The sequence below is a fragment of the Coloeus monedula genome (genome assembly GCF_965178545.1).
Source record: "Coloeus monedula genome assembly, chromosome: Z".
In the NCBI taxonomy this organism is placed as follows: domain Eukaryota; kingdom Metazoa; phylum Chordata; class Aves; order Passeriformes; family Corvidae; genus Coloeus; species Coloeus monedula.
This window is the reverse complement of record NC_138822.1, coordinates 49,705,164-49,849,342: the sequence shown is the minus strand read 5'-3', so window position 1 is coordinate 49,849,342 and position 144,179 is coordinate 49,705,164. Positions and strand designations below refer to the sequence as shown.

General features: G+C 37.4%; 1 protein-coding gene across 2 annotated transcripts; it reads left to right on the top strand.

The window, feature by feature from the left end:
- The first annotated feature begins 25,549 nt into the window (after nt 1-25,549).
- On the top strand, nt 25,550-142,292 carry AUH (AU RNA binding methylglutaconyl-CoA hydratase). Of its 2 annotated transcripts, XM_082301216.1 has the most exons (10): nt 25,553-25,844; nt 34,861-34,928; nt 35,026-35,113; nt 64,021-64,107; nt 86,748-86,840; nt 87,768-87,824; nt 136,941-137,128; nt 138,382-138,432; nt 140,177-140,224; nt 141,099-142,292. In XM_082301216.1, exons 1-10 carry the CDS (start codon nt 25,619-25,621, stop codon nt 141,174-141,176), a joined length of 984 nt encoding a protein of 327 aa, XP_082157342.1. In that variant the 5' UTR covers nt 25,553-25,618; the 3' UTR covers nt 141,177-142,292. The 2 variants fall into 2 exon arrangements, with proteins under 2 accessions (XP_082157343.1, XP_082157342.1); XM_082301217.1 differs by lacking the exons at nt 86,748-86,840; nt 87,768-87,824 and having other exon boundaries at nt 25,550-25,844.
- The last annotated feature ends 1,887 nt before the right edge of the window (nt 142,293-144,179 follow it).

Genomic DNA, 144,179 nt, shown 5'->3' with positions numbered 1-144,179 from the left:
CTACTTCCCTTGATAAAGTAGACTTTTTCTGTGTACAACGAAGGACTCACTCAAGCAGAGTAACATCACCAGGATAGACACTTCACAGTTCCCTCCTGGCCCAGACTCCTGCTGATTGTTCTGCCTCTGAGGCTAACTCTCATGACAAAACAGTGTTATATAAGTCACTTTATTCATATCACTGGAGCTGTAGAGAACTTTGTCACTACGAAAAAGAAGGCAGCCAGACTTATTTAATGATAGCTGTAGAAGGACTTAGTGAATTAGGAGCTAAAGGTCAGAATAGAGACATACTGTTTATTTGCTTGAAAGTGTCAGAAGACGTTTCATTTCAGGACTCCAAAAAACAGTAGGAATGCATCCATGTTTTTTATGAGTTGACCAGCTATTACGTGTGTGCTGATCACAATGGCTGTCACTAGAGTTATGGTAATTCCTTCTCCTTAAACACTGTGGAGCTCCACAGGATTACAAACAGAAGTGCTTGGGAAGAACAAATGCAGGACATACAACTCTGCCATGATTTGATGAGGGTTTGTCTCCTGCATGCAAGCATCCTTCCTGCTTCTAGAGCATCTGAAAGAGATCTTATCTGAAAAAGCCCGCATCAGCCCAAACGTTCTGAGGAAGCTAAAAGGCCATCTAATACTACCAACATTCAGATAACATGGTCAATTTTTTCACCACCATCCCTCATGCCCCCTACAAATCGATGCACAACTCAAAACGTTATCCAATTGTTAAACTTTTTCATGCTATTCTCGGATGTGCAAATGCTTGAATGGGCATCTTAGTTAACAACTTACGCATGTAAAACAATCTGGGTACCCCACTACCCGTATGTGCCAGCATCAATATCCATTATGTCTACATTCTGAGGCATGACACTAAACAAGTTTCTAACAATTTGGACCTACAAAAATTCTCTTAAATTTGGTATATAAATATACTGAGAACATACTGTATTCATTTCCATGCCAGTTGTGTTATGAAACCCTGAAAGCTGAGATATTAATGGTTTGTATAAAAATCAGAAAATATCAAAGGACAATATTGTCTATCACCAAATAGCTGCAAAGATGATAAAATGCAGTGAGGGCCATTGTAGCAGAACACTGTTATCCTTTCTCTGTGTTCTTGACACTCTACACATGAATAGACAATACATGCCCTCAAAGTTCTCATTCTCAATAAAAAACTTGGTGGCATATGTTCTAAAAAAACCTCATAGTTAAAAATGTGAACAAGCAAACATCAAAAATATATGTAAGCAAAACTATATTGCACAAGTATATAACAGACAATATGTATGAACTATCAGTATTACATGGGACTGGAAGGAATTGTTTACATTTTCTCATTTTCTGTAAGTGTAATGAGATTACTTTAAGAAATGCAAACTTTAGCTTCTTTCATGAAATAAAATTTGTGCCACTGAAAATAAACAGGAGGGCAGACAGCACCTATTTGATGGTATCGACAGGTATTAGAATAGAATATTTACAGTTATCAGGGACCTACAATGATCATCTAGTCCCACTGCCTCACCACTTCAGGGCTGACCAGAAGTTAAAGCCCATCATATAGGGCATTGTCCAAATGCCTCCTGTTAAGGCATGACCAGCAGGGAGCCTGTTTCAGTGTCTCACCACACTCTCAGTAAGGAAATATTTTCTTATGTCCACTCTAACCCTCCCCTGTTGCAGCTTTGAACTATTCCCACATGTCCTGTCACTGGATCCCAGGGAGAAGAGATCAGCAAACCCCTCGCCACTTTTCCTCCTCAGGAAGCTGTAGAGAGCAGTGAAGTCACCCCTCAGCCTCTTTCTCTCCAAACTAGACAAACACAAAGTCCTCAGCTGCTTGGCCTCCATCTGGCACAGAGAGGCCCTCTCTAAGCAGAGCAGAAGAAATACCAGCACTGAGGCTGGATCTGGACAAGTGGGAGGAAAATGCGTCCTTAAGGGCAGCTTGGTTGCTTTTCTCTGGCTGCTCACCACCTGGGCAGCCTGACACACGTGCCGGTCTGGCATTGTCCCTTCCCAGGGGCAGAACTTTGCACTTCTCCTTGATGAACTCCTTGGAGCTATGGCCTTGGCAGGGTATAACCCTGGGGTGAGCAACACCAAGTTGTGACTCCAGGCAGCAGGAGGAAATTGGTTGTGGCTGTAGTGAGGCTGCATCAGGCAGCACAGGCTGGTAGGACAGCAGAGAACCAGGATGTGGGGGAAGAGGCTAGCATTGAAGAGCTCATGAGCAGCCTGGGGTGATGAGTGGTGGGCACAATCTGGACCTGGAGACCCCCCAGCTGGAAATATCTGCCCTGGGGCCAGCTACAGGAATGGGCCTGGAACTGGCCATCACTTGTCTGAGGGGAGAATAAGAAGGGTAGCAATGCCACCTGCCCTGTTCATAACACAGACTTTTTAAAGTTTCCATGCATTCATTTTATGTGGATAGTTGGATCTGAGGGACTGGGAGACCTAGAGGTTTGGTGCATGCCCCAGCTGGTGGCCCAGTCCCAGTTTGGCTAACCCCTGAGGCATTCTCCAAAGTCACGGATGCAGGGGTGCCTGGAGAGGCCCCAGGGCCACTTGCCTGCCTTTTCAGGGGTCACCATGGCCCCTCACGGGAGGGTTCACTGCCCTGTTTTGAAGTGGAGGATCCAGGAACAGACTCCTCTGGCTCCTCCTGGGGCTCTTCTTGCTCCCACAGTGATGGTAATGGGTACAGAGCAGTAGCTTCTGGAATCCCCATCCATGGCAGCGGAGGAGGTGTTGGGCACCTCATTGATGGTGCATCTTGCAGGGCTGTCAAAAGGGCTAGGCCCTGGGCAGGGAGACAGGGCTGGTGGGCCAGCAGACAGCAGCCCTCCCTGCTGCACCATCGCACAGCAATACGCATAAGTTGTTGCACGAATGGTGCCGCGTGGCTTTGGAGGAAGACCCCCAGCATCTGGACCAGCTGGTCTTCATCAATTCCATGGTTGGTCAGGATGTCCATGACAATGTCCTGCACTAGGTCTGCCTCCATCCAGTTGTTCCTGAAGATCTGCCTCAGCCTTGGTCGGACCCAGGGCACTAGGGTATCTAGGAGGAATGGGTGGTCTCGGAAAAGTACCACCCATTCCCCAGGATGGACACTGCCCACAGGATGCCTGGGCACTCCTTCTGCAGCCCATGTTTGGGATACTCCAGAGAAATGGAGGTCAAGGTGTCTGGGGTCTCCTCTTGCCTGGTGGATGATGACAGATGGTGTCTCAGATAGTGCAATGACATGCTCCATGTAGTCATTTTCTGTCCCCACTGAGTGCAAGATGGATAGAATCCTCCTCTTGCAGAGGGGGCACTTGGGTGTGATCTCTGCCCACTGCAAGATGCAGATGTAACAGAACTGATGCAGGCATGGCAATATATAGCTGACCTCCTTCCAGCTGTCCAGGCAGATGGGACAGCAGTTGTCCATCTCTGTGGCCGTGTTCTTCTCTGCAGTGGCCTGAGGGGAGCTGGGGTTATGAGTTGCTCCCTTTCACCAGCATTGCAGCAGCAGGTTTCACTCTACAAGTGCAAGAAGCAACATGGCCATTGCCCGGACCCAGGAGAGGTGATAGAAAGGCCCCAGTCCCTCAGGAAGGAAAACATCTCAGCTCCCCAGCAGGAGGTTTCCCCTCCCAGCTCACCTCTGCTGTTGCAAGTGCACCTCCTGGGTGTCCTGGATGCCTGAACCTGGCAGGGAGGGGGAAAATCCTCCTATGGCTCTGGAGTTGAGCACAGAGAGCTGCAACAAACAACCCTCCTTGCACAATGACAACATCGAAGGCCTCACTTGGCACTCCAAACCTTGACAAATGCTCAGCAGGAGTCAAAGAATCATAGAATGATTTGGGTTGGACAGGGACCTCAATGATCATCTGGTTCCAACCCTCCTGCCATGGTCAGGGGCACCTTCAACTAGAACAGGTTACCCAGACCCCCATCCAACCTGGTCACGAACAGCTCCAGGAACAACCACAGCATTCATGACTTCCCCGGACAACCTGTTCCAGTGCCTCACCACTCTCAGAGTAAATAATTCCTTCCTAATACCTAATCTAAACCTACTCTCTTTCAATCTGAACTCATTCCACCGTGTCCTGTCACTACGTGCTCTTGTAAATAGTCTTGCCTCATCTTTCTTGTAGGTTCCCTTCATGTACTGGAGGGCTGTAATAAAGTCACTCCAAAGTCATCTCTTTTTCAGGCTAATCAATCCCAGTTCCCTCAGCCTTTTCTCACAGGTGAGGTGCTCCATCCCTCTAATCATCCTGGTGGCCTCCTCTGGACTCACTCCAACAGGTCCCTGCCCTTCCTGTGCTGGAACCCCAGAGCTGGATGCAGTGTTCCAGGTGGGGTCTCACCAGAGCAGAGCAGAGGGGCAGAATCCCCTCCCTCCCCTGCTGCCCACGCTGCTTTGGATGCAGCCCAGGACACGTTTGGCTCTCTGGGCTGTGAGTGCCCATGGCTGGGTCATGTCCAGCCTCTCACCCACCAGCACCCCCAAGGCCTTCTCCCCAGGGCTGCTCTCCATCTGTTCATCCCCCAGCCTGTGTTGGTACCAGGGCTTGTCCTGACCCAGTTGCAGCACCTTGCACTTGGTCTTGTTAAAGCTCATGACGCTCCCATGGGCCCACTTCAGGAGCCTGTCTAGGTCCCTATGAGCTGGCTGGGTGAAACGTGGTGCTCAGCTGTAAGCAGTGAGGGATGCTGGGTCACAATCCAGCCCTCAAGGGCATCACAATCCATCTCTAGGTGATATCACAGTGGGCCATCATAGCAAAGTAGCTACTTGAGTAGCTGAGAATTTGCTCTCTTGAAATACATAGTAGAAACTATGTTGAACTTTTTTCTCATTACACTAAGAATTTTAAACTCAACCATTTCATCATCACTGTGGCCAAGACAACCAACTACAATCACATGCATGAGTACTTGTCTATTCACAAATAACATGTATAGGAGAGCATCTTTTCTAGTTGGAGGATTTGTGGCAAGAAATTACCTTCAAGCAGCTCCAGGAACTGGACAGACTTGCTTGTCACATCAGTATGGTATTTCCAGTAAATTGTCTGTGAAGTTGTAGTCTCCCACAAGGACAAGGGCTAACAATCCAGAGATTTCTCTTAATTGCCTATAGAATAACTTATCACTGCTAGTGTTAAAAGGGTATGGAAGGGAGGTACGGTCTTCTGGTTTATACATTAATCCACATCAATTTCTCAACAATACATTTTGCTGTAAATCCTAGCAACACAGTGATATTATACATGGAAATCAAAAAGAATGGCTTGTATCTGAGAGTCCACTAAGGAATTTTCTCTGTCTATACTGAGTGCCTTGTCTGTGATTCATGTAATAACTGTGCACTGGTCTCTCTACATATAAAAAACCCGAAAGTGTGGCCTGTAGGTTACATTCAGAGGGAAGAAAACCACTTCTGCAGTCTGAATTCTTCAGAAACCACTGCTTTTTTCATGTCTCTCATCTTCTTAACAAGTGCAGGTTGAGAAGGAAACTGCCCTTGTTAAAAATGCTACAAACTTCTCTTTCATGTGTTATGTTTGATGTGAATAAACAGTTAAGTATCATGTCAGATTACACAAAAAGTCAGGTGGCTCTCAGAAGATTACAAGTAGGATGTTATACAAGGAATCTGAGTACTAAGAAAAGTCGGAGAGCCTCCTGGTGCCATTTTATCACTATCTGTTTCAATCTGTCCATGTGACATTTGAGAATCTGATGATTTCACTCACTAGCTCACTTCATGCTTTTGCTAATTTTATTTTTCTTCTGATAATACTGCTCACCTTAAATCCATGTGATAAAGCTTCTTAAGGAAAATATTCTCTTTCTGTTCATGTGTGGCCTCAAGAGATTACAGAAATACTCCAGAGACTACACACCAGTCTCCTCTCTCTTTATCACTTGTACATATCATGTCTTCAAAAAGTGACTGGAAGTGGCCTTTTTTCTTAAAAGAACATTGGAGTCTATCAGGGTAACAGTGGACTTAAATACACTGCTGGCTTTCCAGAGTGATCTCCACATGTCCCACAATTATTGACTAGGAGGTTTTTCTCTCCTTCCCCCTCTCCAGTTCCCACCGGCAGATCTCAGAAAGTTTCTGTCCGGACCAGTAATGACCTACCTGAAGCTGTTTCACTTTCCTATCCATTGCAGTTAGTTTAGATTCAAGATGGTCAAATTTTCTGTAGGTTGCTGAAACTATCTGAAATAAGGAAACCACAGTCATTAGTTCAGTCCCATGAGCAACTGTTGATTAAAATCTCAATTTAGCCAAGGCCTATTGTCTTGATTTCAATATCCTTGCTCAGTTTGAAATGTTTCTTTCTTCCACTATCTTTATGGCTCTTATCGGCTTCTCCTCAAAAAGCATTTATGGGTTCTAAGCATAAGTGAGTAATCCTAGTTAAATTTAAAAACTGAAATTTTTAGAGTTGATCTGAAAGAAAGTTGACCTCCTTGTTTATTCTACAGACTATATCTCTCAATATCAAGCTATTATGGTGTGTTACACGGAACGCTTTCCATCCATATTTTCTTCTAACACCTGTGAAATTAGATCATCCGAATTCTACTACCTTGCTATTCCTTAATTTTGCATAAATTTTCTGGCAGCACTGTATTTACATCAGATAAAATGAAAGAGATCCAGCCTTCAATAAGAATTTCATTTTTTTTTATGGTAGAATCTTTCTGTGTGATGTAATAGGGCTGCTGGAAATGGGGAGAATGTAAAACGCAAAGCAACAACAGTATATTCTTCATCATGTAAGTGTGGTTTGACAGCTTGGAACATATTTGTTATCTATTATACAAGCCTTTCTTTGCACAATGTGGTGTAATAATTAGATTTCAGTGCTGTTTTCTTGGACTGTCTGCCTAACTTTGATAGATCTATTTTCTGTAACATCTTTGAAAACACTTGGCTCCAAGAATTGTTAGTTAATGATGTTGTAGTTATTTCATAGGAAAAACCCCAATTGAATCCTTTAGAACATGAAGCAAAATACGCTCCTTAAAGAGGCAGGTACTCTTTAAAAAGCTACTCAAGTGTTTGGACAAAAGGCAGATTTGTTTTTAGGAGGCTGCATAGACATGTTTTTTTTTTTTTACTCATTCTCTTTTCAAGTATCCCTGATTTAGCTGAAGCCACAGTCCCAAAATACCCATAGAGCAGTTGACTGCATATGGCAAATGGTGGTTTTCCTGAAGTGCAGGACTGTCTGAATTTCAGTCAGTACTATTCAGGGTTATTAAAGTCCTTAGGTAAAGGAAAACAGAACTAAAAGTACAGATGCCAATAGTTTTTATTTAAATTCAAGGATGACTGAAAGTCCAAGGGCAGTCTGCAAATCAGTAAAAAGATTACTAAATCTGAGATATGAAAAGAGAGACAGGTTACTGGAATAGGAGGTGTTTTTCTTGGAAAGGATACAGCGTTATGTGTTTGCCTATCTGTCTATTTATAACATGAAACATGACCCAAGCACATTTTTCCTGTGCAACATTTTATTAAGTGTTGCATGGCTTTTGAATACTTAGGTAATGGTGAAATACACTCAAAAGCTGCTATTATGAACTGACCCAGTTTTCTCTCAAACTTGTCAAACCTCTTTATTAACAATAATGATAATTAATAAACTGGTTTGTTGTTCCATCAGGTTTTGAACCTGATTTGAAAAGAAAATGGTGGGGAGTAATTTTTGCTTCACTGAAAGTGCATTTCTGTAGCTCTCCAAGCTATTTTTTCAGTTTGATGCAGAAGCAGTGTCTGTTCAAAATTTTTGCTAAATTTATGTCTTAGTACATTTTTGAAGCATTCACTAGAGAAATGGGAGCTCTTCTGTTCTTGTCTGTGACCATTTAACCACTCAAAGGTTATGGGAAAGAACATTAATATGGGATAAAGAGCAATAGAATTTGCAATGAAATCAAAAGAATTTCCCTCAGTGTAGCTGATTAAGTACAGCATCAGGCAGAAAGTTAAGTAAACATACAGTCATATAAAAAAATTAAGATCCTACACTGGGGAAAAGACTTCTTTGGTTCTTCTTATAAAAAGAATTGCTGGATGGCAAGTCTAATTCTCTCAAGAATTTTTTTGCAAACTTTATGCTCAACTTTTGGAGCTTATGCTGTCAAGTAGAAAGTCCAACTACGCGCAGCATGAGAGAAACATTTCAGTTTCTATGACAAATGCCACTTGAAAATGGGCTTTGCTTTTAATTTAGAACATTGTAAACACACTAGGGGAAACTAGTTTTGATCATTTGCCAAATATTGCACAAGTATTTAGACTAATAAATAGCCTTCTATAACAGGAAGTGTACTGTATATTTTATGTGTTCCCACAATTTTTAAAAGAAAGACTCATCCCTTCTGTTTCACAGATGTTTATAGAGAAAAATACCCTACACTAGATAAAGTCATATGTATTATTATCCAAAAAGCATTTCAATCATCAGCCAAAAAATTTAGGGAACATTAAGAGTACATTATAAATAAGAGTACATTTTAACTAGAGGATTTTGCCCACTTGCTAGTCTCTCAGACCCCAGGTTAAAGTCTTGTCTCACTGAATAAAATAAGATGTATAGTTAAGAAAATAATCATAGAGTCTATAATCTCATTATTCTCATTGTGAAAATTACAAAATAAGGCATATTCCAGCTGTAAGGAAAACTGACTGGTCTGATTTCCTATGCCAACATTACAACATGTGGATCAGACCTATGAATATACACTGAACACTGTATTCTGTCTCATATTGCTGTCACCAAAGATATGATATGGATGTAGAGCTAAGGGTTTTGTTTTCTAAACTTTGCACTGTACTCTCCTTTTTGTACCCAAAATGTCTCAGGAAGAAAGTGAGCCCAAAAAACCTCTGTACCTTTTAGGCTTGACAAAAGCTTTCTTATTTACGTTCCCTTACCATTCATCTTGAAGGGCTGATAGTGTGGAAGAAGCAAAAATAATTCCAAACATATGAAGAACATTTCTACTTGTAACCCTCCAAATTGTGGCGAGGGGCAGGTGGATCTGGCGATGTTGTGTGTGTGGTACATATTAGATCAAGGAATACATGATTACCTTTACTTGGGTTTTCAGAGGACACAGATGTTCTGTGGTTAACAGAGGTAACTTCAGCTAAATTCTGCAGAAATTTGTTGTGACTTTGGGGAAGTCACAGAACAGTATGCAGACTGCTCAGCAAGTTCTTGGAATGCATTAGTAATAATGTTTTGATGCAGACAGAGAAGTATGCAGTAGTGAAAGAGCTTTAAAGTTTCATTCTCACCAAGGAGTTTGAGACTGTTGAGAGTGCAAAGCAAAGTGACTTATGGACCATGACATGACAGCTGACTTACTTTTTAAAAAGATAGTGCAATGTAGCATGAAATCAGCAAACTGAAAAAAAAGCAGAAATCAGGACATCAAGTCAAAGAAGCAGAAGTTTTAGTAGAACTGGTAAAGCACTGATAGTAAGGACACAAGGTAGGGAAATGTAGGAAGGGAGTAATTTGCTTAATGATGGATTTCACTGGCACCAAGCAAAGCAAAACATACAGAAGGTAGAAACTAGTTTCATTTATGTAAACATATACGGAGATCTGAGGTAGAAAATGAGTGAGATACATCACTAGGAACAAGAACATCAGCACGGCAAGCCTCGGAAGAGAATTGCTGCGCTGTTACAAGAAAAAGAAGAGGAAATAATGATAGATAACGCACACAAAATTCAAAGGTTTTGTATTTTTGGACTAGTATTCTCTAATAACATTAAGACAAGCATGAGGTCAAGACAATATCTGTACGGGACAGCATGAGAGTACTTCAGTGAGCTTGATGCTTTCAAATTGGCAGCCACCAAGGTATTTCACCTGTGGATCAATAAAAATTCAAATTGAGGATTGATGAGATTCTTTCTCAAACAATCATGTGAAGTTATCTCAGAATCTGTAGCAGCTATTCTTGAGAAATGGGGTGAAGCCCTAGGGAAAAAAAAAGAAATAGACTTCTTCTTTTAAAAATGGGAGCCAAACTGAAAAATTATTAATCAATCTATTTGCAAACACTAACAAGTCAGTGAGGAAAGGGGTGAAAATACACAGAAGTTCATCATGAACGCATTAATCTATCATACTCTACCACCGCCCCTGTCGGCTATGGGGAAGGGAAGAATAAATAGATAGCATATATTTTCACTATTGTAAGGGTCTTTTTTCTCATATGATAGATGCATACTAGGCCAGGGATGTGTGCTAAAGATGAAATTGCTAAACTGGGGACGCAAAAGTACTTACATGAAAATACTTCACAATGAGTCATCAGTTTTTTTATCTAAACAAAACCTGGAGCAAATGGTATTTTTCAGTAGCCTGCAACTAGTTTCCAATGTTAAATATTTTCAGTAAAACTACAAAACTGTAATAATGTGCTTATTAAATTTGCAGACAATCTGAAACTGAAAGAGACTGTCTAAAGTGAAAGATGTTTAAAACTGAAAATGGTGTTGGCAAAACTGGAAAAAGGATATGCAAGTGAATGGATGATCCTCAACAATAAATGCACGACACTTTATTTGGACAAGAATGTTCAATTGCACAATTGTATGATGAGCAGCAACTGCCTCACAACAAGCCTCCATGGATCTGACCTGTGACTTGGTTCACCAGTCAATCATGAGTTAACAAGATCATGATGTTGGAAGACAAGCATATTGAGACATACAAATAGAGGAACAGTTTAAAAGATGCAGAAAGAAATTCTGCATTATTATGACTTTGGGTTTTCTCAGTTTTGGACACTACTTTCAAGAAGAACACAAATCAAACCCAAACAATAGCAGAGAACCCAGAACAGGGCCATGAAAAGGAGCTCACCAAATGCAGGACTTACACAAAAAACTGGGAAAATTGAGGTTAATTAACCTGAGAAAAGAACTAAGACTAAGGAGTAATACAGACAAGAATATTCATGTACATAAAATGTTGCTGCGAAGATTAAGATTATTAGTGTCTATTCAACGGCGGTAAAATGAGAAGCAATAGGCTTCAACAAAAGCAAGAAAAGTTAGAACTGCACAATACAAACAACTCATGTTAAGAATGTGTTGAAAAGTGCTGGACCAGATCACTTATGATGAGGCCTATGAAGTCTACCTTGCTAAAGGCACCTTAGACAAGGATCTGTCAGGATGTTAGTTTTTTGGAAAAGGGGATAAATAGGTCTGTTTCTTGAAGTTCCTTTAGACCAACCTTTGTGCAGTTCTGTAATCTGTCTTTGCCCTAGTTGCTTATCTCAACGAACTTTCTCTGCCTCAATGCATCTATAAAAAGCAGTATTTGCAATGTACTTGGGAATAGTGCTGATCAGAGTACAATAAAAAAACCAATGTTTAGATAATTTTCAAGGAACTCATGCAGTTATCTATAGTTATGCAAACTATATGTGCCTCTACTTGGGAAAACAGGCTCAGCCGTACGTGGATTTACCACTGCCAGCAATATCATAGACTCAGAGAATCACTGAACATCTCAAGCTGGAAGATACACACAAAGATAATTGAGTCCAACTCGCTGTTCACCAGAGAATTACATAAAAATAAACATATGACCAAATGATATGTAGTAGTGGAGATGCCATGGAAGTCACTGGTATGTAAAAAAAGGAAAATTCCCAGTCCTTACTAAGAGGGGCAAGATGGTTGTATTTTTGACTGTCTTTCACTAGATGTTAGCATTTTATTCTTATTCCCATCTCCAGTTCATAAAATATTTTTGGGTTTTTTTGTAGTTTATCACTAGTGTTACAAGTAAAAGCTTACAGAGTGAAGTTTAGTATCATTGGATGGCATTTTTTTTCATAGCGTGTAAAAATGCATATAGAGCCATTATAATTTGCTCTGGGTCTGACTTCTGCCACTGCTGAAAATTTACTGTTCCCTTATAATACAGGAAAATGTCAGACAGTAGTTCAGCTATCTCTGCTCCCTGAATGCTTTTTTGAATTGTGGTTCTATTCTACATGTTTATTATAATCAGACTTTTTGAAGAGAATATTAGATTTATAAATTATTTTCATTATCTTTTAGAGTTGCTATCACACTCCTACCTAATTAAACACTTATCTCACCTCATTAATTCCTGTTTGAAATGTCAAATCATTGCTACTATTATTTTATTGCAAAGCAATAAGAATTATATTGGTAAGAAAACCCAATCTCTTTAAAAAGCTTTAGGTCACTGGATGAAAATTTGCCTACATATCTAAGAAGAAACTTGATTTACTTTAAAAATGCAGTTAGATAGAAATCTGTGATATCTCATATTTATAATGTGAAAAATCTGTACAGTCTAACAAAGATGTTTTTGAAATATTAATTAGGCTGTAGTAGTAGAAATACGTAGGAATTACTTTGGAAAACATAATTCTTAAGACAAGGAATTTGTAATACTTATGACTAGAGATTAATTTTTTTTCTGACCCTTTTCCTTACTTTGATTTCAGATAATGAATGACAGGCACCAGAGTTGGAAAATCCAGTTGTCACATCTACCATCAATGCAAAAGGACACACTCTTCACTATTTTTCCAGGATAATCTAAAAACTGTCAAATTATTGGATTTTTCAGTTCATACTGTAGCAATTCCCTTACTTTTTTTCAGCGACACAAATCAGATTTTTCCTAATACAATTTAAATACAAGTTTTCTCTTTCTGACTGTACCATGTACCATTGTAAACACAGACCTGCCTAGACTCAGTATCATTCCTTGGTTTTATGAGTCATCCCTTTTCAGCTATGCTACTTTTTAAGGAGCATGGGTTTCTCAGGTTGAGGAATTTAAAATTTCTAAAATTAAGACCTTTTCATGTACTCAGATTAAAGCAGTTAAAATCCACAGTCACTTCCAAATGCAGACAATTGGAATTGCATTATGTCTTTCTAGTAACATGATTAATGAGAAAATGCACTTAAATTAGCTCAAAGGCAGAGGAGGCAGAAGAAATATTCATAATTCAGATTAAAATGATACACAAAAAACTGAGGAATTTTTTTCCAGGGTGAAATAAAGTAAAACCCTGCCCCTAATGTAGTCATAAGGGATATAGCCTTACACTTCACTGGTACCAGGATTTTCACCGTGTTAATACTTGAAACATATTCGATACTTTTAACTTCATCTGAAAACACCGTGGAGGTTTTCTACTATTTGTTTTCATAGAGCTGAATGAATAAAAATGTAATCTTTTATGATTATCCAACAATAATCCAATTTCACTTGTCTGATTTCATTCAAAAATATACGGGGTTTTGTAGAAAAAATTTCCAATGTAGATAAAAACTGAATATATATTCTTTCTGTTTAGTCAGTTAAAAGACAGATTTTTTTTTTTTTTTTTTAGCCAACAATGTTTTGTTGTTTGTCTGCCAAATCTTGTAAAAGGAGTTACTTTCTTTTACTTTCTTTGCAAATCTTTGGAAACTCCTACATATATAAAAGAAAATAATTCAGTAGCATTATAGCATAACAAAAGTAATAGCCAGCAATTTTAGGGCATAACTGGGGAATTGAATCTGAGCATGCTATGAAACCATTTAGGGGAAAAAAGCATTAGCAAATGCATGTAATTTTGCTTGTGTAATTTGTCATTAAGAAGAGAAAAACAAATATGTCAGAGGTGAAAGTTCAATTTTATGAAAAGTTTTCCCATATCTTTAGTGCTTATTAGGAGGGAAAATTGCAGGTCTTACAATCAGTTTTGGAATTTTCCTGGGAGAGGGTGAGAAAGTTTCTCTCCCTTCATAATAACAGTCTTGCAGTGGTATTGGGAAATTTTGAGATCAGACTGCATTCACTTCTTTCCATTTGGCCTCATGGAAATCTTGTTACCATGATTCCTGTATACAAGGTATTGTTAGAGAGGCAGACCAAAGCAGGAAAACGTTACCTACAAATTACCTGAGAAATTTCACAAGTCCTTTATGACTGAGAATCCCTGTGCCCCAGACAATTAATTCATCTTACAGATCAACAGAAATTGAGAGTCTGAGTAAGTTTCCTAATTATTTTCCCTCCATCCTTGATGTCTGTCATATAGGTGGCTGTGCCACCCCGAAGAAAAAGGTATTTTCCCCATTTATGTCTAAACTCAGGCAACCTTTCTATGTGAGGACATGACCTGAACTGATGCTAACAGATCATACTATGTTATTCATATTATTTTTGAGAATCTTGCATAGCTGGAATGAGTAACTTCTTACTTTAGAACACTTCATTGTTCCACCAAGGGGAAGAAAGCATAAATGAATACAGTCTGTACCTTGCTTTGGTCCTCATAGTCAATATATGGAAAATGTAGCTTTAAAAGAAGTTCCAAATACATTTAGCACATATTTGCATGGATTTAATTACTGCTATGATACTGCCTCAATATTACCATATGGCACCACTTTTCTTGACACACTTGTGTTTTAATATGGCTTATTTCTAAATTTTAGGTCCTTCAAGATGGGAATACTGCAATTTATCCATCTTTTCTTTGACAGAAAGATGAAAAGTCAGAAAAGGCACATCCTTGGCATTCCAGTGATGTCACTGACGAAGTGTAGTACTCTGTAACAAGACATGGAGATAATAATAAGGCTAGCTGGCATATCTTTCAAGACAATTCATTTCCCACAAAATCAACCTTAGAAATGACTGGGCCATTCAGGTTTCAAATTAGACAAAGTCTGAGGCAGGTATTCACCATGGCAAATCTTAGTCTGAATGGCTACATTTATTACAATTGTAAACTGTTTTATAATGTGTAAACTCTTTTATAATGTGGACAGGGGGACAAATGTAGGCAGCATTGTTGTATAGCATAAAATAGTTTTCTGCTTTTGCTCTTCAAATATGGAAAAGAAACAGTGTGTCTGGATGAATAGCTCTGTGCCAAAGTCAGCCTCCAAGTAGTCAAATGTCTCTCATCTACTCTGCATCCCACACACATGTGTGTGTGGGAATGCTTGTAAATTTAATGAAGTGCTGACTGAAAGAAGTTTATACCTGGCTTCCAATTAAATGCTAATAAGATAAGCTTAGGTAGCATAAACTCCTTGTTATTATGAAGATGGATTATGTTAGCTATCAGCAACCTCTGACTTCACAACTTTGTAACATTGCCAATATTTTTTTTCAGTGAGACCCTCCATTGATTCCAGTAGGCTTTGGATTGGTGTCTTAGACATGCAGCTGTTGCTAATATAGGGTAAGTATTCAAATACCACACAAAATGAGTACAAGCAGGGGTTTATAAATTTATCTTGTACAAAAATCCAACCTCGAGACAGAACAGAAAACGAGGATATCTAGTCCTTTTAGATCTCCCAGGTCATATGCAGCTGGTTGTTCTCCGTCTATTCAGACCAAATTGCACATTCCAACTATCTCCTGGCTCCAAGTTTAGGCAAGATCTGGGCATTTGTACCTCTACTAGAAAAGGGACAGAACAGAAAGGGTCTACATTCTACATCTCCACCTGCACCTTTTATGAGGCCTGCCTGTATGATGTATCTTTAATGTAAGCACTTTGCCTCTGTTACTCTGTACAAACAGTATGTTCATCAGTTATCTTAGATGTAAAAAGTGAACTTTACTGCTAAATTTTTCAAGAAGTGAGCTGGGTATCATGATAGAGAATATTTCAACACCCAATTTTTATGACACCTAGGTGCACTGCTGGGCTCTGCAGGCTTTTGGAACCTCCATGAGGAAAGGTGGACATTTTTAGACTGGGATAGCCAAAAAAAGCAATGTGAGCAGCAAACAATCTAAGCTAGCCAATGAGGAATTCTGAGGGAAACAATGTATTTTAAACACTTTATCCTATCCACAAAGCTATTTAGTCCTATTATGAATAAACAAATTGCTTTGCCACTTACTGGTATTTGAACAACTATATTCAGAAGGCTGCAGCAAATCCTTAAATTTTTTTTCTTTCAAAATTGCTGTCTTCAAATTGTTAGCAATTATCTGTTTCTCACCTTTGTTGCTAGTTTTCTATTAGCAAAAGCATAACAGCTGGTTACATTCTATGGTGGGAATGGGAATGTAGCTCACTTGGTGCCATTGAGCATCTTGTAAGTGCATTTTTACTCAAAGACATACTGTAACTGACAAGTCTGACAGACCACATAATACAGCCAGTAAGAAGTTTCAGCCAACACATGTAATTGAAGACTTGGATACAGTAAAAATGACTAAAAAGAGATGCAAAATCTGATCTCAGAGAAATGTCATTTCGTGAACATACCAACATTAATTGGAATAAATCTTTAAATGGTACTTCAATTAACTTTTTCAGTAATGAATAAAGAGTATATGTATGAACTCTTAATTAGAACGTATTTATTTTGCAATCGTTAACATTAAAAAAACTCACCAATCTTCACTTCTTGTTCACTATTGTGTCTATTTTGTGTACTTCTGCTTTGGTATATGTAATAGTTCAAGGTTGGTTTTATGATACACTTGTACACGTATTTCACACACAACTCTAAAAACATCACTCTGTACTTGAAAGAGAAACTTCCTCTAACATACTTCAGTAATAAATCAACTTAATCTTTATGTATCCCTATGTACTTTTTCCTTTTAGCTTGTTACCTAAGCTTTGCTATTTGAACAATGATTTTCTTCTTCTCTAGTCCATTTTTTAAAAAATATTTGATCGTGTCATGAAGTTCTAACTGAATTTGTGACATCAGTCACTTCCATGGCAACAGACTGATGCTTTAAATGCAGGATTACGATGAATTCAACACAGCATTGAGTAAAAGGGAAACAAGACCATGAGCAAGAAAGATTTCATTAGATTCAATGAATGGTCTTCTGTTAAAAAAGTGGAGAAAGGAATATAAATGCTGAATACACTTCCACTTTTTAGCATTACAGTTCTGTGCGATAGTCCATATACTGTGGTTATTTTTTTCAGATGTTCACAATATTTGATGTAACATCCGTGGAACTCAGATATTGCCAAAAATTTCAGACACATTCATTAGTCTTATTCTTGCATATTTAACTCAAGACATGGTGAGTTTTCATGACTTCTCGCAGTGCTACATATGCTCAGTAGAGGTAGTAGACTCTCATCACCTCTGAAAATCATGCTTGGAACATTTCAGGCTTAACTTTAAAAAACTGGAAGACAGGCAACTGTTGGGAAATACAGCTGTAGATTAATTTGTCTTAGTAAGTTTATGTTAAGGAATTCTACATGTTTAACATAATAAGTTAAAAACCCACTTATTTAAAAAAATATTTTTAGTCCAGCACAATCCAATTTATGTAATGGAAAAAAAAAAGCTCTGCCTTCTGTAAATGGCACTCCTTGTAACTGAATTCTGTTATTATGAAGCACCTTGAGCATAATACAGATATACACATGGATGTAGATTTCTATTGGGTCAAAATCCCAGTCTTTGTTTTCCAGACTAAAGAGCTACAAGATGCTTAAGAAATTTTACAAAAAATCTCATTCCAAGGTCAAAACCGACTTCAGTGGTTCCATCTTGTTCCCACCTCATCCTACAGTGCATACAATTTATACTGACAAGGCTCATAGTAACACTGAGGACCCAGAAACTGTGATGGTATCAAAACAACAAAGAAAACGATATAAGTTTTATTCTGTGGTGAAGCTGTGGTATTCCAAGCTTCTGTGCTGTGGGTACTGGAAGGATTGTCTAGTCCTGCTCTGCTCAAGATGCGTGAATTCAGAGAAGTATGGCATACTCCTTGTGAGCTTTACTGGCAGAGGGTGCCCAGTTGAGATAGTAGAAAGATGCCAAGGATGTTCAATACGCCCTTTTCAAAAAAATATCAATCTTAAGTCATAATTAGAGTCTGATTAATACATGGATTACAAATAATACTTTGAACTGTCTCAATATACTCAGTTGTACTAAATATATATTCCAGTCCTCACAGTTCTAGTTCTTCTGAACATTTTGGGAACTTTTTTCACTAAGTAGTTTTAAAATATTGTTTCAGAACATGGAGATGCCTCATTCTTGTTCATATTTTATTTTTTTCACCTATTGGTAGACTGCATCTTCCACAGGAAAATAGCACGTTTGAAAGACTTTGATGAAGAGGAAAACCGTACTCTTAACTTTTTTTCAGGTACACTGTTGAACTGTACATATGCTGCAAAGCTACTGGTTATAGGCCATTTCTGAAGCAGAAGGCTGTGGGCAATATTAGTTTAACATATTGGCCTAGTCTTGGAAATTTGATTTACATTTTTTTAAGTCTTTGACATGGTATATTATGTTCTGCTCAGCAGGTAAAACATACTTCACCAGGCATAAGGGAACAGGATTATAATTTCACCTTCCAGACATATAGTGACATACACAAAAAGATATACTATCTAGAAAGAAAATATTGACCATGACTTTGCAAATAGGTTATATATTTTTTGTATATATATTCTCTTTAATTGATGTTTAATTTTAAAGAATTGCAAAAATTGATTCCTACATGAGATCCTATTTTTAAGGATCAACAAAAACTATTCCTTAAGGATGCTAAGAAATGCTAAGAAATTAGAAGTCTGAAAAATGCTGTGTTGGAAGTAGCTGTTCACTGGCATTGGTGAATAACTCTGTATTGAGTCTGTGACCAGGCACATAAGAGCATGCTAGCCACTTAGCACATCTTTTTCTTTTGTTTTCATATACCAATTGCCAGGTTCATTGTCCTTGATCTTAAGGATCCTGCTTTTTTACATAGACAAGTGACTTACACTGGGGTGATTAAACAGAAGTAAGGTTATGATTAATCAATTTTGACAAATCAGAGTCCTTAGCTTATGTAGTTTCCCAATTCATCTCTTCTTGAATCCATATGAGATGTGAAGACTGTGATTATTTAACCTTTGCTCTCTCCTGGAAATTCAGGTCATAAGGACATGCAGATTCTTTGTGACATTAGAAGAATTCTATATAGGAGTGAATAGGCTTTCACTGAAAATGCTTATTCAATTTATCAGAGTACCTTAATTGCATCAGTATGTAAATAATAAAGAAAGCAGGAAAATATAGTTAAGGCTAGAATGTAAAAGTTAATCTAGTCTCATGAAATTGAATAGAAGACCAAAAAAGATTCCAACATTTTCCCCATGAAAATCAATGTGCAGCATTTCTTTGAAAGAATGCAATATAGTCAGTAAAACTTTGCACAACATACTGTTAATCATAAAAGACTAAAAGGGAAAGGTAAAGAACATAAATACATTTTACATCATAACAGCTTACATTACTAGAGTGATTGGTGATCATATTTTTCAAGCAGTAACTATGCAATTATCTTCTTTTAAAATGCTGCAGGTTTTAGCAAGAAAGTGAAAAATGCCTTAAACTTCATGTATTATCTACAGTCCATTGACTGTAAGCTGAGTTTTGTGTTTAGACAAATGCCCCCTCCCCCACAAAAAATAGCTGAACAGAAGGGAAACGTAATTTTGCTATTCAGAAATGTAACATACATCTTAACTCTTGGCTTGCTCATGAAGAGTAACAAAGAATTGCAACTAACAGTAGCGTAGTGTTTCTCACTTTTCTGTTACATTTTTTACATTACTGGAGCATAAAAGACCAGCCTCCTCTTAGCTCCTCACAGTGAGCTGGCTTTCATGACAAATGTATTGCCTTCAAACACAGCAGAGGTTCTTGACACCTTCTTTTCACTAGAAATCACATTACAAGAGGACAGAAGTACTAAAATATTTTTTGTCTCCTGATTGTAATGGTAACAGAAATTCTAGATTTGTTTCATTGAGAGTTCTACTGAAATGTTCTTTATTACTTTAATTAAAAAACTTTAAAACAAAATGTTATTCAAATGAATTACCCTTTTATTTCACCAAATGCTTGCATAGTTGAAAACCCAATTCTCTGCATTTAGATACTGTTTACATAAAGATAGCAACTCTTTGCTCCAAAATGCTTCCTTCTGTGGGCTAATACCTAGTTCTATTTCATCCTTCTCGATATCACAGATTTGACAGGATTGTTTTACTGCCTCCTTAGCAGCAGCCCTGATGGCTTTTTACCACAGATAAATGTACTCTGATAAAATTGGGAAATCCATTTTCTACTAGAATTTAACATCAAATACCTTAAATCAAATGCTGATTACATTAGTTGTGTTCTCCCTGGTTTCTGTGCTTCTTGTGCAGCTTTTACTGGCCCATCTATACCACGGGATAGCTTGCCCTGCATGTTGCCAAAGCAAAGATTCAGGCAGAGTTAACATCACTGTTGGTTCTGGAGTTCTTCAGAAGGATGCAGTTAGGGAAGGGGAGTATTGCTTCAGACAAACGTTTGCCTGATCATGAAGAAAATAAATGATTTTAACAATCTTAATAGAACAGGGTGCATTCACTGTAAGAAAAGTATTCAATGATGTTAGAGTTGGTTTGCAGTTTGCCTGAATGCATAGTTATTTAGCCAGATCGGTACATTTCTGATGTGTTGAACTACTTTAAAAACACGAGAAAGCTTTTTAAAAGCTTTGGCAAAAGGAGACACATCAGCATGCACATACTTGGGAGTTGTAACTAGACACAAATATATCAATTTTTAAGAATCTTCACTGTCTGTAAATTCTCTGTTTTCAATATCTGTGTTTATATCTAACTTCATAAATACCTTTATTTCATGTCCTTTTGGGATAAACTGTGCACCCTGCCTGAAAATAAAGCATTCTATACATTTTATTTAATAAATATCTGCTCAATTCCAGTTTTAAGTACCTAAGGGCCTTCCTAGCCTCTGATCTTCCAGTATTACAGAGCTCTATCCCTGTGGCTGCTAGTGCCAATTTACCCATGGAAGAGGCCTTGCTCAGCATGTTTGTGCTCCTGTAATTGTTTTAACATTATGTCTTGTTTGCAATCTGAAGAGAATGGGCAGACAATTTTGGCAAGTAGGATTTTAAGAAGTCCCTGTAATTGGCTCACATATGCCATGCACTTTTCCACTATATCAATCCAATGCAGCTGTCTCCATTTTCAAGATGAAGGAGTACATGCACAAATAAATGGGGCTGACATTAATTCAAAGCCAGAATCTGCTCTGTGCTCCAAGACATGAGTGACACATAGGTACAGTTCTCAATAACATGTGCTGGAGCCAGGTAACAAGTGTCAGGCAAGCAAGCTTGTAAGTGTACCCAAGCAGACTAAGTTTAGTAAGAGAAATTCCTGAAGAGAAAAAGTAAGCTGCAAAAACATCTTGTATCTTGGCATTACAGTCTTAAAGCTGCACTGAGAAGAAAGAAAATAGACAATCTAAGGAAACAGCTGCCTGCAAAACATATTGAATAGGCTCAGCGCCAAAAAGGGAACATGCTGTGTGTGCTATATGCTTACTAATAATAAATACATAGCAACAAGGGTTATGTCTTCATCAGTATCAGTGTTAAAAGATCAAAAAGGTTTTACAAAAAGTTAAAAACCAAGATTGGAAAGGCAAGTGTACTAACTGCATAACACAATAACCAGAAAAATCCTGCTGCTAATAAAAAGCAAATATGTGAAAACTAGAAGAGACAAATGCTTCTGGTGGGTGGTGTGAAATTGAAACAACCTTTACAAACCAACTTAGAGGATGGGTAGCTGATGGATCTCACTCTCAAATATCACAGTCCCTTTACAGAGGCAATTACTTTTCAATTTGCAAGAAAGACAGAGGACTTAGTTTGAAAAGCCAAAATTGGGTGCTACATCTTTCCTCTAAAATATGTTCCCTTTTCACTTTATCAATTGACACTGATATGCTCATCCAGAGAAAATGAAACTATTTGTTTCACCTCATCTACATGCATCAGTGCGAGAAAATTAAAGCAACTTAGAACTAGCTGAGATTCCTTGTCCATATTCCTGCTTCACTGTATATACTGTCTGAACCCTTTCATTGTTCAATGTAAAACTGCATATTATATAAATACACATGCAATTATTTTTCTGTCTCATTTCAAACTATTTATTAGCATTTTTACTGGCACTAGATCCCTAACTGAACATCCACAAGTAGTTTCACGCTCTTTAATTTTAGGTACTTCATTTAGATCTAAAATTTAGAGACCACATGCTTCACCTAATTAACAGTGAGATTGTTCCTCTAGAAAATGAACCATGGCAGGTGCCTTGCACCGAAGCATGCAGAATACTATTGTAAAGAAACTTCTCTCCACAAATAACATAAACAGACCCCCAATTCATGCACCTCTGCACTGTGCTGTGTAAGTTGCAACAGTATTGTTCTAACCCCAAGCCCCAACACACCCCTTCAGACTATATTATCAAAAAAAAGCTGTAAGCTAAGCTACAAAAGGGGCTGCATATTTCACCTTTCTGTTTCAGTGCTGTACACTGTGAGAACCTGCAACCTGATGTAAATGGCCTTTCCAAAGCAACTCCAAATGTAACATTAAATAGGGTGAAAGATCTTCAAGTGTTTCCCCTTGGATTAGATTATGACGGAGGTACCATATTAAAAGTTACAGCTGAATGCAGAGAATTTGGTGAGCTACTCTCCATCTACACTGGTTCTATTTTCATTCATACTAACACTGCTTCTGTGGACATAAGGGAAGTTGAGTCAAGGTTTATTAAAATAAATGTATTTTACCCATCACCAAGTATCAATATTTGGATTTCTGTGTGTAGCAGCAATCAGGCTACCAAGCAGTGTGATGTGTTATTTAGGTAGTAACTTACAATTGTCTTCCAGATGCTCCACTTTTTTAAAATTAGGAAATATCTTTAAATAATAATCTCCATGTCAACATAGTTTACCTTTCCACGTACTACTTCGACCCCAAAGCTGTGTTCTAGAAGTAAACAACATTGAAAAAAGCAGAGAACAAGAGAACATGGAAAACTTTGCTTTAATCTGAGTCCAGAATTATGCTTTCATGTCAGGGAATGGGAGGAATTGCATATACAGTATTACAAAATGCAGTGTAGTATTAAATGACCACAATAAAACACACATATATGCATATCATATCATGCAGTTTTACACATTAATAGAGGAAAAAGAAGTAGAAATTAAACTTTCTTTTCACTTCTTACACAAAGAAAGTAAAATCAGACAGGGGCATGTAAAAGAAAATTGCATTTCTAAAATTCTTCATTTTAAAAATGACTGGGTGTTTCTACAATGGAAATGAATGTCTTGGCTTGACTGCACTTACTGACCTCTGCTCAGAAAAGTGTTCGCTAGACCTTCAGTCTGGGAACCACTGCATATGACCAAACATCTGCCTTCAGCTTCAAGGCAACATTGCAATGCTGCAGTGAATCCAGTTCTGCTTTTAATGCCTTTTTATCTTCTCCTGTGTCTTTTAGAATAGTGCTGCCTCTCTGTTTCTATAGATGCAATTGGATATGATGTTTCAAAATTCCTTCTCATAATCTAAAATGTTCTTCAACTGCAAACAAAATTTCTTTATTTCTTTCTACTGGAAGTCTTTAGCATACTGCGGGCTCTACTGGAAAGGCCTGTGAATCACAAGCTATCACCCTGTTTAAATAGTAAAACATAATAAATGCAAAGTGATAGTCTGCCTATTCCTCCCCCTGCACACACATATGCCCTTCATGGTGCTCCAAAGGAACAAATAGGACATTATTTTTAGACTTTCGTTTCTCCAGAAGGAAGGCATGGAGGAGCTGCTGAGCAACCGCATGAAGGAATGCAGCAGCTAGTTTTCCAAAACAACAACCAAAACGGCTCCATCTGAGTCTCTGCTCAGAAGCAGTACAGTTTTATTCCCCTGATTAACTAACACTGAATTATGAAAATGACAGGGGGTGGCTCAAAGGCATGCTTTCAGGTCTCAAGGCCTAATTTGAAGGAAAAAACCTTGAAGAAGACAAAGTTCACAGCTTTTAAGAGCCTCATTACTGACCTACATTAACTACAGTTATAACAACCTTTCCCAGGTCCTGGGTAAAGAATCAAGTCAACTTCTTCTATATCTAATGCATATTCTGTCTCAACTAAATTGTTAGGGTATTGACACATGGATTGCTAAAATTTCAACGGTTTTGAAACAGGTCATAGCAGTCTTGAATCATGTGAATTTAGAACAAAACATAGCAATTACCTCCTACGTCCATTGTTACTGCTTTTATTGTTTGACTTGTTTCATGCTGGTATGTCTGTTGGTGTGCATGGAGGGCAAGCAGACACCATGGCGGTGTTGCTTGACCTAAACCCAGCTCTAAACACCAAGGCATATTAATTTGATCCTTAGTTTTGCAACTCAACGGTAATTCTGAGTGCCCCAAAATAGTAGGACGGCCAATCCAAGCAGCCTTTTATCGCAGCATACAGAACCATGTGCTGCCTGGTTTCTGTTATTGACCATAGCTCCTTTATTTGTTCAGTACTGATGCCACGACGAGGCCTGGCCACGGCTGTGATGTGGGGGAAGAAGCAAGTGCTACAGAGTTCATGAATGTTCATTCTGGTGCCACCACACACAGCACAACAGAGCCTGAGCATGTTGCCTTTAAGGTGGGATGATCTCAAGTTCACTGCAAATAAACATGTTGCACAACTTCCACCAGTATCATGAAGCCCTGATGAAGCTAAACATCTGCTTTTACCCGTGAGAAATTTGTCCATGCAACTCATGTATTTCAAGCTGTGTGAGAGAATCACAGAATCATAAAATGTCAGCAGGTTGGAACGGACTTTTAAAGATCCTCCTGTCCCAACCCCCTTCCCATGCTACAGGCAGAGACATCTCCCACTAGACCAGGTTACTCAAGGCCTTATTCAACTTCAACATTGTGAGGGCTGGGGCACCCACAGCTTCTCTGGGCAATCTATTCCAGTGTCTCATCCACTGTCACAGTAAAGAATTTCTTCCCAAAATCTCGCCTAAATTTCCCATCTTAATTTGTACCCATTACTGCTTGTCCTATCACTACAGTTCCAGATGAACTTCCCTTCAGATACTGGAAGGTTGCTATGGGGTCTCTACACAACGTTCTCTTCTTCAGGCTGAACAGCCTCAACTTCGTCAGCCTGTCTTTGTAGAGAAGGTGCTCCAGCCCCCTTATCAACTTCATGGCCTCCTCTGGACCTCCTTCATCAGTTTCATGTCCTTCTTCTGTTGGGGACCCCAGAGCTGGATGCAGTGTTCCAGGTGGGGTCTCACCAGGGCAGAGCAGAGGGGCAGAATCCCCTCTCTCGCCCTGCTGCCCACGCTGCTTTTGATGCGGCCCAGGATGTGGCTGGTTTCCTGTCAAGTCCCAATCTCCCCTGGCGAGCCTTTTCTTGACACGAGCATCAGCGGCGATGGGGCCGCCGCAGGAGCCGAGCCCGGCCGGGCCGAGCCGTCCCCTCCCCGCGGCCCCGGGCGGCGGCGGCGGCGCGGGGAGGGGGGAGCGGCGCCCCGTGCGTGCCGCAGCCGGTCACGTGGGCGGCGGCACCGGAGCCGGGGCCGCGAGAGGCTGAAGCGGCGCCGGCAGCAGCCATGGCGGCGGCGGCGCTGGGCGGGCTCGGCCTCTTGCGCGCCCGGCTCAGGCTCGCAGCCGCAGCCGCCACGACCTCCGCCGCCCTCGGCCGAACTGGCCACTGCGCGCCCCCGCTGTGGGGGGGCGCCACGGCCGCCGCTCTCCCCTCGGCCGGGAGGAGGTACGGCTCCCAGGCGAAGGAAGAGGAGGAGCTGCGCGTCCGGTACCTGGATGATGAGCACAAAGGTAACGAGGGGAAGGAGGCTCTGCACTCGGTGTCCCGGCCTGGCCGGGGTGACCCCTGCGGGGCAGGGAGAGGGCGTCCCTCGGGGAGCTGCCCGGCTGCGAGGGGCGGGAAGAGAGCGGCGGCTCCTCCTTCTTGTCACCGCGGCCGAGGTTGCGTCGCGGCGTGCTGGGAGCTGCCGGTGTGGCAGTGGCAGAACTGGGTCAGCTTGGTCCCTCTTGGCTCTTCAGAGGATCGTAGAACGGTTTGGGTTGGGACCTTGAAGACTGCCTGGTTCCAACTCCTCTGCCATGAGCAGGGACACCTCGTACTAGACTAGGTTTGCTGAGAGCCCCATCCAACCTGTCCTTGAACACCTCCAGGGATGGGGCATCCATAGCTTCTCTGGGCAACCTATTCCAGTGCCTCACCACTCTCACAGTAAAGCTTTTCCTCCTATTATCTAATCTAGACCTACTGTCTTTCAATTTGAACCCATTCCACCGTGTCCTATAACTACATACCCTTGTAAATAGTCTTGCTGCATCTTTCTTGTAGGTTCCCTTCACGTACTGGAAGGCTGCAGTTAGGTCACTTCAAAGCCTTGTCTTTTCTACACTGAAGAGTTCCAGTTCTGTCAGCGTTTCTTTATAGGAGAGGTGTGCCATTCTTTATAGGAGAGGTGGCCTCCTCTGGACTCACTCCAGCAGGTCCATGTCCTTCCTGTGCTGGGACCCCAGAGCTGGATGCAGTGTTCCAGGTGGGGTCTCACCAGAGCAGAGCAGAGCAGAGGGGCAGAATCCCCTCCCTCCCCTGCTGCCCACGCTGCTTTTGATGCAGCCCAGGACACGTTTGGCTCTCTGGGCTGTGAGTGCCCATAGCTGGGTCCTGTCCATCCTCTCATCCACCAGCACCCCCAAGTCCTTCTCCCCAGAGCTGCTCTCCATTTGTTCATCCCCCTGCCTCTGTTGGTACCAGAGGTACCCAACCCAGTTGCAGCACCTTGCACTTGATCTTTTGTTAAATCTCATGAGGTTCACACAGGCCCACTTCATGAGCTTGTCTAGGTTGCTATGGGTGACATCCTGTCCTCAAGGTGTTTTAACAGCATCACGCCTCTTTTCCAGAGTACTGCAGCATATGTACTGTGTTTGTGAGGTACACCTCTCTGCGTTGGCATCTGTTGGCCACTCTGATTTGAGAAAATGAAGTTTAGCAACAAGCTGCTAGAGTCATGCTGCTTCCAACATCAGTTTTGTGCTTGTGTGCAGGGGGCAGAGAAAGGCACAAAACTTATACTGACGTTTTCTGTGCTGGAAGGTATGGCTTCAGTATTCTCTGATCTCATGCCACTTTCCTAATAACCATCTCATCCTCCTCCTTGCTTCTAGTGTTGTCAACTACTACTCACCTTGACTCGGCTATACCAAGAGTCTTATTTTAACTCACCTGGTTAAAAAAAGAAAGAAAATCTGTCACCCTTATTGACTTGCAGTCAGTGTATCACAGCACAGACACTTTGTACTTCCTCTTCTAATCTGGTGCTCACCAGATTTGGAGGTGTTCCACTTCCTTTGGTGTTTGTCACTTCCTTCCCAGGAAGGGAATGCAGCAGGGCTAGGAATGGTGGAGAAGTGCGTGCAAGCTCTGTTCCTGAGGATTTACTTTTATAGCCATGACGTTAAACCTGCTTTTATGGAGAGGGCCATAGCATAGAGTTTTGCTCATCTGCAGCACATGAATCTCTTTATATGGAGAATATATCTTGGAACCAAGATGCACAGTTTAGTTTATGTCTTTGAGCATCTTAACTCAGCTATTTCAGACCTGTTGCCAGTTCAGGCAAATGCCCATGAGTTGAGTTTGTCTGTACATAGATTTGTATACATGTACAGAGAGGTAACTTTAAAACTTCGAATTTTAGTATGAGGCTTAGGAGATGATTCTTTTTTTTCAAGGGAAGACTGTTGCTGTGCTTTCATCTGAGGGCAGGTTTTTGTCATTATTTAGGGTTGATAGTAAAGATGATCTAATCTGATCCTGAAATCATCTTCTTCTGTCTTAGTTGTAGTTCTGTTCCCAAGTCTTTCCATTTCGTTTAAAATGTACTACTTTAGTCCTGTTTTTCCAGCCAACTGTGGAACTTATTAGTTCTAAACTTCCATTCGGATTTTTTTGGGGATTATTTTAAGTCAAGGAAGAGACAAGACAGGAGCAATAAAGAGTTTTTAAAATGTTAGAAGAGCATTTTTCCTTGTTTCTTTTGTGCTCTACCAAGAAGTTGTAGAAAATATCATGATCTTATATAGTACTCAACTTTTATTTCTGTTATTACACAACAAACATAGAATTAGGCAGTTTGTTCCAGCAGTTGAATCAGCTAGGAGTCATTGTCTTTGTAATGTTATGAAGGTGTTTTGTACTGAATATGCAGCCAAACATGGAGAAAGTATTTGTAATGTTAAAGCAACTGTCGCTATCGTAAGAAAGGATTCAATCGGTGTATTTTTAATTAATGTATTCTCTTCAGCAGAAGGAATTTTCTTTGGTATTGACTTTCAGAAGGACACAGAAGCAAACACTGTTCGTTACAAAAAGATAATAACAAGGATCTAGAAGTAGGCCAGAAGGAGATATAAACTTCATATGCCTTCTTCAGCAGCACAAAGAGCAGGGAACATTTCCGCAAAAGAAACATGGCTCTGCTTCCTCCCTGTAGTGCTACCACACACCCTTCTCCTCGCCTTGTATGCCAAGTTCATTTATATTTATCATCTTACAGTATGTAATATCCCTGCTGAATGAGTCCACCAGCTCTATAAACACCCCCGCTGTCTTTCTTGCTCTTTTCTACCCTGCCACTGACCTACCATTTCATGTTACAGACTTTCCCACATGGTACTCTGGTGTCCCCGTGGCCTCAAAACGCTCTCCCATTACATTCTTCTTGACTCCATGCAGGGTCAGACCCTGTTCTCTGACTACCTTTTGCAGCACACGCGTGCTTGTTGATGCTGTGGTTGTGCTCCTGCACATGCCTAGTGTTTCCATGTAGCTCAGAGAAGGATGTATTGTGAATACTGGGGAGGAAGGAAAACTGGCTGTACCTGCCTCATGTACAGGCACATATCTTGTAGCACTAGACAAATCTTTGCCTGTACGCAAAGTAGCAAACTGTTCTGCTTCATATCACTTCCATGTGATCTGTATACCCCAGGTCTTGGGAAGTTGCTACACATAAACTAAAATAAGATTATATTTGCAAAGGCTAGTTATTGAAATTTTAATTCAAGTCTTTCCGGTTTCCAAATTTGACCTGAACTAGAATACAAATGGAGTGAGATTTTTGAAGAATGTGATTGAAAAATACCTGTATATGCTGCACATGTTGCAACTTGTGAAGCTCTTAGTGTCAGTTTTCTGTGAGTAAAGGTGACTGTCAGTGTCTTAGTATTTTTTAATTAAGTATATATCTTTTACTTTATTTGAGATTCTATTTGATCATCACTAGGGCTGAATTGTTTTACAGCTGTTGACATTTCAGAATTCGTAGCCAAGTTGCATTAGTGATCCCATTACAAATTTAAATGAACTTAGTGCTTTTGATTTTTAAGTTATAGGTGCAATTGGGAGAAATACCTTTCTAGTCTTGACTCCAGTGTTGCAATGTCACTTGCTGAAATGTGATATAAATATTTATAAAATTTAGATTTTACACTAGAATGACTTCTTATGATCAAATTTCTCTGCTGTTTTTAGTTCAGTTTAGAGGAAGACAGCTTTGGTCTTCATCGGTTAGAATTTTAATGTACATGGAATGGGCAAAACCAAATATGGTTTTGGTTGAAGTTGTTCACTCAGAGGTTGGAAACTGATAGCTAGCTGATAAATAGGAAAAAACTTTCCCTTCTTTTGCTATGTTTAAAGTGGGGCTGACTAGGTGACATCTACTAATTTAAGAAGTTCAGAAAAGAGTTAAAGCAGAATTTAGAGATGAAACAGGCGCAGATAGGGGATTTTGAAGAGTGTTTTGGTACTTTTATAAAGTACTGGTTAGTGCACATCTGTGTGATTTTTCACTTAAATACTTCTTGGTAAGATGATTAATGAAAGCCAGCAGAATTGTGCATGATATATTCACCATATGTTCTTGTTTTGCTTAAGAAACTGCTCTAGAATAATAAACTTCTAAGTCCAATTGTCTGCCTTGGTTTTTCTGAGTAGTTAAGTGAAACAAGTTAAAAATAACTTCCTTTGATTCTCCTTCCATTTTTCAAAGCCTAATTCAGACTTTTTAAAATGTTTTTTTAAATTATGGAAAATTACATTTGTGTGAGTGAGTATTTAATGCAAATAAATAATAGTAAAATAAACATAAATGTTAAAAAATTCTGCAAGTACTTTATTTGCAGATGTAGTGACTCTTCTGAACACTTGACAAAATTACTAATATGGATTTAAAAACAAGATTTGTTTTTAAGTAACCATTTAAATGGGTTTCTACCAAACATTGAGGATGAATGTTTTGATCCCTAAAAAGTACAACATGAAAGAGATAACAACCATTATAGAAAGTAAGATTTCCAGTGTGCTGGTCCAAGTAGTAGTTAAACCAGTATCTAACCTCTTTACTATATTCAAGTATTAAATTTAGTGGATGCTATGAAATCAGTATGTTTCTGGGAATTTACAGATATTTTGAACCTATCTTCCAGATACGTATGTATCTTTATTTCACTAAAAGGCATTTTTTGCTTTTATTATGCATGACTTTCTTTTTTTTTCTCTTGAACATTGAGAATTATACCACAGGCAGCTTTCTCTTTTAACATGGGCAACTTGCAAGTAGAGAACATATTGTACATTTGTATATGCTTTGCCTCTAATGGTGGGCTGGGAAAGTAGTATATAGGAATATTGCTGCTTATATTAGACAACACTGGGAATCATTGTCTCTTGGAGATCCTAGCCAGTTAAGATGAAGTTAGTTTTCAGTATGCAGATGTAGATTTTAATGGATGCACATTATGTGCTGAAGTGTGTCCCAGAAATAATGTGGGGATGACTTCCAGGAAAAACTGTCAGATTAATATTGAGTTTAGCATATGTGAATGCTTATTCCTTCTTAGTATATCTGTCATGTTTTTGATACCATACAGATACACCAGCAAAGCTACTGCTACTACTACCACTAATTTCTACTTATTTTTATTAATGACTACTTTTTAATACCTTTTCTTTTACAAGTAGATTTTTCCAACAGTTTATTTTAAAGCATTTTGGAAAGCACGTGTGTGCGTGTGCTTTAGGAAGAACAAACCATGGCTAAATGCTTCAGATGACAATGTAACAGGTGTTACTGAAAAGTTGCATCAGTCAGGTCAAGTCCCAGGAGACTGGAAAAGGGGAAACATTGTACCTATCTTTAAAAGGGGCAGAAAGCTGGGGCCTGGGAACTACTGACCCATCAGCCTCACCTCACCTCTGTGCCTGGAAGAGTTATGGAGCAGATCATCTTGGAAGCTCTGCTAAGGCACATGGAGGACAGGGAAGTGATTCAAGACAGCCAGCATGGCTTCACCGAGGACAAGTCCTGCCTGACCAGCTCAGTGGCCTTCTATGATAGAGTGACTCCATCAGTGGTCAAGGGAATGGCTACAGATGTCATTTATCTGGACTTCTGGAAAGCCTTTTACAGAGTTCCCCACAACATCCTTTTTTCTAAACTGGAGAGAGATGGATTCAATGGGTGAACTGTTCAGTGGATAAGAAATTGGTTGGTTCGTGACATCCAGAGTGCAGTGGTCAATGGCTCAGGTCCTGATGGATGCCAGTGACAAGTGATGTGCCTCAGGGACCTATACTGGGACCAGTGTGATTTAGTATGTTCACTGATGACATAGATGAAGGGATCGAGTTCACCTTCAGCACATTTTTAGATGACACCAAGCAGGGTGGTGCAGTTGACACACCTGACGGATGGAATGGCATCCAGAGGGATGTGAACAGGTTCAAGAACTGGACCCTTGGGAATCTCATGAGATTTAACAAAAGATCAAGTGCAAGGTGCTGCACCAAGGTGCTGCACCAAGGTGCTGCAGAGCAAGCTCTGGTATCAACAGAGGCTGGGGATGAACAGATGGAGAGCAGCCCTGGGGAGAAGGACTTGGGGGTGCTGGTGGGTGAGAGGCTGGACATGAGCCAGCCATGGGCACTCACAGCCCAGAGAGCCAAACATGCCCTGGGCTGCATCCAAAGCAGCGTGGGCAGCAGGGGAGGGAGGGGATTCTGCCCCTCTGCTCTGCCCTGGTGAGACCCCACCTGGAACACTGCATCCAGCTCTGGGGTCCCAGCACAGGAAGGACATGGACCTGTTGGAGTGGGTACAGAGGAACCATGAATATGATTAGAGGGATGGAGCACCTCTCCTGTGAGAAAAGTCTGAGGGAACTGGGATTGATTAGCCTGAATTAGGCTTTGGGCTGGCCTTACTATCACATTCCAGTACGTGAAAGGAACCTAGAAGAAATCTGGAGAGGAACTTTTTACAATGCCTTATAGTGATGGGACAAGGTCTTTAAACTGAAAGAGAGCAGGTTTAGATTAGATATTAAGGTTAAATTCTTTACTGTTAGGGACTGAAACTGGTTGCCCAGAGAAGCTGTGGATATCCCATCCCTGGAGGTGTTCAAGGCCAGGTTAGATGGTGCCCTGGACAACCTGGTCTAGTGCAAGGTGTCCCTGCAGGGGGCTTGGAACTAGATGATCTTTAAGGTCCCTTCCATCCTCAGGATGCTCAGGTCCTGTAGTAATGGCATATCAGAACAAAACTGATTCAAATGTGATTGCAAGGAATGTCTTTTGTATATGTCACTGCAATATGTTGGTGTTCCTTGCAAACATTTATACTTTCCTCTTGCAATTCTTAATATTTTTTTTCTTACTTAAAAGAGAACAGCTGCGTGGGTGCCATCTTTATCTTTTACTTCTGTAGAAAGAAGCAGAAGTGGTGGTTTTATGACTTGATACAGCACTGCTAAGATAAATCGACTTGTATGATTCGTCTTCAGGGATCATTTCTTTGTGGCAAAGATATTTAAAGTGCTTTAATGTTAACTGGAGCTTCCTTCTGAATACACTATTGGTGGTGGTGGAGTAGCAGTCTTTGGGCTCCAGTGGGGAGAAGAAAAATTCAAGTGTCATCAAGTGTCGTTGCCATTAAGTATAACATGCTTCTGAAAAGGACTCTATTTCCTGACTGAAGTATGGTTTGGGATAATAGCATCTCTAGTTTATTCAAGCATGGTATTTGTAGTGCCTGAAAATCTAAGTGAAGTCAGGGTGAAGGGTCTTTTTGTTGCCTTAACGTGGGATGTTGCTTTTGCCTAATCTACTTGTGTTGAACATATGGAGTATTTGAATATGGAGTGATCCTCCTCCTAGAGAAGAAGTTGTAACAGCTGAAGAAAAGTGCTACAGCACCCCTCCTTTTTTGCTTAACAGAACATAAACAGATTCCTATGTAAGTGCTGAATAATGACCTTTGCAGGCGGTCCTGTGTACCTCCAGCCATAGGGATAAACATGTGGGAATTCAGGCTTGTAGAACAAGGGAGTGAAGGTCATTTGGGTTGTCCTGGCTCCTCTCCACTTTTAGGAGGTATCTATACTTAGCAATTGACTGTACCTTAGGAGCAAGAAAGGGAGGTATGCTTTATTACTTGCATTTGACGCCATTTTTATTTGAATCTTGAGAGTGGTAGCTGGCAAATGGAAGACTTTTTCTTCAAATTGGTAACTGCAGAAGGAACAGGAGCTCTTTTCCATCTTGTCTAGTGTGCATGTGTGTGCACATACATGCAGAAGGAAGCAGAGGAAGGGAGCTCAAACACTAATGGGTCAGTCCTTAGGGAGGACAGGTTTTCCAGAAATAGAAGAAGCAGTATGCACTGATGTGACAGGGAAGGCTATGAGAGCAAGATTATGTATAGATTGCACATTCAAAGCTGAGTGGTGAAGTAGTAATCACCTGGGCAAATAGTGAGTTTCTGGAATTTGTTTTTTCATCCTGTAGGTTGATGGCAATGTTGTGAACATTTTTGTTTGAGATAGAGCTCCCTTTCTGCCTTTCATTCCTGGTCCATGCCCTAGTCCTTTTTCTCCCCTTATACTTGCGTTCTCTGCATAAAAGGTCCTGATTGATAAAATGTTACCAGGGCAGGATCAGGGCTGTGTGCTGGTGTTTTGAACTTGGGCAGTTGTGTTGGGTTCAGGCAGCAATTGTCTAAAAGATTGCTATAGCCATGGTAAACTCAGGCATTACCAAAGTAAACTTTTCAGAATTTTCCTGTTTGATAATCATGCCTGTTAAGGTGAGGGGGGCAAAATAAAGACAATTTTTGTTTCTGCTGCAACATTTGAACCAATGCACAGGTAATCAGTCAGTGAGACAATTGATTTGTAACTGGACTGAGGGAGCTGTGAATGTGTCTTTGGAGCCATGTACCAAGCATTCAGCTTGATTTTTGTGTTTCAGGAGAGAATTTTTGTGTGAATTTTTTCCTTTTTAAACAAAAATACAAGTTTCCCATTGGTGGCATTCTTTCTTTGTTTATGACTTCCTTTTACCTGTATAGGAGTTGCTAGTCTTTGCTGTGATAGCACTTCATGTTTTAAGTAGTCTCTGGAGACAGGCTCTCTAAATATGGAAATGTGCTTTCCAAATAAGCATCTTTCCTGATTACATGTCAGCACTTCATGTACAAACATAAAATGTGTAATTCTACTTTCAACCTTTGTAAGGACTGCTTCCACATAAAGGTGTTAGGGCCATATTTTTGTTCCTCAAGTAACTGTAATTTCTGTTGAGTATTGAAAAGTATAGATCAGTTTATTTTCTTTCAGAAACTCAGTAGTGATTACACTAGCATTTTTTGCAGTCCTCAATGCCTTTTGCATAATTTCAAAATAATAATAACTTACATAGATGAGACATATTTTACTACATTCTAACGATGATATTATTTTTCTTCCCCTCCAGGAATTGTGGTGCTTGGATTAAACAGATCTCATGCCAAGAATGCACTTAGCAAAAATCTTGTAAAAATGGTAAGTGAAAAGAACAGTTTTTAGTATAAAGGTGAAGTATTGGAATGAAGCACTTTAAAAAGTGTTTGGTTATTGCCCTTCCTCCTTTTCTCTGTAGATGTCAAAAGCTGTGGATGCTTTGAAATCTGATAAGAAAGTACGAACTGTTATATTCCGGAGTGAAGTCCCGGGGATATTCTGTGCTGGTATGCAAACTTAATTTTCCTGAGAAGCTGGAAATCTGTATTCTCTTATTGCACTAAAAAAAAAAAAAAAAAAAAAAAAAAAAAAAAAAAAAAAAAAAGGCCCAGATTCCAAGGAAACATGTCTTTTTTATGTATTGATCTCAGTACTTTTTTATGTATTGATATCAGTAGCAAACAAAACATTTTTGTATGATTTTCCTCAATTGCTAACATGAATCAAATATTGGGTTTATTCTTTCTGTGTCATAAAGTATTTCAGAATATATAATAGTTTATCCATGATGGTGAAAAATAATTTCATTTATCTAGAAGCTCTTGCAGGTATGTCAGAGTAAGGTGCAAATAATTTTAGAGGCCATATAAAGAGGCTTTGTAGAAAGCTGTATCAAACCTGTATTTAAACGCATTAACTTGAACTTTTAATGAAAGAAACATATGTAAACATAAAATTTCATTATGAATATGCATGTTACTGCAGGCTGAATGTATTCTCAAATTAAAAACAAATCCAAACAAAAAGCACACACCATAGCCTACATATCCAACAGTTACATGCATCTTGCCAAAGTGCTCAGAAAAGCAAAAGCTCTCAAATACCAGATGCTGGGAAACAGAATTTGCTGACATGTCAAGATCAGTTCATACAGCAGTATGTTTTGTGAATACCAAGTGAATAGTCTTCTTATTTAAAAATGTTTCAACCAGTTCTTACTTTATTCAAATTTAATTTAAATCCATTTGAAACTGAAAACAGGAAATAGAAGTAAAACAGTTTGTTGTTTCTAATATATTAATAGAACTGTCAAGAAATAGATCAGTTCTGAAATTTTACTTTTCTGATAATTTCTTTAGTTATGCTTGATAGCCCCAAATAACATAATTATTTTAGTTTTAGATGCAAAACAGTTTTTCCAATCTTTAAAATATGTGACATACCTAAGCACTCTTAGTTGCATTTAAATTCTTTTTTGTTGCTTTTAGTAAGTCTGTTCTCACACAGATACAGTTTGTCACTTACAAGACTTGTGAAAATACTGGTCTTGGAAAAAAGGGAATAATCAAATCAGTACTTAGTAATACATATACATAGGTTAAATATATATATATTAGTCAGCATATTTAATTTAAAGGTTGTATGTTGTTTTAAATCAAGAAGTTTTAAGTTTTAGTCATCTCAGTAAAAAAAGGTTTAAAAATGTAGTTTTTAAACTGATGAAGAATGTAGTATCAGAGCAACACATGCAAATGATGTTTCAAGTTAAATGTTATGTACTTGAAATAAAAACATGGCTGTTGGGTTTTTTTTAACGATGTTTTTTATTTGACATGCTTGAATTTTGTAGTGGTGTTGTATTGGAAATAGGGGAGCAGAAATACTGATTTTGAGGGAGACTATCTCAGGTATGCTACTATTATTGTACATGTGAGCTCCAAATACATCTCCAGTATTCTTTGTTAGCTGTCTCTTCAGAGCTCTTTTGGTATTAAGATTTAACATAGTCATTGGTATTTGTTCGTCTGGCTCAAAAAATCAAGCAATTCAGAGTATGTATTAGCACATAACAATAAAGAAGATATAAGGACATTAGGAAAGAAAATTAATCCTGAAAAGAAGACTGTGAAAGACAAGGGCTGGGTAGCTATATATGAATCTTAAACCAGACAGTTGAGATAGGGTGTGAACTAGGTGTCTGTAATTTTAAAAAAGTGATGGGTGAAATGAGGTTCCTAAGAGAGGAGATTCCTGTAGCTGAACAAGTGAAATAATGAATGTTCCAACAGTGGTAACCAGAATACTTGAGGCAGAGTTTGTTAATGAAAATAGGCAAAAAGTGCACAGTGGATGGATGGATTGCTTCATTAGGTGACTTTAATGGGTGTCTCTAGAGAGAATAATAATAGAGGAAGCATAATGAGATCTGGAAAAAACAGGTTAACAGCTTAGGGAAGTAAGATGAAGAGAGGAACATGCTGGATGTAAAGAAGGCATTTTCTGGAGGGGACTCAGAAAATTCAGTACAACAGAAAAAAGTGTTTTCAAACTTAAATGTTAAAGGAGAATGTGTTGCTTCAAGAACATTTAATTTCCTTAAAAAATGCAAGGATCATCTTGTGAAATGTCACATTTTCGTATGCCTTATAGTGCTATTTAGTTAGGCTAAACCTGGGATGTTTTTATTTCTTTGTATTTCCTCAGTAATGTTTTCTTGCTAACATGTAAGGGAATGTATGCTTTTAAAAATACACTTTTATGATTATTTTTTGGACCACCATCTGATGTTTTACAGACCGCATATTGGGAAACTTTGTCCTAGAATGTAGTTCCCTTTTATGTGTGGAATGAAGTCTAAGATTGTTAAATCCTGACATTCCTTAGCTATCAACAAATATCTGTGAAAGCCACAAGCCAAGTGTCTTGTTTCCTTCTAAGGCCTAGTCCACAAAACATGACATCCAACCATTTTTCACAAAGTAACAGTGTGGATGATTAAAAGATTTGAACTCTGTTGATGCCTGATGTAGATTTGGGTGATTTCAAGTTATGGAATTTTCACGTGGTGAAATGGGAGTGGGACAAAAATGGAGTTGTATAAAAGTATGTAGAGATGTGCCAGAAAACCTACTCTTCCATTTCTGCACAAAAATTCACTTTGAGTCTTTACCTACTCTTTTCTTTGTGTCTCCTTTTTAATACTTCATACATCCATGGGTGCAGAAAATTCCTCATTAATGCTCTAGCACTGATCAAAAGGGACACCCAGAAGTCAAAGACTTGCGTGTCTGGTGTTAAGGATGTCTATGATTATGCATAGACTATGTCTGTGAGTAATTACGTCTATCATGGCTTCTTGTGCTTCCATTAGAAATGCTCTGGCACTGAGTCACTTCTTGGCTCCTTTCTTTCTCCATCTGAAACCAAATAAGTAAGGTATTGGCTTTTCTGGAGTGAACATGTGAGACCAGTCCTAGCTTATGTAAGTTGTGGCTGAGTGCTTGCCCCATTCTGCAGCTAAAGCAGATGAATACTCTGTACAGGGATCTTTTTATTTCCCAACAGTGTTCCATTCTTGAGGAGGGCATAGGCTTATGCATGGAATAAAGCAGGTGTGCTATGGGTAAAGTGTCTGTGATCAAGTAGTCATGGGCTGTGCTGTGTTCACACAAGGGGCCAAATTACATTCACATAGGCAGTTTGAATAGCTTGATTTTTCATTATTAATATAATTTTGACATATGTATATTAGTGATATTACTGAGGCACTTTTTGTGAGCAGATTTTTAGGCTTTTTCTTCTTCAAGATATTTCTAGAAGTAAGAATGCATAGTTGTGTTGGGTGATATGGTACTGTGAGGAAGAGAGGAGGCAGTATCCACAAGTTGTTGCAAAACCTAATTTTGTGTCAGTATGTTCACAGAATGGATAAGGTTGGAAGAGACTTCAGTGAGGTCATCTGGTCCAACCTCCCTGCTCAATCAAGGTAATTCTGGAGACAATCTTAGAGCTTCTTCTGATTTTAACTACATGAGGTCAAAAAAAAAGGTACAAATAAAATACACTGCTTAAGAGTACTTCTTTTGGTTTTTCAGATAGTGTTTGATTATGGCTTTGGTCCGAAGAGTTGAACAGGCTAATACTGCACCTTAAAGCTTTTGTTGTTCAATTTTCTAAGGCTTTGAATAAAAGCTAAAATAATATTTATAGAACTTCTAGTTGTAATAGAATTTACCTTGGGAAATGTTTTGGCTGAAACTGAAGACTGCTGCATGGTTCTAGGTCTCCTGTTTTCTTCTACTTTTTCCCACCTCACCCACTCTTGTCAGTGTATTTGATGGCATGAAATAGGGATTATGCTATATGTTGCAATTGAAAACTATGGATGTTTGAGATCAGGTAATATTCTTCCCGTTTTAAACAGTTTTATATGTTGATGGTTATAGTGATTAAAGAAAGATGCTTTTTATATTCTTTTCCTTCCAACTTTTCGCTTGCTGTTCATTGTATTGTTGTTTTTCTTGGTACTGTCATGTTCCTCCAGCCCTCTTTTCATGTCCTGTCAAGAAGGCATTGAAAAAACATACTCCTCATGTATTTGTCTCAGGTAGTAACTTACTGGCCCATAGTCGGTTGGTTCAGTTTACAACTTATGCTATTAAATAAAACCCCTTGCTACTGATTTACCATTCAGGGTAGTTCCTCTGATGCCTGAACTACCAGGACAGTTGCTTAACCCTCACTGTCCAAATCCAGTCAGGGATCATTTCTCTTAATAATTCATGTGTGAGTTGTTGTCAGTTTCCCTGCATCCATCACTCATCTGTTGATACAAGAAAAAATCCTAGTATCTCATAAAGGAGAAGAAGGACTAGAGGAACACACTACTCCTGGATTTTGATTTGCGTGAGAGAGTTAGGAGAGCTTTCTGGGGAAAGATCTTCTAACTTTTTGAGACTTTTGTAGTGACTTTGTTTAGAGTGTAAGTGTTTAGAACAGTCTCTCTTCAGTATTGTTTTTTCAAAGTGATCTGGACTGTATGAAATAGAGGTTGTGAGGTTGATGGGTTATTTGCTTTGTATATGTGTGCCTACAAAGAGAGCTTTGGAAAAATTTTTACTTGACATATTTGAAAAATGTTCTTTGGAGACCTTATTTCAAAAATCTTTGAGACATATCAGAATACAGACAGTTAACTTTTTGCTGTTGTTGTAACAGGCTTTCAAGTCAGTTTGAAAAATTTGGGTATTTGAGCTCTTTAAACCACTTTGACCTAAAAGTTGCTGCAGCTTGGCCAATTCCCTTCTTGGAAAAGCAGAAGTAATCTCTCTGCCAGAAAAAATTCACCATTTGAATCTGTGGTGTGAGTAAAGCCAACCCAAATGCTTTTCCTGTTGGCATAAATTGTCTGCATCAGAATTTTGTTTCCAGGGTTAAATTGGCTGTATGGAGTCTAATTCCCGGCTGCCACTTCCAGCTGGTGCAGTTTTTCTGGCAGAAGTTTATGAAGCAGACAAGCCGGGTAGAGCAGATCCTTGAAGACTTCTTTGTTTATGGGGTTTTGATGTGGAAGAGTAGAGGAGTTTCATAACAGGTCTCAAGTACTTGACCTACTCTTATTTTTATAGAACTAGCAGGAGTAGTAGGGAGGTATTACTGTGGGTGTAGTCTCCTTTTTTCTTGCAGTCTCTGTTAAGCAAGCAAGGAGAAAGTGTATACTTTCCCGGAACATACTTGGTTGTCCAGATTCCAGCGCCTGCACCAGAAACTGAGAAGAGAGTTTGTGTATTACTCTGCTCTTCCCTCTTGAGCATTCAGATCACACATGAAAATGTTTTAGTGTCTTCTGAATTTCTGTTGCTATATGTACTTTTCATTCTCCCAAATAAATGCCTTTTGATGAAGGCTGTAGCTAGGTTCTTTTCTCTTTCTCATTCCAAGCTTTCACCAGTGTTCAGACTCCAAATGATGTTAGCTGCCTGTAGACTATTAGGCTCAATGAGAGTTGCATTTCTCCTAGAGCAACATCAGTGACGTGAAATGCGTCAGGTTGGTCAGCCATGCAGCCGCTCTGTCTTGAGTGTGTGCACAGTCATCTGTTACCTTTGGATTCTACAGCTTGCATTTGTTCGACAGATGATTTTGCTTCTTAATTTTGTTGTTGTCTTTCTGGAATGACTAATTCCTGTCATGATTATATAGAGCACAAGTTGAACAACTGAGCCAGTAAAGAGTGCAATTAGGACTGTGGTTTGATCCTCTAGTCTATATACAGAAAAAAATCCCTGTAAGAAAAACTGGTTTAAAAATCTTTCTTTTGGAATTACCTCAGTAAGCTAACTCCAAATGCTCCTCTACCTTCTACCCTGACAACACATACTAAATCCCAGAAGAAATTGGAATGACAGTGGATTTTTCAGTGCTAAAAAATGCAAATAAGAGTTTTCCAGGAAGTTTTTCAGTAAGAATATGAAAATCTAGCTATGTTCATTTTTTTAATTTCCAGAAGACTGATCCATTCCTGATGAGGAAGCAGGTACAAGGAACGTGATAGGAAATTGGGTGGGACTGTACTTAACAGTGCAGTCTTCAAATCAGCATCTAATCAACTGTAAAATTTGAAGCTAAGAATCACTTGTCTGTCTTCTCATTGGTCATTGCAATACCTTACTTGAGAAAATTATAGACCTTGGTTTTCGTTTGTTCAACTTTCTGAGAGTTGTTCTCTAGTTGGGAATAGAGCTTTTAAACCAATGTATTCAGTTCACATGGGCCTTTCTGAGAAGAGACCAGGAGTTGTCCTGGTACTCGACAGAGCAAGCTGCAGCCATTTTGAAAACAGACCCTTGACTGCCCGATGCTGAGTCTTTAAGTGATGCTGGTGGCACCTCTGTGATAACATATATATTAGAAATTGTAAAGAACCATGTGCAGCAGCCATGAGAGCAGAGTGAGAAAAAAAATGCAAGAGGAACAGCCATGCAGACACCCAGATCAGTAGCAAGGAAGGGGAGGAGGTGCTCCAAGTGCCAAAGCAGAGGTTCTCTTGCAGCCCAAGGACAAGACCGTGTCAAAGCAGGTTGTCACCCTGGAGCTCATGGGAGACCAATCTGGAGCAGATATCCACACTGCGGGCCATGAGGAATGCCATGCTGAAGCAGGTGGACACGCCTGATGGAAGCTGCAGCTCATGAAGAGCCCAGTCAGGAGCAGGTTCCTTGCAAGAGCTGTGACCTATGGAGAGCAGCCTATACAGGACCAGATGTTCTGGCAGTTGTGGCCCATGAGGGACCTATGCTGGAGAAGTCTGTTTCTAAAGGACTGTGCCCTGTGGAAAGGACCATGCTGAGGAAGTTCTTGAAGAACTATGTCTCCCGTGGGAAGTCCTGGGAAAGTCTGTTCTGTTTTGGAGGGATCCTGTGCTGGAACAAGGAAAAAGAGTGAGGAGGAAGGATTGGCAGGGAGGAAGTGTTATGGTCTAATTGCAAGCCCCATTCCCCCTCCCTTTTGCTCTGCACAGCAGTGGGAAGAGATGGGGGAGTTAGTAATCAAGTTAAGCCAGGGAAAAAAGGAAGAAGGAACAGTGGGGAGAAGATGGATTTATTTTGGTTTTTGTTTCTCACTATCTATCTTTTATTGGCAATAAATTAAATTTATCTTTCCTAAGTCCATTCTATTTTGTGCATGATGGTAACAAGTAAGTGATCTCCCCGTCTTTATCTTGATCCATGAGCTTTTAATTATATTTTCTTCCCTATCTTACTGAGGAAGGGAACTGGCAGAGAGCCTGAGTTAACCTACCACATCCAGTTATTATGGATTTTTCAAAGTAAGATTGAGGCAAGACCTTTATTCTTAAAGAGCTGTGAAATTGAGAGTGGATTGGTTATATAAAGTCTCAGAGGTTCTTGTATAAAAAATGGTCTAAAATAAAAGTAGTCAGAAAGATTTCTCTCCAATTGAGTGAGTAGTGACCAGAGCTGTATAATAAGTACGGTACAGAAGCTAAAGTGGAATAACTTCAGCAGAAACGACTAAATATGTAACTGCTTTGTTCTTTTTCCATCCCTTACTTGAGGTGCAGGATTTTTTTCTTAAGGCTTGAGCATGACATCTGTTTAGATGACTTTCTCTTCCTATATTGAGTGCTCTGAAGAGTTGTGTATGAAATACTGTGTGTCCTCTAGTTTTGAAGTTCTCTAATGACAACTTCAGTTTAGTTACTCTTTTAGTACCAGGAGCAATTTATAAAAACATTACATTTCTGTCTCAGAGGGATTCCATTCTTTCACTGAATATAGACAGTTTGAATTGAAAGTACTTCCAACCACCGTGTACTTGTCTCCTGTGTCAAATATTTCTAAGAGTCTAGTGGAAGTAGAGACAACTTTATTCGTAGCTAATATTGCCATAGCATAAAACTTAAAAAAAAAAAAAAAAGTTTCTGTTAATTGGATGTATTCAGCTGTGATGCTAGTTGTGGATGTTTCCATGCCATTTTTCTTCCTTTTTTGGTCTTGAATGAGCTGTAGACCATAGCTCACTGTGATTTGTGAGCACAAAATAAAACCAAATTTTAGATCAGGCCATAAGTGGAAGGATAAATTATGAGCTCCAGCTAGAGAGTCATCTTTTTTAGCAGTATTTTTCCTTGATTGATGCAATTTTGAGATTTGCTTTTTGAAGTTGATGAAACAGAATATCTGACCAATCCTTCTCTTTTGTGGCTTGTGACATCTGATAAAAAATGGAAATGTAAAGGTTTATTTATTCCAATAATACAAGCATTCTTCTTTTTCCTTCCTCAGGAGAGTTGAAGCCATCTTGAAGTTGAGATCCATGCTATGACTGAAAGTTTACTAAAAAGATCCGAACTTGTCTGAGTTGGTCCTCTGGTTGTGTAGTGAGCTTTGCCAAACAGAATCAACATTTTGTAGAGAGATACCTAATTTGATTGATCAGGCTGGTGTTTTACTAGTATAATATTTACCAAATGCTGGACTCTAATACAGTTACGTGGAAATACAGCACCTACTTCAGGTACTTGAAATCTGGGATTATTTTATGTGATGGATATCTTTCTTTAGAATTAATTTTGAGGAACAGAAGACTATACTATATTTGGTGTCATTCAGCTGGCTTATGTGTTCTGGGAAGTACACAAGCAGAATTAAGGTGTATCTTTGGCTATTGGAGAACACAGTGAGGGTGTTGTAAGTTTTACTTACTGATTACAAAATAATATTTTAAAAATGTTTTCTGTTTTAACAGTTTAACAAATTGTTCTAGGCTTTTAGTCCATTGCAACAAATGCACACAACAAGTGTGGTATTTTCTGGAAATATTTTTCCCAGTAAAAGCCACCTAAAATATTTGCTAAATTCTAGGTAAAAAATATATTTCTGAGGTAGTGGTATTAGGTTAGCTCTTTATCCAGAGGAGGGTAACAAGAAAAGGAATGACTTTACCAAAGCCATTAAAAATTATAAAAGCATGGGGAAAATTGATCAATTTGAATGTCTAAAATTGTTAAATTGAAATATTAGATACAAGGTAATTTGTTATGTCTGGAGAAGTAGTTATAAAGCATAAATATATTGGTGATAAGAGAAATTTATTTGTTTGGATTCTGTATGTGGCAGTCAGAGTTGTGCTCAGAGTATCCTCTGAGTAGCTGTGTCGAAAACCTAGGGAGACAAATGTCTGAAGGAAACATAGTTGGCCATATTTGAGTTCCTTTCCTACATCTTGTTTATATTATGTGGAGTAAAAATTTTGGAGGTGCAGCTTGCTTTTTATAATGGTAAATAGTGGGTTGGAGTCTAACTTCACAGCTAAGACTTTTATAACCAAATGACTAAAGTCATTTAATGAATGAAAATAAATATAACCATATAGCTTACAAATAAGTAAATCAAGTAGGATCCTGAACAACTGGAGAACTTCTGAAGTTTCTTGAGATGCTTGAAATTGACACAATGCTCATCTTTTGGATTGTTACAGAAATGATACAGAAGTCTCCAGAGTAGACATTTGTAGTGACTTGCTGTCCAAACTTGACACAGGCAGGAAGGGTGAATATCTGCGATATGCACCTTCAGCACATCCCAGGATTTAAATAAAAGTGACATCTTGATGATTATGAATCAATGAAAGGTACCTCACTGGGGTACCTCACCTGAGTACCCAGAACAGAGAAACACACATACAGACCTTACTTATAATGTTATAATGAGTTTTCAAATAGTGAAATCTTTTCTGGAGTTGATTTACAGAGTAAATTAATATGAAAAAAATACTGGATGGATGCAGAACATTTATGTTGGGAAAACTGTGTTCTGCAGTGGTTGTCTATAGGTAGTTGAACAACTTGTCTTCTCATTTTCTCTAATAAAGAGGCTCTGCTTTCTGGATATAAAATATATAAAATCTTTTACATAAGTATTTAGAGAATAATCAGAAATGCTTTTCTTCTGTACTTGTTTATCGTTTTTTTAATATGCTTCTCAGGGGTTTGGTCCACAGATGTCTTTGGTGATGTCGCTGGCTTGTTGCAGCTTTTGCTGCTTGGAAATGTATCTTTAATGGCTATGCATGTGCTGCAAGTGCAATGCTTTTAATTTTTGATTTAAAAACAATTGTTCTATACTATTTCTATCAGGTTTATCCAAACCCATGTTTTCTAGGTTGCATAAGTAGATGAATTCCTGTATTTCATATCCTTGTTACAGTCGGATTTGACTTTTGGAATGTAGTCCTTGTGGCACTGCTTAGGACTGCTTGGGAGTTGCATTGAATTTCGCATATAGGTACTGACATGCATCACACTTTTTTTTTCCTCCTTTTTTATCTTGTATCATTGAAGCATGTAATTAGAAGATTATTGACATACATGACACCATGTAAAAAATTCCCATAACTGCTTACATGTTAGAGATATGTAGATGACTGTCATAAAGAAAGATTTAACTGGAAACTTGCATAACTGTCACCAGACTGCTTCTGATGTTTGTGTGTGGATCAAAGTGAGAGGACTGTGGAATTCAGTGCTGGTGAAGTCTTTGATTTGGTATGGTAGACTAGTGGGGAGGCTGCTGTATCTGATCAGTTTTGTTTCCGTGGAAGTGAGTAAAGTCTTCTTGAGATTCTCCTGTTCAGAAATAATATTAGTATGGTATAATTTGTCATCTTTGAGCAAGCTATAGACTGTGTCCTTCAGGTGTATTAAAACTAGATAACTGTTGACTGAGTATCTAAACTTTAAGCTCTTTGAAGCCACAGGGCAGTTCAAATGAGTCCTCTGATAACCTTGTATATATCAGCTTTCAGATTTCTGTACCTCTCTGTAGCTATTTTGAAGTATTTGAGTTTTTTTCCTCTGTGGTGGATGTGTGTTCTAACAAATGTATTAATTACTAGTGGTCTTATCTTTAAAACTTGTACTGGGCATGTCTGGTTTAGAGTTCATTTTCATGTAGCAGCCCATATGGTGCTGTGTTACAGATTGGTGACCAGAACAGTGTTGAAAAGACACCAGTGTTTTAGTTGTCACTGTACAGTGCTTGCACAACATCAAGGTCCCCTATGCTTCTCACTGTGCCAGTCAGTCAGCTGAGGGTAAGCAAGAGGCTGGGGCGCGACACAGCTGGCACAGCCAAGTTGAATTGAGCAGGGGAATATTCCGTAACATATGACATCACATTCAGCAGTAAAATTGGGTAGTTGTTTTTCCAAAATAGACCTTGCTCAGGACTGGAGAGACATTGGTCTGCTGGTGGGGAATGACTGCTTTTGCATCATTTGTTTTCTTCTTTTTTCTCCTTGTACTTATTAAACTGCTTTTATCTCAATGTGCAAGGTGGGTCCCCCTCCCCACTGCTTTTGCCATTCTTTTCATTTCTCCATCCTGCTGTGCAGTGAGAAGGCAACTGGGTGGGGGCTTACCTGTTATCCACAGTCAAGCAGTGCAAAACTATGGCTTTGTATGACATGGAAAATGAAATCTGGAGTCATTAGCTGGATTAGTTCCAAAAATGTCCTGTATGCTGATGAATACCAACATTGCTATATTGCTACTGTACTCCTTTTTAGCTTTGCTACAGGGATGCTTGAAGTCACTTTAAGCCTGTTCTGACAGGTGTTGCAGCCCTAGAGGGTTATTCTTTCTCCCCATTTTATTTTCAGAATACAGTGGTGAATTCTTAATTAAGAACTTGGTATTTAGGGAGCTGCTCCTTAGCCATTTTTAATCCAAAAGTACCTTTATCCCTCTTCTGGTAGAAACCCAGGTTTTGGAAAAAGATTCTTTCAGTACCTCTAACTCGTCATGGTTAGCAGTTACACAAACTTTGAGAGATGATTTATGGGTATTGTTATTCTCAATGCTTCACATGCTGCATTTTTTTTCTTGGAGTCTGGAATTGCAGCACCTTAGAATATTAGGTATTAGATTATGAATTTGAGATATATTCCTGAATTATGAAATATTGTTTGACTGTCTTTCTTTATAGACCTGCATCAGCAATGTGGTTTTGCTTTAAGCCTTTAATTTCAAATTTTGGAGTGGAGAAAAAGTTGTTTAAGAATGAAAACCTTTAATTTTTCACTTTTTTTTTTTTTTAGATGTCTTGAGAGCTGGGTTAGTATCATAACTGGCATTAAGACAATTCTGGAACTTTATCTTTTCAAATTAATTTTGCTCTTGGTAATAAATACATTTTTAGATTTCCAAGACAACTTTGCATATTTTAAATAGAGTTTTATGTAATTGCTTGGAAAACACAGAGGACTGTATTAGATAGAAATCTGTCTTTTTGTAATAGCAAGTTGTTCATGGTTTGGTGGTTGTAATGGGTTAGTAGGGGTGTTGAACAAATTGGTTGAGTCCAGCAAGATCCCTGGAGGTATTTAAAAGACGTGTAGATATGGCACTTAGGGACAAGGGATAGGTGAATGATTGGATTTGATGATCTGAAAGGTCTTTTCCAGCCTAAACAATACTATGATTTCATGATACAAGACCTGTTTTAACATGACTATGGTGGAGTCTAGCTATTTTAGTTCATGTAATTTTTACTCTTCGAATCTTAGTTGAAAGAAAGCAAAGTGTGCTCATGGATCCATTTTTTTGTCCGAACTTACACTCACTCATCTATGATCCACGTAAAATGGTTTAAAACTTTGTGGTTTTAAAGGGACTAAAACCATGTGAAGATCACTTTAACAGGAAGTTATGGATTATTGATTAGCCCTGATCATACTAAATTGGTAAGACAAATTTGGCTAGGCCCTGGTAAATGCATTTGTTCTTAGATGAGGAACTTAGTTCCTTTCAATTTCTGTTATGTACCTCTGAACATTTGACTTTCCACTGCAGTGTCTAAGGTCCAGATCTCTTCCTTAAATATTAAGTAAAATTGAGTAGTCTCTTCCATTTGAAATGCTCATTTCACGTCTGTGGGTATTTGTCATATTGATTTGTGAAGAAAGGATGCTAGTTTTCTTCATGGTTTTCTGGGGTAGATTGTCACAGTGTACGGTATGAGTTAACGCGTTTCTCTGGAGTACTAAGTGCCTGTGGCACCTGATTTCTTTATTGGTGAGGGAACTGAGCTTGCTTAGCCATTTATATCCTTGGCAGAGAAAACCTGCTGGCAAAAATAATCTGATGTCATGTGCTTGGTGGTAGTGTGCTGGAAATAGAATACATGTGCGCAACACATGGCAAAAATAGTCATTACATGGTAAAGAATTCTTTCCCATTTGCTTTTGAAAAGAATAAAACTGTTATGTAGTAGAGGTACTTAGACATATCTGAATCTATAAAATTTTTGCCTTAAGATGTTTGCAACAGTTAGTTTCACATCTGCTTTTATAAATGGCTTAGAATTTGGTATAATGCAGCTATATATGTGTGTTAATTGTCAAAAATACAAAGAAAAGCTTCCAATAATTAAAATATTTTACTCTCTTCTCTTGTCTTTGCCTGCAGCTGACACTGGTTTACTTTAAGAATACCTTTGTTGTATATTTACTTCACTAAAAGATATAGCATAGAGTTGCTTATATATATGCATGTGTAACATTACTTTTGTAATATGTTCGTGAAGTAATGTAGGAAAATTTAGATACCTGTCTGCAGTGAAAATGGTTTGAATTTTGTACGTAGATTTTTTTTTAATGTGCAATCTGTGGACATTTGTTTGAACATTTAAAAATTTATTAAAACATAAAGAATTTATTTGCAAAAGTAGTATAGATAATATGAAAATGAAGAAATTCTGAACTTTCTGCTTTGATTTTTTTCCTTGTAAAACTTTTACTTTTTTTCCAAGTTAAGCACTGATTCCATGTGTGTGATTTAATAAATAGAAGTACATGGGTACTTCTGTTTATACAGATCAGGCAACTCCTTTTTTGTCTTGCACCAAATTAATAAGTAAAAGAAAAGCTGTGACTTTTAGTCAGATCATGCCTGTTGTAACAAAATGCAGTTTCTCCAAAATTAATAAATGATAAAAAGCTTCAGAGATACTGAAATTGGCTAAGAATGAACTTTGTAACACAATTTGAAGTATTAGAAAGCAGGCATTCTTTATTGCAGCTCTGGACACATTCAGAGGATTTTTCCTCTAATTGAATGTGTGTCATGAAACTTTACAGCAGGGTATTTATTCCATCGTGATCATACATATTCATTACAGCATACTTCCTAGGTAATATATAAACATCACTTTTCCTAGAACTGGTTTACATGCATCCACCTCCTACTGGAAGTCCTTTTATGATCCTAGAGGGTTGTCTAGAGGGGTCTCTGGTTGTTGTATTCACTGGGTGCCCCCAAGATTGTAATGACTTTGCCTTGAACTTCTCTTAGGGTATGCGTTTTTCTTTCTTGTTACATAACTTTGCCACAAAAACCACTTATGTTCCTCATCATCTGTTTATCCACTGGTTCCAGTTACCAGTTTAGCATCCTGTATGTCTGCTTTTGCATTCTTTTATCTAATTTTTAGTTAGAATTTGAGCTTTTTTTTGCAACTTCAAGGAACTGAAAATTTCTGTTGTCTGTTGTCTGTCAACAGATAGGTAATTAATTGTCTACAATTTCCCTCAGCATCTTCCAATCTAATGTATGTAGTTTATATTTATAGTGAAGCATCAGGGTTTTGTAGGGTATAAGAAATTTAGATCTAAATTAGTATTTTTTTACTTTAAGATTTCTTTATGGGGTTCCTGTTACCAGCTGGAACTTATTGAATGCAAGTGGATGGACATGCTTTTTAAGTGATTGAGCTCTGGGTGCAAATATCACCAATCTGTTTAATTTGGTAAACCCCTCCAGATGGCAGGTAACACTCCCGTGTTGGATCTCCTTTCCCTTCCTTTCTTTCTCTAGGGTAATTTTGCTGCCAAGTCTATTGGATGGTCTTCAAAAATAGAGGAGATCAAATATCTCTGAAGTATTTTAAAATAGCAAGTCCTTAGAAGATAGAATTGAGTTTGCAATATTGGTGCTGAAAATACATTCAATGGATGGAAAATTTTGCTATTTGCAAGCTCTTTGGTTTATTTTTCTGAGTCAGTTTGAAGCCTTTGGGGACACTGGGAGTAAGGGGAAGTACTGCTTTTGAACTGTGTAACTTGGTATACTGACAAATAGAATTGCAGCTGCTGTTTGCATCTCTGAGTTTTGTGTGAACAAAGAATAATCAACAGATGTTCCTGTTCATGGCTCAAATACTTACTTGTCCTAAGTTTCACATGGAGGAACACATTCTACTGTGTAGAAAGGCAAGACTTTGGCCTTGAGTGCTGTCCCAGTATCAATGTGAGCCAGAGATGTTGGTGCAGGAATGGCAACCGTTTTAATGGTGGTGTTCCACTGGTTTTTTGTTTGTTTGTTTTTTTGCTGTTTATTTGGCCTAAGTTTTCTGAGTAGACCTAGAATGGCCAATGCTGAGCTCTATATCTTTAACCAGGAAGGTGCTTCTTCTCCAGTTTGAGTTTTCCCACAAAAATCCTTGTTCTTCTTACCTAGTGTTTCTTGAAAAGGTTTCTAGTCAAACTCAGTTTTCGCCTCATAATCTTTCTAAGGCCATTACTTCAAGTCTTTCTTCAAGTTTGTTTGAAGTCTGATGTATGTAGAGAATGGTCATTCTGTAATTTGGAGGCAACAGAATGTGACTGTTGTTGCAGATATTACTTACAATGTGTCTGTAGTTTCATATACTGCATGTATTATTTACCAGCTTCTTTAAAAGTTCCACCGAAAGTATCAGTTGCTGCGTAGCAGCACGGAATTCAGTTTCACTGAATCTTGACCTGTGGGAAGTTTACAGCTACTATACCATCATGACTAATACAGACCATTGGAAAAAAAAAAAAAAAAAGCCAAAGAGATACTGGGTGATGCCTGTGAAATCAAGGGAAAGAATGAAGGGTAGTGAAAAAGAAGAAAAAGACTTTCACCCATGTGAAATGCATTCAAGTGATCTAGCAGTTCAAATAGTGGTTTTTCTCAAGAAAAACTCCTCCTTTCTTTAATAGGATTTATGTTTGAAAAATGACTTCAGGACTTCTTTAGAAGAAATTCTGACTTTCTCTTTTTTACCACACAGCACACTTCCTCCTTTTCTGTTTACAGCTCATAAAACTGGGTGTGCTGTTAGTTAACTATTTTTGTACTTACTGCTAATCAAAAAAGATAACCCCGTCAGTATCGATTTCTTTTAATCTTAAAACCCCATATCTGCCATGGTCAGATATACAGTATATGCAAAATATTTGAGTCAGTCATCTGTGATAGTGCTATGAAATGTCTTTTTTTGATTACTGAATTTACTAGAAATCAAAATGGAGCAAACAGGTTGCTGAGAATTTTATGTGTGTTCATATTTTTTTTGTGTTGAAAGGCTTAGTACTACTTACTAAGAATATTTGGTCTGAATATTCCTTAAAGGTTTGAGAAGGAGGATGAAGAGTCTCACCACTAGCAAGTTTTGGGAATGCTTTCTAATGAATCAGAAGATAGAAAACTGTGTGTCAGTTTTATTATAGATATATATATATATATATATATATATATAATAGTTATATATCTTATATTTTATTATTTATTATAGGGATTTGATATTAGCAGACTTTACTGCAAAACTATTGCAATTGATACAAATGAGATATGGTACTACATTAATGCTATCTTTTTCAGTAGTAGTGGTGTTAGAATAGCCATATGTGATTATTCTAGTAAGTAAATTAGTTTTAGTTTTTTGTTAGAAAAAATAGCTTTGGTGCTGATTTCTTCAGAGGATTTTGTTATGGAAGATGTAGAATAATAGAAGTTACAATTAATAATTCCACAATTAGGTTGGAGATAAATAATACGGCAAAAATACAGCTGTTGTGGCTGTCAGACTTTAACTTTGCTATTCTGTATAAGAATTCAGTTATGTTTAATGTAGAAGTTCTCCTAGTGAAGGTTGAATTTGAAAATGAAGAGTTGTTTGGGGAAGTTGAAGTTGAATTTTCAGACTACCAGAATGACTAAAGAAGTACTTCTGTAATGCTTGTTGTGGAAATAACATAATAACACAGAAATACAAGTTGTATAGGAAAAAGCCTTTTTGCTGCTGTTGTGGTTTTGTTAAAAGAAAAAGCTCTGTGTTGAATAATAATTGCAACATACATTGTTCTTTATTAAATGTTGATACTTATCTTTACCATGATGTGTGTTGTAAGCTCACAATCTTGTCCTTTAGCTGGGATATTTTATGAGATATTATTCTAAGCTTGGAGCACACAGGTTTGTCATGATTTGATTGTTTTAAAGGCCCGTAGTTGTGGTTCCCAGCCACCTACCAGCTGACCTTCACTACTGCTACCACCATTTTCTCTTTCTGGATCTTCTCCATTGATTCTGTATCTGAGAGTCAAAAATTATGCAACCTTTGTGCCCGTCTTCTGGGGTTCCTGATTTGTTAGCTTGACAGAACTCAGCAGAACTGTGACATAGCACAGAATCAAAAATAATGTCGTAATTTACTATTTGGCAACGTGTAACTGTCCCATCCTTGTACTTTTCCACCACTACTGGTGTTGTGGTTTAACCCCAGCTGGCAACTAAGCGCACACAGCTGCTTGCTCATTCCCTCACCAGTGGAATTTTAGGGAGTGAATAGGAAGAGTCAAAGGTAGAAAACCTATGAATTGAGATAAAGACAGTTTAAGAGGGAAATCAAAAGCTTCGGACACAAGAAAAGTAAAAAAGGAATTTATTTACCACTTCCCATGGACAGGCAGGTGTTCAGCCCTTGCCAGGCCACATCAAGTATAACTGTGGCTTGGAAAGAAAAATGACATCACTCCGAATGTCCTTCCCTTCCTCCTTCTTCCACTACACTCTATATCCTGAGCATGATGTCACATGGTCTGGAATACCCCCTTGGTCAGTTGGAGTCCCCTGTCCTGTCTGTGTCCCATCCCATTCTCTGATGCACCCCCAGTCTCCTCGCCATCATGCAGTGCAAAAAGCAGACAAGACTGTGGCTGTGTGTAAACCCTGCTCAGGAATAACAAAAAACCTCTCTATATTATCAGCCCTGTGCTCAGCACAAATCCAAAACACAGCCCCATACCAGCTGAAAAGAAAAAAAAATTACCCCAGCCAAAACCAGCACAACTGGTCTATTTCATGTTTCATGAAGGAAACTGCAAGAAGTCTTGTTGTAATATGGCTGTAAGAGGATAGGGACTAGGGAGTGACTGAGGCAGTTACTGGATGATGGAAATTTCATAAAGAAAACTGGTTGGTGTTTGGGAAAAAATTGACTATAAAGAGGTGGGGTTTGTAGCTTTATAATGGTTCTTTTTTTCCCTGCTTCTGCAAGTGAAGATGAATTCAGGAAACACATGTGAGGTGTAAGCTGCTTTTTTTTTTTTTTTTTTTTTTTTTTGCAGCTGAAGAGGTTAACAGGAGGAATATTGTTGTGTGTGTCTAAATTTAGAGCTGAACACACGGGATGGAAAAAAAGCCAGCTGACTTAAATCTGTATCTGGTCTGAATTTGCATAGGCATTGGAAGAAGATTGTAGACCCTTTGTATAGGAAGTTAGTTGTTTATATTCAGGATTCCTGTATTTTAGGTGGAAACCTGTGTGAATTAGCACCCGGACCTTTCACAAAGTCTCAGAATTCAAAAGCTTAAAGAAAAAAAAATTAGGCAACCCTCCCCCCCTCTATCCCTGAAGTTGTACTTTCTGAAATATCCTATTTATGAGAACTGATATAGCAGATAGTGCTTTAAATATGCTGATCTGTGTGTAAATTATTGCAAGATATGTAAGATAACTTATAGTGGAGCTATAGTGCTGCCATCTTACCAGAGGGAATGTTTAGGACTGGCATCTTGCCACAGGCTTAAATATATAGGATTGCAGACATTTTGTTTGTTTTTCACAGTTTGGTTCTCAGGAATGCTTCTGTGACACAGAGGGCATATGTGCAAAAACTGCAGGTATCAAGTCATGCTAATAAATTATGATAGCTGATCTTATATGGAAGAATATCAATATCCATTTTGGCTTAAAAATCAGATATCCACATTTAGATAACTTCAGGAATATATAGTATACATGAAAAAAAAAAGAGTTTTATTAATTTATATAGGAAATATACATAGCAGCCTTCAAGCCAAATTGTTTTTCTGTCAACCAAAATGTCTGCAGTGAGCATCCTTCTCATTTTGTTTTGAAATTTAGAATACATCTGTCTTTTTATTATCATTATATGTAAATGTATTTTCCTTTGTGCTCAGTTCAGGTGGTGTTTGCAAAGATTTGTGTGTACAGGTGTGCAACAGGATTGATGGTTGCTGTTTAGTAAAGCAAATGGCTACAATTGAAAGTAGATGGTTACTCGTTAGTTATGAAAGGTGCTTTAGCCATATATTGTAAACTGATTTCTTAGATAAAGTGATATTTAACAGGCAATTATGAAAAATATGTCGTAATCTCCTTAGTATGTTTGTGTAACAGTACCAAAGGCTGAGAGATAACCCAATTAGATAGGCATAAGGCCAAGGTCTGTGTTTTCAGCCAGTGACTCTTTGTTTATAGCTCTTTGGCACTTTAGAGGCTGCTCTTAGTATATTAATTCACTGTTAAAGCTGGGTCTTGTGATAATGCTCTGGTATTACTTTCTTGGTTCCTTATGTTGCATACTCAAATATCTTCCTAATGCCCATGAACATATGTGCACTTCCTTATACTACTTTTCAATCATTTTGGATTTTTGCAGATGCTGACTTTCTAAGCATTTTGTGCGTCTGGAAAGTTGAGTTCCGAATACTTATATGTAACTTTTGAACTTCTCCATTTTATATGAGAAGATTTTACGCACTTGCTTAGTATTTCTTTACCTTTGTGTTTTTTGTTTCCTATCTTTGTTGAAATGGTTTTTGTTTTGGGTGGGACAGAGTTAATTTTCTTCCCTAGTAGCTGGTACAATGCCATTGTTTGGATTCAGTATGAGAATAATGTTGATAACACACTGATGTTTTGGTTGTTGCTAAGTAGTGCTTGCCGTAATCCAAAGGCTTTGCAGGTGCACAAGAAGCTGAGAGGGAGCATAGCCAGGACAGCTGGCCCAGACTGGCCAAAGGGGTGTTTCATACCATGGAATATTATGCCCAGTTTATAAACTGGGGGCAGTTGCTGGGAGCTGCGGATTGCTGTTGGGGGGGCAGGCTGGGTGAGTGGTGAGCCATTGCACATCATGTGGCTTTTCTCCTTGGCCTTCATTTCTCTCTCTCTCTTTTTGTTACATCTGTTGCTGTTGTTGTTTTTATGAAGATGATTATTCTTATTTTACTCTGGTTATTAACTTGTCATTATCTCAGCTCTCTTTCTGAGTCTCATTCCCATCCCACTGGCAAGGGAGGTGCAGTGAGCAAGTGGCTGTGTGGTATACTTAGTTGCCAGCTTGGGTTACACCAGAACTGAAATGCACAAAAATGTAGCCATCCAAGTTATGTTTGCCACATAGAAGTGATGATCATGTCTGTTTACCTTCAAATTAAGAAATAATTAGAAAGGAAAAATATGTATGTATGAAAAAGGAAAAGTATGTGTGAGAACATGAGAGAGTTTGAATAAACTTAGAATAAATTTTGTGGGATTCTTTCCTCATTGAAAAGTTTCCAGGTATTCTGCAGCATGGGCAAAGTTAATGTGAATCTTAGGTTTTTTAATCTATCCTTAAGGAATTAGAAACTAAAAAAAAAAAGAAAAGAAAAAGGGGGGGCGTGTGGTATGCAAAGCCATGTTTTACCAACAGTACATTATTCTTTTACAGGTTATTCTTTGAGGACATGGTCTTTTGATATAAATTTTACCTGTTACATGCATGTGTGATTTAAAACCTAAATATAAAATCTCAGAGCACAGAGAATGTAGAGGAAGTTGTACTGCCTTGTAAGATCTTCCTTTTCAGTAGTACTCATAAAAAAAGCTGATCCTCAGAAGCAAGTTGCTAGCAGTTCTTTGTTTAGTAGCTATTTTGGTACTATTTTTTCCCTTTTTATCCTTAACTTTCAGATCTCTTGTATCTCACTAGTAAAATACATGATCCTTGAAGAGACAATGTTTCATTTCTTAATGTTCTGAATTAGTAACTGATTCATAAGTATTGATAGAGTCAGTTTGAATCTAAAATCTTGAAAATATTTAGGAATACAGTATAGCATATTCAGTACATTCTAAATTTATTTTGTGTATTCTGTACCTTTTAAACATTAGATTTGAATATTCATTTTTATTCTGGAAAAAAAAATTCTGTTTTTTAATCTCTTGAATATCCTTTTTATATTTTTGTTTATTCGACCTTGGAAAATGGGACAGACTTCCAAAGCACTCAGTTACACAGAGATATGCTTAGGATGGAAGAAGCTCAGCTGGAGTTTGAACTGGCAAAAGGTGTCAAGAGTAACAAGAAAAACTCCTGTAGGTATGTTAGTACCAAACATAAGGTCAAGGAAAATGTAGGTCTGCCGCTGCTTGGTTCTGACAGCTTATTTATGGTCAACACGGTAAAGGTAGAAGTATTCCATTTTCTCTTTGCCTTGGTCTGCATGGGAAAGGTTAGCTCCCAAGTCTCTATGCCAAGAAGCAACAACAAAGTTAACAGCAAAGCAGTGATAGAGTGGGACTGAATTAAGGTCCGGCTGTAGCAGTTGGACACATACCCGTGAACAGGATTTGGTGGGATGCATCTGAATTGGTCCACCATCTATCTAATTTGAAAGGTCATGGAAGGCCTAAGTGACTGGAAAAGGGCAAATATTATACCTATCTACAAAAATGAAAATTTAGGAAACTGCAGAGCCGTCAGTCTCACTACATTTTTGGGGGAAGTCATGGAACAAGTGTTTGTTGAAGTTTTTTCCAAGCATGTGAAACACAAGAAAGAAAATGGCTAGGAAAACCCAGCTCAGATTTACCAAGTGTAAATTGTGGTTGACCAATATGATGCTTTCTGTGACAAAACCATTTGTTCAATGGATGAAAGAAGTGTTACGGATGCTCTGTACCTTGACTTTAACAAAGCACTTGACATGATCACCCCAGTATTCCTGTAGACAAGTTGGTAAGATACAATTTGGACATACAGACTGTGAAAAGTGTCTCATCTCTAAAGATCAAAGGACAATGTGATGTTAGTGGCTCAAAGTCAAACTGTTAATGGTCCTTGGAATGGCATTCCTTGAAAGTTGGTCTGCTGGGTCCAGTAGTGCTATTCAATATCTTTGTAAATATTCTCATGATAGGACTGAACCATCCCTGAATTTGCAGATGACTTCAAAGTGGAAGGAGAGGGAGATGTCTGGGAAGAAGGAGCCACCATTCATTCAGAGAAACCTTGAGAGGCTGAAAAATTGGACCAACAAGAATTGCATGAGTTTTAACAAAGATAAATAGGAACTGCATCTGGAATGGAATAAACTTAAGTGACAGAACAAGCTGGGAGCACACTGGCTGCAGGTCTGCTGCAGAGCACTTGTGGGTTCTGGGGGACAGCAAACTTAACATGGGCTAGTGTTGTAACAGGGCATAAAGAAGACAAACAGTGTCATGAACTGCATCAGGAAGAGAATCATCAGCCGATCAAGGCATATGCTCATTCTGCTCAGCACTTCATAGGCTAGCATAAGGTGATTAGAGGGTTGGAGGTTGGTGAGAGGGGAGAGAATATTGGTCTTCCTGTGCCAGGTAGATTCAGAGAAAAGTACTCTACAGTTTATACAGTGACAGAAGAAGCAGTAGGCACCGGTTGCTCTAGGGGAATACTGTCCAAATAAAAAGAAAAATTCAAGTGTGAGAAGATTAATTAAGAATTAGTCATATAATAAAATAGCTTTCCCAGAGAAATGGTGGAATGTCCCTTGCCAACAGTATTAAAGACTTGGAAGGACCCTGGACAACCTAATCTAGGGCTGTGCATTTGATAGAAGTTTGGATTAGGTCATCCCTATAGAGATTTTATATGGGAAGGTGAAACAGAATATCCAGCCTAGACTTGTCTATTATTCTATCAAATAGGTGGGGTTCTTTTTGTTACTTCGTGGAATGTGGTCCAGAGTGTCAATAGTTGTGATGCATTCTGCCTGTTCTTGATTGAGCAGACTGAACTCATTTGTGTTCAAGATTATAGTCAGTAATAGCTCTAATGGTTACAGATTGATGATCTGAGTATCCTGGGTCTGGCTGAGCTGGAGGTGCAATGGAATTATTACTGGTATGCATGCATATATTGTCTGCAAAGCATAAAGTGTTTTACACGGGCAAGAGATTTCAGTAGTGACTGGCATTGTTTTGTGCTGTGATTTGTCAAGCATGTATCTTTATATGCAGAAAAATGTTAGTTGAAAGCAAAGTAAAAATAATTAATCTACATGGTAGCATTATTATGATCAAATTTAAATTATGCTTTTGTGGATTTTTAAAAGGATTTTAAGGATATAAATCAGAAGTATATATCAACAGAATAATACTCATAACTTATTACTGTGTTAACAAAGTTCTACTTGTGTTAGACTTGACACGATCTTTAAATAAATATATTTATTTCATGAGATATTTTAGTTTTAAAATTTGGAGCTAAGTTGTCCTGAATAGATTTCAGGCTGTAAAAGCTTTATTAATGAAATTTTTGAAATTTGAAGAAAAAGAAATATTGATAAATCTTTCGCATTTTGAATGTAAGTTGACTATAGTGTTGTCCTCATAAATGTATGTACAGCTTCCTTTTGGGGTATTCCTAACTTCATAGAAGTTTATTGGTGTTTTGCTAATGGATTTCTTGCAATGGCTTCTCCAGAAGTTGGACACATTTGCTTTTAAATAAAGATATTTCCATGTACCTTAATGGATGGGTTTTTTTAGTGGTTATAAGTTAATCTATAATGTATGTAAAAGTTGGCCGTTTGCTCTCTATTTTATTTCATTCAGTATGTGTGGAGAAGGATGGATATTAATTCATAGTCTGCTTAAATGCATTGTGTGGGAATAAGATGTGGGTTCATAGGAATTCTTAGCATTTTAGTTGATGAGGTAGTACATATTTTGTAGTTCTAGCTGAAAGCGTTTTAAGTTTCCTTCATAAATTCCTTAACCTGTTTGATTGGATAGGTGGTGCATTTGTGTTTTGCTGTTTCCAGTGTTCTTAGTTCTTACTGACAAGATGCAGAAGAATTGGATATAGTATACAAGAGAGCATCTTCTGATACTCCCCAGTATCACCTCCTTATTGAAATTGTGGTGTGTTGACAGAATTGGTCGATCTGTGTTCGGTAAAATCAAAGGGCAAGCTCACAATAACACTGCTGCACTAAGAATTTAATACTTTATTCTACCTCAAATGCCTGTGCATGTGTCACTTCCTTTCCACTTCTCAGACAATAGACACATCGAGGTCCTTTTGGCTCTTGGTAGAATAACTTCACTGTTTAATTTTGGTGTGCCAGCATTCTAAAATACCTGCTTTTTAATACGAACTATTTATTGAATGAAGTTAATTTTTTAAATGTCATATATAAACCATTATGTTTTATGCTTTTTTAGTTTAAAGATTTTGTGATGTGTTTTGGTCACATAGAATAGTCTATACAAGAAGATTTCTAGGCATTTATATTATTCGGAAAGTGAGGCTTATAGTTGGAACATATTTTACAAACACAACATATAGCTTTTCAACAGGACATGAATTCTGATTAGCAAGTTTGTGAAAATATCCAAATAAGGCAGGAGGCATGGGGTCAGAGTAATCACTGTAAAGGCTGGTTTCCTTTGGTGTATCATCTGAGTTAAAAGCCGTCCTTGTCATACATATGTGTAGGTGGAAAAATTCTGGTGAATAACAGCAATACCCCTATCTTGCTGGACTGCCCTTGGCTTTCTCAAATAAACATTTTCTCTGGCATCATTGTGAAGTGGAAGTCAGGCACATGCTGCAATAATTCTCTCAACTGACAGTGTACTACAGCCAACCATTGAATAGCCAAATCTTTGCAAAAGAGAATTATTACAACAGGGTTTTCATATTTAGGGGAAGTAAGGTAAAAAAGGCAAACAAACTAACCTTCCTATTTTCTTCCAATATTGGAGGAGGGAAATGAGAAAGCGGTGGATCAAAATCAGACAGAGATTTTCTTTTGGATTGACAAACATCAATACAAGTGTAGGTAGTATTTAAAACAGCATGCATGTTCCTTACATCAGTTTTGAGAATTGATCTTCAGATCAAAGACCAGATCACAGCTGACCTCTAAAAGCCTGCTGTTTATACTGGTATTTTTCAAACATATGTGTTCATTGAAGGTCATCAGTAAAGTTCTCTCCAACCAGTTTGCTGTGTAAATTTTGAAGTGATACTTCTGTGAATTAAGTTAATTCAGGAAGAGTTTACTCACAAATGGAGAGTACCTGACTGAATCCTAATACAGCTGTAGGAGGAAGTGGTTGATGTACTGTCAGTGTAGTCTTTCACTGTGGGACTTCTCTTTTGTCCTGCAGTAGCAGCTAGTAATTTGAAAATGGCATTTTACAATCTTCAAAAGGTAGTTCGTAAAATGTTGGGAGCGGTGAGATGAGAACTGGAGAGCATAACTTCTAAAATCACAGCTTCTGTTATTGTTCTGAGTGGATGAAAAGCAGTTAGTGGGACAAAGCACTGACATCAGGAAGCTTAATATGGAGAAAACAATGATTCATGTTCCAGTACAAACCAGATAGATGTGGTGGTATAATTACAGTGTACTGTCAAAACTTCAGCAGTTCGTTTGCCTCAGCCCCCTGGTAGCTTGGGTTTGCCCTTTTACTTCTTGGGTAGGAGGTCTTAGAGAGTTCTGTGTTCAGTGTGGTGGGGAAGAATGGACCCACAGTAGAGCCTCTGGAGTCTGCTGGGAGTGGATATGGGTGAGCAGATAGGTCAAACTGTCCACAGATTTCAGCTGTGGCCCATAGAAAAATTGCAGAGTTTTGTTGTGTCAGACATTTTGTGGTTTGAAACCTTAGCTACTTTGTTGCTCTCAGCAGTTAAGCAAATACTATTTTCAGCTACTTTGAAGTAGAAAACCTGGGGTGAGAGGAGGGGTCTTTGATTTCAGTAGCTGAGAGAGCAGAACTCTCTGATTGAACCTGCAATCTCCTTCATGGTTAGCTTCAGAAAGGTAACCTTTTCTCCTTCTGACTTGAGAACAGATTTTGAAGAAATATATGAACAGTTCTTTGCTATATGGGTCAGAATTCTTCAATAATTTTTTGACGAGTAGTCGAATCTTGTAACAGGAACAAAAGTATTAAGTTGGTGGCAGTTCCATCTCCTGTGACCCAGAGGATGCCAAGGCATATGTTCTTCTGGAGTGCAGTGAATGGCTTCTGACTAAAATTCTTTCCTCTGAGGAAGGGAACTTCGGTTACTATTATTATTCTTTGGAAAACTAAAATAGAAAAAGGGCTACCAAAAGGGCTCTTTCAGTTTCCTTGACATTTATGAGGGAGAAACACTTAAAAAAAGGAAATGTTAGTTTACAAAAGTTGGTTAAGGCACTAAGATCAGCTATGTATTTGAAATTTCTTTACAGTATTCAATATCATTAATTTTACATTAGCAGCTATATTTTAATCCATTCCTAAACAAGGTTTTTGCTAAATATTTAATAGATTTATGTAAATGTCTTCAAGGAAATGTATATTCTAACTGAAGGAAGAAGTCTGCAGTGTATTTTTTATTTTAGAAGGGTTGGGGTTTCTTTTGGTTGAGTCCCTTTTTCTATTCATGTATTCTAGTCTGAATAAATCAAACCCTAAAAATTGCTTTAATCTTATACTGACAGAAGATTTTCTTACCAGTAATGCTAGTTGTTTTCTTTATAATGCTTTTCAAGGGGATGCCCAGTGATTTCAGTGTGTGGAAGTTTTGAGTCAGTTTGCACAGCCAAAGAGGTTTTTGTTCATAAAGCGTACGGTTTCTTACATAGGCAGTGATTTGAACAGAGTTGAAGAAGCTACATCCAGACTTTAACTGATATCAAGTAAATTATATTTTTTATTCTCATGCTTGCTGATGTGACTTCTAAAGCAATTTACCGTTTAACTTCTTAAACGTGACATTTCAAAAGCTCCCTTTAGCTCCAGAACTGTACACATAAATGGATTTGTGAAAATTGCTCGCAGTTTTATATGATTTAGAGTTCTATCCAGATTCATTGATGCAAATTTTGTTTGTTTTTTGGGTTCCTGGCAAGATTTCTTCATGCACTGATTGTGAATTACTAAGGTAGCAGTTGCAATTTTGCTGCAGTGCAGGCTTGACTGTAGTAATTCCTGTTTTATACTGTCTGGTCAACTGGCCTATCCTACTGTCTCAGCTGGGGCACATTCTAGAAGGTTGTTTGGCAGTTTTTGGCAAAGTGCCTCATAGTGTAAATTAAGCTTAACATTACTTAGCAGGCAATATGCAAATGCAGCCAGGACTGATGCTTCATTGTTTTTATATTGACATACGCAGAAGGAGAACAGAATGAGGAGCTTTGCTATGACAGAAGTAGAAGGAAAGATGTAGAGCTGCATTATTTGGCATGGTACTTTAAGGCAACAACTGGATGTCCATCAGAAAATGTCAGGTTAAGATCCTGATTTTCACAGAGCTAACCTAGAGTTGTTCAGCATTACAACTAATGCTGTCAACAAAAGTATGTCTAAAACTATGTTTGATGAAGAGAGTCAGGAGGCCTACTGTGAGTTAAGTCCAGAAAGTTAAAAGGTGAAACAAAGCCTACGACTGCATAATTTAAAATTCTGAGCTACAGTCTTAACTTAATCTGAGTTCAGTGCATTTTCCTGAATGGATAGTATTCTCAGGGTAGAGAAATATAAACCTTTTTTTTTCCATTTTAAAAAATTGTCTTGTTTAGCCTTTTCAGTCATGCAAAGAGACTAGCTCAATAGGTTAGTTTTTACCAAATGGAAAAAATACATGCTAAGTTGTTGCCTTGTGACTGTTTCACTTCTTTGGAGAACAAATGTGTCTATGCAAGTTTTGCCTGTTTTATGTATTGTTCCTCTATAAGAAAGATAGGCTTCTATATTTAGCTATGATGATGATGATGATGATTATGATGTTAGTTTCTCTTTTTTTTTACATACTCATGAAAGAAAATGTCAGTTTTTCCTATAAGTGAGCTTTTAAAAACACATTTGTATCCATGCCTAGCTATAGTATGCTTATTAAACAAAATAATTTTTTTATACTCATGAAGAAATAGGTAAAAATTTTCAAGTTGTGGTTTTTTTTTTGATGAACAAAAAAATGATGGTATGTAACTTATTCCAAAATAAATTTAAATAAATGGGTGAGAAGTGAGCTGAAAAATTGGTCCACTGCAGCATTTTTATTTAGATATTTATAGTCTGTTAATGTAAAACCATGCAACATATGTACTGTATGATCTACCAGTAAGAGAATAACAAGAGTACATTATGAAAAACACATATTTATCAGACTTTGTGACACAGTTGGGAAAATAAAATAGTACTACAGGTGAACTATAAGCATAAATGCTACTGTTCATAAACTATTTTAATAAAAGAAAATGTCACTGGGAAGAATATATGTAGTGAAAATCTCATTATGGATAATTTTTTTGTTTGTTTGTTTGTTTTGGGCTTTTTGGTTTTGTCTTTCCTTGATAAATAGTTCATGTTTTCCTTGAAATCTGTGGAGAATTTATGTAACCAATTTAAACTCCCTGTCTAGAAGTAGATTTAAAATTTTTCTGAGTGAAGAAATATTTAACTTTTGAAAATGTATTTACAATACATTACAGCTTGCTAACGTATATATGAAATGTCACTTACAGGTGCTGACCTTAAAGAAAGGGCAAAAATGCACTCAAGTGAAGTTAGTTCTTTTGTCTCCAGGGCAAGAGCAACTATTAATGAATTGGGTAAGTAACCTCTCCCTCGAAAAATGTTATTATAACTTTAACCTGAAAATGTTAGATCAGATGAATGATGTAAACATGCATAGTTAATTCTTGACAGGTAGTAGAGAATCCCTAACTATGTACTATCACATCACAGATCTTTAATTGGAAGGAACCCATAAGGACTATTGAGTATATTGATAAATGCATTCATTCTTTTAAAGTGTTCCAAGTTGAGTTGGACTTTTTTTAAGAACTCTAGAAAAGTTAAATATCAATTGTAATAGAGGTGATTTTCCCTGCTGTTTGCATAAAGGATGGATTTTTCTGTGACATAAAGAAGCTTTAGTTTTTCCTCTTGCATTCTTGTGGTTGGTATAATTATTACAGTCTAATACATTCTAGAAAAATGTTAAACATCAGATGCTGATAGAAATTTAGCTACTAAGGTCTTTTAAAACTTTGTTTAATATGTTTTGGTGTAGTAAAACCTGTTAATAGTTTCGGATTTTAATCAACTTGTACCAGTTTTTAAGGATAGTAATTTCTCCTAAGTTTTACTTTACGAATTCACCATCAAATAATTATATTTCTACATCTCTGCTGATCAGTTTAAATATAACTACTTTTCAACAGGTTGTTGCCAATATGATAGTGTAGTGTGCCAAGTTTGAAGGAATTAATTTTCTACATTTAACTTCTATATAAAACGTATTCTGTCACTTGAAATTTTGGCACACAACTCTGAGGAATAAATAATTACTCAGAAAATTTATTTAGATGCATTTCCTTAAGAACACTATGTCAGATTTTGGTTTGGCAGAATGTTATGAATGGATACCAGGGTTTGTTTTTTTTTTAGGTAAATGACAAACTGCTGAAGTATGAAACTTTGATTAGGTAATTCGTGGAGATACTTATGTCCTGAAATGAATGTCATGTCTTTGAAGTGAAGTAGACACTCAAGGCTGTTTAAATAAGTGAAATCTGAAAAATAACTAGAAGTGAATGGATCATTAATTTCCTGCATCTGATACTGTATGTCATGCTGGTATTTCTCCTTTTATTGGAATGCCAAGCAAGTGGCAACAAGTTGCTCCATTAATTTACTTTGTAAGAATTTTGGGAGGCTTTCTGAGCATTAAGTTATAATTTTTCAGCCTTCCTTGGCTTGAAGTTACTGGAAATATTCTAAGATGGTTTTAGTGTTTAAATATGGGCAACTGATTTCAAGATTTTCCTATGATTAGTAAATAGGTCTTTTTATTTTAAATTGATTATTTTCAAATTTTTAAGTGAGAAAATTTGTAAAGTCTGAAGGAATATTTGGATTTGGCATTCTTCACTGATTGACTAGAAAATATTCACAGTCATTTGATGCTTTGTTTTGCCTTAGGGTTGAAAAAACTTTGAGAAAAATGTTTAATTGTTGTCATCTTCATTAAGATTCCTGTGAGAGTATTTAACTACTGAGTATGTAAGCAAATTTTCAGTGTTATCTAAAAGGCTTACAGTGAATTACTTGAAGTTTAGGAAACCAGTGTGAGTGCTTTCATTCCTTGATCTCTAGTCACTTGAGAAAGAAGCATGGAATTGTGAGCAAGTGGAATTAATATCTGAGAATCAAGGTCACTGAAGTACTGAGATACAAAAGTTTGTGTGGGAATGTACTAGCAATTTGATATGCATGACATTGGTTGGAAAAGAGAAAGAATTTGAAGATATAGCCTTTGCCTGATAGTTAAAACTTTTTGCTGAAGTTGACCAAGTGTTTCTGTGCTCACTCATCTTTGTCTTCTCCTCCCCCTTCTCTCTCCCTTTCCCTCCCTTTTCCTCCCTTTGCCTGCCTCCCTCCCTCTTTGCCTCCCTCTTTGCCTCCCTCTTTGCCTCCCTCTTTGACTCCCTCCCTCCCTCCCTCCCTCCCTCCCTCATTCCCTTTTCCTCCCTCCCTCCTTCTTTCCCTCCGTCCCTCTCTCTCTCCATTTCCATCCTTCCCTCCTTCCCTCCCTCCTTCTACAGTAGATGTAGTTATAGGATGGATTAAACATTTTTTTGGGTCTTTGCAGGTCAGTTTGAAAATCATAGAACCACAGAATGGTTTGGGTTGGAAGGGACCTTAAGGATCATCTTGTTCCATCCCGCTTACAACAATCAGGTTCACTAGACCATTCTCAGAGCTCCATCCAGCCTGGCCTTGAACACTTCCATGGATGGGGTGTCCACAGCTTCTCTGGGCAGCCTGTTCCAGTGCCTCACCACCCTCACAGTAAAGAATATCTTCCTAAAACCTACTTTCTTCCTGTTTGAATCCATTCGTCTTGTCCTGTTGCTACATGGTCTTGTAAAAAGTCCCTCTTCATCTTTCTTCTAGGCTCCCTTCAGGTACTGGAAGGCTGCAATTATGTCACTCCAAAGCTTTCTGGTTTTTAGGCTGAACAATCCCAATTCTGTCAGCCTTTCCTTGTAGGAGAGGTGTTCCATCCCTCTGATGAACTTGGTGTCCCTCCTCTGGAATCACTCCAGAGTTCACTAACACCAGCAGGTCAATGTCCATCCTGTGATAAGGACTCCAGAGCTGGATGCGTTACCCCAGGTGGGGCTCTTGTTATGTCTTTCCCTACATCAGACAATGGTAGACAGTATTGGAAAAATATGTATATGAGGTTAGATTAGATGGGTGCATAAGATGTCCCGTTGATGATGCCCTTATGAATAGAAATGAATATTAATTTTATGGCAAGTCAGATGTTCTTAGTTCCTTTTTTTTTTAATTCTTCTGAAGAAGTGATCTGTCATTACAAAGTGTAATTTATGTAGAACTATAGGGACATTGTATTTGCATTTGGTCACTGCAATTAAGCTGTATATTGAAAATAATAATGGTATTTTTCTTGCCAGGCAACAACTAGAATGCTGTGAGATAGTTAAAGAGGGGAAACAGTTTTCAAATTAATATTTACCACTGCAGAATGTTACGTAGCTAGGGAAAAATATTTCCAATCTCCTATTTTGTTCTTTTTTCTATCCGAGTTTAATACTATAATCTCATTTAAAATATATTCTACTTTTTGCTTTTCAGAACTAGGTCATGTTTTGATAATTGCATTTGTATTCAGATGTGTGACCTAGTAAGGAGTTACGTCTTTTTAGCTATATTTTCAGAAAGAAGACCATTATGTTACCTTTACAGATGAAATACAATAAAGGTTAATTATGTCTTGAACAACCAGATAAACTTAGTTTTTTAGAATTGACAGCCTTTGGCTTTAAGTAGTTTCTGTCTTCATTACATTTAAAATCCTTACAGTGGTGGTTTTGTAGAAAACTGTAGTATCATTTTGAAATATAGCTACAAAAGAGAATTTTCTGGAAATTAAAAGCATACTGCACTTGTTTATATGGGAATAATTTATAACTTCTTACTAAATTTGGGTGAAGAAGTAAGACTGCAGTAAACATGACTTTGTTTAAAAATAAATGCATAAAAAAAGAGCTGAAAAAATTGAACTGAGCGATTAGTTGCGGCACTTAGAGCTTTAAGTTGGGGAGGGGAAAATCAAAACAGTCTCTATTTTTAGCAGTGGTTGCTTTTGCTAAAATTATACCAGAATTGTGGAGGTGGGTTTGAGTTTGTGTGTGTGTGTCTGGGGGTTTTGGTACTTTTTTCTGTGTTGGTTTTTTTTTTTTATAGTAAGAATTATAAGACTACTTGTCTGTTACTATATTCTGCCTTGAAGCACTTCATTACTGATGTAAGTCTGTCTTTACCCTCAAGAAATTAGGAGAGAAAAGCTTTAATAGATCTCTTGTAACCATGCACACAAGACAGGCCTGGCTAAATTAAGTCAAATTATAATGATTTCCAGAAGCCTTGTTTTTGAGGCTTTTGGGGGGCGAAAAACCCCATCATTGTGGGTTAGATCTTCAGTATGTATTTTACAGTATGCCTCCTATTAAGTCCATGTTGTTATTTATACTGACTGTGGGATCAGGGCTGTGATAGTGTATATATGTTATATTTTGGGATTTCAGTTGCAAAACAGGCTGAGGCTATGTATGGAGCTGAATGAAATAACCACACTCCTCAATAAAAACACCGTGTTTAATAAAAATAAAACCTGAAGCTGTAGAAAGAATTTCAATTCAGCAAATAGATGTAATTATTCCAATTGACATTTGGCCCCAACCTCTATTAAGTGGGAAACACCATTGATTAGCAAAGCTCTTCCAAAGAATGTAGGCATAAGTGCCCAAATCCCATAAACAGGGAATAAAAATTGGAGACTGACTTTCTTGGTTACTTTTTAAAATTAATGTGTGGTCAGGCTTGTTTTTTATTTCACATTTGGAGACAAAACACCTTACGCAAGGCCTGATGGAACCTAGATCTGAACTAAGTTAAGAATGAATTTTTTATTAAAATACTAAAGTTACTTGTTTTCTGTTGGTCTTGTTGAATTATAAAAAATCTTAAAGGTCTTTATTAAAAACATTTGATAAGTTTTGATGCATAAGCTGTGATACAACTTTAAGAAGTGGTGATATTTAGTAACTTTGTATATGTAGTTCTATCAGATATGATTAATTTTAACATAGTCCACTTTGAATGAGATCATCTCAGTGAAAGCACCTTGTGGTCAGTTGCTTGTGTTTGTGGTTTTTATTGTGTGCTTTTTATTTTATTCAGAGCAGGTACAGTTCTATATTAACAGATTTTGTTTTTCCTTCTTCAGCATTTTTTCTGTCCATCTGGCTTTCAGTCATCACCAAACTTTTAATTTACTTAAAAGAGTGCACTTGTTCATCCTTCAGACAAACACCCTCTTTTCAAAAAAGTTCCTAGTTTGACTACTGAAGATCATGCATACATGCATTTTTTTGGTGCCACATTATATGCTGTGGTTTGGTTTTGGATGCAAGCTGTCAAAAATTGGTTTCAGAGGTCCCAAGAATGGTATCAGGATTATAAAAATTTTTACTTGATTGCTGGTCTGGTAGCTGCTACCACACCTTCCCATTGTGAAGGCTTAAAAATAAGCAAGAGTTATCACTGATGAGGTTGGTGCTGTGCCTTGTTTTACTCTTTGAATTTCTGAGGCTTCTGTGGAACTGTGGTTAGCATTTTGAATCCTGGTTTAGTAGTGAACACTCAAAATTTACCAAATTTAGTAAATCCGTCTGTGTTTGCTGGAAGTAGATCTGGCCATCAAAGCTAGAGTACTCTAGTTTGGAAATCCTTTGATAAGAACTATGGATTTCTCTCTTATGGAAGAGAGATACAGGCTATGAGTTGCATTTACTGGGAAGCTGAATGAAATTTCACATAGCTATCAAATTTGAAAAAAGACAAATTACAGGTAGCAGAACCATGCTTAGCAGCTGGCCTCAGGCGTCGTGGTCTTTCTGTGTTGCTGACACTGTGAAAGGTAGATTTTAGCACAGCATTCTGCTTACTGTATTATGATGTTGCCTGTTTGATTAAGTGTGCAGCATAACTAATAGGCCTTGAGCACTAGCATTCTGAGTGGGTTGCTGGGCTCTTGGTTGTTTTCCAATGATAGATTTATTTCTTCTCTTGATATTGAATTAATTTAAGATAGCCTTTGACTAAGTGTTGTCTGATCCTGGTGCTGCTGTGCAGCCATGACCATTAACATAGCCTCAGCAGTAGTTTGGCTTGATGATATTACTAAACTAGCTTATTAAAAAAAAAGAAATTTATGCTTACTGTGAAATGTTAGGGAGTGTTTCTTCTGTAGTGTTCTGTGAATGAACTGGCTTGAAACTATTACTTGGTACATTATGCTAATTTAGAAAGAAAAATCTTTTAGCACTAGACTGGGGAATGTATCGTGTCAAACAACAATGCTAGTAAAAATAGAGTATGTGTTATCTTCATACTGTAAATCAGACAAGTACACAATAAAAAAAATGAAAACCATATCCAATTTGATTCTCTTAACAACTGGAGATTATATTAGAGACTATATAGTTGTGTGTGTACATTATATAGAGATTATAGTTTGAGTTTTATTTTGTGTGCTCTTTAAGAAAGAAAAAAAACTTTCATGGAAGTAGAATGGAAAAATTTAACTGAATTCATTTAACTCCTTTTTGTTTTGTAACTTCACTGCTTGATTACATGCTGTGCTGTTTTTGTGTAGTAAGTTCTTAAATGTACTTAGTAAGAGTAAAAAATGCAAGAAATAATTTTCATTTTTCTTTTGTCCAGAGCTTTCATTCATTTGCACAGAAAGTAGATTCTGTCATCTAGGTTTTACTTCATTATTGTCTTACTGAGGGCAGAATGAAACTACAAGACGAAACATTAGTAAATATGAAAGAACTGAAGAACCTGTTTATCAAACTGAAGTGTGTGAGATGATTGAAATATCCAAATGATTTTTATATAGTACAAGAAAATAATGAAAAATTGGATACAGAAAACTGTAGCTAAAGGGTTTGATTAAACCACCCCTTTCATTCCCATTAGTTTCCCAGTTTCTATTCTCAAGAATGTGAAACACACTGTCTCTCCCACTTGTCCATAATAAAGTAGCAAATAGAAATTTTTAAAATAAAGAATATAATATTCCTCTATTAAAGTTTGAATGGTTTTTTTCAATTCAAAAATATATTATTTCTAGATAATATATGAGTAAGTGATTAATGGAGGACACTGAGAAATTAATAGGATTGAGTGAGGTGTTTTAGCCATTGTCAATATAAATGGAAGAAAAACTTTATTAATACCTTTTGCTTAATAATCATCTGTAGGCAATGTGCAGTAACCATTTTCATTAAAAAGCAAAATTTCTTTACAAATACTAAAATATACATATTTTTATGCAACTCTTTATTGTTATTGTCTGCCTGAACTTTGAAGGTATTAAAGCAAAGACAGTAATGTTCAAACAAGTCTATCAACAGTTGTAGACTAGTAAGCTTCTTATGTAAAGCACAGGAATTAGAGTGTATCTAAAAGCCTTTCACAGTTGTAACTGGCAAATGTATGGCACAGAATTGCGTATCCAGACTTTAAAGTGTGGTCGTTTATGCAGCTGAATATATTTTTGAAACATACGGCAATACAGAAATTAATTGAATAATCATTTTGCCATTATTTTTGCACTTATGAAAGGTAAATCTTTGTAACATTTAATTACTTGCCATGTGCAGAAATGGTTTGACCAATCTTCTTTACCCCGAAGTTCGTGTAGGAAGATCTGAGAGTCTCTCTCAGCCACTTTCACATGTTGCTGCATACACTGGTTGGTTTTCTGAGTGTTACAGAATGGATGAAAGTACTTGTTGAAGTATTTTGTTTCTGTTAACTTTTTTCCCCAGAGGAGAATCTTTTTTTGATGGTAGTAGCTTTCAACTGAAAATGAAAGCAAACTGTTGCAGCCACTGACTTGATTACAGATTTTGCATGGCAAGGTAACTGCCTGAACAAAATTGTCATTGCAAAGGTTGTATTGCCATCTCAATGTTGTTTCAGGAAAAGGTCCCCAAAACTGAAATCAAGATACAGTGCTATGTTGCAATTATTTTTCTGATTTCCTGTGATATAAATTATTTAATATGTTAAATGTAATTTTGTGATTATAATGTTCCTAGTATAAAGAATATTCCAATTACCAGAATTGCACATGGGCTGCCTCTACTTGCCACTCAAGTGGCATAGTTTATGCCCTTTTTTTCTACGTTAAAAGATCTTAGTTTTTGTAATCAGGAGCCACATCACCAAGAGACATCAAGAATCTGGGTAGTGGAGAGGTGGAAGAGAAATCTATTCTGAGTTACAAAATAAGAATATTTAGGTATAAAATTATTTTAAAAACAAAGTAAAAATCCATTGCCAGTTATTATGCAAGCTAGGATGTAATTTCAAATAATAATTACTGCTGATTCAAAGTTCCTATTTGTGTCTGTGACCTTTTGAAAATTCTTTTATAACTGGTAACCATACAACTGGGAGATTTTGGGTTCCCTAAGAAACTCTGTAAAGTAACAGATCTCAAACCTTTCAACACTGGTGTAGGAATCATCCCATAGACCTGCGATATTATATAGGTTTAAACTATTGTTAATTGAAATATACACTAAAGATAAATACTATGTAAGTAAGTGCATTTCTTTGTAATAATAAGACTAAAATTTGTAATTCTATATTTGACATTCTCAGTATTAAGATACGACTCTTTTTTCCTCTTTCTTGCTTTCCTAATGGATGACCTTCAATTATGGGGTCTATCTACACATATGCACTTAGAGGTATTTAAACATTTTGGGGGCATGTGACCATTCTTTTTATTAATTTGAAGCCCGCATTGTTAATACATTTAAATAAATTTACTAAGAAGTGGGGAGAGACCTTTCTTATCTGTAGATTAAATTTTGTTCTTGGAAAGGTTCTGGGACAACTAATCGTGGAAACTAAACTACTAGTGGGCACACAAGGGACAAGAAAATCGTAAAGTGTAGTCAGCATGGAGTCAGAAGAGGGAAATGTTGCTTAACCAGTTTTACAACCTATGGTGAAATGATTAGTTTGTTAGATGTCTACCTTGTCTACCTTGACGGTAAGGCTTTTGACAGTATCTCTTGTAAAATTTTTGTAGAGTAACTGGTGAGTATGGACTGGATGAAAAGACAGTGAAATGGATTGAAAACTGGCTAAATGAATGGGTGCAGACTGTGCATTAGCAGCATGAAGTCTGCTTGGAGGCCTCTAGCCAGTGTGTATCCCAGGGGCAGTGCTGGGTTCAATCATGTTTCACATCTTTAATGGTGTGGATGGTGGGATAGAGTGTAGCCTCCGCAAGTTTATTGAGGTAAAATCATAAGCAAAGGGTTGTGCTGCCATTCAGAGGGAACTCAACAAGCTGGAGAAATAGACTAACAGGAATATCTTTAATTTCTACAAAGAAAGATGCAAGCAACCTCATGCACCAGGTATATGATGGGCTAATGATATGAAAAGCAGCAGCACAAAAAAGCCCTGCAGGTCTCAGTGGGACACCAAGTTGAATGTAAGACAGCACTGTGCCCTTGTGGCAAGGAAGGACAGTGGTATCCTGGGCTGCGTTAGGATGAGTATTGCCAGGAGTTGAGGGAGGTGATCCTTTGCCTCTCATCAGCACATCTGAGGCCGCTGCTGGAGTACTATGGCCAGTTCTAGGCTTCCCAGTGAGAGACACAGAGCTACTGGAAAGTCCAATGAAAGGCCCTGAAGGCGATGAATGCTCCAGAGCATCTCTTCTGTTAGAAAAGGTTGAGCAAGCCAGGGCTGTTCAGCCTAGAGAAGAGAAGGCTTGGGAGGTGATCTCAGCAACACATATAAGTATCTAAAGGGGAGGGCGCTAGAAGATGAAGCTAGGCTCTCTCTGGTGGTGTCTAGTCTCAGGACCAGAGGCAATGGGCACAAACGGGAACAGAAGAGATTCTCCCTGAGCATTAGGAAGTCCTTATTCACTGTGAAGGGGACTGAGCATTGATACAGTTTAGCCAGTCGGGTTGTGGAGTCTCCCTCCTTAGAGATCTTCAAAAGCTATCTGGACATGAGCTCGAACAACCTGTTCAAGGTGATGCTGGTTGAGCAGACAGGCTGGACAAGGTGAGCTCCAGAAGTCTCTTTCAGCCTCAGCCATCTGTGATTTAAGGGTTTCTCATGTGCTGCAGACATATGTAGGCAGATACTTGCCGCACTTCCTTAATCTGCCAGAGTTAGATAACAAATTGTGGAACTGTTAATCTATTCCTCAATTTATAGCATACTTTCCTCTAGTAATCCATGTAATACTGACAGTATGCAGGGTATTTTTATACAATTCATCCTCTTGGCTTTATGTTTTATGAAATCCATTATTCAAAAGGAAAAATGAGCTGCTGGAAATGCCCCCTGAAGTTGCTTGTTCTAGTAAGCTGTTCACTAATCAACCTTATTTGTCAAATACAAAAATGCAATTGTGGAATAAATAGCTTGGACAATCTATTTCTTTGTTCTGTGGCAACTCAGTTGTGTTGTCATTTAAAATTGAATTCTGTAGCTACTTTGGTCTTAGATGGATGGTCACAGTTTTTGAGGCAAGTAGAGTATGCTCACTACTTTCTTTTCAGTTTCATTCTGGGAAACAATAATTCTTCCATTCATAATTAAAGACAAGTCAGGGTTATGTATCTGGTTCAGTAGGTACTAGAGATAGTGACCAGCTTCTGATTTGTATCTGAATAGCTGTTTTTTCTGGAGATTGGTTGCCAGAGGTCACTGAATTAGGATGAGAAAGGAACAGTAAGAACCATTTTGAACATTGTCCAGGTGTAGGACAACACAGGAAGTTAAGGTGACTGTCTTTCATTTTAATGTTTCATATCAAATGCATAAAAAGGCAGGCTTTAAACTGGGTCTTCATTTGAATATTTGTAGATACCAAATTCTGACTGCTATAATTAGTTGAATTGAAAATATTTGTCCTAAACTACCTAAAAAAGTACTTCAAAAATAGAAGTTAATTATATCTAAGGAACTGGATAGAATTTGTGCATTGTTAGGTCTTGAGGAGGCTTTCATGGAATTTTCTTTTCTGATTCATGGGAATCATGAAGTGTTACTGCAGTAGTAGTGCAGACCTTTTACTTTAAGAGAAACTGAATTCTATGTCTGCTGGACTTCAGTTCTTTAATGATGACTCCTGTATTCTAGGGAAAGAAAGGGAATACTGCAGGTATTCTTCAGATTGATGGTAACAGCTGGGAAGCTACAAATAGGCAATTCTCATATACTTCATTGTCACTTGAAGAGTCTAAATCTCAAAATCTTTTGTCTAGCTCAGGAATAGGTTTTTTTTTCCTTTTATATGAGTATGTGGTACAGTTGCTTACAGAAAATATTACAGGTATAAATTTATTGAGCAAGCAAGGAGGACACTCGTAGGAGGTTGGTCTTTTTGAATTTGATATATTCTGAATTAGCAATTTTTTTTCCTGGCTGTTAAATATTTAAAGTTAACCAGTTTGGGCAAGTCCACGCAAGTTGACAGGAACACAAATCACAAAGTCTGGAATTCTGGATAACCATATTATTCTTCCTCTGCCTGTTTCAGGAACTCACAGTAAGGGATCAGCATTTGTGATAGGTCTTCCTTTGAGTAATTGGACACCATCTAAAGAAAGTGGGTTTTTGCCTGTTATGTAAAATCTACTGTATGTAATGTTTCCTAAAAACAAGGCTACTTTCATATGTACTTTCAAATTGTTGCCATTATGGTTTTACTACATGTATTCATTCTTCATACTTCCTTCTTCCTCGCTAACTGTGGAAAGTAGATTTTTCCTAGTTGATCAGGCCACTTATTTTTTGTCAATAATGAGAAACTGAGGTTGTGCAGGAATAGAAAAAGGCTGCTTGAGGGTTATGAAGAAAGTGTCACATGCAATCCAGTTTCCACCCAGCAATTATGTAACATATCTGTAATGTTATAAGAACTTTTTTAATAAAGTAGTCAGAAGACTAAGTAGTCATTTATGATTCAGGTCACTAGACTCCAGGCAATTTCTGCTTTCTATTTGGGGAATGTCGGTGTCCGCAATAATATGAATCAGCTTGTGTGGGTGTTAAGGCACACATCTGAGAAACTATTTAGTGGTCAAGTCCTTCAGACCAGGTGCTTGTATTCATATGCTGGCCTGTTGTTTGTCGTATCATGGTCTCTAAGCAGAAAGGAAATCCCTTGTTAGTCACCAGCAGTAGACATCATGTGGAAAGTCACTTGAGGATGAAATAACAATTACCTGCTTCGGAGCAACTGTGATTCTTTGAAATTGCTTCCAACTCATTACATGTGTTTTTGTATGCTTAATTGCAAAGTACTCCTCCTGTGACATTCTGTACTCATGGCAGAATTGTGGCAGAGTTTAGCTTACTCCATTCTACATCTTCCAGTAATGAAGATTCACAGGAGAGCAGGAGGTATCCCAAGACTACAAGATGCTGCTGGTCAGCCTAATCTAAAACTACATGTGACATGTCTGTTTTCCCGGGATGTATTCCTGAAGTTGAGCTGAAGGTTCCCAATTACTGCAGAGTAGGAAGCAGGTCCATTTCTTTATATTGCTGTATATTTCTATTTTCTCTGAGCTGTTTATGGGTTTAGTTTAGCTTTCTAATGTTACTAAGTTTATTTTCTCTTATTGAAGTTCTTCGGTTTACCTGTTGGTCACTCTACCTGTATCATGTCTTGAATGGCCTGTAAACATCCTTTTTTACAGGTTTTCTCAGCTTCTGTGCTAACAGATCATTCCTCAAACAACCTAATACATAAAATGTATTTTGTTCTGCTTGTTCACATTTGTCTTCTCTTCAGCTAGAAGTCTCTACTCCTGGGATCTCAAATGTAGGGATGTGTTTTTGTCTTATATGTTGCTCTGTTGCTGACATACCATAAACTGAATTGGACCCTTCTATTTCTTTACTGTACTTAGAACCTTACTTTTCTGTAATATAATTAAGCACTTATGTTACATTAGGATGTGACTATTGGCGTTTGCTTACGATGTCTTATATATGCAGAATAGAAGTGTATTTACAGAATAAGCAGCATGTTTCACATTAAAATAGATGTGTGAAGTAATACTTTCTGAATTCATTGTGTGAACTACCTTACTATTTTGTGTCCTTCATATTCCTCACTGTGATGTACTAGGGTAACTCAGTGAAATTCTCTAACTAAGGTTTAATGCTTGTCATTACTTAGCCTTTTTAACTACTTCTAACAACATTAATCTCTCTATGTGGTCTACTCTTGTCTCTGTGTTGTACTCGCTCATTTAATTTAGTTACTCTGTTTCTTTTATGTATATCTTAAATTCCTTTTTGATTTCACTATGCAGCTCGTGATTGCACCCTGATAAACCAGTATCACATCTAGAATTTAGCATGTACTAATGAGTCGTAATACAACAATTACCTGAAATTTATATCTTGTTATTTGAACTGTGGCTAAAATATGGAATGTCAAAGTATAGAGCCACTAGGCTTCTTGGCAAAGCTTTAAATATTTTTTTATCACTCATACCAAACAAGCCTTGTCATGTAGAATCATTGTGGAGATTGACCTGTCTCTATGTGTAATTTATGGTTCCTAAAATTTGAGTGCATACAACTCAATTAAGTCTACAGGGCATTATTTGTCAAACATCATCTCTGTTTTTGTTATGGGCTCAACAGTTTTGGCATTTGTACATTAAAGTCATGCAGATAAATGTGATCAGGTGCCTCTTATGCTACAAAATACTTCTACTCCAAGAAGCTTTACCCTTGTTAACAAGTTCTAGTAGCCTAGAAACTCAGTTAACAATCGCAAGTGATTACTAACCTTTTGCTTTGCTAGTTTTTCTGATGCTTCACAATAACATATTAAAATGATTAATTTCTTAAATTCATTTAATAGATACACACAAGGCCATTACAAGGAATTAGTATTTTGCCTTTCATTCATTGTCAACTCTTATGCCAGGTGATCCTTTCACATTAATATCCTTGGGAAGTGATGATTCTAACATACATTATGAAACTGCTTTTTCTCCCCTTGAATTATGAATTTTTATTATTTCATGATAGGAATGCTGCCTGTAATTCTTGAAACCAAGCTGTTTTGTAATACTCATTCCGTAACTTTCATTTCCATGTGTAATAGTCTACTTGAATTGCACCATAGCTAATTCTGGAAGTTGCTTATCTTAGGAAAGTATTCTGCCTAGGAGTACTGCAAAAGCCATGCAAATAGTGCTCAAGATACTGTTTGTTAGTCTCTGATAAATGGAACATTCATACAGGCAGTAACTGCTGGAAACTGCAGTTAACAATGACCTTGCCTTCGTGTTCAGGCAAACTGTTTTTTATTTACCAATGGCAAAGGCGTATTTCTTTAAGAGAAAGGCTAGCTGTGTCAGCTAGCAAAATTGCAAGACTGTTTGGCAAATTGGTTGTGTTGACAGGGTTATAAGTTTCTGTCAGCAACCTGGCCCTGCTGGAAATGCGAGTTGCCTTTCCATATAACGAAGAAGTAAAGAGAGAAAGAGCAGATTTTTCTACTATTCATTCCTCTGTCTCCTATGCCTTCTGTGGCAGATGGCAGGTAAAATGGATACCTTGAGCTCTTTTAAGTCACTGAAAGAGCTCTTGCAAACAGTAATCAGTAGCCTCTTTTGAAACTGAAATTGATTCAGATAATCACTATTAATCATGACCTAAAACAGCAATCTAGGGGCTTTGTTTTAAAGCATCTGTTAGAATCTTGAAAAGCATTGCTAAGTTTTTGTTCTTTTTTTAAAGACAATTGGATTTTCATTAGTTGTTAGTCATAAAAGCAGGTCAATTTGCAGATAAAATAACCTTTGTTTAATTATGTATTTTGTTACCCAGTGAGAGACTTCAGGCTTGTATAATAATTGTCATACTGATGTGCACCAATATTTAATTGATTCTTTTGTTAAATGAAGTTATCTGAAGTGTATCTGTCAGGAAAAAGGTAAGCTAGGTAGCACAGTTTCTAAATTTAGAACTAGCTAGTTCACTAGGAAAAGTTGTAATTAATACATGAAATTAATAATTTTTTGTCATATTACCCTTCTAGATTTTAAAAGGAAGTAAGTCTCTCACTTGCATTTATATGTTGAGATAGGAGTTTTTTCTTTTCTATTTCTGGCTAAGACTGAATGAACTGGTCAATGAATTCAGTTAGTTGAAACATTAAAACAATGAAAATTTTTTTTAACATCTGGAGAAAAAGCTGTTACTGTCAAGAGCTGGTTTAACATTTCAACAAGCTGTACGTCCAAGTGTCCAGCTGATTAATTGCTTTTGACTGTTTTTGAAACTTTAGTAGCAACAAGGCACTACTGGAATACTGTTTAAGTATATTTTAAAATGGAAAGCTTGTGGTAACTCTTACATTAAATACAATTAACTCCATAATATACAAGTTTATTTCTAAAATGAAAATGCATTTTTCTATCAAACTTTGTGGTGAAGAGGGATGAAGAGAACTTGAATTTGCAGAAGCTGAAAAGCAGTGCTTTAGGCTGAATTTTAAATGACTTTCCTGTGTCAGAACACTGATGATAAATTACATACAAACCATGCCATGGTTGCACAGGCCTCTGGAGCCGTGCTACCTGTCATGTGTGCTGGCAGCGTGTGCATCTATTTGTCAAACTGAAGACTTTTCTGAGGAAGTATACTTACAGCTTTTACTGGCTAGGCTTGTAGTTCAATGCCTTAGAAAGCCTCGGGCAGCCTAGAGAGGTAGCACGGGCAATCCAGCATTTCAGTAGCTCTAAAAGCGGCAAAATGGTAGCTGCAAATCTAATACCACCAGCAGAAGCAAAGAGGGAGAAATACAGCTCTTAGCTTGCCTAATTCCCGCAATTAGAAGCTTTCAAAGAAACAGAAGCACACAGATGTTCACAGAAAGGGTGCAAAGCCAAAGAGGGCAGGCCCCCCCTTGGTCCTCTCTTTTATTTGGAGAAGGGGAAAGGGGAGGACTGGGGGTGACCTGGGGTGACCGGCCAATCAGACACTGCTAAAGAGTCTGAGTTACATTTGGTTTTGCCCGTGCTTTGGAACAAAGGGGTTCAGCTTGGGGAGAGGGAGGGGAAGCTCGGAACAGGCAGCAACAATTCCCTATTTTTTTTCTTTAAAGCTGGGTTGTAACTTTTAGTAACTTAAAGTGCACAGAACAGTAACAAAACAACAGTGCAAAATATAATTGGAATCTATCGTCCCTACAACTCAACAGTACCTAGGATGCCTTTAAACTAGTTCCCCAGCCAAAACTCAGGGGTTTAGTCAGGACATCTATGGTATGGGGTATCAGATTGAAGATTTACAAAATACAGTGCAAAATGTGAGTGCAAAACAGTGCAACTTAATTTAAGGGATTAAGATCAAAATCTGCAGTAGGGGGTTTACATGAGGGTGCAGAATCAGGATCCTTTTTATGGCATCTCCTCCAGGAGGCAGTTTTAACCTCCTTAACTTTTGAGGAAGTGACATAAGGTTTTACCCATTTCCCTGGGATCCACCTCAGTCCTTGAGGGGTAGATACACTGGCATATCCATGTCCCCAAGTTACAAGTTTGTATGGTCCTTGGATTTTTTGAGTCTCTGGGTCCTGGATCAGGACTTCCGGATTCTCCTTCAGTTTCTGTCTCCCAGTGTTCTGGGAATGATGATAGATGGGAGGGTTTGGATCCTCTTTATGGTAAACAGTGCTTTGCTGAGTCTGAGGATAGGTGAATTGAGTTTAGTGGTCCCTGACTGTTGTAGCAGCATTCGCTTGAGGGTTTGATGGGCACATTCAACAATGCCTTGTCCAGCTGGGGAGTGAGGAATACCTGTAACATGTCGAAATCCCCACTGCTGATGAAAGTTTTTAAATTCCTGAGAGGTGTAGGCAGGTCCATTATCAGTTTTTATCCCCTCAGGTATACTGAGCACAGCAAAAGCTTGGACAAGATGTTTTTCAATGTCCTTAGCTTTTTCACCTGCATGTGCAGAGGCATACATAGCACCAGAGAAGGTATCAATAGAAACATGAATGTATTTTATCTCCCAAATTCAGGGAAATGTGTGACGTCCATCTGCTACACTTCACTGCTATTAATGCCTCTGGGATTGACCCCCATGCCCAGTGATGGAAGCTGTAGCTTCTGGCAGTTGGGACATGTTGCCACTATTGCTTTTGCCTGTGTCCCCGACAGATGGAACATGCGGATAAGAGCAGGAATATTTTGATGGTACATGGCATGGCTCAATTTTGCTTGTTCAAAAGAGCTTGTTCAAAGGAGCTTTGGTAAGTTGGCTGATAGAACTATGTCTGCTGGCATAGCCAGAGCATCAGCTCTATGATTACCCTCTGCAATAAATCCTGGCAGGTTTGTATGTGACCTCACATGCATAACAAAATAGGGATGCTCTCTGTGGGAAACCAGATAAATTAGCTTTGAGAGCAAATAATAAATTTTTTTGTTTGAGATTTCTTTTAGGAGAGCATGCTCAGCTCTAACAGTTACTCCAGCTACGTATGTTGAGTCTGTGACTAAATTAAGGGGTTCTTTGAACCTCTCAAATGCTCTAACAAGAGCTGCTAGTTCAGCTACTTGTGGTGATCCCTGGATTGCGTTGATGTCAGATTCCCACTTTTGCGTCTTTGGGTTTTTCCATGTGATCATGGACTTTTACTCGTTCCTGAAGCATCTGTAAAAATGGTGATTGCATCGAGGGGTTTTCTACTTTGAATCTCTCGAGCGATGAAAGAGAATGGCAGATTAAACATGCCATGTTTTGGGTAATGATTGGAGATTTGGCCTGAGTAACTATCTAATGCAAATTGTAAATTTATATTATTTTGAAGTAGGTGATCTAATGCGTCAGTTGTTACACGTAAGTAGATGCATGCAAAGTCACATCCTGTCAGGGTGTGGAGCCTTGCTCTACTCTTCATGATAATTTTTGCCATTAGTTCTTGTGGCTGTGTGATGGTCTTAGGCGGTTGGAGTGGAAGGAATACCCATTCAATTATGATGAGAGGCTCCTTTTGCTCTTTGTCCCACTGAAATATGAGGCCGTGAAAGCGTGGTACCTTCCCTAGAATGACAAGCTTAAAGGGTAGGGAGGGCTGATACCTGTGTGCTTGTCTGGTGGAAAGGATCTCTTGTATCTTTTTGAGAGATTGCCTTGCCTCTTCTGTCAGGGATCTAGGGGATGCTGGACCACCTTCCCCTTTTACTAGGTTTGCAATAGGAGCTACATTCTCTGTGGTGAGTCCTAACCAGGACCTTAAATACTTCAGTGTCCCACAGATCTGTTGCACTTCTAGTGTTTTTGGGTTATTATTAATGGTGACAGGTGTTGGGGTGATAGAGGTTTCTGTGATTTTGAGTCCGAGGTATTTCCAAGGGCTTGTTCTCTGCATTTTTTCTGGTTGTAATTCAAAGCCCTTGGCCTCTAGGGCCTCAATCACCATGTTAAGTGTCTGTTCGAGATACTGATTATTGGGAGCACACACCAGCACATCATCCATGTAATGCAGGATGATGGCTTTCTCTGCTTTGGCACGGATGGGAGATAGAATTTTAGCAATACACTCTTGGCAGACTTGGGGAATTTTTCATACCTTGGGGAAGCACAAGCCAATGATAACGTTCCATGGGAGTTTCATGATTAATAGAGGGCACAGAAAATGCAAATCGAGGGGCATCTGCAGGGTGGAGTGGAATATGAAAGAAACAATCTTTAATATCAAGAACAGCTAAATGCCAATGTTGTGGGAGCATTGAAGGTGATGGCATACCTGGTTGAAGGGGTCCCATGTCTTCAATAACCTTATTGATTTCTCTAAGATCTTGGAGGAGCCTATATTTGTTCTTTCCCGGATTTTGTATTACAAACACGGGTGTATTCCAAGGGCTGTTAGTTGGTACTATATTTCCTTTAGCCAATTGTAGCTACTAATGTTTTGAGTGCCTCTAAGTTTTCTTCTTTTAGAGACCACTGGTTAACCCACACTGGTTCATCTGTTTTCCAAGTTAGCTTTTGTGGTTGGCACTCTGCTCCAGTGGCTGCAAGGGAAAATTTTGATGTCTAGGGGTGATAGCAATTTTTGTTCCCACTGAGACATGGCATCCCTTCCCCACAGGGAGAATTTGGTGTCTAGGACATACGGACGAAGTGTCGCTATTTGTCCTTCAGGACCTTCAATTTGAATGGTGGTTTTGGATTGCTTTGCAATTTGGGTACCTCCAATCCCTTGTATGATGCCCTGAGACTGCAATTCCCATTGCGTAGGCCACTTATCAAATGGAATGACAGACACATCAGCACCTGTGTCTGTCATTCCCATGATACTGATTTTATGTGATCTGTGACGGAGCTTGCATTCTATTACAGGTTTATTGTTTCCCAAAACCTCAGTCCAACAGATGGCTGGGATATGACCATCTGTGGGCAGGTATTTGGGCAGTGGAATGGCCTGTGCAATGACTTGACCCTTTGGCATAAAGTACAGTGGCTATATACTTCGTACAATTAGGTTAGAACACCTGTTCTGATCTACTTTCATGAGTGTGGGTGTAACCTCTATCCCAGCAGGTGTTTCCTGAGTGTCCCCAGTGAATGTGGTCCACATTCTGGAATGAGATGGGTATTACAGTCTGTTTGTTGTTGTTGAAATGGTGTGTTTCATCACAGGTTACCTTAAACCAGAGTCCAGAAGTCCAAGTTGGTTTGTCTGCAGCCCTATTTATGTCTGAACACGGAGCTGTTAGGATGCGTTGGGTCGCTAGTTTCCCTGCTGTTGACCTGGGGAAACAGTCTTTGGAGAGTTTTTATCAGCAATTATAATTGTTTTGCAGTTCTGAGCTACATGTCCCTTTTTCTGACAACGCTAGCATATAAAGTTACCTTGAGTTTCCCCTGTACCCATAGCATTCTCCACAACCTCCCCAACCATCCCCACTTTTTTCAAAAAGGGAACAGCTGTGTTCAGCTGCACCTTCTTTGTACAGACTTCGAGGATGGATTCAACAGTTGGAGCTGGGTGCAAAGGGAGAGTGAGGATGACTTGTTTGCAAGCATCATTCGTATTCACTTGGAGCAGTTCGAGTAGGAGTGCTTGTTGGAGGTCAGGATTAGGGATCTGGGAAAAGATAGCTTTGTGCAAACGGTTATAAAAGTGAATAATATTTTCATTTGGCGATGGTGTGATGTTGGTATAATGAGATGTAGGAGTCTGAGGTGGTAGTAATGTTAAGGCTTTTTCAGCAGCACGTGTGATTTCAGTAAGAACTGGACGAGGGATAAGCATTGCTTGTTTTTGGGGATTTGCCATATTATTGTCAGCAGATAAAAGGTCTAATGTGATATAAGTGTTGTCAAAGTCCAGGTAATTATCTGAAGTTTGCCACAAAATTTGCAATAAATCAGGTAAAATTATTTTCCATTGTTGTTTCCACAACACAAAATCACCAGGTGTGAGAAGAGTTTGCATTATTGTAATTAAATCATGAGGTACAAGTAAGCGAGTTGCAAAAGTAGCACTTAAAAGGCTCTTAAAATAATTACTATGCATACCAAACTCCTTAACTGCCTTGCACAAATCCTTAATATTAGAATAAGGAAAGGCTGTCCGGCCAGGGTTAGCTCCATTGCTAATACGAGAGAATGTAGTAGCAGCAGCAGGAATTACTTCCTGGTAGCCATGGGATCCCAGATTTAGAGGGGCAGTCACATGATTGTGGGAACCTGGGGCGGGACAATGGGAAGCAGGGGCGGGGAGTGGAGGGGCAGGGGCGGGGAGTGGAGGGGCAGGGGCGGGGAGTGGAGGGGCAGGGGCGGGGAGTGGAGGGGCAGGGGCGGGGAGTGGAGGGGCAGGAACGGGGAGTGGAGGCGGGGACATGGCCAGAGGAGGGGAGGGGTTGGGGCGGGGCTGTGGGAGGCAGGGGCGGTACTTGAGCAATGGGAGGGCACAGAGGGAGGGGTGAAACACGATGCTGTGGGGGCGGGGTTAGGGGCAGGGTCAGGTTGTGACACAGGAGTGGGAGGGGATGGGGACAAGAAGGGATTTGTGGGGTGGGGGAGAAAGGGATTGTGGGAGGTGTAGTTTGGGGATGAAGAAATGTTGCGTCTGCCATGATTGGAGACAAACTCAGAGGAAAAAGGGTTGGGAGGAGTGGGTTTTTCCCGGGCTGCGAGCACATGGCAATGGCTGTCCCTGGGAACAAAGAGATCAGGGGAGAAGGGATTTTTATGTGTGCTTAAAACGTGAGGGTTAGAAACTGGGGAAAAGGGAGTGGAGAAGAGGGGTTGGGAAGGTCCTGGGACGGGCTCCGGATTCCCATCCAAGGCAGGGTGCTGAGGAAACACGGGTGAGCCAGGAGGACGATGGCTGTTCTGAGCTGAAAAGCAGTCTGCTCTAGCTGTGTTTTCCAGCATAGGGGAAGAGGGGTCCGGGACACAGGGGTTGGAAGAGGGTGTAAGGGAATTAAAAGAGGGTTTTTGCAGTGGCTTTTCATGTACTGCTTTTTTCTCTGGCAAAGTATAAGTTATTAACAGGAGAGGAAAAAATTTTGGAACTGTTTCATCTCCTGAATGCCTAAGAGGAGAGTTTTCTCCCCACCTTATCCCAAAATTCAGAAGATCTCATGTCCTCGGACGTCAGATTAGGAAAGTACTGAAAAAGCCATCGTACAAAAGATTGAACTAGATTTTTAGGGTATTTATGCCCAGTACAAGAAAGGTAGCTTTGAACTTGGTAGTGTATTTCTCAATGGTGTGCAGAAACCTCAGATCCAATTATGAATGCAGCACCACAAACCCTCAGCCCCAAATCGCAAAAAGGGGGCGGGGGGGGAAGAGAGAAAGTTTGCACCAGCACCAGCTTAAGACAGGAGCCCCTAAACCAGCTGGGAAATACCAGAATTCTGGATTTACCACAGGAAAGCAGGTCCGGAGAAAAAAAAAAGAAGCGACGGGTGTCTTCTACTTTCCAGCCGTTCCCTCGCCACGTGGTATGGAGGAGGGTACAGGCTGAGGCTCTGGGCTCGATGTTACACAAGAATAACAGCTCGCTACACAGAGCTGGCACAGCAGGACGTGCAGAGCTAACTCCAGCAGACACGCAACTTCTGGGACACCCTAAAAGTCTCCCAGAACTGAGATTCAGAGATAGCACGTTGGGCGCCAAATGAGGAGGTATACTTACAGCTTTATACCGGCTAGGCTTGTAGTTCAATGCCTTAGAAAGCCTCGGGCAGCCTAGAGAGGTAGCACGGGCAATCCAGCAGCTCTAAAAGCGGCAAAATGGTAGCTGCAAATCTAATACCACCAGCAGAAGCAAAGAGGGAGAAATACAGCTCTTAGTTTGCCTAATTCCCGCAATTAGAAGCTTTCAAAGAAACAGAAGCACACAGATGTTCGCAGAAAGGGTGCAAAGCCAAAGAGGGCAGGCCCCCCCTTGGTCCTCTCTTTTATTTGGAGAAGGGGAAAGGGGAGGACTGGGGGCGGACCCGGGGTGAGCGGCCAATCAGACACTGCTGAAGAGTCTGAGTTACATTTGGCTTTGCCCGCGCTTTGGAACAAAGGGGTTCAGCTTGGGGAGAGGGAGGGGAAGCTCGGAACAGGCAGCAACACCTTCCCACTTCTATTAAGCTGTTAACTGCTGCTTCGCAGGAGAAAAGGGGCAATAGTGGTGGCCACTATTGCCAGTGGTGGTCTAGAAATGTCAAGACACAGAGAGCTTCTAGTTGTGAAAGCATCACAGGCACATCATACATACATACACCTCTATTTCATCTGGGACTGTTCGTATAAGGCTTTGTCTAGCTCTGATTCTCTGTGTTCTTGAAGTTCACTTTTCAGATTTCTGTCGAAAGTTAGCAGAAGCCAGAGAAAGACATGCAAACCTATTCAGCCGCAGAGGGATAGGGAGAGTCATTTTTTTTGCCAAAGTGTTGCTGATCAATCAATCAGTTTTTAGTCACAGTTTATTTTATGAAATTTTATTCCCATAATATGACTGTGCAATGAGCAAAATGTAATGAAATCACATTCTGGAGATGTTCTTTATGAGGTTGGTGTTAATTGGTACTTTCTTTTTCAGCTAATCTGCCTGTACCTACTATTGCTGCAATAGATGGAACTGCCTTAGGTGGTGGCCTAGAACTTGCGTTAGCCTGTGATATACGGGTGGCAGGTAGGTCTGAATCCTGCTGTGGAATATAGAATTATTAGTGTTGTAGCTGGCTTGAGTAATCCATCTGTTGGCAACAGTCTTATAAAACTTATATTGTACTTGATATTGTTTATAATCCATTATTTTAAAGGACTTTAGCGGAAACCTGTCTAAGTACTTGCTAATGTTTCATTTAAAGCAACTTAACCCAGTTAGCTGGACTGGTTTTGTTAAATGTTTATTTGATTCTTCTGACCCTAATTTTATCAGTATTGCCTGAAGGGGTTATGTAATTATTTTCATTTTTTTTTTTTGATTCTTGTGCATTTGAAGTGCTCTAGATGGAGATATGATTTTATGTAAACAGGGTGCAGGGAAAGAACAAAAGTTTCTAGTGAATGTATTATTACGCAAGAAATTAAATTATAAAAGTGACAACAACTCTTGAAAAGAGGAACCTTGAGCTAATAAACTGTTAGAACTGTAAAGGAAGTTGATGGAAAGTAAATGGAAACTTGGTCCTGAGCAATTGCCAGTAACTTAGGATTTATAAAATTATTTGACCTTAGAGAATATGCTGTCACCTAAAGAATTCAAATAATCAGATACAGAATTCTACCCCATTCTAAGATGTTAAGCAATAACAGCCATTCTGTTTTAGTACTTTCCATTTGGAAGCAAGTCTCTGTTACTCACAGATTTGCTTACTTCCTACGTGAAAATTAATAAGGTACTGAATTTACCTTGGTGGAAGTAGTTGGATCTTTTACTAAAAGCAGATCAGAATCTATTTGAAGTTTTTTAAATAAACAAATTTTTAAAAAGTGATTTATTTAGTTTTGTGAAGAAAATTTAATTAGTAAACTTCAAGGTCATCATTACGTATTTTTCATTGGTTTTTTTTCCCTCTACATTATAGTAAGAACTCCTTTACATTCTGTTTTTTAGCCTCTTCTGCTAAAATGGGCCTAGTTGAAACAAAGTTGGCAATCATTCCAGGTGCAGGTATGAATGTTTTGCTTTTGCTACAACAGATAACTAAGTAACATATATACTTAGTATTAGATTTTGAATTTTTTATGGATTTCTGCCTATTTTTATATTTCTATTAAGAATTATAGCATGTTTTATGGCTTATTGCTTGTATTATTTATCAAAATTAATTTAAAAGTGTTTTTCTTATTTTCAGGGAGGGTCACCTGTATATTATATTTTTAAACAAAGTCTTCATTAACTAAGTAAACATTGAGGGATTCTGTAAATGGCATTTTATGTCTTGATCTGAAGGTATAAATATAATTTTGCTAAGGGTCAGGCAAGGATAAAGGATTAACTGTCAGTGTATAAAACCAGTTATTTGAATTAAGATCCACTTTTATATGACATTTGGTACTTTAGGATTCAAATTCTGTTTTCAAGCTGCTTGTTTATTGGTTGTAAAGAGTTTAAGAACTGAAAGTGTAGCTGTGAAAAAATGTATTGTCTTGCCAAGATTTTTTGAGTCAAAAACTTCTTTTATGTTTGAAAAGTCAGTTGACCTGCTTTTCCTAGACTCAAGGTAAATGGAAGTTATGTAATAAATAATGTTCAAGGAGGTGTTGCAAAACCTTTTGTTTTTATTTTATGCATAAATCATTGCTACCTTAGTTAAGTTTGCTGCTCTGGGAGAAGGGCAATAACTTGGAAAAAAGTGCATCCTTGTGATTTTTTGCTTTAATTTCTGAAAGTTCTAGGAAACTTCATACTGTTTCTTTTCTCCTGTTTTCTTTCTAATGGGTGGAACCTGTTTTGAAAGTACTATATCCAATTCTGATGGATACCACTGCAGGTCACACAGAAAAAACAGTAAAAACAATCATAATGGGAGTAGTGGTATGAACTTTGTGTATAAAACTGTCCCATCCTGTGACCAATCTGGACAATTATTGTACAATTTCAACTGCTGTATTATTATGGTTACTGTTGAGATGTAATTTCAGTCAGTGCTTTCTGTGGTCAGAGCTACATTTTACATGAGGAAAACAGTTATGATTGATGCCTGGTTTCTTTTTAATGGCAGATAAAGATAGTAATGCAGATGATTTTAAAGATGTATTTACTTGTACTGGTGTTGTCATGAAATCATGTGCCTTGGCAATAAGTCCTAGTGAAGAAAAAGGCAGAAATTGGTGTTGTTTATCTTTGTCAGTTTTAACTCTTTGTTCTCCCATCCCCTCCTTTCCTAAGAAATTCTGTAGGACAGTATTGGAAACATACTCTGCAGTTCAAGAAATTCAGGTCAAGTTCTCCATATATTCTCAGTATTCAACCTTTTGTCTCATTTCCTTGTCTTCAGTTAATTATAGATATTTCAAACTTGTGTGCTCTTACATTAAAATGCTAGTTAAGTGGCTCATTATAAGTTTCTTTCAGAATATTTTACTGCTATTCAAAGACTGAGGTTTGAAAAATCCTTTTTTTTTCATCTCCTCTTAAAATAATTGTTTGGGTGCATGTCTTCAGCTCCTTGAAAATATGACAGATTTGATCTTGTTACACTGACTTTTCAATTTACAACAGTTTGGGGTACGTTCAGTGATGAATTTTTTCCCCTGTTCCTATCAGCCCTTCTGACAACTATTTTTGTTGAAGGTATTTGAGCTAATCACAACTTTTTCCTGATCAGCCTGTACTTGGACCAGTCCTGTTGAGCAGTGACAATGTTTCAGCCCTTTTTGCTTCTTCTCATCCAAATAGTAACTGATGATGTTTTTTGTCATCAGCAAGTGAAGAATGAGTGAAGAAATTTTGCATACATCATTTAAGTAGGGAAGACAGATGTACGCACTTGAACCATAGCTTCATGGGTTAATGGAGTATTTTCTGAGTTTATTTCAAGCCGCTCTGAGCCAAAACAGAACTGGGGAGTGGAGCTGAAGTGGGTGAGCTGTAGCTCTTAAGAGGCCTACATAGATTTCTGCTGCCATCTAGTACACCTGAAATCTGCTGACAAACTGAGTTGCTTCTTTGAACTATAACATGGCAAACCACTGTTTTTATTCTGCTCTGTCAGCTGCCAGGAGTATGTGATAAATGTAAAATTTTAACTTGGGTGATAATTAATGTGGGTGTTTGAGGCTTTATGAAAAACATATTTGTACTGTGAGGGTTTGCTTTTTTAAAATCTCAGAAAGTTATAATCAAAGAGCTGTGTTAGAAGAATGTTAGAATTTAATAGTATTAAAATATAGATCCAGGGTATATCAACTGTTAGGTTTTGGACCTTGTTGTATGTTATGGTTTATTCCATTCTTAATGAAATGTGGTTGTCAAAAGACCCAGTGAGATGCTGTCTATTGACCAAACAGTATTAACACAGATTTCCCAGGTGCAAGAAATTTTGCTTCTGAATATGCACAGATGTACGGCAACTGTCTAAAGGCTAAGTTTGAGCAGCAGTTAGTTGAGCTAACCAAAATGCATTGTTCCTTCTAAGTCTGCTGAGGGTCTTGGCCAAGTAGGCATTTATAGAGTATGCTGTATTGTAGCAAGTTGAATCTCCTCAGAAAATTCATCCATGGCAGACAGCATAGCAAGACCAAGCGGGGTGACAGCAGTGCCTCCTTTTATACAATAGCTGTGTTCACGGACCTGCTGTTCGCGTTGTGAGGGAGCAGGATTATTCTTCTGCATTTGGGAATCTAAACCCAGTTTTCTGCATTGTGGAAGAAGCTTAACTGCTAGAATGTGAACTAGGAAAAGTAGAAAATCTTTCTGGTTTTCCTCTTAAGTACATCCCACTTTCTAGTAAGGAAGTCAAGGTTAAGAGAACTAGTGTAAATGTACAACAGAGAGGAAAGCTTGGTAACTTAGTGATGGGAAAGTCACTTGAGTAGAAATATTATTGATGATTTTTGTTTTATAAGGTGAGTCTGCCAGTCATCATTGCACAAGTGGTCCTATGCCAACACGGAAAACGTGTCATAGAATCATTTAGGATGGAAAAGACCTTTCAGCTCATAAAGTCCAACAATCAAGTAAGGACTGCCAAGTTCATCACTAAACCATGTCGCTAAGTGCCACATCTACATGTAACTCAACCACTTCCCTGGACAGCCTGTTCCAGTGCTTGACAACCCTTCAGTGAAGAAATTTTTCCTGATATCCAGTGTAAACCTACCTTGGCACAACTTGAAGTATTTGTTACTTGGTAAAAGAGATTGACCCCAACCTCCTTTCAGGTGGTTGTAAGGAGCAATAACATCTCCCTTGAGCCTCATTTTCTCCAGGCTTAACAATCCCAGCTCCTTCAGCAGTTCCTCACAGGACTTGTGCTCCCTTTACTGGCTCTATTGCCCTTCTCTGGACATGCTCCAGCACTTTAATGTCTTTTTGTAGCGATCCAGAACTGGACACAGGATTCGAGGTGTGGCCTCACCAGTGCTGAGTACAGGGGGACAATCACTGCCCTGGTCCTGCTGGTCACACTGTTGCTGATACAGGCCAAGATGCCATTGGCCTCCTTAGCCACCTAGGCACAGCATGTTCTGCTGTTGTCAGCCAGCACCCCCAGGTCCTTTTCTGCTAGGCAGCTTTCCAGCCACACTGCCTTAAGCCGGAAGCATTGCATGGGGTTGTCTCCTAAGTATTTCTGCGTTTTTTATGGAGTTCCAGCAAAACTCTCTGCTCAGTCAGGCTGGTCTTCTTTCCCACTGACTCTTCTTTTGCCACCGAGGAATGGTCTGCTCCTCTGCCTTTAGGATTTTCTTCTTGAAGAATGTCCAGCCTTCCTGAGAGCCTTGGCCCTTCTGGACTGCCTCCTAAAGGATTGTATCGACTAGTCTCCTAAACAAACAGAAGTCTGTCTTCCGGAAGTCTGAGGTGGCAGTTCTGCTGACCCCCTTCCTTACTGCTCTGAGAACCAAAAACTATCATTTCATGGTTGCCTGTACCCTAGATGGCTTCTGAGCATCACATCATCCTTCTGTTCACAAATAGCAGTAGGGCACCTGGCCTCTTGGCTCACTCACCAACTCTGTCAGGAAATTATCTTCCACATAGTCCAGGAATCTCTTAGACTGTTTCTTTTTGCTATATTGTATTTCAGAGTGTGTATGGGTATGTTCATCCCCTCTCTTCTTCATGTTTCTTCACTGTGAACTTGGTGTCTGTTAGCTTGTTGTGGTATAATTTGTGGTTTACAGGGTAGAGGTTGCAAAAACAAACAGTCCCTAGAATTTTATTAAAAGTAGGTGGCCAGATGAAGGGAAAATTTTATTGGCCTCAGATGAAAAGGTTTCAGCATGAACTAACCTATTCTTGGGCATGAAAGAAAGCGCACAGGAGGGAGTTGTTGTGTATGCTTAGCTGTGGATAATGTTTCAGTCAGAATACTCATCTCAGTGGACAGCAATGAGTTTGTATGAGACAGGATTTCATGAGAAACTAGACTTCATTAGCTTTGCAGTTTAAGGAGATGCTTGTTACCAGTCAGAGTGACTTTTCTCAAAGCTATTCATTGCTAAAAGGAGTTACTACTTTTTGATCTCTTAGTTAAAAAGCTGTTTAAACAACTTATTTTCTGTGTAATCCTGTGTCTGTAAGGAACTCAAAATAATGTGGGAAGAGTCTTTTTACACAAGAAAATTGTGTTTGTTCTCTTTGTTTTGTTTCCCAAGCTGACATTAAAAAAAGTGCAAATATCTGTCACTAATTAAATGTAGTTCTTGATGTCTCTCAACTTGCAAAGGAAGTGTTTTTCAGTGACAACTTTCTCCTTAGCCAAAAATTTTTTTGGAGTATTTGTTTGTTGAAGTAGTTTGTTTTTCTGGTTTGTAACTTTTTAAAACTCTCTCACTTCATGGTGTAATTCGGTTGTTTATCTCTAGATTCTCACAATGGATGTCATATTAAGCCTGGAATTGATAGATGATGCGTTGTTGGCAGATCTGCTTTTATTTGTTAGTATCATATATATATACCACTCAGTATTAGATCTGTTGTGAGAAGATAAAATGCTTGTAAACAATATACATAAACTTTCTACTCTGTTAATAGAATGAGATATATTAGTTGCACAAGGGCGAGTATTCTGTGATAGCAAGAAGTGGAAAAGACAGGGATAAATATAAAAAATAATTTGCATTTTCTTTATGCAATTTATTTCCACAAAAGATTTAGGTGTAAGGTAGAGGTATTGGTATACATAAACAATTACGCTTCCACCAAAAAAAAAAATAGAACTCCATTGAAATTAATACGCTTGTGTAAGCAGGTAATTTGATCTTGCTAGATAAAAACTGTGTCTATTGGCCTGCATATAGGCCAATACGTGCAGGCTGCCACTCTTTTTTTGGTTTGTTTTGTTTATAAAGGCATTTTAATTAACAAGGCTTTGTTAATTTCATCATCATTTTGCCTTTATTCTTCCATGCTCCTCCCAGAAATCCCACTACTTCATTACCAAACTGTTTTCCACTGTTTAATATTAAAATAAAAACCAAGCGCATAAATCCTGGGATCATGCTTTCCTTGAGAGCATTTAGTTGAAAAGCATATTTTATGAAGACGACTTCTAAAAAAAAGAAAGGAAACAAAAAGAAACTGTTAAGTCTCTAAGAAAGTCTTTGTATATAAGCTGTATATTCTTTCCACATCTAAAAGTTGCTTTGAGCTGTTTTTCCAAAGGTGAAGCTGAAGCTTCAAGATGTATGAGACTGGACTGGTTTTGTCTTTAAAATACAGAAAAAGGGAGAGATTAAATTACAGCATTTCTGTGTTCTCCCTTAACTTTGGTAACAGTATTGTTTTGATGGTTTTTCTAGACTTTAAATTGTATTTGAAGAAATTATAGTGCTTGCAGATAACAAGACTATAAAATAAGAGATAGGAACGCTGAAATATTAGGTTTTTTTTTGCATAGGAAGAAAACCAGTGTAAGAATGAAAAGTGGATTTAGGTAATCATAGTGTATTTTCCTTATCTGTGAAAGTATTAATTCTCTGCTTTTAAAGACATCCTCATGGTCTCTGTTGCAGTATTTGTTTTAAAACTGAAAAAAAATTTCTATTTTGGATGAGAAGGATGTCAAGGGAATTTCCAAATGTGAAAAACTCACACAGAATATGTTCTTGTTAGCAGCAGTAGTTGTCCAATTCAGCCAAGTGTAAAGGTTAAATTGAACATCAGACATTTCAAGTTGAAATCCAATGCACATTACAATGGACTGCTAGGATATTCTTTAGAATTCTATATTTCAGTTTCACCGGTAATAGGAATAGCATTTGACAAATGCTGAAAAAGTTGAAGTGTTATTGTTTGTGGTAGTGTCTGAAGTAGAGCTTGAAAGCTTCTCCACATTTAGTGTAGTTTTCCTGCATATAGGTGCTTCTTGACAGTACATCATCACAGACATACTTGGAATGAAAAATCTGCTTATTTTGTATGACTTTATATATCCTACCTGGGTAATACTGTACCTTTCTTTTGCCCATCTTTATTCCTACCTTCACCAGCCTATTCTTTTCTCCGTCTTTAATTTTTTCGTATAGTATCCCGAGGTTTTACGTACACTTTTTTTTTTTTAAATTACATAAGGAAACCTGTACAGGAGTCTTCTTAAATTTTTAAAGTTCGGCTCTTAGTTCTGTGACAATTGACTGACTGATTGGGAAAAAAACACGAAGTGAAGAGTTAGGTCTGAGTCTGGGGATTTTTTTCAGTTAGCCTGTAATGTCTCTTGTGACTTCTATTACTTCTCCTATTTCTTTATCTCCATCCTGTGTCAGAGTTTTAATACTGTAAAGTGCACAAATTAAATACTAGTAGAAGACAGTTTTAAATAAGCTCCTGAATCAGCATCTTCAGCATTTCATCAATACTGTGCCTTAAATTTTTTTACTGTGGAACAACCAAGAAGATGCATTTTCTTCTTCTTGACTTACAATTAAGAGAAGCTTTTAATTTTTTTTCACTGTGGTCCAATAGTGACTATTGAGCATTTAACAATTCTATTATGATCTGATAAATTAGTTACTCTAACAATATTTATCTATTTTTCTTCACTCATCTGAAGTCTCAATACCTCTAGTTGCAATTAATTTTTTTAATGTTTGTTTTGTGCGTTGTATTTAATAAATGGCCTGAAATACGGAATTGGTAATAGCATTGAAAACAGATATCTTAACATCCATGTTTTCTTCAAAGTAATTAAACACAATATATAGAATATTTCTAGAGGGGCAGTAAATTTGTTCTGCTTCTGTAAGTTAAAGAGAATTGTGGTTCTTAGAGTTTCCTTTTCTCAAATAAAAACAAGCTGATATTCATCAAGTGACTCATTTTGTCCCTGGCTTTGGGATCAGTTGTAATGGTGATGTTGAGGTAAAACTGCAAAATTTCTTGCAATAGTAACACTGCAAAAGCTCCATACATAAAACTGATGTCTTGCAAATTTTAAATACAAAATTATTTCATTTTTATAAATAGAATACTTCCCAAGTAGTAGCAGCATCCAACAAAAGAGATAATAGAGCTCCGTGTCGTCCGAACTATCCCCTGTACCTTCATGATACAGGTATCTCCAATACTTAACTTTGCAGAGGGATCCTCAGAGCAACCTTTTCCCCTTGCTTGCTAACCATAGAACAAATCCATATTAAAAACTCAGCCATTTCCAAATCCATATTAAAAACTCAACTAGCACTTCCTACAGAAAAAGGAGGTATCCAAGGCTATCATGTGTGTCCTAGATGACTGGAGTTGTTTAGAATAGTATTTGAAATGTCAAATTCAGTGTAAGAAATGGACCACTTCTGACATTCTGGTTTATTCTGCTAGCAGAGATTGCAGGACATTTCTTCCTGACCAAATTTGGAGATGTCCTGTTTACAAAGCAGAATTAACAGTCAGGCATTTGAGAAATTTCAGTATCTTAAGTAGCAGCGCTGCATGTGCAACATACTGTGTTTAGTTAAGGTTTGTCCCCTGATGCTGCAGAGGAAGAAGGAAGTAAAACAAGGACAAAAGAAAGCCCCAGAAGCCAAGGTGAGCATTAGAGGAAGTGCAAGAGCAGAGACGGGAAATTTTCTTGATCTTGGAAAGCAAGGTATAGAAGTTCTGAGATCAGTATGATATTCCAATGGAGAAATCAAATCTTACCTTACCAATGATTGAATGTTCCTTAGATTTTTGTCATGTCTTGGGAGAATAAAAACATTGTTCTTTATATCAAGATTGAATTTCAGAATACTGTTTTTATTAGAAGTCGTTGTTACAATGAATTGAGCAATGCTATGAATTGCTTTTCTAATTATCATGGGTATATAAGAAAGCTTTTGTGAGTTGGAAAATTGTTTTGTGAGATTGATGGATTGCTCATTTTTGAATGACAGCCAGAAAAAATGAAAAAAATGCAACAAGTTGTTTGATCTTCCATCCTCCTTAAATAATGTAGATTTAAGCCCCATTCAGGTACCATTTCAGTGAGCATGGGTTGTACTGTCACATTTGTATCTTTTCCAGACCATCTAGGTACTGTGGGGAACTGTGGAGTGAAGCTTTGAAAAGAAAGCAAACCCAAACTTTGTTTTTGCAGCTTGGTTTTTCTCACCACATATTTAGAATATTATGAACCTGAATAGAAATTATGGTCTAGGCCAACTGTAACAATATGAATAGAATTCCCATTAGGTTTCATAACATAGATGCAAAGTAGGTTATTGAGCACTTGGGGTGCTCAAGGGAAGAGGACGTGAAAAGAATAAAATAAGTAGAGAAAAGAATGATCTAAGATGCTTCTAGGTAAGGAACTTTTTATTTCTTCAAAGCCAGTTAAAATAAAAAAGTTATCAGCGTGCAGACTTGCACCTAATCAGTTAAACGAGTTTTCTATTCACTCATATGGATCTATCAGAGTTCATGAATGGCTTTGATGAAATGATTTTCCCCTTGTACAAAGTTTGGACTTACTTTAAAAAGTTGTACAAAGCATTTGTACAAGACCACCCTTTTTTACTTTGTAAAAGACGACCCTTTTGTTTTTCAAACATGTCCTGAAACCAAAACCTAGTGTCTATCTCAAGCGCTCTTGTCCACTGAAAATCATAATAGAAACTTCCAATGGCACACTTTCGTGTGAAGTTTTTTTATTCTTTCAATATCTTATTTCTAAGCTTATGCAAAAACAACTAATAATAGCCGGTGTTTCTGGGGAAAAATGGGGCCTGAGAAAAATAAAAATTTTCTGGATATGGAAAACAGAATTCCATGAAATTTTCTGTTAAAAATTGGTGGTTTGGTTGTTTTGGTCTTTTTTTAAATTAAAAAAAAATTGCATTTTGGAAATAAATATTGGACAAATTAAGGGCTTGACTCCTTCTGTTGGCCATGGGGCTGAAACAAAAATCCTGAGCTTACATTTCTAGGCTAGCTTCTTCCGTAGTCAGCATTTCTGAGTTTTAAGGTTCTCTACCTTTTCTGACTAACTTTCCAAGCTCCTCTATTAAAGAGCCTCGTTTCTACTTCAGCTCATTGTCAGAGATTAAATATTGTCTCAGTAGTGTCCTTTCTTCCTGCAGCTTCACTTACTTTATTTGACAAACTAATGCAGCTTTTTCTCTCTTCTTCCTATCTCTACGGTAGCAGAAGGGGTAAGGAGAAAGAACTCCTTAGGAGTTTTAGGAGAGGCAGAGAAAATAGGCAGGTGAAATACAGAAAATTATTAACCTTAAAGAATCAATGAAGAACGAAGATGAAAATGCATAAGCAACTCAGTCTGGGCTGGGAATTTATTTTCTAATACCTTGAGGTGGTGGGGAAAAAAATCTTAATTTTACCTTTTAGTATATAATCAAGCAGAAGTATATTATTACCAAACTATCAGTCTATATGCACGAAAAACATAGCAGGGCAGTGGAACACAACAAAATAAAAGGAATAAAGAAAATTATTCATACCATCTAAGCAATTTTGAAAGACTTAGTTCCTATCCTGTCTCTCTGCATTGACAGCCCAAGAAACATAGACTCCTTATTTTAGTTCTTGGTTTGTGACTAAATGAGATGTGTAAAAAGGGTGATGAAAATACTCCTTGTAGTGTTAAGAAGCTTGTTAATCTGCACAGCGATAGACACAGTTTAGTACAAGATGGTGAAGATGAGACATTGGATGCAAACCCATGTAGCTGATCATGTTACATATCACTTGGTAGTTTTCAGCAGTCCTGTAAAAGTGGTGACCAAATGTGCATTTTAGTTATGAGATAAAAGTATGTGTAGTAGACTTGCATGGTTTTCATGGGTGAGATTAGCAACCTTCATAAATTGGAATCAAACAGCTCATAAGCCACTTTTAAGTGGTTTAAAGTGACTCAGCTTCTGTGTTGCATCCCCCTGTGCCCATGCCTGCCCTTTGTTAAGTCTACAGTTGACAGCACCTGGTTATGATACTGCCGCAGCCTGTACATGTAGTTGGGATGGTAGTCTACAAAGAGATTGTGCACGAACATGGAGACAGAAGGTGTAGGAGACAAAAAGGAGTGCAAAAATATGCACCCTGATCAGGAGATTACTGATAGATAAACAAGACGGGTTGGAGATACAAACATAAGGACTTTTAAAAGTTTTTAATAACTCAGGAGAAAGAAATAAGATGCTAAAACTTTCTATTGATTCTCTTAAATGGTTTATTAGGGAGAAAGTAATTAGTATGGAGTTTCTTTTCTGTTTATTTTTTTCCCATATATTCCCACAGCACTTTTGAAATTTAAATGATGGGTATGTCCTTCCAAACTTAGTCACCAGTCTTTATGACATTATTTGCTTAAAATTTCCATTGACACGAGTGTTTGCCACCGTAAAGCCTACAAAAGCTATGATCATCCTTTAGGATTTTTTTGGGAGCCATGAATCCAGAGGGAATTCAGAGGATAAAAGAAAACGCAACATTTTGAGGAGATTAAATGACCAGGGATTTTTTCATCCTTTTAAATTCTAGACCTTTTGTGTAAGTCATTGCACAAGTGATCGTCACTGCGCATAGCACACAGAGAACAGTTGCAGTTTTGTCATTGGCACGTGTTAGTAAGGACTTGTAAGCAGTAACCAGGATTGCTGGGTGAAATTAATTGAATTGCATTAGTTATGTCATGTTCAAGTCTGACTTATGAAAGAATGTTCTGGGATTTCGACCAATGCTATGATAGTTTTCTTACAGTATTTCAGTTTACCTTCTGCACTTTGCTGGATTAGTAAATGGAAAGCAGTTTACAGAAAGCAACAGGCTTTGGAAAGTTGAAAAGAAGATGAAGTATCTTTGTGTTGTTATTAAGATTCCCTCTTCAAAATGTCTTCATCTCAATATAGATGTTACTGGAGGCGAAGGATTGGGAGTGGGGCTCTAGTGGACCAGCTGGAGTGTATAAATGGGGGCTAGTATAGACGCAACAATACTTGGTAAGTTCCTAAAAATTATGTTGACAGCTGTTGAGCTCATCTATACTCAGTGTGTTTTTTGAAGAGAAGCCAAGGAATTTTTAATCAAGGAAGATTACTGAGCAGATTACTGTGTGCTTAAAAATAGACTTACTTTTATTAGTAAAACTTTTTGTTTAAGCCTGAAGTGTTACATTTTTCACTGAAAATGCAAAAGCTGTTTTGATTTAAAACAGTATTAAATTATTATGAATGAGATGGAAAGAGATAATGAGATGGAAAGAAGATAATATTTATTCTATTTAATTGAAATGTATAGGGATGTTAACATGAGTAATATAAGTGCTTTTTAACTTTAGAATTTAATGGATCTCAGACTGATTTCAAGGGAGAGAGTATTTTCAGTGACTTGTTAGATTGGAAAATGTCTGATTTAAAGAAAATTCTTTATGGAATGTTTTTGTGTGAAGTTATTTTGATAATCTGCTCTCTTAGGACCAATTGCTAGTCTTTTCCCACACTAATGAAACTAGGTCACTAATTTTTGGCACTCATCCAAGTTGTGAGATTTATTTGGTGTTCAAGCACACTGTCTAGAAATAGTGATGCAATGTCAGCAAGGCCACTTTTCATTTCATGAGCACCATTTTCAGTGCCCTGGAATTAATTTATTCACTGACCTGTTAATAACTGCAATCTGTCACTGGTTTAACAGAGGCTGAGGAAGTGTCTGGAAATAGTCGTGGTCACCCTACCAGGTGATCAATTACAGGATTTCTGTTCAATATAATGTTTCTTGGTTTTGATCATGTAGAAGAGTCTGACTTTTATGAAAACAAACCAGAAACTTAATCAAAAGGTAAATACGTATAATTAGTAAATATTGGAGAGAGAATTGATTGAAATGGTGGTTTTACCCCACATTAAACTACAATATATCTGAGAATTAGTCTGGTTACCTCTGAAAAAGTACAGAAATTCAGCATCTATAGATGATAAATAATTTTTTGAAAAAGCACATTCTAATATTACTGTTGTTAAATAAAAAGAAGCTTAGTAATTTGAACTTGCTGGTGTTTCAGGTTTGTTCTCATCCCCAACTCTACAATGTTTTTGTTGAAATCAGGATTGTCTTTTGCCACAGGCACGGCAAGCAGTCGCTTGTGGCAGTGGGTTGCTCTGGAGAGCGACATAGCTGTTAGCCCTTTCCTATTTTGCATGAGGCAGAGCCCTGGAGAGAAAAGCTTGCTGCTGCCATTGAGGGAGAAGGGTTCAATGGTCAGAAAACAGTTCTTGATGCACAGTGACACTTGCTGTTCCTAGCAATGCTGCTGCTATGTTCAATTTTTATGTTTCTGCTGTAGAGAAGCATCAAACCCAGCTCTACAGGGATCCCCCCACTCTGTGTGCATCCTAGCTCTGAGCCTTTTACTTTACTTTAGATCTGAATATTTCTCTTGTTCCTCATTTACCGTTCCCCATGGTACAAGCTGCACAGCATCCTGTCCCTTAATCCACGATCTTGAAAAATTAAATTTTGCCTATAGCAGTAAGCTGGCTCTGATTAAAGTATCAGGCATCATCACTGCAAGTAGTAAACCCTACTCTTGGGTATATATGGGGACAGGCTTTTCTGTACTTGTACAAAACTGTTCTTTAGGCACAGATTAAAGCTTAATAATGAAAAAGGTTTTTATGGGATTTTTTTGTTTGTTTGGTTTGTTTTTGTTATGGGGGCAATTTTTTTGTCTTTTTGAGGGATTCTGAGGTATAATTTAATATAGCTGAGGAGCTTCTGAGTTTGGGTACTTCCTGTGATATTTGAAATACTAAATTTCTGATGGAACTTACAGCAGAGCATAGTGCTGATCTGCTGTCGGTGCTGTTGCAAACATGGAAAGAGTTGCCATTTTTTTGGTCTCAGGTTTCAGGATCAGTAGTGGTTTTTCTGAAGTTTTAGTTTCAGATGAAACTTGTGGCCTGAACTTCCAAGGCTGAGCAATGACAGTTGAAAACATGTCCCTTCTTCATAGTGCCTTGGAAGGGTGGTGTAAGTGAATGGCTGTTTTTATTTCTAATATCATTTTCTCTTGAGTCTTGCTTAAATGTCTTAACAGCATTTGAGGATGGAAAAATAGTAGAGATCTTTTTTAGCAGGAACTTTTATGTTAAAGTGGAGTATCTTTGAAAATTCCAACTTTATACGGTGTACCTGAACTCTGTAGAGGGGCATCATTACATCTTGTTGTAATGTCCAAAGAAGTATTATTGTACACCTCTGTAGTGCTTGAAGAGAATTTATGAAGTCCATTTTGAAGGCTACTTGTTTTTCTGGAATTTAATAGGAAATGCATTTTTTAAATTAAAAAAATGGCAAAATGGGACAAAAAAATAGGAGCTTTCTCATTGACCCTTGCTAAAACCAGTATTTTCAATGGAGACTTGTATAAAGAGCAGTAGCTACTGCATATTCCTCTGTTTTGTGGTATTTATTTTATCAGACTTCTAACTATATGATTTCCCTGCATGGAACAAAGAAAGGTCTGGCTGCTTTGTAAAATATCCAGTCTTTTAATATATGGAATGGTAGCAAATTTTGATGACTTGGTCCAATGCATCTTTTGATGTCTCCTTTGTTTTCAGGTTCTTTCAAGGGACAGTAAATTAAACTGTTCTCAATTCTCTGCATCTGCTGACTGTTCCCCAAAGTCTTTGTAATAAAAAAGAGTAAAATCAAAGTAAATTATTAGTGATTCATTTTCTAATGTGATAAAACATAAAACTAAAACTGGAGATGAACAATGTGAAAGAACATTCTGATCTAGTAAATTACGTAGGTGCAGGACATACTTGGTTTTTCATGCCAGGTAATTGAAATGAAAATTATTTGGATACATCTTCTTGTGTTTGAGATGTGTTTTTCTTAGAAACATACTATTGAAATCTATCTGGTTGTACTAATTTTTAAGCTAGTTTTAGGAAAATTCTGTTGGTAGTTTATAATGTTCTTATGCTATTATATTATTAGTACATAGTGTGGTCATGAATCACGTGATTGTTTTTTGGGGGAGGGGTTGTTTATGTTTCAGCAAGAAATAGAGAAATATGTTAATGCTTTGTGGCTTTTTAAACTCATAGTTGTTTTGGCACGTTGAAACTGGTGTGTTTGGAAAATCCCTCAGCCTGAGTCACTAGTTCACCTGTATTGTAAGATGCATAAAATAGAGCAGTTCAACCATCTAAACATTTGTATGACTTTTTCTTGAAAATATCAGTATGCTAAGGGTTTGCTGGTTTTTTTTGTCATTACTGTGACACTGTTTTTTACATTTTGCTGAGCTTGGCATCTGCTTTATTGGCTGTTTCAAATATGTTTCTTTCACACTTTTGCCAAAGGTTTGCATTTACCAAGAACATATGCTAAGTGCAGTTCTCCTCTTCTGTCATGAGGTCACTTTTTTACCTGTTTTTACTGGGGAAAATTCTTTGGAAAATATCTGTCTTAACTCTCTGTTTCTTGTAAAGAGTCAGTAGGTGATACTTCTCCCAGCAGACCTGGAATAAAAGTAGGTCTTGCAGAAAGCAGATGAATTATAACCAATTAAAAATACTGAAAGTGTTCACAGGTTTGAACATTCCATGTGTTGAATTTTCACTGTACACTACAAGACTTTATTGCTGTAACTCTTGCCTTCAAAATCATCAAGCCATTCTCAGGTGCCTTAATCTCAATTCCATCTAAAATTTCAGTGAATTCACATGTCTTCTAAACAGAAGGAAAAATTAAAACATCTCTCAAGTCACTTCTTCTAGAGTGTATGAATGAGTGAGGTGCTCGGTGGATATTAGGGGAATTAGAAGAAAAAAATTCTGGTAAGTTCATCTTAGATTACAGACTTCCTCACTGTTTTTCTTGTAGTGGAAGTCTGTCTCAGTGTAGCCATGAACATGGAGAAGTTTTCCTCTTAGAAAAGATCAGGAAGGATAGCTGCTTCGATTGGGAAGCTGATATTTTCTGTATAATTTCTACCAACCTCTTTCTGGATGAGTCTTAGGGTGCTACCACACCTGGAGTCAAACAGAGGCAAGGCAAGCCAAAGTTAAAGTTTCTCTCTGTGTACCCTGCTAACTGGTTGGACAATTCTTAATTCAGACATCCAGTAACTAGGTTAATCTTAATTGTCAGGACAAAGGTGTACAGTAGCAAAAGGACCCAAGTGTTTCTGAGTTTTCATACCTTGAAGCAAAAGGCAACCTTTCCCTTCAGGCAGTTCCTAGAAGGCTGTTCTTGCCAGCAGAAGATAACATGTGGAATTCAGTTCCCTAGACATGGCGTCCTTATGCCCTGGAATGTCTGGCTGGGGCTCTGATTACTTCTGTGGGCTTGCTGTCAGTGCAGGAGCTGTACAGATACTGTGACGTCCAAAGGCACTTTTCAAACTTAGGTGTATTAAGTTGAATCCCATGCATAATCTCGGTGTTACAAGACTTCAGGCACAGAAGACTTTAAGGGGAGTTTCTTGTAAAATACAGAACATAAGAGCAAGTTGGTTTTATGTTCTTTCAAATGGATGTGTCTGGGTTTGGATTTTTTGTTGGTTTTTTGTTTGTTTTTTCTTTCTTTCTTTAACTTCAAAGGAACAGGCAATTTACAATTATGTGGTTATAATTTGTTCTGATAACAAACTCATGCAGGTACAGAGGTACACCATAGGTCTGCACATAGCCATTGTAAATACGCCAAATAAAATCTGAGAGGAAAGATGTGCTTCAGAATAAATATTTAGTAAATGTATGTTGAATGGCTGTAGCCAGTAATTTCCTTTGAATTTTGGTATATAAAAGCTCACACTGTAGCAACTCTTTTGTAAGTAATAAGTCATAAAAATAGAGTAAATGTTCATATATTTATTCTTTTGTTTTCCATTTCAGTCTTCATTTTACATAAAATTTAAAAAAGGTCAGAAAGAAAAAGTTGACACAGAATTGACTGCTGCCAGTATGGAAGAGAAATGTGGTCATTTGAAGACCATATGCTCTCTGCTATAATAATTCTGCCTGAAAATTAGCTGATAGCTATTGATTTTTTATTGAAATTCCTGAAGTTTGATGCTAGATTCATGTACTAATTGCCATGAGTTTGAACAAGGCAATATATAGCCTGTACATTAAAGTTCTTTCAATTGAAGAAATTAATAGACAATTTTAACCCAGTTGTATTGGGCTATCACTTCCTACAGGACTGAACCCATAGCAGTGAAAGATTTCTTACTGCTTCTCTAAGATTTGCTAATAGAGGCAGAAATGAGTGTCTGAATTTTGATAGTTAAGTTGCTCAAAAGGATGTTATACCTACCCAGCTTTATAACCACTACAGATGATCAAAAGTCTTCATGCTGAACACTTTAGACGTGCCAGATTTCTGGATATCCATCTCTTCAACAGAATAGGAGGTCACCCAGAGCACAACACTGTTGCCATTAAAAAGCTTTCTTTTCTTCAATCTTGAAGTGAGAAACAGAGAGGAAGAAAGACACACTGGGAGTACAAAAATAATAGTACATGCAGCATAGGAAGCAGCTATTGTTGTCCTTACTCATTGTTCATATGGAAAAAAAAAAAAAAGCCTTTATGAATTAAGAAGGATTTAAGGTAGTCTTGGAAATGTCAAAGGTCTATATAGTGGAAAAGGCTGATATGTTGTCAGTTCTGATGCTTCTCCATTTTAAAATGGGTTAAACCCCAAGTAAGTTGTTTCCATGTTCTGTAAAAGAGGTGTCCTAAGTTAGAGTATGGAATGTAACTGCAGATTATATTGTAGGTACAGATTTTCTGATACTCTGAGATTCCCTGCAATACATACATAATGTCTCTAGGCAAGACCTTTGTTCTAGATCAGAGAGCTCTATTCTTTACTTTGGCCTTTACTGAAAGTTTATCTTTACAATACCTTTTTTTAAATTTTTGAAACCTGAGTTTAGTTTGGTATGGTTGAATGTCTGCAAAGACACATGCTTTTCTATTCCTAGAGAAGTGATTATACGTAATAGAACCAATGATAGTGACAAAATTTCTCTATTGTTTTTTTTTGAAAAAACCCACCCCAACACTCCTCAAAAAAAAGCCCCCCAAGCGCCCAACATTTATTCCTCTAGGAAAATAAGTGTTTATTTAAAAAACAAGGACAGAATATCAGTGAAAGCTATGTTTTTCATTTCTTGTTCTGGTGGGCCAAATAAAATAATTGTTAGACTATTACATGTTTCAGGTTTTCAGGTACCGTAAGTGTTAAGCATGTTTGTGTAGATCTCTTTTAGCTCATCCTGTCATCCAGGAGCTAGCTACTGCATTAGAAAAATCTGGTCTTCAGAATTCCTTGATCTGTACATGGTCCTGCACTTTTCCTAGGTGACCTTTCATGGTTATTGGATAAGGTGATCACCAGAGGTCCCTTCCAACTTAGCATTCAGTGATTCTGTGATGTTAGCAGTTCAGTGAAGTATCAAAAAACAGTGAAAAATATGTTCTTTTGAATTTTGATTTTTTGCTTCTCAGAATCAACATCTTGTCAGCACAAGAAATGTGTATGTGAGTCGAAGTCTGGTTGGTTTTTTTTTTTCCTTTCCCCTGCCCCTTACATAGAAAAGGGAAGTAGTGCTTCACAGTTGTGAAGTATGATGTGTCAATGGAAAAATCGTTGAATTTCCTGAAAACACTGCTCAAAGAACAAAATATTATTGCAGTCTCATGCTATTTTTCTGGTATTTTTTTTTTCATTCTCTTGTTTCCTGATGTAATAGGACTTCATATCACTTCTGAAATAACCTCTACTCCAAAGTTTTCATTACATGTATGATTTGTACTTTAGTCTTTAAAAGGAAGGTATTTTAATCTTTTAAACAAGGGTATTTTGTGATTTCTACCTTCTTATTCTGTGTGGTGTGGATAGTAAACTCACTTTCATGTTCTTCTATTTATTGTAATAGCCTTGCTGCAGGTCTTTAGTGCTCTCCTGCTTAATCAAGGATAAGGTATGTAAGATGTGTGCAGTTACTGAGTTGCTGCGAAAGGGAGTTTGGCTTAAGCTGTCACATCAGGAAGCCAGCTTGAGTAACAGGAAGCAAAATGAAGTTATCCTTACAAATAGATGCAGAACAGTGAAGTACTGCTACAGCTAAGGTCGGGATGCATTTGGCTGTTTAGTTGAAGATCTTTTCCTCTCTAAAAGTAAAATATGTTTTGAGATTATTTTAAAAGTGTCTGTATCTTACTGAAAATGGGATTATTGTGAACAGTCACATTTAAGGAACAAGAGATCCGCAAGATCCAGTGATTCTTGACCCAGAGGGTGGCAGGACAGAAGATATAAAAAGGAATGGGGAGACATTGTAGTACAGCACTGTATCCAATTCTGATTTGAGTGTGTGCGAGGGTATAGATGTAAGGATCAAATTGTAGTAGTTAATTTCAAAGTGTATCACACGACTGTAGAGAGACTATGCTAAGAAGCACTCTGAGATTGGTGATGAATTTCTAGAGTCAAAGATTTTGTATATGGCTGAAGAAGTGTTTATCTGAACTGAACATTACTGTACTCTCGCGTGTCTGACATTACTGACTGAGTTGCCTTGGGGTGTTTGTTCCAGGTTGGGTTGGTTGTTCTAGGGTTTGTTTCTAACTAGGACCAAACACCAAGTAGGAATCTTTCTTTCAGCACATGTCTAGTGTCTCTGCAGATGCAAAGACTATATGGAATGATCTTAACTAAAAGGTTATCTTTTGAAAATAATATTGAGATAATTGCTTTGTTTTGATATTCAGGATAAAAATTAGAGGGTTTTTTTGCTTCATTTGTTTATTCTTATGGAGGATGTAGCTGCTGCAGTTTTCATTCTCTGAAGTAGCCATTGATAAAGGTAAGGTTCTGCATTGGCTGAAGAATTGTGACTGAAATCCATCAAGAATGCCTAAGTAAACAGTTATGAAAAAACCTGCAACTAATGCAAGTGTCAAATTTTCTTTGCTTAAAGGAATGATATCTCTTATTTATATGTACATAGTCTAATTCTGTCAGGGACAGTGTTACTGTTAGGCATTTACATAAACAGATCAATAAGCACTTAGCTTAGGGGAAGTGCATTTTCAAAATCATAGATCCATCATTTCTCTGCGTGATGATGTAGATTTTTTTCTCACAGAGAGAAATGAATGCTTATTAATATAATGAATACTTCTTTTACTCCTGTAACATCATTATAAGATCACAGGTTTCTGAAAGGATGAATGTAGATAGCATTTTACAGTGAATCTTTAGTGTACAGCTGAATAGATTGTAAAGTGACACTAATGATACATTTTTAGTAGAATAGATAATAGAATAATAATCACAGACAAAGTGTGGAGTTTGGTTGGCTGACTACATGACCAAACATGACTTTTGACATTTACTGAAAAAGAGGTCTGGCAGTTTCCACAGCTGTATACGTAGTCTTTACTGTCCCTTTCCTCGACAAAGTAGTGATGCCCACTAAAATGGAAGTAATTTCTGGGGAAAAGTTGAGATTATGTTGATTTTTCTGCCTAGTACTTCCCTTATATTAGAGATTTAAGCAGGTGAACTTAATATCTTTGAAGAATTTAAGCCATGACAAGTCAGCTTTAGCAAAGTATAATGACATAGCTATTTTGTTTTAAATAATCATAGGTTATGAAAAATGTTGTTGGGAAAAGTATTTTTAAATAACTTGAAAATTTGTTTTGCATAAAAGATGTTACTGATTCATTTTTGATCTTCAGATATGTGTGAGGTAAAGTATGAGTAGGGATTTTTTCGCCTATTCTTGGAAATGTAAAATAACTCCAGACTAACCTGCACTGCCACAGAAGTGGGATATTGGAACGTAAACTATTCACAGTGTAGCTCATGGATTTTCGAATGTCTGATTAAACTAAGTTATATCAGTGACTGGGATGGCAATCTAGAAGTATGGAAATGGTGTAATAGTAGTAATCATTTCCACAATGAAAAAGTCAGCTTTAAGAATGTGTGTAGGAGGAAATTTTTTCCCAAGAATTAACTGCATTTGAATATCATTTCATCTAAATAGAACACACCACCATATGACTGATATTTTCATTTTGAGTAATCATTGACATTTTTTGTGAGAAGTTGCTTTTGATTCTGCCTCTTGAACATTGACCTGCTAAGTTTTGTTTCTCTACACAAAAAAATAAAAATAATATGCTTTATTCTGATTTTCATTGCATCATATGATGAGTCAAATATTTTCAGCACTTGTTTGTTAGCTATTTCCATGGTCAGTCTGGCAGTTTTCTCTGTCATCTTTTATTGTGATTTACAAAGTTCTTTTAATGGTTGGTGAAAAAGGCTGATTTGCATGTTTCTTAGCCTCATAATCAAGTATGTGTCTGATTAGGTCAAAACCTTAAAATCTACTACTTCTGAACACAGTCAGAGTTAAGCAAGGTACTTATTTCTACAAAATAATTTTCTTAAGATGTTAGGAAGATTTTTTTAATATGACTTATTTATTGTATTGTAGACTCCAAATACTTTGAAAAAGTTACAAACCTCTACTTAACTAAGTCAATCTTTTACAGTGTGTGATTAAGGAAAATCCAGATTGATTCAATAATGTGCCACTCTCCTTTTTGTGTCTTTCTGGGGAAGAAAAAAGATGTTGAGTCTAAAACTAGGTGGAATCTGGCTTCATACGGTAGGCACCGTTTCGTTGTTGCAAAGGCTATTTCATAATGTTTTGCATCATATGTGTAGTTTATTAGTGCAGAAGCAGAAAGTAACCAAAGAAATAATTCATCAGTCTGAAAATCCTACAGCTTGGAGAAAATGGAGAAGCTTGCTAGAAGTCATCTGCTTATTTAATTATTCTAGCTCAAGTTCATGTTTACAACATTAAAAAATATGTACTTTTAGTCTTCAGTGTACTTTTAATCTCCTACTTTCAGTCTGCTTAGAAAGCAGACATCTGAAGCTTCATTAAAACTTGTCAATAGAACTTTGCAGGTAAAATAAACAAGAATATATATCTCTACTATGAAGTCCATACTGTTTATCTGTGCTTGGTATCATTGGCCTTGCCTTGTGATGCTAGGCAAATACAAATTATTCCAAATAATTAGAATGGAATTTCACACAACTAAGGACTCTATCATCTACCTGGAGCTGAGGTTTTAATGGACTATTTAACCAAGGTTAAACTTGTAGAATCTGATACCATAGTTGTTGTATTTTCATTAATCTGACCAAATGTAGATTTACAGGAGAAGTTAGTAAAGAAGATGTATGCATAATGTTACACTGTATCTAAGTAATTTTAGTTGTTCGATACTTAGATTTACTCTAACTTCAAGCGTTCCCTGACTTAGGGTCATGACCTAGGATGCCTAGCTCTTTCTACAGATTACTGCTTATTGTACTTGCTCTTTTGAATTACTTTAAGTAGAGGTGGTGAAAAGTAGTTCAGTGACTGCTTAGTGAAAGCTAGGATACAGAATCCTTTAGGTTGGAAGAGATTTTTAAGATCAAGTCTAATGGTTATTTACTTGACTGTAGTAAAGACTTATATAAAGGTAATATGTGCAGAAAAGAAAGTGTAATATATTGTGATTTAGTTAGAAATAGTATTCACTTTTAAGGACATTGTATAAAAAAATCTACTGTATTTTTCTTTGATATGTGAAAGTTTAAATTTGTAATGCCTCTGAATAAAGTTATGTCTTGCTACTCCCTTAGACTTTGTATTCTGCAACAGCTCATGTAATACTCTAAATGTGAATAAAGGATAGTGTTGAAGGGGTTGGTACTATACCAAAAACATTTTAATAAATTGTAAATGTAAGAACTAAGCGTTTAAAATAACTTCTGTTTTTAGGTGAACGTAGCTAGTTAATTCACTAGCTACAATTTTATCTTTTTTTTCCTTAAATTTAATTTTTGTGGATTAATTTAGCATAATTCCAGCTTGAATTTTTTATTTTACAAACAGTTTGTGGAACTGTTCTGAAAAATCTAAATGACAATGACTCCAAATTCCCATTAAGTGCTTTGGAAAAGAGTAAGCTACCAAAGTATCTGTTTGCTAGGAAAGAAAATAGATTCAGGCAACAGAGGCTTGTAGTGACCAGTATCAGCTTCTATTGACATTGATGAATTTGTTCAATTCTTGACAGTTAAACACTCATGAAGATTAGCAAAGTGCCTGTTTTGACTAGTGCTGTGTGCTATTTGTATTTCTTTAAATGTTTACCTGTGAACATTTCAAACCTAAAATAGGTGTGAAAGTGACACTGCTGGTGGTCGTTAAGCATCATTCTTTTTCTTTTTCTTTTTTTTTTTTTTTTTTAAGACCACTAATTATAGTAAAAGTATTTGCTTTCATTGCATGCAGGATGTTAGTAGTGGTATTCCTTCCCATTGTTACAACGTGCATCTGGTTCTTTTTCATTTTAGCTGTAATAAATGTTCATGCTACTGATCAGTCTAAGCCAATGATGTTACATTTTTGCACTAGCTTCATGATTGAGACATTTTATTCAATATTTAATGATATGAAGGAGAAACAATTGCCTAGTCTCAACAGGCAGCACTAGTTACCTTACAACAGTTACCACACTGAAAAGATAAAATATGAATTTTTGAAGACCGTTAAGGATGAAGCTCAAAGGGATTTATAGTAATCTCCTAAACAACAGAAGTGTTTTCTCATGTTTCAGAACACCTAATAGGTGAAACCTTGTATATTGAAATGCAGGAGCTGAAAAACTCTGTAAAGCTTGTGAAAAATGAAACATTGTCAGTGACGTGGCCCTCAGTAAAACATAGCCAATGTGACTGTGTAACCCAAATAGCTCTTACTAAAATCCCAGTTTCTATCTTCATATTAAAAAAAAAAGGCAAAGGTCTTTTAATGACTGACAGAATGAGAAGTGATAAAGTGTTTAGATTTTACTAAATACCTTTTGTGTTAGAGCACTTCTTTGACCCTAGCAAGCATCTGTGTATCAAGTCTTCTGGGCAGTTAGGGCTTTGTGTCATACTTTAATCCTTCTTTTATGGAAGAGTTAATGTGGCATAGTTTCTCAGAAGTTTAGAAAATGTCTATTATATGAATCACTTTGTCTCAGTGGAATAAAAGCTCATTGAACTGTGATCCACATCAGCCTCTTGTTTTATAGTCATATGAATCAGTGTTTGGGTATTATATTATTCATACCATGAAGCCAGTGCTGTAGAATTAGTCTGTTGTGTTACATATTGGAAAAATATTACGTATTTGTACCTGGACAATTGTTCTGCAATGATGTAATGGCAGCAGTCTGTTAATTTGCCATTTACTTTAAAGTTCATTAAGTCACTTCAATTTTGAATATGATTTTTTTTTTTTAAATCATCCACCCCAAACCCAAATCATTGTCCTACTTTATCTCTGTGGTATTTAGATGAGTGATTTAAATGAGTTTTCCAATTGTTTTCTATTAAAAAAAAAAAGGTTTTCTTCTGGTAACTGTAAATCTAACACACTAATAATAGAACTAAGTAATTTTGAATATTTTCTAAAATCTGTAATAACAAAGAATACTTTCAGAATTACTTGGTATCATTCATTTTTACTATTGTAGTACAATAATAAAGTGAAGGAAGGTGATTGTTCCTGATGGAAAATATTTACAATATAAGTGTAAGTATAAATGTAGAAAAGATGCAAGATATTGTTTCAAAATATAAGGAACCCATGAGACCATGGTCTTTGTGATACAGACAATTCTATGTGATAGGTAATGGTTTGAGTAATGATAACAGTCTCTTCAGTTTTCTTTAAGCCTCAGAGTAAAAGAAAACTTAAGACCTGAGTTGAAGAGTTCCACAAGACTGCTCTCCAGCATGAGGTGTGTGAGGGAAGAAGGCACAATGGTGCTTGTTTCACAACATGAGAAGTGAATGGTGGAGGCTGGAATTACTCCTGTAGTTCAAAGAGCAGATGAAATCTCTCAGAACACAATGAGGCTTCATGGATAGATAAAACAAAAGCCTAAAGGCATTACACTGATATTTCTACCAAATAGAAGCAGTGTAGAGTCAACAAGAAATGCAGAGAGAGGAATGTCAGGACCAGAAACAGAGCAGAGACACTGACATTTAGAGAATGAAGAATTGGCTGCAGTTTTGTCCTCATACACTGATCAGCAGAAGTGTTAAAGGTAATTGTATATACTGTGATCTAAACCCGTTGTTTCTTTCAACAGGACTAGGAAAGAATGCCTCTGACACTCCCAAGATGTTCTAGGTGGAGAAAAAAACCCCTGTTTTCAGTAGTCTCTCAGTACATTACTTCTGATCTTTATGACAAACCTTTTTTGACCTGAAGAATAGTTGTTTAATGCTGCAAATGAAGCTCAGTGGTGATAGTGTGGAAAAAGGGTTTTGAACTGGCAAAGGAGTTGTAGCCGACTACTAAAGGAAATAAGAGTACACTTGGTTGAGTAAATACAGCTTGAACTATGAATCTCTACTGGTTGAGGTTATTGTGCAAACCATTTCATGGCCTACTTTTTCTGTCTGATCCCTTAATGATTCCCTTAAGGCATAGATGAAGATGTTATTAGGACTTTTGTTTCTGATACAGATTTACAATTCTATAAATTTGTCTTTTTTCTTTATATTGAAACAAGAATAAAATTTTAAATCAAACAAAATTTAAACTGCATTGCTAGTGAAACTGCGATAGACTAAATGTTTTTGAGCTAATTATTTTATCTCCTGATGTTCACACAGTCTAGCATTCCTCAACAGTTGATTGGTCCACAGAGAAGTTTAAGAACTGGTTGAAGTCTATAAGCTCAAATTTAAACTTTCAAGTACAAGGATGAGTAGAGGCTGTTGTTTCCACATATGATTCTCTAGCTTATGAATGTGGCTTATTTGAGCAAGTGAGGCTTTAGAACCAAAGAACTTGTATTGCATACCCCAGAGGTCTGTCTAGTCTTATGTCTTGTCTCCCACAAGGCAAGTGTCTATAAATGAAACTTCACTTTATTACTTTCCCAGTCTCTGTTTTTGTGATTAAGGGTTTTCTGAGCTGGATGAGGTTTATATATTTTTAATAACTCTTGTGGGATTTTGCTTCCATGAATTTGTCTGATCTTTCCTCCCCTTAAGCCCCTGCTTTGTTACAAGCTTTGTTCAGAACTTGTGCCACTGAGCTGATTTTGCACAGAGGAATCTGTAGATTCTAATGTAACAGTGACCTGATAGTTAAATGATTGAATGATCTAAGTACCATTTTTTAAAAATGACCATTACATCATTGCCAGTGCCTGTAACTGTGGATTGTCTGGGCAGTAAGGGAAGTGCTGACAAAACTCATGGATTTTTTTGATTTTCTGCTCCCTTGGTCCTTGCTCCTTACCTCATTCACACTAGCTTATTTGAGTATCTGTGTTACCTGACAAAGAACAGTTGCTTTGTTGAATGCTAGCTCTGGCAGCCTAGTCATGATGCATTTTTTCCTGATGTGGTTGGTTAACAATATAAGTAGTTACATAGAAGGATGTCAGCATATTACAAGCAGCGTGTCAAGAGATTACTGCTTACTATCATACCCTCAGCTCCATGTCTCGCCCTCCTGCCAGAAGTCATCACCCGTTTAGATCTACTTGTAGAACAGCCTGTTCAAATTCTTCTGTATTACAGGAAAAAAAAAAAAACCAACCTGTCTCCAAATGAGCTACAATTTAAGCTGTCCAAGCTAATTTTGACTACAGCAGACTTGGAGAACCTGATTCTGAGTCCAGGGATCAGTTGTAGAAGCAACCTCATAGATGTTGGGAGAAGTAATAACCTTTTTTATTGGAACAGCTGGACCTGTTAGGTTGACTAAGGTTGATACCACGTAAGATGAACTTCTCTTGTGTATTCTAGAATGATAGAGTAACTTAGGTTGGGCAGGCATTTTTGAGGACATATGCTTCAGTTCCCTGTTAAAAGTTTGATCAGGTTAGTCAAGGCCTTGTTCTGCCATTTTGTATATCCTAAAGATTAGTAATTTCTTAGCCTCTCAGACAAACCAGTTCTGTGGTTTGATCCCCCTCCTTGTGAAGACCTTTTTCCATCTATTTTATTAGAATTTCATTTGCTGCCACTTGTGCTTTTTCCATCTGAGACTTTTGCTTTGTATCTCTGAGATGAGTTGTTTTCTGTTATTTCTATAATCCTTGTTTATACCTAGTTGAGGATAACAACAAGGACACTGAGGTAGACTGCCAAAAACTCCCTAAATTTGTGGTAAATTAGAGTCTTTGTTCTCCCCTCATCTTTTGAGTCAACCATCTTACTGTCAGGTTGGTCAGGTGCTTCCTCTCCTGTGGATACAAATTACTTCCAGGATACTTTACTTGATTGCTGTGACCTTCAGAAGAGACTTGTATTGCAATGACATTAGTCAACTTCCTTAGCACCCTTGAACACATCCTATCTTGTCCCTGTAGACTTGGAAATGTCCAGTTATGCTCATCTGGTCCCTGACCCAGTCATCCACTACTGTGTGCAGTACTTCAGTCTCACAGACACCACCATGATGCTCAGGAACTCTGGTGGGCCAGGGAGCAGATCTTGATGATGAAAAACAAGGCAAAGAAAGCACTGAATAATATTTAAGGCTTTCTGTGTCCTTTGCCATACCTTTTATCTGTCATTTATTGCTTGGTCTCATGCCTTATTCACCAGAGACCCCCGCATTTACTTTGTTCCATTTTGGTGCTAACATACTTAGAGAAGCTTTTCTTCTTCTTCCAACTGCAGCTCTTCCCCTTCCACTTGTGCTCATGTGGGTGGCGTTTCTGTATTGTTCTTAAGTGGACTGTTCCCACTTCACTTTGCATACACTTTCTGACAGTCTGGTGTTTTTCCTCATTTTCCTTTGAGACATTGTATTTGCTGCATTTATATTTGCGGAGGGAATTATCGTGAGGCTTTTTGCATGCCCAGTTTTTTTACTTGATCACTTGCTGAAATTTCATCTGCATTCAGTTGGAGAAATACCTATCTTTGAACAAATAGTTCAATAACCTGAAGTCTCTTCTCTTGAGTAATTGACTGTGTTCCATAATTGAATTGCAGCTCCTGCTAACTCATGTGGGAATGTGATACTAGAAGTATGTTCTGAAATATGAGAGCTGCAGTGCAGTCCAAAACCATATAATAATTATCAATTTATGTAGAAGAGTGTACAGTAAAATGAGATTAACCTTTTTCTGATTTTTAGAGTGGTTGTTTCTGTTTAGTCTGTTCATAAAATGGAGAAAGGCAATTGTTAAGGTAAGTCTTCTTGTTCAAACCTTATGAGCGGCATTCAGGTATTTCAAGTGTGTATTTAAGCAGCTTCCCTTCTCTTTGCTTTTGTCATTATTGGAGACATTCCATTAAAAAATAGGCAGCTCTGAATACCAGTTCAGCTACCTGTTTTGTAGCTTTTCTTTTTTAAAGATTCAGTAAATCATTTTGTGATGAGTAAATTTACTTTTAGCAGCAATTCAGAGAATTAGAAAGATTGCTGTTAATGTCCTTATTATAGTGGCTTTATTAGCAAATGTATATTCAATTTTATTTCACTGAAGAAATTTATAAAATGTTTTACTGTTCATGAAGAGTTATTTTATGGCAATAAAATGTAGAAAGCTTAATTACTGCAATTTGTAGATGTAATGGATATGTGTTTAACACAGTTCAGGGCTCACTAACCAGTTTAATGGGCTGATCACAATTTTCTCATAACGTTATTGTGGTTGCAGCACTTATCATGTGCAATAATTGTGTATTTACATTTTGTGTGATGTATGAAGGAGTACAGAGCTTTTTTTTATTGATGTTTTAAGTTGGGCAAGTCCAGTGGATTTTAAATTGAGTGTAACTGCATCCAAGCCATTTAATCATGCCCTTCCTAAAAAGAACACTTTCCCTAATATTATCTTATGAGATGATGACTTGTCTGAAAAGGCAAATTGCTTTGTTGGTGTAAAGCAGTTTAGAAGGCACAGATCATAGCTTTCAAATGGTTTGATTTAATAGTTCACAGACATGTAGGATGTTCAGTGACAGTTCCAAGTTTTATGTGGTGAAGGAAAATGAGTTTTACACTCTGATTACTTCCTGTTGAACAAAGTAAAATTTTAGCTTTGATCCTCAGTTTTGGAATGTGTATGATTACTCACTTGTGGTTCAGAATATTATGGTTTTAGAAACTTGTTGAATGGTGCTACATGTTGGGAAGTCTGTAGGAATAAGTGAAATTACTTTTGTACTGTATTTGGAGTTCAAGTAATTACTTTTTTAATGGTTAACCTTATCCTCATAATCAGCCCGAACTGAAAAATATTATATGTTTTTAATTAAAAGCAGATATATTATATTTCAAAGCTTTTAAAATACATGTTCTTTCTGTAATCTACTTAAAGCACAGGTGTGTTAGACTAATTATCGAAATCCCTTCCTGATGATCTTTCAGTGATAAAAGAACAAAACATAGTCTCAGTGTAATTATTGTGAAAATTGCATTTGACATGTAACAAGAGCAAAGGAAAAATTTTAGTATGCTCTTTCATTCTTCAGCTTCTGGTTGAACCCAGGGTGTAATTATTTGTATGCAGGTCAAAAGCCTCTTGTACTAGTTTTTTTTTTTTTTTAAGTACCACAAAAATCTTTTTTTGGAAAGTTAATTTTAGAGATGAAATAAGAAGCTGGTGACGAAAATCTTACTGTTCAGTCACCTCGTCAGGGACTTCTGAATTAGGAGGTAAATAAATTGAATGATAAAGTACTGATGTCTGCTGCTATGGAATTCCAGTTGGTGTTTCTGTATTTCTAGTCCTGTCACTTTTGAAAAGCTATCCTTTTTCAATTCAGTTTCATCTGTGAGTTATAGAAATAGTTTTAGAAGTTACATTCAGATATATAAAATACACTACAGCAAGGATAGTAATGACCAGAAGAAAAGTCTTGGACAGATAGAGAATGCAAGTAATATACAGCTATCTAAAATACCCTCTCAGTTGTTGATTTTCTATAGGAGCTGCTTTTACGTAATTAGTAGATGAATATGTGCAGTGTATCTGTTAAAAATCTTAAATGATTGTGGGGAAAGTAATGATGTGTCAGAATTAAAATTAGGATTTCAGAAATTATCTGTGCCATTGGAAAAAACTGCAGCAAGTTTATCAGAGAATTGAAAACTGGTACTGGACCTGATGCATCAATGTTTAGACTTCTCAGCACAGCTCTGAGTTCTGGATTCTCACAGTTCCTGGCCTGAACACAGTTCCTGGCCTGAACATCGGTGCAAACAGGGTCTCAGTTGTGTGGCTTGAGCAGCCTGACCTACGCTGTGCTGCTAAGGGAGCACTCTTGTACAATTTCACTGAGCTCTGAGATGAGCAATGACATGCAAGGCTGATGTGAGTAAAAATAGTTAATTCCTAATCAGAATTGGATTGAAATATTATAGACCATCAAAGATGCTGGTTCACAGATTGGTTTTTTTGTTGTTGTTTTGGTTTGGGGTTTTTTTGGTTTTTTTGTTTTGTTTTGTTTTGTTTTAATTTCTTCTTTTTTTTTTTTTTTCTGGTGAGAGCTAATACCCACCATTATTTGTTTAGGTGTCCTAGCTGCTTGGCTAAGATCTTTTCCTTCTAAAGCCTATATGCTTCTTAAATTCATAGTAGAGTCTGTAAGATTTCTTAGTTCTGCAGCAGGGGGTTTGGATTAATTTGATGTCTCAGCCTAAAAATCATATGCCACGGCTTTGCAAAGGAATGGATTTTGGAGGCCTTAAAGTCATTAATTCAGCCATGTCATCAATATATGAATTACTAGGAGACTAGTAAGGCTCTAGCATGCTCATTGAATTGCCATTGTGGGCTTCTGTGTTATTCAAGTGTACAAAAACTAGAGTTAAAATATGTAAGATAAACTTCATATCCAAAACCAAGAGAGAATTGCTAAAAGCCTTCCAGAGACTCTGTGTTTCAAAATGCATATATTTCAAATCAAAGGGATTTTCAAAATGTTTCCTAATGAAGTGTCAACAGAAGCTAAAAGTTTGAAGAGAAGGTGTTTGACATGCAGGAGGGTACTGGAGCATTTAGAAGCATGCAGATGGATGACATTTTATCATCAAACTGTGTTGCTGCAGATTGTACTGAATAGGAAAATGCACTTTGTATAGTTTGTTCTGGAAGATATTTAGTATCTCCTGTTAATGTATGCATCACTGTGCCCACAGTTATGTCGAGCTTGCCCTTTTAAGTTTCCATTTCCATTTGCTTTAATAATAAAATAACTGGAAAGCCCCCAGTGCTGACAAAGTCTATGACACATACAGAATGCAAGCATGAAAGGTTATCATACCAGTAGGTACATGGGTTTTTTACATAAATATATGTCAAGACTGTACTAGGGGCATGATATATTTAAGTATGACGTTAGCATGTGTTATTTTTGTCTTGACTGAGAGAGCAAAGCTTTGGAGCATATTGCTGTATCTCAGCTTCAGAAATGAAAGTGAAACACTTAGATGGACACAAATCTCTACATGGTAAAGAGTGAACCTTTAATTAAGGTTTTTGAGGAAGCTCTTTGAGGGATTGCTCAGGACAGAAAAGGAATTGCTCATTATATTCAGGATTTGTTGCCATATTTTCAGTTTTCCAGTTGGAATTTCGTCATTTTGCATTTGAGAATTTTTATGATTTTGTGGTCTAAAAAGTTCACATTTTGAAGCAGTCTGTCAGTTTAACTGTAGTGCTGTTGAGGGTGAGAAGTTGTAAAGCTTCAGTTCAACAAATTGCTAAGGCAAGTGATTGTTTTGAATATAAGGTACCAACTGATTTCCTGGAGATGTAGATCTGTGCATCTCTAACATCTCATGTCAAACACTGATGTACTTTGCAGATGTAAAGGGTAATAGCTCTTAACAAGTGCAAACATGATGTTACATTTCTCTGTGTAGTGTTCACTAATTTGCTTTGAACATAAGCCATTGTTTGTTTATGAATGTCAATAAAAATTATAATTTCATCTTGGCAAAAAGAGTTTCAGAAAGCCAGAAGGAACTCTGTACAAAACTAATTGGTAATGCTATCTTAAAGTGACTCAAATATGTGTATATGCATAATGTGTGTATGTATTTGTTGCAGCTGTCATTTTCTAAATTTGGAAAGACGGACACATAGTTAGAAAACAAAGTAGATTTTCTAATGTTTCAGTGGCATGGGTGTTTCAAAATTGATTTTGAAAAGTACACTACAAGTTAAGTAATCTCCTGTTTAAATTTAATAAATTAAAGAAATACTTATTATTCACTCTGTTTTAACTTTTTCTATCTGACACTATTAAAATGGTATGATGAAATAAGTATATATATGAGTTGAGGTGTTTGACAGAATAGTGTCTGTGACACTGATTCTGGTTGCAGTGCTGTGTGTGATGAAGAGAGGTTGCTGTGTAGTTCAGTTTCTTCTCTAAAGAAGTCAGATTACTGCAAGAAACAACACTGTGGGTGCATGATAGAGAGGAATGTATATACTGTGTAAGGAAGGAAAACCACAAAGAACAGTTTGAGTGGACTTTGAAGAGAGATTGCTGTGTGGTTCAGTTTCTTCTCTAAAGAAGTCAGATTGTTGCAAGAAACAACACTGTGGGTGTATGATAGAGAGGAATGTATACACTGTATAGGGAAGGAAAAACACAAAGAATAGTTTGAGTGGACTTTACCTCTCTCTGAATGCTTTAAGATATTCAGAGGAGGACATGAGTTTCCTTGGAAAGTTTGCAAGGACACCTTCCACTAAAACAGATAACTCAAACTTCATCCAGCCTGGCTTTGGACACCGTCAATGGTAGGGCATTGACAGCTTCCCTGGGCAACCTGTTCCAGTACCTCACCATCCTTGCTGTAAAAAAAAAATAAATTCTTCCTTATATCTAGTGTAAATCTGCTCTCTTTTTGTTTAAAGCCATTAACTCTTGTTCTATTGCAGCAGGCCCTACTAAATCTCTCTTTCTTATAATCCCGCCGCAATAAAGTCACCCTGGAGCCTTCCAACCCCAACTTTCTCAGCCTTTCTTCATAAGAAGGATATTCCAGCCCTTGGATCATTCCTGTGTTCCTCCTCTGGACTCACTCCAACAGGTCCCTGTCCTTCCTGTGCTGGGACCCCAGAGCTGGATGCAGTGTTCCAGGTGGGGTCTCACCAGAGCAGAGCAGAGGGGCAGAATCCCCTCCCTCCCCTGCTGCCCACACTGCTTTGGATGCAGCCCAGGACACGTTTGGCTCTCTGGGCTGTGAGTGCCCATGGCTGGGTCATGTCCAGCCTCTCACCCACCAGCACCCCCAAGTCCTTCTCCGCAGGGCTGCTCTTGATATGTTCATCCCCTTGCCTGTGTTGGTACCAGAGCTTGCTCTGCAGCACCTTGGTGCAGCACCTTGCACTTGGTCTTGTTAAATCTCATGAGATTCCCATGGGTCCAGTTCTTGAGCTTGTCCAGGTCTCTCTGGATGCCATCCCATCCTTCAGGTGTGTCAACTGCACCACTCTGCTTAGTGTCATCTGCATATTTGCTGAGGGTGTACTCAGTCCTGATGTCTGTGTCATTGCTGAAGATAATAAACAGCACTGGTCCTAATAGAGACCCCCCTGAGGGACATCACTTGGCACTGATGTCCATCTGGACATTGAACTGTTAACCAGTGTCCTCAGGATGTGACTGTCCAACCAATTCCTCATCCACCAACGGTCCACCCATCAAATCTATCTCTCCAGTTTAGAGAGAAGGATGTTTAAGGGGAGTGTGTCAAATTCTTTACAGAAGTCCAGATAAAAGATAGCTGTAGCCCTTTCCTTGTCCACTGATGGAGTCATTCCATCATTCAAGGCTACTGGGTTGGTCAGACAGGACTTGCCTTTGATGAAGCTGTGCTGGCTATCTCAAATAACCTCCTTGTCTCACAGGTGCTTCAGAGCTTTTAGGAGAATCCATTCCATGACCTTCCCAGGCACAGAAATGAGGCCGTTCGGTCAATAGTTCCCGGATAGGTACATTGTTTCCCCTTTTCCCATCCACCTGGGAATTCACCTGACTGACGTGACTTTTTGAATATCATGGAGAGTGGTTTGGCAACTACAGAATTAGAGAACTACGGAATATTCTGAGTTGGAAGGGACCCGCTAGCATCATCAAGACCAATTCTTAAGTGAATGGCCCATATAAGCATTGAACCCACAATCTTGGTGTTAATAGCACCAGACTCTGACCAACTGATCTCATCTCAGGGTCTCATCAGCCAATTGCCTCAGGACTCTGTATTGCATCTCATAAGGTCCCACAGACATATGTATGTTCAGGTTCCTCAGGTGGTCATGAACCTGATCTCTTACAGTGGAGGAACTTTGGCCTCCCAGTCCCTGTCTTGTGGTTTTTCCACTTAAGAGATGTGGGAGGAGAGGCTGCCACTGAAGACTGAAGCAAAAAAATTGAGTCTTCACGTACTATTTGTTGATTTATCTGCCGCGTCCCAATGACATTTATTTGTTTCTGTTCAGGCCTGAGCAGTACTTTCCTTGTATTGAGAGGCTGAAGTCAGGCTCCAGGGCAGAAATCTCAGGCTTTTTCCTGTGCTCTTGGTCACCCTTTTGCAATGCCCACCATATTACAGTGTATGGATGGATGCAGAGCAGCCCAGCAGAGATTCACAGCTCAAGGGGACTGTATGGAAGGAAGACGCAGCTCAGGAGTTTTTTAGCAGGAAACTGTACTTCAACAGGAAGCAAAATTGGGGAAGAAATGGGAATTCGGGAGGAGTTACATTTGTTTTTTAGGTGGGGAAAGTAGGTGATCCTGGAACTTAAAGGATAAAGTTTTAAGGAGCCAGTAGCTAAGGGAGAGAAAAGCCTGTTAAAAAGCCGTAACACTGAGGAGGGGGCTGGGGCTGATAAGTCAGCAAGCAAATGGGAAAAAGGACAGGGCACAGGGTGTCCAAATGGACAAAAGGTGTATCAAAAACCTTTGGATGGGAACATACTGAGATGATTGTGTCTGCTAAAACACAGTCCCTTACAGACTTTGGAATGGAGCTAGTGTTTTTTAAAGGCTTATGTATGCTGAAAGAGGGGAGTCACTTCAAAATTTATTTGTTTATTATTTAAGCTGTGTTGATTTCGGGGTGAACACAAATGATTCTGTTAGAATGTACTTAACTTGCTTTGTTTAATTAATTCTGAATTTCCTTACTTCAATATAAATCAGTCTAATATTTTAAAATGCTCCCATACAGTCATCCTGCAAAGTATATTACTTTTCTGTCATCAGCAGTCCTAAGTGCAGTATGTACTGTGCTCTACATGGCATTTGATGTTGCTGTTGGAAAATTTTACTGTTCTCTTTAGTAGCAGAGAAATCCAGGACCTTGCAGCTGAAAATAATATGCCTTATATGGTTCCTCAAAAAGTCTACCTCATATAGTTCCTTATATACAGATCCTGAAAAAACAGGAACAGGGGCAGTGCCTTGAAGATTATACAGATATATGTAAAATGTATTTTGGCAGAAAGTGGTTGAAAATTGAAGCACCGAAAAATTAGCTACTTAGATGCAATTTTGCATAAAGGTATTCAATATATCTTGTAAAGTTTTAATCCAGCTCTTCATGCTTTATTTTGTATATTCTTTCATTTCATGGGCATATATACTGGTGCAGTTCATAATGAGAATTTTTTGAAGACTGAAACTTCCCCGAATATGTTGTGTCAATTGCAAATGACACTGCTACCAATGTCAAGCCAAATTTAACTCTGTATTCCGAAGTAAAAATGTTAAGAGTGACTCAAAACAAGGCTTTCTTGTTCATCCCCCCATTCCACTCCCTTCTCTTCTCCTTTCTTTTTCTTTACTCTCCTTTCTTTTTTGAGCAAGTCTCATTTTTCCATGACTTTCATTCTTAGGTACAGCTGAACTTTTTTGATGGAATTAAGAAAACAACAACCTATGACCAGCCTAGCAATATGAACTGATTGCTGGGCTGTTTATAATACTTTGAAGGGGAAGAGCTATTTAAAAACTTGAGAGGTTATGCTCAAATAAAAACAACATTTTATATTGGAAAATTTTATATGATAATAATAAAGGTGATACTACTGGCACTGCCTGAAATAGTAATATAAATGTATCATATTGCTAAGACTTTTTATATTAAGTGTTAGCTTTTAGATGGATTTGAACTTTTTTAGCACTTGATTTAAGAAAAATGAGACCTGTAATAATCTGCTTACTCTATTGTTTCATACAAAGGAAATTAATATGGGTATGAAATGAAAACTGATTGCACAATAATATAAAGTGCAAGATTGTTAGACAATGCAATAAAAAAAGAAAAATATAACACTGTAATTCAGAGAATTCACAAAGTTCTGTATTTTTGAATCCTGAATTTATCTTAGGAAGATTTGTTTGCACTTGAAGTAGCTAAAATAAATGAACCCCCAATTTTATCTCCCTGACCAGAGGAGTGTGAGTAGTCCGGATAACTTGGTATGTATGTGAGGAAACTGAAAACAAGGAAGACTATTAAATATAATCCCAACAATAATAGTGGGTACTATGGTATTGTGCAGAAGATACTATCATTTCCTGAAATTGAGGAGATGGGTGAAATACAGTCAGAACTCCCTTTGGTATTCCCTTCACACAGAAGCATAGAAATATTTTATTAAATATTAATAACAACATAAAAGACCTTTGGTCTTATTTTCATTTTAATTAGGCAGGATATATATGCCATTCACTTTGAAGCCAAATGCTACTCCTTTGTATTAACCTGCAGGGGGTACTAGAAAATTGAACCAAGTAGCATTTAGCTATTTCTCCTCCTGCCAGAGATAATTAACATCTACTCTTGTGCAGACTCTTACTGTTACCTGATCCTCATATACAGGTTTCATACTCACTTCCAGAGTTTGAGCAGTAGGGTGTGAAATGCTGCCTCAGCCCGTTTCTTACAAATCTGCAGAACTCAGGGAAGTTATTAACCTTCAACTTTAACCCGCTAAACTTAGAAGGGAAACTTAATCTCATAATGAAATCAGATTGGAGAGACAAAATGGACAATAATTCCAGGAGGGAAACAAAGCTGTGTGTAATGCACTGAACCTGTTTCATTTTGTGGTGAATGATAAAGACAACTGAAGAGCCGAAGAATGATAGCTGGTATGACAGAAGAGAGTAGGAAATTTTTTTTTTTGACACGTAAAGCTAAGGCAGGAGTTAGTAAGAAGCAAATGAAATAAAATGGTAAGAAAATAATTGTAAGAAGTCTGTGGGTTTCTAGACTTTTGGCTAGCTGTTTATGCAACCTTTCTACCTCATACACAGATTTTCCAGACCACCTCTAAAGCCTGAGAATTGTCTTAAATGGGGCCTTGGAGCTGCTGATGTAGCAGCCATTGATTCTGGGGCCTCAACTGGGAAGAACCTTGAAGAGCTGCCAGGCTTCTTGGCCAGCTTTTTCCTTTGGCTAATGGCCTTGGGCATTCACTTTGGCCAGAGCTTGGTATACTTTAGCCAACTGTCCAGGTAGCCTAGTACTTCTTTTTTCTTAAACATAGCATATTTAGCTTGGTCATTCCACTGCAGAACTGTTCTCTTGCCAATCCTTCAGTGTGGGACTGGCCAGTCGTCTTGGCTAAGCTTCCTCAGAGTGAAAAGTCTGATGAACTTAAATAAGTTACACACATTAACCGATAGGAAACAGAGCTGCTTTGAGAGGAAACCCTCCTGGGTTCTGCTCAATGAAAACAAGTATGTTTGAATACTCCGCTTACTGATGAATTCACATTTTTCTAATGATTATCAGAGAAAATGTAACAAGTTTGACTGTCACTATAATGCCTTTTGACTGAAATTATCTCCTTTGTACATAAGCATTATGAAACATGGCACATTTTTTCACTAACCTTCTCTTTCATAAAATATATGGTTCTTCTTTGATCATCCCATTCTCAGTATTTTGTATATTTTGTTTCCTACTAATGTAAAATTAACATCATTCCCTGTTTCCTTTACAATTTTTAGCCTGGTCTGGGGACACAATTATTCATTTCTCCATATAAAAGTACATGAAGGGGATAATGCTTCATCTTACAGGAATGTTATGAAAATAGATTTCAGTAGTATATCTGTGAGGAAACTGGGTAGTGGTGATGATAAAAGGTTTGCTTTTTCCAAAACTTCTGTGCAGTGAAGGAGTATGAATAGCTTTGTTTTGTCAATAAGGTGAAAATCAAGCAAACAACAGCTTCCTTCATCTTCTAATTGTCCTGACTTTTTAGACAAAATGTTAAGTGATCAACATAAATGTTAATATCTACTTTTTCTAAATAAACTCACATTAGTCCGTTTGTGATACATTGATGTATTTTCCTGTGTAGTTTGTAAATTGTAACAGGTGTAATCAGATTTTTAAATTTAAAACTTCCACATCTGCTGTTCCTGTCATCCTAGGTTTCACCCCTCTGCTGTTAGAAAAGCCAATGTAGCCTGTTACATGGTGGTTAGTGGACTTGGATTAGTAATGACCACAGAGGTTGCAAAACAGATTCTGATGTATCTCACTTCCCTTGTTCACAGATATGGGGGGGAGGAATGGGTAGGAAGCAAGCTTTTGTTAGTGCATACAAGTTTTTAGTGCTTTTTTGTTTCAATAAATACATTAAAATAGCAACCCTCCTAACCACTCATTTATGGATATTACAAGTGGACATTTTCTGTGTATAAGAAGTATTACTACTCAAGAGTTTTGAGGCATAGAAGATAGAAAATATTAGGCTAAACTTTTGTTTTTAAGAAATAATAAATTACTTAAGGGTTTTGACGAACAGAAAATCAAACGTGATAATCTTTTGTTTCTACTAAAAAGAATAAACAAAACCACCTGATAAAGCTTAAAAGATAATCAAATGTATTTGTTTCAGAGGTACACTAACTGAATTTAGGATACTCCTACAAAATACAGTTATGCATCATTTATCCTGTAACATATAAAATGCAATTGTTTAGAAATATTTGAATTATATTGTATGATTGCCATCATGACATTATAGAACACAGAAGAATACTTGGAAAACACAACTAAGCCATCTCCTGATTTCTCAGTTAGGATAATGTAAAGATAGAATGGAATATCTGACATCTCTGATTTTGAAGCACAGCTTTCTAGTTTGTTTTGGCCCCATTTTCAGCTGCCTCAAGGCTGATGATTGTGGAGTAAGTCACATCAATGTACCAGGCCAACGTAAGACAAAACACTAAATTTGGTGTACCTGTGGTCAATGTTAAATTTCAAGGAAATGAAGAATGTATCTTTTATATCAGTATGAATCGTGTAACTTTGTTTTTAATTGAGTAGTTTACTTATTTGGAGATCTGTCATTACTGAATAAGAGTACAGAATCTAATTATTTCCATTTCATATTCATTTATGACTGTATTATATGAGAAAGAAAAATAGTTTCCAAACTCATAATGAATTTACTCTATGTCTGGCATTTTTCTTCAGCATCCAGAAAATTCAACAAATGAAATGGCAATTGTGTAGTCTGCCTCAGAAGAACAGCTGCACAAGTTAGTTCACCACAAAGCAAGCTGAACAAAATGATTTATGGAGTACTGTTTCCTTAATTATTTCACAGAACCTTTCTGGCTCTGGAGATTTGTTTGAGCCAAGTATTGCAAATCTGTGAATTCTAGAAATAGTGGATTTCTGTTCTTCCTTCTTTACCTCCATTTTTCATCATGAAAGCAAAAGCTGTTAATCTATTGTAACTTTATGCTAACAACTCTATATTAATGTTCTTTATATTTTAATAAGAAAGTGAGATCTGGGAAGCCAGTGTTAATCAGATGACTGAATTAATCTAAGTTTTCTCTTGACTAATTCTAAGCTAATTCTTGCTCTGACAGTTTTGTGAAACTGTAAAGCAGACTGGAACAGAGTGCAATGAACTTGACATAGATATGAAGAATTAAGAATTTTATTTTAATTTTAAGAATTTAGTTTCTCAGAAGCCTACCCTGATGCATATTTTGACATTATGTTGCATATGAGCATCAAGAAATGTGAATGACTGCACTGAAACTTGATTTATCCAAACTAAAAGGATGAAGTCAGTTTAATTTTGACCTTTTAGTTCAGTATGCTAATATCAAGAGTACCTGACAGAAGGAATTTCTTAGTTCATTATGAATAGAGTGAAATTCTCCTCCTATCCTGGGCCCTATGAGGTCTTCATAGCTTCTTGGCTTTGTGATTATGCAGAATGATGAAACATACTTATTGGCCAGAGACATTTGGATGGTCCTAAGAGTTTTTTCTAGACATTTCTAGAAAATAATCAATTGAAAGGAAGTCCTTATTTGCCCAGTTTCTGGGAAATACAGTGATGATCTTGCAAAAAAAAGAAAGAGTTTAGGTGCTTTACACAGGGTCACTTAGAACTTTGCTTCCAATTACAATCATTTATTCTAATTCCCTGCAATTGCAGGTTTACTCCCTACACTCAATTGCCCAGTTTTTTTTCTTTAAAAATGTCTTTCTCCCCATACCTTCCCTTCCTTTATGTGTGCCTTGAGCATCAGCTGTAGTTAGTTTATATTGGCAGAAAACATTTCTTAATTTTTGATGGGGAAGTAGTTGTTTCTTTCCCATTCAGCATGTTTGCAGGAAACCACCACTGCTCTCATATTTAGAGAGCTAAAGTGACCTCAGGCAGAGTATTGTGAGGGATCATGACTGTGTTTAGTCAAATAAGGAGGATGAGGCTGTCTGTGGGACTCAAACCCAGCAGCCTGAGCTCACAGCTGCACCTGACCCTCTGTTCTGTTCTGAACCAGTAAGGAGAGGATGTTCTTATTACCAACGCTGGGGAGTTATCTGCGCAAAACAACTAAAATTGCTTCTGTTCAAGGATACTCCATACATTCAGTGTGAGTACCATGTAAGATCACTATTGCATTAATGGCCTAATTTTTATTGGTTGTATTTTATTTTTATCTGTTCAAGCAACCAGAGTTTTCTTTCACACAGGTTCTCACTGCTGTGAAATAGTACATGGCTTGAGTACAAGCAACAGGCTAGAAGGGAGGGATAAATTTACTTTAATAAGACTTTTTCAGGTGTAAGTAGGACTGTTAAAATTCTGAGGATTCAGTTCAATGGCTGAACTTAATTGTCAACCAAAATCAAGGTGTAAAACTAAAATGTTTTGTTTCAGATTAATTTTTTTTTTTTGTTTCACCAGACATGTTGTTTTAGAATCTTAAGAACACCTAAGGAAATAGAGATGTATGACAAGGAAACAGATGAGAGAGACTGAGATAGCAAAGTAGACTGTCTCAAATCATATTTATGTTTTGTAACATAAAAAGGCATAAGGGCCATGCTAGCACATTGCAAGTTTATCTTGCTTTTGGTATTCCACCAGATATCTCCACAGAACACCTACAGCTCTCTGTGTGACCTTCAATTACATGTGCATGGTAAGATACAACCCTGTTTGACTAGGATTAAAAATGGAGGTGTGATAAATGCTTTCTATTTCTGAGCTGTTTCAGTGGTGTACTTCCAAGAAGAATAAATGTTACAACAGAGTCTGGATAGGGAAGAAGGCTGGCAGTAGCTAGGGTGAAACACATCCCAGGCTTAAGATGAAACAGAAGTAGTAAGTCTGTTAAAAAATATGATTTTATCTGAGAAAGAAAGAGAAAAGAGACTGAGGCCAAGAAGGTGGTGTGGATTCATGCTTGCTCATCAAATTTCTGGCCTTGCAGGCAAATGGACTCTTACAAGGCTTGTCATTCAGCATTTTTTCTTAAAGATTCCATGTTTCTCTTCAGATTTCAAGAGTAAAGTGTCCTTTATTTAAAGATTTTTTTTTTTCTTTTTTTTTTTAGTTTCTTGCTCAAATGCCATGTGTTCTCTGAAGGACTTAGGCAGTAATAGAGCTTTTGATGTCTCCAGGCTCCAATAAAATGTTCCTAACCTGCTGAGGATTTGAGAGAGCACTAGCACTGAATCTTTAGTCAAGCAGATGGACTGCTGCCAGAGAAGAGTCAAAGGATCTGCATGTAGGAGTGCCCTAAGAGATCCAGAAAGTAGGAGCAGCGCCCGGGATGTAGCCACAAGTAGAAGCACAAAGTGTTCAGCAGTAGGCTCTGGTCACTTCAGAATAGTTGCGCCTGAAGAGCAGGATGAGGCCAGCTAGTGAGAAGTGAGTGGTGCTTCGTATCTTGTTGAACCTTAGCATTTGTTATACAAACTATTCTTAATGACTTACGTTAATTAAAATATATTTGTTATTTTTTTAATAAGTGCAGTGCAGGGCCCCACAGATGCATGGCAGCTATTCTAGCTCTTCCTATTGAAGTAGGCTCATTTCTTCATTACCTCATGTGGGTATAGCTCCTAATGTCTTTCTTCCTGGAATCTGGATGTAGGATGTAAGGAAAACAAAATTAGTGTCTAATTTCTTTGACCCTTTAAACTTTAAAGGTCCATGAAATCCAACTCGTATGTGCCTGATTAGGTGACAGAAGAATATAATTAGCACTCGTTTCTCCATCTGTGGGGAAAGACTTGCCATTGCATACAGCCATGTTGCATTGCTTGCTGAAAACAGTGACTTCGGTCCTGTATTGCTATGTCACAGCAGCAGGCAAGAGGAACATAAAAGATGTTTTCTTAATGTATTTCATTTCCTTACTGTTCTAACTGTCTGACAGCTGAAGACTGGGAATAATCACTTATTTAGTCTCTTTCTTTGTTGTTTTCCTCTCACATATTGATTTCTGGGGTTTTTTTCAGGAATGAAAAAATGGCAAGAAGGTGATGCAAGAGCTCTAGTTAAGGAAAAATGTCTGAGTAGTCCCAGACAATAAAGTGTTAAAATACCAGTTTGTGCTTATTGGGGTAGGTCCACTGTTGCACAGGAATTGGCTTTATACAGAAATGTTTATACTAATATGTCTTAAGTTCCAATTTATGGAAGGGTTTCCTTTTTGCTTTACATATTATTATATTAATGCATGCCAGCATTGAAGGGTTTGGCCCTTTTACTGCCCCACAAATGGTTGTAGACATTATGTTATAGCCTAAGTACCCGGCTAGGTACAGTATAGCTACAGTGTATGCTTCCTTGGCTGGGAGGACATTTTACTTCAGATGAAAAATATGCTTTGTATGTACAAGTTCATTTTGCATTTATTTTTCAGTAGAGAGAGTGCTCTGTCTTCTCAGGATTTGGTAGCTGGGCTAGGTGAGATTGTGTTTTCCTACTGTCTTGTTGAGTTTGACGTTTTCCCTGTGCTCCCATCATAATTGCCACCAATTGTCCTTTCTTTAGTGCTGCTCAAGTCACAGAATTTCAGGGATGAATAATTTCAGACATAAATTCTTAAAAACCCATTACTCTGGAGGAGTTGAAACCAGATTAATTTGATAGTAGTGAGGATAGGAGAAAGAATAGGGTTAAGGAAGAGGAATTGGTTTGGGAGGTTTAGCAGATTTCTTTGCTGTGTGGAAGGATAAAAGGGTAGATTTCCATAAGGAGAGCACTGAAGTGAGGAAAACATTCAAGTCACTTGCTTTTAAGCAGTGAAGACTTCAGATATATTAGTCAGTTTTTTGCTTTGCTTGTTGTTTCATCATTTCAATTCTGTCCACTGAAAACTGTAGTAATTGACCCAATTTCAGACTGTGATCTCATTAAAAATATAAGTAAAAATAGGATACTACCATGGTAATTATTTTTTTTCTTTCTCTTGCCCTAGGTAGTGACAAAAGTTTTTCTTGTGTCTGTTTTTTTCTTGTCTTGATTTTCACATTGAATGAAGTCTAGCAGTCACAGTTAAATGAAAAGTGTAAGAATATGGACTAGTAAAATTATTTATTTAAAATACAAGTTAAATAAAAGTTCTCACTCAATATTACACATAAATCCCACATGATTTGTGAAGTATGATCATACAGTGCAGTACTGGTCTAAACCTCCTACCTGTTGTTACAGCTGAGTAATGATTTCATAAATGTGTGGGTGTAATTTTGAAACTGGAAAATGCCTTCTTGTGGGCCATTAATATCTATCTGCAGCAAGAAGACTTATGTTTTAATCTGTATCGACTTCTGAATTTCATTTAAGGTGACTTAATGCATCCTCAAATGAAATACCAAGTTCCTATATGGAGTAAGAGGAAGGCACATGGTTTTACTGAATATCTGTGTGCTCATGCTAGTTGCACTTGTGAACACTTAAGTAAAAGTTAATAAGTAGATTACAGTTGTTGGCATTTCTGGTTTTTTTTCCGCAAATAATTTCAGTTTAAAACCAAATAAGACATATTGTCAGTGGCATTAGTAATACCGCAAGTCCTGGGAGTCCATGGGGGGGTAATGCAGGTCTGTGCTTCTCAAGCAGTATTTTGTCTGACAGTAGAGTTGTTTGTACCGTGTTTGTGAGTGAAATGTGGAGTGAGCTCCTTACACCAGGTGCAGAATCCCTTTTGAAGTGGAGTCCATTTTATAAACTTTGGGTTCCAGATGCATTTCTTTGGTCCCATCCATTTCACATATGCAGCCATCTGCTAGGAAACCATCTTCTATTTTCTCAATCTACAAGACAATTACTTATTTTGAAAATAAATTAGTTTTTCTAAATTACATGGCCATTTAATCTTTCAGTACAAAAGCTGTAATTATTTAACTGCTAGTGAATTCTTAAAGTGTATTTACACTTCCTCTCATGCATCTTAAGCATTCGTACATCTTCAAGCCAAGTACTATATTCTTCTGATTCAAGCTGTCACCTTCAAGCCACCCACGCATGGCGGTTTGGTACAGGCGTTTTCAAGAGAGATTTTTAAATAAACCAATCCACAGATGCAGATGAATAGAACGGATTGTGAAAGTTAAGGACTGATTTGCAAATTAAGTGGGCTGTTTTGGAGATGGGGTTTGCCACAGCCAGGCTGGCACAGATAGCAAGTCGTCCTGCGTCTTGGACCTCAGCTAGGGAGATTGTGTCTGGTGTGCCTGTGGGGCTTTCTTTGGCTTGACTGACAAGCCAGACTTCTATGAGCACTTTGGGCAACCTAATATGAAATTTTGCTCAAAAAACTTCTTTTCTCAGTCATTACAGACCCTGGGGCAACCTCAGGCCACTGTCTCAGGTTTTCCTCAGATCTCCAGTCTTTTTCCAAACAATGACTTATGTGGCTATGTAAGAGTGGCCTTACCTACCGCCCGCTCTTTGTCATCCCAGTGCTTTTTTTTCCTCTTGCAGAGATAATGTTTTCTTTTCTTCTCCATCACATTTTCACTGTCTTCTTTTTGCATCTGTATTGGTGTCTTTCCCAGTCTAAGCTGGTTTTGGTTGTTAGTCAGCTCTCTGGTTTGTGCTGGGCAAGTACTCTTCATGTTTCTTCTGAGACAAAATTGCGGAAGCCTGAGCCCATAAAGATTTATATCTGGATTTAAGTTAACTAAAACACGTACAACTTCTCAGAATCAAGGCCTAATCTTGGAAATAGTCTCTTGGAAAATTGGTGTTAAGTATTATCTAGGTAGAGTGTTTAGACATTTAGCATGTTTTATATTTTGAAAATTGCTTAACTTAGCAACAGATGGCAGGTACTTTAAAAGTGGAAGCTATGTTTGTTACAGAGACTTTTAAAATACAACATAACATGACTGAAAAATGTTATACTAAAATAACCATTTTATCCATATTAGTTTTTTCATGGACTTACGTTGTTGAAGATTCATTATTATGAACAGCAGCTTTCTGCACTCCATATTTTTATGAGCTTCAATGGAAGAGTGAAAAATATACTTAAGAGTTTCCTGCAAAAAAATCACAAGCATACATTTTACTTGAATAATTAGAAGGTTTGTGGATGACAGCCTTTGGTTTCACCACTAGTTATTAATAAAATGTAAGACGTGCACAGTACTCTTTAAAAAAGAAGAAAGCTAGAAACCTGTTGGTTAAATTAATCTACTGAGAACCAAGGGATAGGGTAGGATAGGATAGGATAGGATAGGATAGGATAGGATAGGATAGGATAGGATAGGATAGGATAGGAAAGGAAGACTGGTTTTTACTTGACTTAATAAACAGGATTATTACTGAATTAAAGTTTGGATTTTTTTTGTCAGAACACGATTTTTTCCAATATGTTTTGACAGTGCTGTCAGCTATGAGAAACTACTGACTGTAGATATTCTCTGCCAGAATGATGAATCTATTTCCAGTAAGCTCGTTGCTTCATCTTGTTGGATATACTCTTGGGCATTTATCACGTAATTCCCTTAATTCAAACCAGTTGTGTACATATTTTGTAATTGATGAATTACTGACAGTAAGTAAATATTCATGCAAAATCAACTATTTGTTAAATTGTAAAAAATACTGGTTAACAGTTTTTGTACCAGAAATTAGCAGTCTTTTGTTAACTGTGTCTTTTCACTGTAAACAAACTTTGAATATTAATTAGTGTCATCTAAAAATGCTACTTACAAGTATTATGACATTGAGTATATACCATTTCAGGTAAGAACACATTACCATTGCAACTGTGTGTTAAACACTTTTATCAACACAATGAGTAATACCAGATCACTAGTCCTTGAAATAACATGTCATTAAATTTGTGAAGATGAAACAACTATTCTCGCATCAAATTCTGCACTAAATTTAGATGAAATGCCTTGGTTAAGTAACGTCTTTGAAGACCGGGTGTTACTTCCTTTATTTCTGATTATAGTTGGCAGATATTATGTGTTCTTTGTGTATTACCAAAACAGAGCATCTATCTGCAGTGTACTCCATCTTTTCTTCATAAATGGATGCAACTTTGGTGTGTTGGATGTATTTTAGTGTGTTGTTTGTGTTTGATTAATTTGGTCTTACAGCTTTTGTGTGTGCATATATCTTACCCCTACTACTGAATATATATAATTGATGCAGTGAACTGTTGGCTTCTGTTCTGTAAATATTAATCAAAGAGTATGCTCCTCTGCTTAATGGCTTCTCAGTGTAGGAGGCAGCCAAACAACTATAGTCTGCTTTTTTTTTCTCTTTAATCATTATTGTGTAAGACACTGACAAGAACAGGTTTTTTTAATCTATAAACACTATTTCATGCTTAAACATATCCATTGTTTGGTCAAAGTTATGAAATATTGTTGCTCAATGAAACTTTGTTTTCAGCATTTCCTGGTAAAGCAGTAATAGAAGAGATAAAACAGTAAAGGAAGGGGCAGATAATTAAGTAAAGAAAAATACTAGGAATACGTGCAAGAAAGAAGGAGAAGATGAAGAGTCAGTAAATTCAGCCTCGTATGGTTTCAGATCTTACCATTTAGACAAATAGGTTTCTTTAATCAAAAGCCAAACTGGATGCATTTCTGGATTCCATGGCTGTGGTGAAAGGAATAATTTGTGACTAAAATATTCCTAAGGAGAATAAGGTAGACATTTTTTATGTTCCAATGTGTGCATAAAATGTGTGTAAGAATAGATGTTGATTAGTGTGACAGGTTATTTGGGTGAGAAATTAAAAGATGTTCAATATTTAAATAAAAAATGCAATAAATGTATGTTTGTGGTGATGGTACAGCTCAGTATCAGAAGCGGTGAGTTTCTTGAAAACACAGCTCACATTTTTCTGGCATGTAGGTCTGGTATAAATTTGATAGATACAGCTTTAGTCATTCTCCATGAATGTCACTAGTGAGGCAAGCCAAGGCTGAAGGGAAGGCTTATACTTCAGGGTTTGTACTGTATTTTGGGTTATGGTGTGGGGTTACTTTGGTGTATGAGCATCCCTTGCCCCTTTCAGAAAAATGTCTCTAAATTGTGCTGTTAGCAAAATTTTACCCCTAGCACTATCACTGGTTTAGCTTTAGAAAATTAGCAGGATTAGCAGAATGTACTGAATAGGAATTCCTCTTGCTGTTGCCTGTTGCCCTTGACCATTAGGACAGTCTTGCTAAAATCCTCTCAAGCATTGTAGGATCATAGAGAGCATCACATTATTTGTTTTTACTAATGTTTTTGTTCTACAAATTTTATTTGAATTGTTATAATAATTTCTTTCATTCTTCCAGTTTTTGCCTGGAAAATATATCTGGTTTTGTTATAGATCATCATCTTCTAATATTCTGGACAGGCATAAGGCAGAAACAAACCTTCTGCAATTTTGTATTATATAAGGTGTTTAAAGGTAGATCTGTTTTTTTGGAAAGGAATATAGTAGTACTGAGGCTTGTGGTTTGGAAAAAAAGAGTAGTTGAAAGCTGAATCATTAAATCACAAAAGCTTTTAGTTTGTTTGCTGTCAGTTTATTTATCTCAGAAATGTATTGGAAGTATTTTCAGGAAACATCAGTAAGAGAACTGAATGGCTTGAATAAAATACTGGTGGCTTAATCCACCATTATTTAGTAGAAATTAATATATTTTGTTAGTCGGGCACACATTTGCACAGTGTTATGAACAACTCCTATAAATATTCCTCTTGCATATATACATGTATTTTTATATGAATATATATGTAATATATATATATTTATATTTGAATATATTAGCATGCTCTTGCAGAAATAACTATTTGGAAAGAAACTTTTGCTTTCAGACTGTTTGTATAAATTGAGTATTTGTTTCAGATCCATATTAAAATGGTAGACCTTATGATTTCCAAACCTTTCTCCTGGATAAAGGCCATTTCCACTGTTTTAATTCATAAACGTGCTTCTGTGATTTGAATCTACCTCTTCCATTTTGATAATGATTATTCCTACATTCTCGTTGTTTACTAGTTCTCAAAAGTTAATTGTTAGTCCAGCTAAGCAATCTTCTTGTCTGGTTAATGTAGTTACCGCTTAATGACCTTCTGAAAATGCTGCTAAGTCAAAGAAGTTTTTCACGTGCTAAGGACAGCTAACTGTTATAAAGTTAAATGCCTTTCTCTGCTGATCTGAACCTGCCATTGTTCTTCCCTAGCTTTTGTAATCGTGCTTTAAGGTTGCAACAATAATGCAGGAGTAAGACAAGACACAGCCATGGCTTCTTAGAGACCTTGTCTAGTAGTGGTTTTAGTTTAGTTTACATATAAATATGGTCCCTAAGGTGCAAGTATTAGAATGGACTACAGTCTTGTTAAGGTATATATTATTTTTAAGTATAGTTCTTTGAAAGTGGTGACTTATATCATAAAAATATATAGTGTTGAAAAGAAGCAGAGGGTTTGGATATGTTAATTACTGTCAAGTAGTTTTTGTTTGGCTTTTGGCTGATATGAGTAAGGTAATTTCTCTGTAATAGAACAGAATCTCTATTAATAGTACCTCTTTTCAGTTATTTACATGTCTTTCTAAGAAACAGGGCAATTGATTTCAATTTAGATGTAGTCTGAAAAACTGAAGAAGGTATTTAATAATGCCTTTGTACTAGTTGAATTTCTGTATGTTTATGTAATTGTTTATGGAATTTAAAATGAAAATGAACAAGGAATCTACATTTGTGGTACAGATACATGGGAAACTAATTGTTGCATTTTCTCTTTTTACAAACTCTAGGCGGGACACAAAGATTACCTCGCACAATTGGAGTGTCATTGGCAAAAGAACTAATCTTCTCTGCACGCATTGTAGATGGTGAGGAAGCAAAATCAATAGGATTGATTAGCCATGTGGTAGAACAGAATGAAGCAGGGGATGCTGCATACAGAAGAGCACTAGCTTTGGCGAAAGAATTCTTACCTCAGGTATAACAAATAACTTTGATTTTGGTTTTTAGTTTTTACCAAATAAGAAGACTGAAAAAGAAACAGCTTTATTAAAGAGAACTGTCACAAAGTTATGTATCAAAAAGCCATGCTAGTTATGTGGCCAGCGATCAGAAGTTTTCTCTCTTTTATTGAATGGTGTTTGTCAATTATTTCATAGAGAAGAAGAAACCTCCATCAATCTTCATCTTGCCATGACCTGGTCGGTGTTTTCATTTTGTGTTCTGGCTTTCAACTTTTAAACAAGAAAAAAAAATAGTCTACAGTTTTTATTTTTTAGTATAGCAATTACTGTAGTGGATTACTTTGTTGCTGTTGAACACCTCAGAAGAGAAGCAAAAGGTCCTAGGTAGAAAATTCATAAGAAGCAGAAAAATAAAATAATTAGTGAACCACTTTATTGGATCACAAGTGTAACAGCTAAAATTTTTCATTGGAAATGTAAAATGTCATATCTTAGGTATGGCATTTAATGGTGGTTATTGAAAGACAAAAATGAAAAGTATAGTAAAAATTTTAACATACAGTGGTTCTGGAAGGTTGATTTATGGTTACAACTTCTTATTGGAACTGCTTCATAAGCATTTGGCTTTTCCCAAATCAGCAGGCCAGCAGGCCTGAAAATCTACAAGCTGATGCTGAAGGATAGGCACAGGACTGAGATGATTCCCAAAGATATCTTGCTGTTCTGCAGCACATTGGGAGGGAGTGTGGAAATCCCTCTGCTCACTGGGGATCTCAGTCACTCCCAGGAGAGTGTCATCACTTGACCAGTGCAGGCTTTGCAATAGTGTACTGTAGGTTTGAAGCTTGCCTCGATTAATTTTATTTCATGATCACATATTTTCATGTGTTTCCATTGTGTGATAGTAGGGACATAGGATTGACCTTGAAAAGACCTATAATGATGTATCTTAAGGTGGCCGGCCATTCTGAGCCTTGTTTTGAAGGAAATTGATAAAGCTTAACAAATGTGGTTGCACTCAGCACCTTTGAAACATAAACCAAATACATTAATTAGGTTCTTTTGAAAATAGTATACTTTTATTTTTTCTCAATAGTCAAACTATCAGTTTGGATGTAAATGTCTACTATCTGACTTATATACTATAAATTTAGTGAAAATCCAAAGTCTAGATGGTCCAAATATAAGAATATTGATGTGCAGACTCTTCAACTACAAATCTTGCAGATTTTGATGCTATATGAATAAACTTTTTCTCTCATTTTAGGGACCTGTAGCAATGAGAGTTGCAAAACTAGCTATCAATCAGGGAATGGAGGTAAGGATCTGTACTTTCCGTGAGAGTAGGCCAGAAGTCAGGTTGGCAGCAGTTGTACTGTGGTAAAATTATTTTTCTAGAACTGTTTTTAGCTTGTCATAGTCTTTCGAAGTCTATTTGGTGAAAACTTTCTAAAGAATGAGAATGAAATGTAAATTTTTTATATCTCAGACTCCTGAGATGCTGATTTCTGTAAAAAGGCTTAGTAACCTCAGTAGTGCACTCTGCTAATTAAGTAGAAAGTAAACAGAAACTACTATGAACAAATTGTGTTTCAAATCTCAGGTGGGAAAAATGATCAAAGTCATACTCTGTCAAGTTTGTCAAGCTCTCAGTGTTTAGTAACTAATAAAGTTAAAAGCTGAAGGGCATATTATTTATTTTTAATAATTAAATAATGGTTAGCATTAAAATTGTACCTGGAGCTTGATTTGATGTTTAATTCTAATTGCCACTCCATTTTGTACACTATTGACCTATCTCTAAAGCTCAGTTAAAATCCCATCTGGATATGTATTTTACTGTAGGTGTACAGATCCTGAGTTCATCAGGTTGGTCATACTTAAAGTTAGACTCTGCACCAGTCCACCTGGTAGCTCAATCTGGTGCAAGGAAAAGGGGATCACATCACATGTAGCATCTGAATCCAAGAAGATTAATTTGTCCTTTTTTCTTAAAAGTCACAAAAGCCACTAGTGATATATTTGAGTTCAGCAAAGCATAACACCAGTAAGTGGTGGCCTCAGAACCAAACTCAGATGCCATTGCATGAAGAGTATGTTTGTTAGGTCTCCACAGCAAGTAATGGTGGAATTCGAGATTTAGTTCAATACCCAAGGTTCAAAATGCTACAGGCTGTGTTATCTGGCTACCAGATATAGTGGATTGAAAGGTCAAAATAATGGTGTTTATAGGATTAAGAATGATAGGATTAGATGGATTCTGAATGCTCATTTCTAGTTCAGTCTTGAGGCCCAAGACAAGATCTATTGTATCAAAACCAACCAAGCCAAATGGTCATCCAAGCTGTTGTTACAAAACTTCCATGGCACAGATTTCATGGCTTACCTTGGTGACCTATCCTATAGCTTATCTCCATTTGAAAATTGCTTGTGATGCATAGCCATAGTCCTTCCAGTGGTCAAGTGGAGAGCTAGTGAATCCTGCAGCATAGGGTGCTTAAGACAGATGGAGAAATAGTGAGGGCAAAAATCAGCCTTTTCAACTGTTCAGAGTGGCTCACAAAGAAACTAAATGTGTTAAAAATAGATGATGATGATGATGTAGGATAGACATTGGGTTCTTTTTTTTCTTCTATTTTAAATCCTTTTTAGAGCTGAGTTTGTTCATACTGTTCTTGTATGACATTTTGAAGATATGTTGTTTCAGAAAAAAATTTAAATAATCCTGCAGTTCATCTTTTCCCCTGTAGTAAATGAAATTATTATAAATGTGCAGGTAACTGATGGTTTTTCCCTAACCAGATGACTTGTAGTAAAGAGCAGACATTTTTTGAGTATATTACATGCTAGCTGTATTACCAAATCAGGATTCTGTTACAGAAATACTAACCATTCTCACCACATCAGTGTAGCATTGCTATGTTAAAATAGTGTAGAAGAACTTTGCAGAAGTATTTTAGTATGTGGCATATACAAACACAGTATTTCTGTTAGCTGTGAGGAAATAATATATAATAAATTTTAAAAAAATCTTCTAAAAACCGTTGTATTCTTTTCCCCAGGTCGACTTAGTAACAGGTTTAGCAATTGAAGAAGCTTGTTATGCTCAGGTATGTAAATATGATTACATGGAAAAAACACAGAAAACAGGCTTTGTTGGTACCTGTTATGAAACATGCAGAAATTCATCTCGAAATAGCTCTGTGATTTCTTCTGCAAACTTTTTGGCATTTTATTTAAACCTTCCATCTACTTGGTCTGATCTGTAAGGAATTTAAGGAGGGCGGTGTAGTTCAGGACAATAACATGTCCCCTACCAGTACTGTTATGGTGAAGGTAGTGAAGCAGTACCAGCCATACCCCTAGCCAGTCATACACTACCATGCTGGGCCAAGGACTGCCTTGCTTTTGCTTTGTTTTGGTTTAACATGAAATAACACAAAGGACACTTAGCTGACATGTGCCACTAATGGCATATGTGCTAACCAATAAAAAATTGAGACAAACCTCTTTGCCTGTGAAACATGGGAATGATGTGTCTGAGTGTATGTTCGTGGACTTTGAGACAAGTTTTTTATGATGGAAATAGGAGCGTCAGCATTATATGCTTATTTAAGACATTTGGTAATCAGATTAATAACCTTCTTCCCTGCCAAAAACCCAAAATGAACCCAACCAAAAAAACCCCAAGAAACTCAAACCATGCAATCCCCCCACCCTCAAAAACAAACCCTAGAGAATTTCTTGCACTCATCTGTTTGGAGAAAAGGTGCTCCTTCTCCACCCAAATTGTTAATCAACCTTATGTCACATTGAAGTGTGTGATACATTCCTATATCTGACTAGATAGTTTTAATTTTTCTGTTGTGTTGTAATTTTTCTGATGCATCCTGGATGCATTGAAGAACTAGGATTTGTATGCAAATATTTTCCTTGGTATTGTTTTTTGTTGTCAATAATGACTTGTTCCTCTGCTCATTGCAGACTATTCCAACAAAAGATAGAATTGAAGGCCTTCTTGCATTTAAGGAGAAGAGACCTCCTCGCTACAAGGGAGAATAAAAGAATCTGATGCCTTTAAAATACAGGGGGATAAAAGTACTTCTATGAGGACCATTAAGGTGCACTTTCCATCTGCACCTGGAATATCACAATCACCAAAGTAACAGCAAATCATACAGATGTTACAACATTTTGAATGTGTCCATGCCTGTACGAAGCCGAGATAGGAATGTGTGTCAGCTCATGCTCATTACAGTTTCTGATGGTTGATCTGCGTATTGGCAAAGTCACAGGTTCATGCAGCATTTTTAAAATTTCACGTGTATGAAACATACCATTCCACAATTGAAAAAGCTCTGTAAATTCTTTACATAGACAAAATGTATCTGTGATGTTAAACATAAATCTGCTGTATCATTTTATCAAAACAAAAGCAACTACTGAACACCAAAAATAAGAAATTGTACCGAATATGCATTAAAATGATTCTGTATATCACTAAAAATTATACTTGAGTATTCTACTGGAATATCTATATTATTAATAAAGCTAGGGGAAATGAAAAGGATTATCATTTAGAAAATGTTAAGCTTTGTTTGTCTTACACTATTCTAAGCAAAATTAAATTCACTTTAGCACTTAATGGTGTCCTTTTGATAAAGTTGTTGCCATTATATTAATTTGATTCTATTAAATGAAGACATTTTTGAGGCCAGCCTTTAATTATACATTCTTGTATGTTAAAACTGCCATTGTCTTGCATTTTCTAACATCTCATCTGATCAGCACTGCCGGCTGTGAAGGAACTTTATTTCACTTGCCCCAGTTATTTTAAATTTTTGATGATTGTATTAAAGATGTTGTGCAGGGAAATGTCTAATGTGCTGTAATAGAACCTAGAATTATCTTTATCTCCAGAATATTCCTTTTGCAAATTTTATCAATGTATATTTATATACAACTGGGATGATATTGAAAGGTTCTTTATTTTGTGGTGGCCTCAGAGTTCTTTTCATACATTGAAAGAGAAATGTGCTAGGTTACAAGGTAAGAAAACTTGTAATTCATACTGTGTATTTGCAGTGGATGCAGCATATACAGCAAATGCCTGGAAATAACTCATAGAAAGAATTTTTGTTAATTTGATTGGAAAATAAATATGGCTTAGCAGTCCAAGGCTGTCTTTTTACATGAAAAGAAATTTATTCATGCTGGGTTACCATTGGCTCATGAAACTTGTGCATGCTTTGCTGTTTCTGCAACATTAGCTATGGTCACTGTCCATCTCTATGATGATAAAGCAGCTCATCAACATGAAATGACAAGAACTCATTTAAATTCATATTTAGACATATCATTACATGTAAATTGATTATAACTGGTAGAGCTCACACTTTGTTGACTGGTAAACTTGCTGAGTTGATCATTTCTTGCACAATAATTTGCAAATAAAGTACTGGTACTTGTTTTGATAGTCATATAAAGCCTAGAGGGTCATTTTCTCGTGTTTTTGAAATGCTAACATGTCATTTTCATTTTTACTGACTAGGAAATAGTTATGTTAATAGGAAAAAAAATATTAAGTGTATGCTGATGAGTTTCTGTTGCATAACTTTGATATACAGTCTGGTTATTGAGCTGCTTCTTTTTCTACCAAGCACTGATTAAATAGTTTCTGTGAATGTCTTTTTAAAAACATCTAATAAGTTTAAATACTGTGGCATATGACTGTGTAGATTCATGCCTTTAACTAGTAGTTTTGATCACAGAAAATAATTTTGCTGTCACAGTGGTCTCTGCATTCCTTTTCTCAGGAGGAGATCATGTCATATCATAGCAATTTGAGTTCCTTCTTTGAAGTCAACAGTTTGAATATTATTACAAAGTGAGTATCAGTAGGACAATTTTTAAAGGTACTTTGGAGTGATGTTGAAGTAGTTCTGGAAAAACAATATTTTAGCAAAAAATGTGGTAATCACTTACTGTCTTGTTTATTAAGTGACGTGTTATGATGGCTGCAGTGCTCATAATAAATAGCAGTTTAGAACTCCGCTTCCACAAGAGGGTTACTTGTAACAGAAATGCTCATGTAGAGGCTGACTTTTCCTTATGAAAGGTATAATCTGGCAAATCCTCCTTCAAGCATTTAGGCACAACTCTTTCAGTTCCTGGTAAAGCCAAGCTTTTCTCCACAATACCTCATGGATGAGTGAGCCCTGGCCTCCGCTGGTTTTCTGAATGGCTGTCTCATGGTCCCTACACATAAGCAGCTTTTTCTCCTGTTGCTGCTGAGCTCAAGTGGATAGTGAACTTTTCTTCACTTCACTGAGTTGGATATTGAAAAGTTATAACACAGGTAGGTTCATTACCTTCAGCTGATAACTTCTCAGCATTTGTACGTTCAACTTACTAAATTGCCTGGAGAGTTTCATGCAGAAATTAATGTGTGACTTTATATAACACATATAATTTTAGCCGTTAATCTAGTAAACTGTTTGTATTTTCAAGATTACTGAAGTAACTCACATTCTTAGTAGTTTTACTAAATTACTGGATGAAGTTTTCATGCTTTTCTGCATGGCTCTGGTCAGTTCAATGCTTTTGAGTAGCTCACCTGTAATGAAAAAAAGGGGTTTTATTTATTCCAAGGTTATGTAATGATACAGTTAAGTGCTCTTGGAGATGTCTTCTACTGGACCATTTTATGACATTTGCAGTTGTTGGTGCTCAGTTGTTGTTGAAATTCTGTCAGTCTATGTGAAATTAGTCATAGTCCTACACCAAGATTCATATCAATGCTTTCTAGAGCTGCTTTTAACCAGCTGCATTCAGAATAGTAAACATCAGGATGTATCATTCTCAGCTGCTTCATATTCTACTTAGTCATTGCTCTTTAATGCATTTAATCATAGTCACAGTTGCTGAAGAGATCACCACAGGAGAGGGCAGAATATCATGCTACTTGGAATCTGGTTTTGGGAGACTTAGGGAGTAAAGTAAGGCGTTTTGGCACTAGTGCCACTTCACATACCAAACCCAACTGATAGATGAGAAGTGAAAAGA

Coding starts and splice junctions, on each gene's coding strand:
- AUH (XM_082301216.1), top strand. CDS start 25,619: ATGGCGGCGGCGGCGCTGGGCGGGCTCGGCCTCTTGCGCGCCCGGCTC. Junction 34,929..35,025: donor GCAAAAATCTTGTAAAAATG/GTAAGTGAAAAG, acceptor TTTTCTCTGTAG/ATGTCAAAAGCTGTGGATGC. Junction 138,433..140,176: donor CTATCAATCAGGGAATGGAG/GTAAGGATCTGT, acceptor TCTTTTCCCCAG/GTCGACTTAGTAACAGGTTT.